Here is a 109,316-nt window from a genome sequence, read left to right as displayed (position 1 = left end):
CAGGAAGAGAACAAAGGAGTAGCTCTTACAAGAACACCATTCATCGCCGCATGGCTGTGTTTTATAAAGCCAAAGAATAGAAGAGACATTTTGCCTTCCAAATGTAACTGCAAAAATCACAGCTGCCCATTCAGTACATCATGCACAAAATATAAGAGCAATCAAAAAGGAGATTTCAAATATTTGAATACACCACTTTGTTCAAGCACAAAATGAACAAAAAAAACTGAACACTAATGCTATGCAGAACAAATCTAAATCAATGCCATCGTTAGCGGCTGTACAAGGTAGCTCTCATAAGTTAATTTGTGAAGAAGGCACAGGACAAACACAACATTAATTGTGCTGCTTTTCAGCTGACAGCACCGGGTGAGGCTAGCAGGAGGGGGGGGGGGGGGGGTTAGTGCTATGAGAGTGTGAGGAAAACAGTAGGCTCAGCACAATAATGGTGTATGCCCCAGCCAAGACATATTAGGTTAATGAAATGTTCACAGGCTGTAATTGTTGTAATGAGTGAACAGACTGTGATGAAGGACGAGGGAGATGCGGCAGCAAAAAAAACCTGTATAGAAAGGTAAACGAACACAGTAAAATATAATGATGTAATGCTAACATTTCCAGAAAAATCTATTAAGAATATGTGGATGACCTTTTTTAAAGAGGGTAAAGTAATTGTACTTAGAAATCATTGGCTTTTTTATAGTGAGGCAAACCTCACTCAAAAACAACCAATTGAATGGATTTTCAAATATTCTACTTGTTTATTTTTTCCATTCATCCACACTTCTGAGCATGTTCAAGATATTTCATGAAAACAACAAATAACCTTGCTTTGAGCACAAAACACATATTTATATTCATAAAATAGCAAATAACTTAGAGCAGAAGCAACTGTAAGAATACTAATTTTCGATTAAATAATCCTAATAATCCTTCGTATAAAAGAACCACATTCACATTTTCTGAGAAATGAACACAGATCAAGAACAACACTAACAGATCATAAAATGCAAGGATGCGGTGAAAAACACTAGTAATTCTAAACGGTGGAATGAGTGGGTGGTTAGAGCGAGAGATAAATAAAGTGAACAGGAGAGGAACACAGAAAAGGTGAGAAAGCATCAGCGGATGACAAGAGAGATAGGGAGTTTCACAGAGACATTTAGGGGAGAACTGAGTCAGATTCAAATACGCAATGATTACATCTCTTAACGTGTCAAGTATATTTCCATTTAAATTGCTTGCTTAAACACCCATGAAGAGGTATTCTCCGGCAGCTATGCACACAGTAATAACTGGGGAATCTCCTAAGACCCTAAAGCTTTGCAATTGTCTCTTTCTTCCTCAGCGCGTTGCCTCATGTGCCACAGCTTTAAAACTATATATTGTGTCCGTAACAGACTAACAACTAACGGCTAGAGTCCGACTAAGTATACCGCCACATTTCTCACAGGACACCAGTGCTTTATAAGAACCTTTCATATCAGAATCATTTGTAAGATTATATAATCACATATGAAGTGGACGTATAGTGAATTTAAAGTATCTTTTGCCACTCGAGGTCGTGCAACAGAGCTAGTTAAAACCCAACATTGACATATAAACACCTAATAAAGTTAATAAGGCCAACATGTTACATCCAGCAGACATGGAGCATTAACTTTTAGTCACGTTTCTATCTACCCTGCAGGGCCGCCCCTCCCTACAGGCAGATCACACAGACTGCGTGGGGCATCACCTCGCAGAGGGGGCCTCACCTCGCAGAGGGGGCGTCATCTCGCAGAGGGGGCCTCACCTCGCAGAGGGGGCGTCATCTCGCAGAGGGGGCGTCATCTCGCGGAGGCGGCCTCATCTCGCAGAGGGGGCCTCACCTCGCAGAGGGGGCGTCATCTCGCGGAGGCGGCCTCATCTCGCAGAGGGGGCCTCATCTCGCAGAGGGGGCCTCACCTCGCAGAGGGGGCCTCATCTCGCGGAGGCGGCCTCATCTCGCAGAGGGGGCCTCATCTCGCGGAGGCGGCCTCATCTCGCAGAGGGGGCGTCATCTCGCAGAGGGGGCCTCATCTCGCGGAGGGGGCCTCATCTCGCGGAGGCGGCCTCATCTCGCGGAGGCGGCCTCATCTCGCAGAGGGGGCCTCATCTCGCAGAGGGGGCCTCATCTCGCAGAGGGGGCCTCATCTCGCAGAGGCGGCCTCATCTCGTAGAGGGGGCCTCATCTCGCAGAGGGGGCCTCATCTCGTAGAGGGGGCCTCATCTCGCAGAGGGGGCCTCATCTCATAGAGGGGGCCTCATCTCGCAGAGGGGGCCTCATCTCATAGAGGGGGCCTCATCTCGCAGAGGGAGCCTCAACGGAGCCGCAAATGCGGCACAACTATTTTTTTTATATTTTTTTTATTGAGTCAGGCACAATGAGTTTACATTTATACAGTCAATATTTTTATTTATTTTCCCCCTTTCCCCCCCTCCCGGTCCTAGCTAGTAAATTAAATAACTAACTAAATACAATAGATACATGTATAGGTAAAAGTAAAGTAATGTAGAAGATAATATTCAAAGAAAATGTATAGATAAGGGAATAAAGAATAGTAACAGTAATACATGTACCCATATACTCACATATGTATACCCACATATACACATACGTGTGTGTACATACCCACACACATGTACACATGCACATACATACACACGTACCTACATACATACAAAGACAGAACAGATAAATAAATAAAAATTAATATAACAAAAACAAACAGATAAAAAGAGACACAAGGAAGAAAAAATACGAAAGAAAAAAAGAAAAAAAACCATACATTCGTAGTTCCCCCCCTTTCTTCTTAATTTAGTGTCTTAGGTTCAGCTATGTAGGCTATCATAGAGCCCCAGACAGATTCAAATAGTTTTGAGGAGCCCCTCAGGTTATATTTAATCTTCTCCAAGTTCAGGTACAACATTAAATCTTTAAGCCATAGAGATGCTTTAGGTGGTATAGAAGATTTCCATTCTAGGAGTATTCTTCTACGTGCTAAGATAGATGCAAAGGCTATACTGTCTTTAGTTTTCCTCTTCAACATTCGGTGGCCAGGTAGTACTCCAAAAATGGCAGTTTCTGCACATGGTGTCAATACCACGTCCAAGGCCTCAGTAAGGTGTTTGAAAATGCTTGTCCAGTATCCTTGTTGGCGAGGACAAGACCAAAACATATGAGTCATGTTTGCTGGTAACGTGTGGCATCTGTTACAGGTATCCGTAACATTTGGGTATATTTTGGAGAGTTTAGAGTTGGTGTAATAGATACGGTGGACAACTTTTAGTTGTATAAGATTGAGCCTGGCACAGGACGTACTATTGTTCACTTTCGCTAATGCGCCATCCCAGACCTCATCATCTATAGCTTGGACTAGTTCCTCTTCCCAATATTGTTTGATTTCACCAAGCAATGTTTCTGTGAGACGGGAGACGGAATTGTAAATTCTTGAAATCAAACCTTTTTCGATTGTTAGAGTGTCCAGAATTGAGTCAATTATTGAATCCGGAGGGATATTGGGGAAGGAAGGATTGTTTAGTTTAACCCAGTTTCGGACCTGGAAGTAGCGAAATAGATGAGTGCCTGGAAGAATGCGGCACAACTATGTGCTTATGCGGCGCAATTAGTGTAGGCGCTGCACAGTTTCGCCGCTGCGAGGCGCCACTAGCACCCCCCCCGTCCTGTCGACGCTCGCGACACAGAGGGCCTCATCATATAACTTTGCGTGGGGCCACAAGTTGGCCAGGGGCGACCCTGCACTCTAAATCCAATATTCACTCTCCTTCTATCTCTGCTTTGGTCTCCACCAACTCCTGAGGAAAAGTAATCTGACTCTTTAGCTGTCCAAAATGTAGCTAACTTCACCAGCTAGGTTGTAACTTTTCATTGAATGCCGTTTTGAGCCATGAAACCAAAACAATCAGCTGAAATACACAAAAATGCCTGTAGAGTGGAGGGTGACTGCAAAGTCGAAATTAGATTTGTGTGTACTTGTATGTTCAAGTTACCAAGTTTATATAAAAAGTGTATCAGTGCCGCTTTAAAGCAAGACATAGTGGAATAGCTGAACAGCGGCCAATAATGACCAATTGGGATGGGCAAATGGCGGCCCGCGGGCCGCATGTGGCCCCCACCTCCTCTTTTTGCGGCCCTCAGATTAATTTATAAACAACGTAATTAAAGGTGGGGTAGGTAAGATTGAGAAACCGGCTCGAGATACACTTTTTGTTATATTCCATGGAATGCTCTTAACATCCCGATAGCAATGAATATCTTAAGTGCTTTGACAAAAATCCATACAAAAGTGTCATCTGTGGAAGCCGTGATAATGTAAAAAGTACAACCAATCCGTTTAGCCGGGCCGGCTAAACGGATTGGTTGTACTTTTTGCCGCCCTTTTGCCGCCCTGTCTGTCAGCCTTCCATCTCGTGCACGCACAAATGTATCTCGTGCCCTCATTGGGCGTGCATTGCAGCAGTACTTCAATGACTCGCCAGCAACAGGCGGCCACTTTCACCAGTCTGCTGACGTCATGTGCGCGTTCATGTGTGTTGGAGGAGGTGCTCTCTAAGGAAGTCTGAAGGAAGGGGCGGATTCTTTTCGGCTGTGTACTTTCAAATTGTAGTGCACTCGAGCCGGTTTCTGAAACTTACCTACCCCACCTTTAATAAAAAAAAAATATATATATATATTTTTTTTAACTTGTAGTACTGATACCGTCCACTAGACTCCTAGTTACGTCGCGAGCTGCGTAGATGATTTCAAATACCGCGAAATAATCTGTGACGCATTTGTGTGTATTGTGTTTGTTTCCCGGGGAAACCCTCACAAGAAACACCGGCTGTTGTTATGCCTGCTGTGACGTTAAATTGCCTCTTGTAATTATGCCTTTACAAGCTTAATTTGGCGAAACAAGTTTAATATTCTTAAAACCAAGACTTTGTTTATTTGAAATCAGATGAAAACAAACTGTCACGGACCCTGCCGTGTTATCTATGATTACTACGCTTTTCATTCATAATTTCAGCGGGAGGGAGGGGGAGTGGCGCTGAGGAACAGCAGAGTGCGGGCTGACAGGTGTCTGTGTTGACGTTCAAGTTAGACAACTAATGTCTGGGTTAGTGTTCATGACTTAATGTGTATGTCATCTAATGGTTAATCTCAATACACACACATTTTCCGTGCTTTCCAATAGTTTAAAATAGTTTTATTCCACTGTTTAATAACCTGTTCAATACAAACATGCCACTTGTAAAAATGAAATAACATTTCTGTGAACTGATATTTGTTTAGTGAGTTTATTAGAGGATATTCCCATTTTTTGGGGATGTTCCCTTTGATTGTAAAATGTCAATGAATATGTCAGACTTAGTATATTTGTTTATAATTACATACAACACATGGAATTGTTGTGTGTGTGTGTGTGTGTGTTCCAAGTGAATCTGCGGCCCCCTGGTGGCCAGTACATCAATGATGTGGCCCCCACCACCATCAAAGTTGCCCATCCCTGAATTAGAAGATGGATGGTAATAGAATACATATTTTTTATATATATATATATATTATAATAATGGTGAGGAGTCATGAAGACATTTGAACTAACTCAGCAATGTCAGTTACACAGCCCTGCCTATCCAACCATAAGCTAACATTAGCCACCATAAGCTACTAGTAATACTAGACAAAGTAAGTCTATAGCAGCAAAACCTCTTATTCTATTGATTTCAGCAAGGGTGGCTTCAATTGTTTTTTAATCCAACGTATTATGTTTAACACTAGAACCGCCAGAGGTCGCTGTATACCTAAAACCGCCAACGGGTCAAATGTACCCGCTATTGATTTTCAAGGTACAATGTTCTTTTATTTATCATACAGAACAGTGAGTTTTGATCGCACAGGGATGAAACTTATACCAATAAGCTTTTCATAGGATATAGTTTGTGCAGATAGCATGAAGTATAAAATATCGCTAAGAGTGCTGATTTAAACGCTTGGTGTTAGACTTGTGTTTTGTTTAGGTACAAATCTCTATATCTATCTATCTATAACTATCTATCTATCTATCTGTAATGTTCTGTTCTATGGACAGTCTACATAAACAGACGACGCGGACTACTTCTCTCATTCCAAGTGTCCATCTTTATTCAACTGGCACGTAACCTGCATGCATTACGTCCTCAACGTGAGCTCAGTCATCCAAGATCTTGTATTCTCCAAGACGTTACACTATCTATAACTATCTATCTGTCTGTCTATCTCTCTCTCTCTCTATCAATATATCTATCTATCTATCTATCTATTTCTCTCTCTATTTCTCTCTCAATCTATAAGGAACCGCAGTCGACAAAAGGCGTTGCTATAGCAACACGTCATGTTTACGCTGCATTTTCTATGAGGTAAATATTACCCGCTGGCGGATATGGTTACTTCATATTGACAATTGTTAACAACAGAGGGTGCTACATAACACACTTTCAGGAAAAGTCACGGACTGGGAGACTTTAATATGTTATTGAAAAAAAGTTACATACAATAAAAAAACTGCTACGGGTAAAATGTACCCGTTGGCGGTTCTAGTGTTAAAGGGAGTATAAGATTATGTCTATCAAAAGTTAGACTGAAAATAAGTTAGACTGAGAAATATGAAATCTTCCTGTTTCTATACCAACAGGACAACATTCCTGCTGACAGCATTGAGCATTGATAATCCTGTCACTCCCTATAGGAGCCTGTGTTAAAATGCAGCGCTGATGTTTGCCTTTGTGAAAAGCCTTTATTATTAAAGTGCCCTCACCTGCTAACATTACAGCCCGTAAACAACATGAATGATGTGCTGAGCACTGCTGCCCAACACACATTTATTAAATTACACTTTTCAGCCACACATCAGCTTTCTCCTTTGATTCATTTCCTTTAATGAGTTTGCTGATGTAGACTGGCATGCTGTAATGAAAAGGAAAAGACAAGCAAGCAGCAGAGCCATAAATAAGTCTCAGAGCATGAGGAATAATGACAGGAGTTTAATGTCCAATTAGATTAAAAGGATCTCTGACACAAAAGCAGGATGCTGAGTGCACTGCTCAATGAGCCTGTGAGCGACATTGATTAACGCTAAACGGATCTATTACTCTCATCCAAGGTACTGATCAACAGCACGACCTGCCACTTCTCTAACACTACAGATGTGTGTGTAGTTGCACCTATATCCATGCACGCAAATGTCCATTAAGTGGGTTATGGATTAACACAACGGACTCATTTTCAAAAATAGATTCCAGCATTGTGTGTGTAATTCTGAAGGACATCCAGGTAGGATTATGCCTTCCCTTCTGTTTTGCTTCCTTATGCCATTGTGTACACAGAGGACACGCTAACCCAGTCAAGTTTTGCAATCTATTACCTCTGATATATGAGTTTCACAAAGCACAGTGGAGTTTTCTCCTTGGGAATCCTACCTGAGACCTGATGGCGCTCCATTATTGGCTTTACCGGAGGAAGAAAAAAAACATGATAGTGGGATGGGTTGTCCGTCTATCACCATATTTGTTTTCAGTTACTTGTCAAAGGCTTCAGCCAGCATTTTGTATTTGAGCGGAACATTAGAGACGGGTTGCAGAGGTGCTAAAATATGCTTTGCTGCAGGGGAAGGAAACTACCTTGTAGATGTGGCTCCTCCTTATTCTGCTGACAAAGCTTTGTGGATCTTTCCTCTGTTGAGGGGGAAAACAGGAGATGGGAGGATGAGAGATGTCCTGTGGAGGAGTATGTCAACACCTTCGACATATAACCCGACCTACATTAACATTCACAGTTCACAGGATGTGGTGCACATAGATGAAAGAGGCACTATGTAACAGACTGTATTGAATGTGTATAATGTGTAGTTTCCTTTAAGGTCTGGAGATGCTCTCTGGGATCTTTACAGTATTCATTATAAGCCATGTGTGACTTGTTAATAATTTACTTGAGATGTTTTATGAGAATTCATAGTTGGATGTTTTATGTAATGTACTGTAAATCTTTTTTAAGTCATTATCATTGTTCCTACATTATATGTTGCTTTTCTAATAAACACTGTGTCGAATCTCATTTCCACAATTCAGGCATTGAGGGAGTAGCTTTCATTCATCCTTGAAGGAAAACCTGCGTCATGCTTCTTCAAAATGTAGAGGACAATGGCTTGAATTAGAGAAGATTGATTTATAATGGGACAAAAAGAACTGGAACAAATTACAATGGGTAACATGAAGTCACTGTTAGTACAGTCTTACTGTGAGAGCCTTTTCCAGCCAAGAAGGGAAAAGGCACTGCCTGTGTGTCCTTTCTAAACTATGGTTATTTTGTAAGTAATCTTGTTTAGAGCCTCATTAACAAAACAGGATACAGATTTGCCACTGAACTAATGGTGTAATGCCCAATATTTAAATGCTTAAAAATATACTGTGTCATTTAGTTGTCAGTTATGTCAGATGAAGTATTGGACCAAATAATGGAATGGTTTGCTACATTATTATTTCTTTAGGTCTGGGGAGACTACAAAGGTTTCATCATGTAAGAAAGAAAATCTGATATTCAAGATTCAAGGGCTCCCACCTCCCTCCACCGAGGGTGCCCATCTTGTAAGTCAACAGTAAATTGAACATGCACAATGGCAAGGCATGGGAGTAATCTGCGGAGGTCAAGAGATTCTGATCCCACTCTCCTTGACAAGCGTCTGCCTTCTACAGAAGAACTGGCTTATCTGTGACTTTCAACAGAGAAAAGATGACACAAATCTATAAAGGGAGGGAGTCAATGTGGGTGAACCATTGAAAGAAGGAAGGCAGGACATTAAAGATCACATCCCATTATACACTTTATAGGCCACTTGTCATTGAACGCATAGCTATGGGAATAAGAATGATGATATATCTCATGCTTATGTAAAGTCAATATAAATATGTGCAGAGGGTCATGAGAACATATACGTTTATAGAGCCGCATTGCAGGAAGTATTCATGGTAATCACAGTCCACATTCGAATTCAGACCATGTTCACTCATTTACTTGGTCTCATGTATTATTGCTTAATTACAGCATGCCAGTCACATAATGTTTTGATTACATACTTACATCTGAAATTGCAGCCGCCACACTTTCACACTCAACAGAAGCCTGAAGCCATTTCCACATCAAACCACTCTGAAAATAGAATTTGATTGGTGTGAAATGCATTGTTGCTTATGGTTTGGAGCAAAGTCAATTGTGTCTTTCTACAATATTTGTAAAGCAAAAGTCTAATTTATGAAATGTCTCATGAATGTTAACAACTTTTGAGCTGATAGAAAATATATATGTTCATGGTATCCATCTTTGTTCTCTCCAGTTTAATTCACACTTCTTCTCAACTATAATTAAAGTTGAACTTTTTACTCCTCTACTGTACATTCATTTGATAATTTGATTAGTCCTTTCAGGATGAGATTAAAGATACAACATATAATACATTTTCAATTATAGTTTAGAAAAGAGGGGGGCCTACAGTATGACCTTAATACAATGTCCTTCAGGAGAGAGCTAAGTTTGTACAAAGAGAAGATACTTTTGAGTGGATATTGAACTGTCCAAAGGTTATGTCTTGTCAGTTTTCTGTTTATTTTCATGAACAGAATTTAATTTAAACAAAAGCCTATAAGAATGCCATCGTGTCAGGCAGTGAGTTTCACTATTTGCTTTTTATTGGGCTGCATTAATTGATGTATGGCAATCTCTGTCATATACTATCCAGTCCCATTACATTACATTTAGCTGACGCTTTTATCCAAAGCGACTTACAATAAGTGCGTTCGACCAGGAAGACACAACCTTGAAGAAAACAGAATCATATAAGTACATCAGGCTTCATAGAGCAAAAACATTTAAAGTGCTACTCAACTGGCTTTAGATAAGCCAGCCCTTACATATAATCATCTTATAAAGAGTTGTGTGGAGATAATATGAGGCTCTTTAGACATAGATGCAGTTAGATGCTACTAAGATAGCAAACAGATCATTAATAAGATGTTATTTCCTGAGAGTAGCTGCGGCCAGAAGAGGTTGATGAGTATTAAAACCATTTCAACATAAGGGAAAAAAGAGGTTAACAATAATTCTGTATGTAAATGTATTTTGCAATATTTAACCAAGCAGGCACATGGTCGATGTCAGTGTGGTATATAAAAACATAACAAAATAGCCAAGATGAAGTAGCTTCTTCATTAAATGATGGTAAATATACTGCTGGTTTCTCAACAGTCTATGAGTGCTAAGTACCTCTAAAACCCTTGGCTTGTGAGACCATGCTACTCACCTTGTGGACTTTATTATTGAGCAATGTGAAGAAAAACATCCCAAATGATTGTGCTCTGGCAGTGCAGAAATAGTGCATTAGTTGCACTGTTGCAGCAGAAACACATCAGCTACAATTTTCCATATAGGTTCGAATCAATTTGTCTTTTCACTCTTCATAAATGCCTCACCTAGCAAATCTTATTGCTTCATTTATTTCTTTGCAGTGGATAAAGTCACAAACACACCCACACTTTTCTATATCTAGATCTTCCCTTCCTCTTCATAGCATTCAAATTGGTATCACCAAGACAACTACATAAATGTCTATCAAAGCCTCAGTTATAGTAGAGAATTTGCTATTTTGGAGCAGTAAAATCACAAGTAACATCGTTCTAATAGAGGAAAACTTAATTAACTAGGTGAGCCTTGGGGGCTCTTACGAAATGCCTCCCCAAGCAACAGCATAGAGCAAGAATGACCCCCAGCTACCAAAGACCTGCTTACTGATACAGAAAATATGATTGCTTTTCATATCCCAGTGAATTTTCCCATTTTACCTCAGGACACACAGTCGCTCAGAACCCATTAGAATAGGTGCATTGCAGGAAAAGGGGCCGTGCGTGTGGGCGTTATTAGCTAAATTAATTTTAATAAATAACACTGAAACATAATGAAACATAAGACAATATGAAAGACGAAATTAAATGCTTGTTGAAGTATGCAAGGCAGATAATGGGATACAGTAGCGAAACAGATGCGTTTAAGGAGGTGCGTAATACTGCATGTTCAATTTATATGTAAATCAATCCACCTAATAGAATGACCTCGGCCAGGTGCCAGAGGATAGGAAAACGATCCCTCCCAAAAAGATGTTTTGAATTTGGAAATCTCATGAGCTTTTACAGGAAGAGGGTAGCCTGGTGCTACAATAAGCCATTAGAGAACAAGCTAACGAGGTGATTTATTTGAGTTAAGCTGAGAGTTTTGCACAGAAGTACACTATATACATTCGTACTGTAGCTAAGTCTGCACAGGGTGCCCATATATACAGGAGCCTTCAGCAGGAAGTAAGCTCCTCTTCCCACCCATGTCAGTATGAGGTTGATCTATTGACGACCAGCATGCCACAGCTCTATCTGCCACAGTTCCATGTCACTTTTTTACTGAACCAGAGATACCTAGTGTCTGTTTCACTGACCCTCCTTGTTAGAGAGACAGAAGAGGATAATCAAGACAGAACAAATGATGTGCTGCGCGAACCCTCTGCTGTGTGATCTTTGACCAAGTCGGGATGGAAGCCTGTCTACATTTGTGACAACTACTCTGTATTGATTAAAAGTATATATGGTACAATCAGATAATGCTATGTATATTTCAACAACTCTTTTCTATTATATGTCGATGTGCTCCGTGGAGTAAAAACTCCCACTGTCTATCAGTCTCTAATGGTGTGGAGCAGTGGGAGGCCAGGACACCTGCGTCTGCTGTCTGATATTGAATATGATGAAGATGGATAATACTTTACCCTGTCTGAATCCGTGCTCTCAGCTAGGGAGTGATTACTGCTATAATTGGCATCCACGGTGGCTGCCGCTGGAGATACTGATGATGACGCCGTCTCCACGGAAATGTAGATAACATGGACATTGCTCATATTGTATCCAAGAGTTACAACTTCACTAGTTACGGCTGACAACCTGTGACCTCTTTCTCTGTTTTACTGGAGTTTGAAGAGTATATTTGAGTTGGTGTAAGAATTATTTTTACAAAAGTGAATATAAGACAAAGAAGTGGTGTGTTGGGTTCAGGTACACAAAGAAAGCAACCTCAGGAAAGCAACCGTACCTAACTCACTTTGCTCCCATATTTATCAACCAAAGCCCTTCCTTAAAACCTGACAATAACCTCATGTATCACCTGTCTGAATGACAGTCCCACACTTCATTGATATGCTAGTCACATAAACACATAACTGGACAAAGATGCAGAGATCAGGAAAGTACTGATGATGAAACTCACTTTTTGGGGGCCTTCTGCATCAGTTTTCTCACTCCGGCCACCTCTATCTTGTGCCACAGGTTTTGAAGTATACTGCTGCGTGGGCCATCTCCATACTTCATGCTGTTCTTCTGAAAGATTTCAAAAAGAGATTTATTAACACCCCAGAGTGATCATTACCAGGTGGCCTTGTCAGGCACCACTTCTTCTTCAGTGAGTTTTCTGGGATTCCTGAGGGACGATGGGTGTCCTCTAGGTAGTGTCCTAGTGCATAGAGGGTGCCGGGAATAAAGGGGGGGTGCTCTTAATGACCATCTGCTCAGAGAGCAACCTTTTTAATGAAGACGGATGTTGAGGGGATCTGACCAGGGGGGCTCCAGACAGGGGTCTAATGACACCCCCTCATATGTCTGGACCTTCTCCGTTGTCTTACATGCCCTGTCAGCCCTCACTAACACCACACTGGCACCAAGAAACTCAAACAGGCCTCCTGAAACTCTACCACAGCTATTAAAGTACTCACTCACACCCACAAGCATGTGCTGTAGCACATAATCATGATAACTGCAGTTGTGGAAGAAGTATATGAGTCTAGTAAACTAAGACCACACACTATTTGAAAAAACAATAAAAGTCTGCTATAGCACGAGGTGCATTCCAAAGCAAAACGCTTACAATAGAAAAGTTAATCCATATTTGTATCCTTAAACACAAATAAGAGCTGTGTCATGCATCCTGAAAACCTTTCCTTTTGGTCTTAAAAGTAGTAGCTGCAGATTAAAAAATCTTTTGTAACATCTTTAATTTCACATTTTGAGATCATCACTAGGGTAATTTCTTACGTGGCTTATTAAAAGGATTCTAGGTGTTTTTAATGGATATAAAAAATATAAAAGCTCAAATCTGCAATAATTAAATGAAGGGTCATTTGCATTGCCGTTGACATCGCTTTGTCTTTGAGACACTGTGTGGTATGCTTGAGTTACCCAGATTCAATTGGATTTCAGTTACTTAAATAAAATCCCCATTCGAACTTGATCCGCATATTTTGTTGTCCTAGCTTCTTTTCACTCTTTGTGTTTATATTGAAGTCTTGGGATATGTTTCTGTTGATTTGGCAGACTCAGAGTCTTACGATTATGCTCCAGCGCTCAGGCCTCATAATCCTAGATGCTATTGCAGAGCTGCAGTGTTAATAACATCCAAAAAGGAAAAAGAGGGGAGCTTACAGCACCCACACCCTCAGGCTTCACCTCAAATGTACGCTCAAATTAAAAACCAGCCTGTGGCCTACCTGCGGTTCTAAACAGGGGGGCTGTTGTGTCAGCAATCTTTTATTAGAGTCATCCTGTTCCAAAAACACAGCAGGGAGGGACGTCTTCCAGAGAAGACATGATCGCCTTTCCTTTTTTTTCATCACACATCACTCCTTTGTAAAGGTTATTAAAGAAGTCGACTAAGATTGATGGATGGAGATGGAAGACGCTCAGAAGCCCATCTCTCTCACACTCATCTTTATCTTGGGTGTTGCTACTGACAGTGGAGGAGCAGAGGAGGTGATGGATGGATGCGCCCGCTCTCCCTACTGTACTAGTGCTGCACACTTAAAGTCTCTTTAGTTTAGATGTCTTACCAAACATTAATGTAACACTTTTGGCTAAAAAACAACATGAGTGGTTTTAATGATGATGGGATTTTTTTGAAGCAATCAAGGATACCTGCATGTATTTGCATATTAATATGCGGTGAGTACGCAGAGCGGGCTAAAAGGAGCAGTTATAATGAGAGATGATACCAATAAAATGATATCTCCTACACTCACCACAGTCCTCTCTGCAGCTGCAGTTGAAAGGATTGACTCAGCCTTTACTAACCTTGTGTTTGACTTGAACTGTCATTAGCAAATCAAAAGCAGATGAATTAATCACAGGTCCAGTGGGGTGTGCATTACCTTAAGTGACTATTGTAATATAACTAAAAGAGAAATCACCCATGATTTCTCATCTTGACAACAGAATGAATGCTTTGCTACTTCCAGGAGTGCTGATGCTCTCATCAAGAGGGGGAAATGGATTCTGTAAGTGGCGGAGAGTCTATTAGAGCATTAATTCAGCTACAAATGGAGCTCTTCTCAAATGGTCAAACACTTATATCTCATCTTGTCTTCTTCAAGTGTTTTTTTTCACTCTACTTCACGTATTGCTCTCTCTTCCCGACCTTTTTCCCTCAAACCCTCCTATTTAAACATTTAAACATACTCCAGCTGTGTTTAGGATGACTGATATGACTGATAATGGTTGTAAATTGTCAAATGTTTTCGGTGTTAGCACATACAAGAAAGCACTGCTCCAAGTGTCATTGTTTGTTGTTGAGATTAAGAGGAAGTGGCTACATTTGTGTTGTTATTCTGCCTCGAGCTTGGACACTTAACCATCCGGTTACACTCTGACATTTGAAAAACAAACCATGACTCGCGTATTTTAGGGAAGAAAAGGCCAAATCACAGATGATCATTGCGTGAAGCAACCGACATCTATGGAAAATGTATTTCCTATTATCATGTAAACAAGGCGTGACCTCAACAAGCATTACACGATGTCATTTATTTCATCTTCACATGCCATCCATCCATCTTCCCCCAGCTTATCCGTGGTCAGGTCGCTTAACATGCCCTTTTTTCTTATTCGCTTAACTGCATCTGAACATTTGAGGTGCTGTATTAAGCAGATAGCAGCCATCCCATTAGTGAACTAATAGTATCCCCTGCTGGCAAAAGAAGGAACACTTCCAAAGAAAAAGATCATGGTAATTGAAACATCTTCTACTCTGCAGCACATAACTGTTTATAGATACTCAGATGCTTTTCTCAAAGATGACAGATAATATTATAAGAGTTAAAGGTAATATAATTGTATATTAGAACATGTATGAAAATAGCCCCACTGTTTTGCTTTCACTGGGAGGGAGGTAACTTAACATTACTCCACTAGAGGTCACTACTACTTTATATTCAGAATTATAATTTATTTTATCTGGCATTTCCATTGATGCAACTAATGCCAAAAGAAATGCATATAAAATGATTTTCCTCCCACTAGAACAAATGCTTTAAAGTAAGTATCTCTTAAAAATAACAAAAAGATCTAGAACATTCAAATTGACCAAACGGTAATACCTCCTTTAAGCACCATATGCAGCTATTCACCATCCTGATCTATGCCATTTTCAGCAGTCATTATAGATGATTGCACACAGAAAACACAGTGGTCAGTATAGCCTTTTAACATTATGTATTTTCATTTAATTCATCACTTGTATAGAGCAGAGTACCCTAGAGATGAATTCCCCTAAAGTACAGCTACCGTTCCTCGTTCTATAATAAACACGCTGGTTTCCATAGCAACCTGGAGCAGGATCTACAGAGCAAACACACCAGCAGCCAGGAGAAAAGTGCCCTAACAATGAGGTCTGTGCTGAGGTGTAGGGTTAGGGGGAGGGAGGAGGAGGAGGAGGAGGAGGAGGAGGAGGAGGAGGAGGAGGAGGAGGAGGAGGAGGAGGAGGAGGAGGAGGAGGAGGAGGAGGAGGAGGAGGAGGATAGTATTGGTAGGGGGCAGAGCAGGTAGCAAATTCATGCGTCACATGGTTCAAAATGTGAATTAGTGGGAATAATCAATGGCATGAAGAATGCAAGGAATTTGTCCAAATATTTTTCAAACAAACAGTGATTCTAAAACAAAGAATAGCAATTAAAGAATTTTGAAATAAGCCAATTTTGTGAGCATAAATAAAATAATTGCATTTAAAAGTAATTCTAATTATTCTTAAGTTTCATATATAAAAAGGCCACCTTACATTTAGACTACTCGTGTAAAATAGGAGGGACATTCTCAATCATTCCCTTTTAGTCTTGAGTTTAAGGATATCTGTATCATTGCAGCCTTGGCAACGTGGGTTGAATCTGTCATTCTAAACCCAAAACTCTTTTAACTTACCACCCAAAATGTCCTGTTTTCTTAATGATACAAAAGATAGGCTGAATTCATGTTAAAATTAGGACTTACAACTAGAGGTGGATTTGTTGGTTAATTCTTGCAAATAATTACAAAAATATTTTTTTTTAAATAATATCCCTATATGAATATAGAACTGAGGAGGAAATATATATTTATTTTAGAGGTGGCATCATGGATAACATGCTTGCAAATCCGCGCGCTCGGTAATAACAAATCTATTACCGCAAACGTCCACTCAGTTTGAAATGACGTAGTTCTCACAAAGTAGAATCAAGGGCAGAGGGGTAACCGGTAGAAGTAACAAAAAAAGTTCAGAGGAGAGAGGTGGGACGCCGCGGTTCAAAGTGAGCGATTACTTCTCTGCTCAGTGCAAAGACATCACAAACTCTGAGAGAAACACGACAGCTGATCTCCGGTGTCTCCAATATTACACACACAGCTCTGCGGACTGAAGGAGACACTCAACCTGTCCAGTCACTCCGGGAAGTGTTTACGACAACATCAACAGGTGAGTGAACGCCCCACCGACACGAGAGGTATGATAACAAAAAAACTTAACTACAAAGTTCATATTTTTCACTGTTATAAACACGTCTTGTTTTATTTAAATGCTGTGTAAGTGAAAGTTACTTCAAAAGTGTTTTTATATTTCAGGATGATAATAGAACACGTTACTCAGTCACCATGCTGGTAAAGAATAATTTCTCATGGCAGCAACACTAATGTTGGATATATATATTATTTTGTTTGTATGTTTCCAGCACAATTTAAAAAATACATGGTGCCCTGTTTGGTGAAGTTGTTAAGGTTGAGTGGTTTTTCTACAGGTTTCAGGTTCAAAGTACAACGACTGGATTTTTTTTGGTTTCATATTACATGGGCTCTTTTAATTTTATATTTAAATGTTCCTCTATTTTGGGATATCTGATAGGTATCTTTTTATTTTTGTATCATGTCATAGGTATGAGCATTGCATAATCATTTCATCTGCAAGGACAAGCTGCGGCTACTTGAATCAACTTCCTTTTGAGTTTTTGAAACTTTGCTTCAGCCATGAGTGGAAAGGGCTGTCAGCTCCTGGTGTCTCCTTGCAGTGTGTCCCCATCACTGAGCATGATCAGAGGACACCAGTCCAAATCCATCAGGATACCCATGTCTTCCCCACAGTGGGACAATCTGAGTCCCTCTTGGAGCATGGACAGAGTGAAAAGAGGTGACTTTCACTCCTTTGCTCCTGGAAAACAGAGTGAAAGTCATGTTGTTCTGCCATCGCTGAGCCTCCGCAGACAGGTGTTGACCAACGGGAAACATCTAAACACTGCATCCCCACACCAGCAAGTGCCTACTCATCATCTTTCAACCAAAACAGGGACAATGCAGACAGGACGCTGCTCCTCTAACAACAGCTTTAAAGGTAACTCAATGGTTAAATCTAGCCAAAGATGTGTAAACAAAATGTACCTCTTCAGAACAATATTTTAATATCACAATATTCAGAATCTAGTACAAACTCGGACTACATTTTAATTCAGACCTCAAGAAACACATCCCATGAGAGAATCTGTCTTATCCAGTGATGTTGGTTAAATGACCACTACTGCTTAACTGTTTGTGTTTTCATACTTCACTTATTTTCACTGTGATTTTCATCACCTCAGTCTTCTTGCTAGATCTTGTACTTATTTATGGATAATTAACCAGGCATGAAGTTTTTCCCTTCCTTGGAAGGGGGTGAAAGGCTCATTAGTGATTAACAGAGCAGAATGTGCAGGTTGGCAAGGGAAACTCCGCTATCTGCTGTATAAACCTTAGTTATAGCTAATTGAATGTGATGCATTTGAGTTTTATTTGCATGCCTTAAGGTCTTTTACAGATCGTTGAGTAATATTGTGTTGACACTTTTAATTGATCTGTTAGGATTTAATTAATTAACCCATACTTGAATAGGGATATTGAGTGTTGTGCTTGTGTGCAGCAGCAGGTTGCTCTGTGTCTGGGCCTATGGAAGCATTTAGTCAGCCAGCCGCTGCTAACCTGACGGTGACCAGCAGCCCCATGACCCTAACAGGCCACCGCTATACAGCCGGGCCTGGAGCACAACACCCTCCATCACTTCCACATAGTTTGCAGCTTCCCCACACTGATGCCAGGTGGGCAATATCAATTCCAGTACGTGATGATGAGCTCATTAAACCTTAAGAGTGATACTAAAGTGGTTAACAACAATCTGTTTCAGATCAGTACAATCCAGAGAATCCCTGGCATCCACTACCCTTAGTCTGTTTGACACACAGTCGATGTTTAGTGGCAGACACGAATACTCGTATGGTTTCCGTGTGCTTCCTCCACTGGGTCTACCTCAGTTCCAGGCCCAGGCCGGCGAGGGGGGAGAGCAGCTCAGCCTGACCCCCGGCACGGCCATGTCAGGTACGACCGTATCAGGAGGCACCAGCAACTCTGCCTCCCTGCCCTCGTACCTCTTTTCAGCTGATGCCGGAAGCCCCCGACAGTCTTGTGCTAAGAAGAGAGCTCTCTCCATGTCGCCATTGTCAGATGTCATGGGTATTGATTTCAACTCCATCATACGCACCTCACCTACTTCCCTCGTGGCTTATATCAATGGTTCCCTCAGCTCTCCAACCTCCCACCCCACACTCTCACCTGTCCAATCTGAAGGTTATGGGCACTTCCTGGGAGTGAGAGGCTGCTGCATCCCAAACGGCCATCCCTACGGCATGCCAGGCTCTTCGCAGGCTCTGGCCCCACAGACAGATTATAGCCGAATGCAGATGCTTGAAGAGGGAGGGGGTCTGGAGAGCCAGATGGCTAACATGGTGGTGGACCAGCAGTGCCTCCCAGAGGAAGGAGGGGCACTGGAAAAGACTAAAGGGAGCTGCAGCCAATTCACCCACAACCTGCTGCCGCCTCCACAGATACAGCCAGCCCTGCTGACTACCATCCAAGAGGCTGCTGCTCCACAGGGGCCTCCACCACCCTACCACTCACACCAGCACTTCCACGTCAATAGACATCAATGCAAAATAAAGCCCCGTTCGCAGGACCCTCTCAAGCACGCTCCCATGGTTCATCCAAGGCATGGGGTGAGCTTTCTGCCCCAGGTCCCTATGCTGGAGGAGGAGGAGGGAGAGCTGGAGGAATACGGGGCCCAGTGCTGCAGGTGGTTGGACTGCAGTGCAGTCTATGACCAAAGGGAGGAGCTGGTGAGGCACATAGAAAAACTGCATGTGGACCAGCGGAAAGCCGATGATTTTACATGCCACTGGGCGGACTGTCCACGCAACTTCAAGGCCTTCAATGCCCGATACAAGCTTCTCATCCACATGAGGGTTCATTCGGGAGAGAAACCCAACAAGTGCACGGTATACCTACTGTAAAAGAAGTGTCTCCACACCCAACAATACACATATAGCACATCTCTCTCATAGTCAGATTCCTTTTACCTATTTATGAGGAGAATGAGTGAATGCAGAAAAAAGATGGAACATGATGAATGTCACTGAGTTCAATGCTTCATTCAAAGCCACCGTATCTAGCTGAGGCCATTCAAGCCTCTGGCTGTGGAAAAATACAGCTTTTTCATAGGGCAAATGCCTTCATGTGCTCTGTGTTTAAGGCCAGGGTTTAGACTCAAAATATGGCTTCTCTCTCCTTTTAACTTTAGCCACGGGGTAATTAGCAGAGCTCTGTGATAATTGACAAGGGGTTTAACTCAATTATTTAGTTATTAAATCAGCACAAAGGAGGCCTAGAACTGTAGATCTGGCATGGCAAAATGGCTCTCTACTGAGCCTGTCAGCAGCAGGGGGCTTGCCAGGCCACCGTCTGACAAACTTGGCCCTCGTTCTGGGAAGGTGATGCCCCAATGTCTGGCTCTTCACAGGTCTGCATTTCTGACTGTAGAGCTGGAGGTAATCCATGTGCCAGATTATTGATGAGCTTGGTTTGTCCAAAAAAGAGGATCTAGTTCATTCATATTGCAATATAATGATGCCTCTTTAGTTTGATATTACATGTGATGGGAGAATATATATAAAATATGCCCCAGCTATACTGAGACAGTACTATGAGCTAAAGGCTAAAGTCATCAGTCAAACACACTGATAAAGACAATGCTAATATACAGGTTCAGGTTGACCATGTTCATAGTGTTAGCTTAGTGTGCTAGCAAATGTTAGCTTTTTCTAATGAACAAATACAACTAATGCTGATTAAAATGTCATTACCTTGGCAAGTTATAAACCAAAGTATTGGAAATGAATATTTTAAATCAATAGTGGCGTTATATAAAGGGCATCAACAGAGTCATTACCATTTAGTAAGAAGGGGCTATGAATGTCTCAAATTTCACGCATTCTCTAGTAGATGATGAACCGTTTATCTCAAAGACAAGGAAGTCAACCTTCTTTTAGTGGCACTAAAAGCAAGGTCAAAGGATCACCAAAATCAGTAGTTGTTTTCATTTGGAAGATATACAATTTTACAAAATGAATGGTTATTCAATTAGTAGTGAGATATTGCAGTCTAGATGAAAGTGGTGGACCAACCGACGAACAAAGCAAAATGTTGTCATGCAGCGAGCGTGACTACAAAAATATCTATGGATTGTATATCCCTTGTTTTTTTCTCACTTCCATTGGAAAAATACTTCAACTTTGATGAATAATTAAAAAAAATAGACTTGCCAAACCTGCTTCATGTCGCTACTTTCAACAAGTCAATTATTAACAAAAAGGCATACCTGCAGTCGACCTTTTGTACCAAAATACTCACTTATTAGTTGAAGCCCACTCTGTTGCCATGGAGCTGCAAACGTTTGATGGGAGTGTGTTGCATGTAAAGATTCAGTGAATAAAAAAGTATTCATGTTCACAACCCAATGCCATGAAAGGAATTGATAAATAATGGGACCGATTATTTACCTGAACCTCTCCACATATCGTTGAAGGCGTATATGTGAATGTGGTTATATCTACTTCCTGTGAGATTGAAAAAATGTGCTTTAACGATGGATATGCTTAATATAAAAACTGTGAATTTCAGAGAGCAGTAAGAAAAGCACTTTGATATTTAGAGAACGGTCGGTAACTACTCTTGATGTCGCCCACCTTTTAAACGACAATCATCCAAGATGCAACAGTTGTTCTTGGGAAATGATTGACAGCTGAATAAACTGATGCATCGCAAATGAAGTGCGAGCCAGCAGCAGAACAATGAGGAAGCTCTTGTTACACCGTGAACATGCAGGGCAGGCCCAGGCTTGTGTCTGTCATCTCACAATATGTGTAGTGATGTTTGTTAACATATCCTTGACTCACCAGTCTGTTTGCATCTGCCACTGTGATTTAAGGTTTTAAAGCACAGTGTGAACTTTAACAACAAACAATAGATTTCTACCATCATTGTGATTCAACCTGTTAATTATGAGTTTAACACATTTGTATCTTTATTATGTGCTTTCAACATTAAGCCCATTGCTCTTGCGGGGAGTAAAGTAATTGAAGAAAAGAAAAAAAAGCGGTAGTACGTTATTCAAAAACAAATATTTAGGTGTATTAGTTGTAAGACTACTTTGTGTTTGCATTTACTTATGATATTTATGTTTTATTAACACAACAATTGGCACTACTGGGCATCACCGAAGTTAGCCAAATTGTATTTCTTATCTTCTCTATATTACTATTCATTTTCAATCAGGCTGTAATAAATCAGTGTACTTAAAAAGAGTCCAAATGAAAACGTAGTCCCTGCTAATCTGCCAAATTACATCTTGTAATTAAAGCCTTGCCACAGTAATGCCACTGAACGCACAACTGTTCATATTTCAAGTTTGACAATATTTTAAGCGCCATCATTACAATGTGTTGTTAGGGAAATAACTCAGTTATAGCACCAGGAAATGATGCTTTACAGCTTATTTCACTATTTAACATTAGTAAACAATTATTTGTATTGAACCAGAACTCTTAAGCCTCTCGTCAGTTATACGAAAAGTCCCACGTTATGTTTTATTACATTTACGCAAAGAGCATAGAAGCATTTGATTTAAGTTGTTTGATTTAAGTACCGATTACTGACAGTTTGCTACATATGTTTTTTGAATGATGTGAAAGGTCTACTGACACAGGGACTGACAAGCTACAATATAGGGAACCAGGTGAAACAAAAAGAGCACAGAGGATAGAACTATGTATCACTTGTGAAACAGGGAAGAGCGGAGAGTGAGCTGACCCTGAGGCTAGGACTGGGCATTGGAGAAAGTCTGCTGGCACACTGCAGCCGTCACTGTACCTGCCAGGACCTGTCAGAAGCTGGCCGTAACACTGATATACACAGAGGAGCCATGCCCCTTTCTTTTCAGCCCAAACGTCCCTCGCGAGAAACTCAAAAGCCCTTCGCGCTTTATGAGAGCTTTATGAGACAGAGAGAGAGGGAGTTACACAGTTGCTCACCCCTGGCTAGTCCTGAGTCTTGGCAGTTTTTGTTTTTGTTTAATGCTGGTTCTCACTTGACTGACCATTTTGGTTCTGAGAGCCCATTTATCTCTGTCTGGGTCTTTTTCCTTATGGTATTCTAGCTGAGGGGTTTGTTGGTAATTGTTTTCTTTAAGCTATATTTAGGATTGGTACTCTTTGTCAGAGCACCCCCTTAGGAGCATGTATTGTAATAGACTAGAATTAGGGAGAGTGCCAGAGTGAAATGTGTTGAAAGGGGCTTTAAGACGATTTCTTTAATTTGTTGCTACAGGTTTGGTTTCTAATTCATTAGCTTTGACTAAATATTGAGATGGTATCATTTTCAGCACTGCTTGACTTAGACGGTATGCTTTTATAGAAAAATAGAATTACCCTACTGGTCATTTATCATAAGGAAAATAATTGTCGCAACATTACATTTTAACAAAAGTGAGGTTTAGTAAAAAAGTTATAGAAGGAAGTAAAAGTATGAAGCAGGTGTTGATGTGAGGAACTAGCTTTGTCATAATAAAGAAGGGCAAGTATTTCTGTGTGGAATGCAGAGAAATGTTATAAGTTACCTATTAGTCATCAGAGACATTTTGATTGGCTTGAATGAGAGGTATCGGTATGTCAGGAATCTGGTTTTACAGGAACAAAATAACAAAATTGGACATGGTCTACGTGTTTTCTCCATAAAGCTTAGTAATGACATTCCAGCCCCCCTGAGAGAGAGTAAAGTCCTGACCTTGCACATGGAGAGAAACATATTTTAGCAGTGAAGTCACTCTGGTAGCTTGATATTGAGAGCTATTTGTTTGGATTATGCTCCTATATGTTTTGTTCCTGAAGTAGCCTTTATTAGGTTGTTATGGACTCATTCTTCATTCTGAGTTTTGGCGCAAATGAACAACAAAAAGTCAACTACAAGTGACTTTATTTGTTTTGTAATTGATAGCCAGCCGCTGTCAAGGTGATGCAAGATGAAGGATTCAAAACACAAAAAGACAATAGAGTGATGTGTGTATACACACTGACCCCTGCTGGTGACACATACAAACATCAGATAGGTGCCATTTAAAATATTAGGATTGGGTCAAGCATGAATTTAAATTTGAAAGTGTGAAAGTGGAATTAATAAAAGAAAATTAAACAGTTTTAAAGATGTTAACGGAATTTGCAAGAGAGGTGCAAAACGGTTATAAAGTATTTATCATTTCACAGCACATAGCCTCATGACTCTACGCGTGTTAACACATTTAAAATCGGAATATAATTGTGATAACAGTTCCTTATTTTTAGCAGGAGTGCATACAAACTAGAAAGAGATAAAGACACAAGGTGTGATCAAACTTATGTGTTTCTACCATGTTTGTGACTCTGTACAATTGTTTTAGATCATAGAATAATTCTGCCTTACTGATAGAAAACTAAGAATTACCTCTCATAATAGGCAGAGTCATGACTGTAATCAAATAACACTATATCATTTTGGGTATGTTATTTTAGGCTTTGGCACAGAAAACAAATGCTTGTTGAGTGATTTAAGCATTACACGTAACTGATTTGTTCAGAACTCATTGCGTTGCCTCGAATTGTTGTGGTTAGATTTGTCTAGTTAATATATTGTCTTCATATTGTGATGTGCTCTGTAACCTGGGGCCCTACATGCGCATAATTTTCCCCATTAAACACCCTCTTAACAACATCCAAAAGTGTCAAAATAAAAGGCCCTGTCATCTGAATGCAAGTATAACATTTAAAATAATTGCAGCATGATAGGAATTGACAAATGAAAAATAACAAACATATACTATAGAGACAGGCGATACAATAAAGTCTGCTCAACGCTAAAAATAGCCAGGATTGCATATGTGACAAGATAACACACTGCTGCAATAAAACTAAATTGCACCTGTCCCTTCCAAATGTTTACCCCTCTCAGGGATTTGCTGCTCATAGCTGCTCGCCTTCCAACCATCAAACTGCTATAGCAGGAATCACTTAGGGCTTGATTAAGTGTCAGCTCAGGCTAAATGAAAGCTATTCTGAAAGCTAATTTCTATTCAAAGGGTTTTCTATACTTCCTCTTCTACTCTCATCCACACACTGAGGTCAGCAGGCTTTAGTCTACAGCAATTTCCATCTAATAAGCTCAACGCATCAGGTATGTGTGTGATGTCAGGTTGAAAATGCAGATCTGATATTGGGTATTGCAATGGACAGCAAAAACAAATCCTGAATGAAATGAACTGCTTGGATAACCTTTCTGTGTTTGTATGCTGTTACAGTTCGAGGGCTGTAAGAAGGCTTTCTCTCGGCTAGAAAATCTGAAGATCCACCTGCGCAGCCACACGGGGGAGAAACCCTACCTGTGTCAGCACCCAGGATGTTACAAGGCCTTCAGCAACTCAAGTGACAGAGCCAAGCACCAGCGTACACACCTGGACACAGTGAGTGCCAGCCTGATCACAAACATGTATCAGGGTGGTATTTCAAAGCTTGTTAATGTTCTACAAGTTACCAAATGTCTGCGCTTTTACAGAAGCCATACACGTGTCAGGTGCCGGGCTGTGCTAAGCGTTACACTGATCCCAGCTCCTTGAGGAAACACGTGAAATCTCACTCTACTAAAGAACGGCAGTCACGTAAGAAGGTACAGTGCTGACAAAACAATTCAAATGTTTTCTTAAAATACTATTGTTGTGGAAAATATATTTAACTGAGAAACATCGCACTTAATACAGCACTTAACTTCAATAATGTGTAAGCTTTCGGCTATACATAAACTGGATTGTAAAACACATAAGCAGGCTCTATGTGGAGAAATCTCGTTAGTGATACAGTAATTGTAAGTTAACTCCATCATTGCCTAAACAACAACCACAAACAAAACAAAAGCTACACTAACGTGTCACAGGTTTTTTCCTTGTGCTGTAATTCTTCTTAATTAGCTGTCAGTATGGAACAGTAAACCCTCATGATCTCCACCCCTCTCTGTCTAACTGAGAAAATGTAATTTATTTAAACTTTCATTAACATCCAGGTTTAAACGTGAAAAATACATCCACTTAAGCTGACACTGACTGAGCCAGGTCATAAGAAAACACAAATAATGATGTTGTTTTTCATTTCTTCTCCTGTTTTCAAACCCTTTAGTTTACAGAGTGACCCATAGAAAAGTTTCCCAATATACCGCTGCAGTTAACATTTGTGCATGTGTGTGAGATATGTATGCCCTTACTGAGGGGGATGTCACTGGGTGGTTACTAAAAAAGAAAAAGTGACATTTTACAAAGTCTCCCACATGCAAAACTTCTTTAATCTAAAACTCTTAAAAAGGATTATAGTAATTGTGATTTAATTGATGCTTCTGAGGATAGAGTGCATGATATATTTGCTTACCAAAACCAATGTAAGAATAGCTTACTGTGTAACAACCCTCATAATCTTAATTAGCTATATCTCATCTTGTCTTTAAATAGTGTACAGGCTTTAGCGCTATAATTAAGATGATCAAAATGTTACTATTTATTCTAATAAATCCAATATATGCAAACTGTCTACTGTACATATAAAGATATACAGTGCAAAGCATAACAAAGGCTTTATTTTATGTTTATGCTTCATGTCTCTAGATGAAATCCACTGCTGATGGGGCTCAGGACTCGCTGATAGACTGTTTAACCATTCACCCTCTGCAGCCGAGCCTTTCTCCTCTGGCAAGCATAGACTCCTCCCCTGGCGTACCCCTTGAATCATATTCTGGTATGTCCTGGATCTTTGCAATGATTGATATACAACTAATCTCTAATCTGTGTGAATCTGTGCTGTCCTGTTTTTCATTATTACCCTGTTGCTGTTAAACTACTGAATTTCCCCACGGGATTAATAACGTTCCATCTTATTTTATCTTAGACACTTAAGTATATCCCCCTGCAACCATTATATTTCGGGTGTGTAACTCATTTCTGTTCCTCAGCTGCTGCACAGGGACAAGACTCCAGCAATCCTCACCTGGCTTTACTGTGCTCTTTACAAGATACATACAGGTACTGAAGATGTGTGTGCCATTGTGTCGGGTTTCATTAAAAGAAAAATCGTTTAAAATTCTAAATCTGTTCCTCAATTTGTTCATACGACGAAAAAATTCACCAAAAGTGTCCATATACCCATTCATTCAAGCAACAAGACTTAGCATTGTTGGCATAAATCCTTTTTGAAATACGGTGGAATAAGAACGTCAGCTTAACTCAGCGAGCCAACTGGTGTTTTCTTTAGATTTTGTATCCCAATTGGCACAGTAAGAACTTTAACCATGACTGATTCAAATGAAATCTCCCTTTTGATGATCTGAAACAATCAAGTTAAACATTGGTTGTCATGGCTTCAAGACTATAAGCTCATAATTAGAATGATCAGTTTAAAGAAAGCACTATTTTGTACCCTGATCAAATAGTCTAAGGAGTTTTTGGTTTTTTTCATTTGTGTGTGTGGGTGGCTGGGAAGAGGCTTTACAGATTGGGGATGGCCAGCAACACATTTCTATGGTCAATCCATAGTAAAACATCCCTTCATCTATACTTCAAAGGCCATGATAAAGTATGTCTGTCTCTCTGAGCAGTCAGATGCTCACGGCTCCTCACTGCTTGTGATTGTTCTCATATCAGCAGTAGGTCGGAGCATTCGCTGCAGGACTCTGAGGAGACAATTGGGAGGCGAGAGCAGACCATGACTTGGCTCATTGGTCTTGACCGCCAGTATTAATGGATGCTATAGCCACCGACAAGAGCGGCTAAGGAATTCAATAAGTGAAACATAAAATCAAAAAAATACCATTTAGGGTCCGGTGGGAGAAGAGCAACCCTGTAATTACTTCTTTTTATTCGAAGTTAAATCGATTGTAAAATCCTTGTTGCCATTTTCAGTCAAATTCCCCGGGATTCCTTTGGATCCCCATTCAGTCCTTGCATATTGTCAGAAAACTCTTGTTCCTTTTGTATCCTTGTTATTGGCAAGTAGACACATTTACTTGGCCAAACCTAACGGCAGGGGTCTCAGCTTGCATGGCCACAGAACAATATTAAATATACTAACTTAATACTCTTGATTTAACAATGAGTTACCTGAATGTGAAAGTAATGTCTTTGATTTACTTGTGTTTCTTTTATTAACAAAGGAAAACAAATGTATTGTATTGTTAAGCTCCTATACCATCCCATACAACATAGACAATCTGTGAAGTTAAAAGAGTGTTCCTATTACAGACAAGTACACTGAAACAGGAGCAGTTTCAATTCATTATGAACAAATCGCAAGCATGGTGCCATGGAAAATGCTATGAATTAGCTGTGTTGCACAAGACAGAGTAGTGAGCTAGGAATAGTCTATACTACATCATAAAGTGCCTCTAGAGTGCCTCGGTTACTACTTATTTCAATTGCAAAGTAAAGCGAATCAATATTGTGGTCATGAACTTGACAAGTGAAAGACCTTAGATGGTGCTCGTTATTCAGTTCTCTGCAGGAACTATATATCTTATTTCTAGAAGCAAAACCATACATACGCATTTAAATATAAACTCAAAGCAGAAAAAATGAGCTGCGCGGGAAGCCACCATGCTAAGGAATTGATGTGGAGGAATCCATGAAAGCCGTTTTTCCATCCTTATTACATGGATGTGGAAATGCTTTCTGCTCATCCATGTCCTGTTGGACATCTCAATTTGATTATTCAAGCTTGTGAAGGATTGTCTAAGGACTTCACAGAAGATGACAGGTGTGTCTAGTGGGAACGAATGCTGAAGCTGTCACCTTGTCAATACTTCATGATGGATTCATTAATGGTTTATTTGCTGGATAATTGGTTAACATGGACTTTGTGTGGAACTATGGAAAACATGGATGTGGACAAAGAGAGTTGTTTGTTAAAGAGCAATGTTAGCCTTAAAATCTAAGTATGATAAAAAGCGGTGAAACAGATTTTGATATTGGATGTCTTTGATTTCTACAGGAAATGGTTTAAAATGATATATAAAAATGATAGCCTTCACTGTTGATGGTTTCAAATAAGTTGATGTCCTTACATCTTTATACATACTGCATAATACTGTCTTTATATTCTTTAAGGAAAACATTGTCTTAAATAAGTATTACAAGTAATGGAAATAGGCACAGCAATTAGCAACACTTGTATTTTTGTACACAATTAGTGCAAAAGTAATCCTAATTTATCTTCTTTCTGTAATAATTTTGTATATGTTATAAATATTAAGAAATCATTTTATTTCATTTTAAATAGAACATAAGCCTTACATGTTAATTAAACAAATCCTGTGTACAATACATTACATTTTCTACATGCTCAATTTAAAAACACATTTGGAAGTCCTTACTATACAATGATGTTCCTGTATGTTTCATGCAAATAATTCATAATTATTTGTTTTATTTTGACTAATAAGAACATATGTTGGCCTTTTTCCTAATTCCACCTGTGGAGTATTTAATTCAGTCTGAAATATTTCAGGTTTGTTGATCCCTCCCCCCACCAGCTCCTCCCCAGAGAGCAGTGTGGGCCGCATCCTCCCACTGGGACCTCCCTGCAGAACAACAGAGATCTGAAGCAGCCCAGCCAGTCTCCTGATCTGGCACATCACAACCCAGGTACTCATAGTTTAACATCAGTGTATTCCTAATTGTGTCAAATAATTCTAAATACAATTGTGAAAAAGGGAAGGTAATTCAAAAAAGTGGTGCAAGTCTTACATCTGAATTGCAAATATCCAACAGTTTTTCTCACATGCATATTAACCATGCAGTAAATCCGTGTATGTAGCAGGTTGCTGGTGATTTTCCTTGTTAGACAGAATTAGGCAACCCTACTCTATGTAGTTTTAAATAGATCACCTCTTTACTTTACGGACTTGACAGCTAATGTGATGTTAACAAGGTGCTCAGCAACAAAGCATAACAGTTTAAACTGCTGAGATAAAGACAGGTTTAAACATAAACGGTGGCTCCATTAACTAACAAAGCCTTTTCTAATGCAATGTTTCATTTAAGGACTAAAATGCTTTAGACTTTTTCTTAAAATGTGGATAAAGAAGTGCAGCTTTTCTCATTTAACCTGCAGGGCTCTCAGGGCAGATTAAGATGCTATATTCTCCTCCACAATATGGTGGGATCACAGCACAGACCAGCTCGAGTCACCTGATGCAAGTTGATGCCTTTGGTGACAGCATCGCTCCAGCAGTCAATAATCCCAGTGGGATGGCCACTACAAACAGCTCTTTCCTGCATTACAGGTAATGAAAATACAGCCAAATAAAATCACTCAAAGAAAAGCACTTATTGCCATCGGGTTTCACAACACCTGCTTTGCAAACGCGTGCGTGCGTGTGTGTGTGTGTGTGTGTGTGTGTGTGTGTGTGTGTGTGTGTGTGTGTGTGTGTGTGTGTGTGTGTGTGTGTGTGTGTGTGTGTCTCTACAGGTTTTGATGTCCACAGTCCAGCACAGTATCTGTATCAAGAATTGCATGGAGGGGATTTCTTCAGTGTGGCAGACCACTGCACAAGCCAGCTCTCCTGCATGAGGGATGATGTTACTTAAATGTATTTATATGTTATTACTTTTGCACTATTTTGTGTCCCCATTTAAGTCACACGACGGTCAATAGTAAGAACACTTAAGATGATGCCACAACTTGGCGGTAGCTTCATTTAGTTTAATAAAGGGATCTTTGATTGATGGATTGATTGAAAGCAATCTAAGATGCTGCTCCCTGGGTTTCTCTGGGAATTGATTCTTTTGTCTCTTCTCTAAATGTACTGTCTGACTTAACACTCATAATCAATGTATTCTAATGACTAAGCCTACAGGATTTTAATGTTAACTTTCTCAGTTTGTATACAACTTGTGTATAACTATGTTCATGTAGTAAGTAATTATACATCTAGAGTACATATCTACATCGTCAAAAATGTAACAATGCATTTGAAGCAAAGTATGCCAGGGATCTTTTATTAAGGTTTTTCTTAGAACCATTGCTTTGTAACTATAGTAACAAGACAGCCTTACCATTTCCCTGTACTGTTCCTAGACATAACCTGCTGTTTGAGGATCATACTGTTATATGCTTTGATTGGTCCTGTGTGTGCCATGAGGCGGGTTTCTGTTGGTGACCACTCTAGTGAGTTATTTACAGGTCACATTGCAGTTAACCCTATCTGATTGAAGGGCATAGTGCTGTCCAAAAACAACAACATGGCAATGGCCAAAAACCAATTGAAAATGACAAACATAAGACTTAAAAATGATAGCCAACAAACCAATGGGTGACCGTGTGTTCGGGGTGACTATGTCCACTTCTGTGTGTATATAATCTATAATAGAGCCTTCTTTGTTTGTTTATTTAAAGTAAATCAACTTCAAAAATTTGACATCTCCTTGGGTTACCAGCAATACATCTGCTAAGTATAAAGTAGATTTGATGAATGGTTCTTTAGACATGCAAAGGGACATTTCCACATACAGACCGATCGAGATTCTCTGCTTTATAGTTGGACTAAACTGTAGATGGACTAACATATGCAAAAAAGTTATTTAACGTTTGAATACATTTGAAATGGATCAATAAAGTAATTTATTGGTACCCTTGTTTGTCAAATATCATACATTGTGCCTCTCAGTGATATGACAATGCACCAAACGGTTGTGGATTACTACATCTTAGTTTATTAAATGTTTCAAGCTCAGCACACAGATAATTTACAAGGTCACAATTCCAACTCACAAAAGCATCTTTCAATTGATGAAGACTTGCTCAACAGCTTAATTGCTGCCTTTAGAAAGAGTGTTGTTCTGTTCAAAGCAAGGCCAATGACATATTGATATGTAGCTGTCAAAAAGAATGCAACAAGATTGTGTGGGTTCCTAAAAATGTTTCTCTTCTATTATGAGATTTTAAAAAAAACATTTAACAATTAATTCAGTATCTTTTTATAGATTCAGTGTCTCTATCTCTGTTTGCTTTAAACAAACCAAGACACACAACAAAGCAACTTCTTTGTGGTAGCAATCTCAATTCTGTAGTCAATAAGCTTATGTAAATAACTCAAATAAATAGCAACCATTGCTATCTATTAACTATATGTAAAGCAAGAAGGCTTCCAATAATCTTAGCAGTGTTTTTTTCCCTTATTGTAAATTGAAAGGACAAATTATTTTAGTTGAAAAATAATTATTTTAGCAAAAGAGTGTCAGCTGCTAGTTGCCTAGCAACAACAACAGCTTTTCCAAAGCATCTGTTTAGTACTGCTAACCAAAAAAAGTGCTGCAGAGTGGACACAGGTGGTTGGTAAGGCTCTGTATGAAGAAGTAAGCTTCTTAATAAAGATGGCTTTCTTTGGTCACGGTTCCCAAATTAGAAGTTGTGCATGTCTGTAGTTGTAGTGGTGAGTTTGCTTTATATAAAAACTTCAGAGATACTACAGTCATTGTTTAAACATCCACCCTTTTGTCTTAAACAATGAACACATTTTGACACAAAAATAAACATTTATTTGCCCCAAAATGCAGAAAGACAAGTCCCAGATTGGGAATCAAACTAGGAAGAATTGAGTTCAAAAGCCTTGAGGCATTCGTTAACACACTAACAATAACAACATTTAGGAGGGGTTAACTTCCCAATAACAAGTAGGAGAGTAAGAATTATAGCAAAATGCAACATGACGCAGAATGGTATTCACCCTTAGCCTATCCAGCCATCTGGCATTGTAAATATAGGCACTGCCTGTACTTTATGGTTACAAATTCACACACAACTGATGGGATAAGGCAATCATTCTATGAGCTTTTTTTGTATTATAGCACCAGTTTCATCCCCATTTTTTCTTCAAAATGTTTTGCATTTACTTTATTCTTCTCGATAATGTGGGAAGTCATTAAAATAGGTCTCTTTTTTATTTGGACAAAATGCTATGTTGTTTAGCTCTCAAATCAGTCTTTTTTAGGATGCTACCAAACATTTGAATAGGATATATATTCTTATGATTATGTACTATTTTGCTTTGTATTTAATAGTTTGGTAGTAGGTGAAATTAAAATGAATGCTAAGAGATCTGGCAAACTGAGTTATTTGTTACAATTGTTTTAGGAGCATATTTTGCTAGTTCCCTAGTATGCAAATTACATAAATAAGCAGATTTAAACAGATAAACCTAACCTTGTCCTCAATTTGGCGAACATGAAACTACATTTGACATCCTTGAAAGATCACAATACAAGCAAATAATTTCAGCAAATAATTAAAGTGAAGCACAAGCAATACTATAAATATATGCAAAGGCCTATACATATGAAAATAAAGTCATTCATATACTATAACCAAATGATGACGGTCATGGATCACGTTATGGTGCTTAATACTTTTATTATTTCGTGTGGATAAAATGACTCAGACTAACCGATTATTAAAAGTCTCTAAATAAATAAGACCTAGCGCTAAGGCTCGGGTAGAATAACCATCCTCGTAATATATTCCCATTATACTAAACATATGTATTTCGTTGTGATTTAATATCCGTAAGACTGTATTAAGTGCGCTTTAATCTCCTCCCACCTGCCTGGTTAGGGTGCGCGCTCCCGGTGAGTTTTATAGCAACTGTTGCCCAGTGAGGCAGCGCCATAGTCACCGTAGTCCTGGCGACTGTAACCCACCAACAACAACCTCTCGCTCCATCATTACCACCTCCTCCACCATCCTCATCTTCATCAACCAGTCCACAGCTCAGGTTTGTATACATGTTATACTATTATTAGCTCTAAATCAAGTCCTTTCTCGCTTCATGGGATAATTGCATGGGGGAGATTTGAATGCTGTAGTTTATGTTTTGTCTGCTGCTGAATGAAGGCTCGGTGGATAGCTCGGGTAGTTTGCTAGCGAGGGTGTTTCTTTGTGACGTGGTAGCCTGCTTGCTAACGTTGCCTGTAGATACCCACAGCTGTGAGAGGTCCTGCTCGCTAGCTCCTGCTAGCTATGTTCTCTCAATTGTTGATGTTTGCTCAAACTGACCTAAACGTTAGTCTGTGTGGTAGAAAACGGGTTTGCATGTAACTTATTTGCTTAAACTTACCATGCTGGGTGGTAGCGTAGGTCTGGGCTAGTCACTGATGCTAGCTGGTCAGCTGGAGCAGGAGCAGGTGTCTGTTGTTGCTAGGTTGCTAACGCCAGCGTTGCCCTTTTACAATGCCTGTTGGTATCCCATTTTTGGCTAATGTTACGGTGATATTGCAAGTGTATGTTGTTAAATCGTGTTGGTGTTATAACCTCAATAACGTCGACCAGCAAATGAAAGTGCTGTAAGCTAGCTGTCCATACACTAACTGCTATTGACAATAGCTAAGCCATTACTTTCCCTTTTGTCTTAGGGAGCAAGAAAGCTTCGCTAGCTCTCCGTCTGCACTCTTTGTGGCATCAGATGGCTACGATAAGCTAACCTGATAACACAAGGCTAATTTTCGCATTGGTCAGGTTTGAGGAAAAACGCCTGCCTTTATAAAAAAACATTAAATACCTCAATGTTACTCCCCGTTTTACCGAATCATTTCGTTATTCTGCATTTCACATTCTGTACCTCGGCTGGTAACGACAAGCTGTATCTGCAATGGATGTATTGTTATTGACAAACTATTTAAATATTACATTTTATATTTTCTGTGTGTATTGGTGTCCATGTTTATTTCTGGGTGCGCAAAAAAGGAAAGGAGTGTACTCAATCCAGCATGACACTGTCCGGAGGGAGGACATGTTTACTGTAGAGATATTATTATTTTTGTCAGATTTATTTTAGGCTCATTTACTTCGGGTAAAAGAAACAATTCGACTACATTTCAATCAAAAATGGCTGTTTTTCCTGTTACTCACTATAATATAGTAAACATTAGAATCAGAAGTCAGAATCAAAAACATGTGTATTGCATTGAATCAGAAGCAGGTTCTGATACAAGCCAATAAGCAGCCATATTTTGTATTCTTATTTCTGATGTTTATTTGTAGGTAAACACATACGAGGTGCCTTGGTGTATATGGTGCACACATAAACATAGTGACATAATATAAATTGTAAGAAACAGGACCAACAAATAAAACAACAATTATAAAAACTTTTAGGATTCCTCAATCCTGTGGGTGGGTCGAATTAGTCAAGGGACTTGGTTTCATTAGGTCCATTAAGGTGTGTGTGTGTGTGTGTGTGTGTGTGTGTGTGTGTGTGTGTGTGTGTGTGTGTGTGTGTGTGTGTGTGTGTGTGTGTGTGTGTGTGTGTGTGTGTGTGTGTGTGTGTGTGTGTGTGTGTGTGTGTGTGTGTGTGTGTGTGTGTGTGTGTGTGTGTGTGTGTGTGTGTGTGTGTGTGTGTGTGTGTGTGTGTGTGACTCCTGATCCTTTCTGTATGTTTCTTTCACACACAGTAAATACAATTTGATTGTCCTTAGAATATAGTTTTCTCATAAATTGTAGCCTATTTGGGTTTTGTATCGTCAAACAATTGTATCAAGTTGGATCAGAAATACCACCCATACCATTTCTAACATATACTGTAGGTAAACCCTTAAATATTGTTAACATATGAATTAATTGGTACACATGCAACCCAAAATAGGTCATGTACAGACACCCCTCACAACACACACACAGATAACAGGATGTGGGGAACTGCTAGTTATCAGATCACGTTACCACTTACCTGTAGTCCAGCAGCGCAGAAATAGTACCATGCCACCTGCTGCCTGGATCCTGTTACATTTCCAATCACTTAAAGAGGGGCTGATTAATTCAATTATTCACTCATCCATTTTCATGGCTTAGCAGAATACAGCATGTTTGGTTTGTTATTTTCCCCAGCCTGCCAGCTATAATGTATATTGTTGATGAAAGAAGAGAGGTCCTTGTTTGTTCTTCCCATAACCCACATCTGGCAATAACAGCTTGGACCTACTTTGTAACCTAGGTCAGGCCACTTCCAGAAATGTTGACATTTGACTTTGACTTTTTCTTCTTGTCCTGTAATATAAAAAAAGATTAAACATGAAAAACTTCACTTTTGTATTGGGAGCTCAATTAAAGGTCCTATATTACTGCAATGTCTTCAACAGCTAAATCAGCTGTCCGTATGAGTCACTGACAGTTTGTTTTTACAATCTGAAAGCTTAACTCTTAAACAAACACAGCACTTTGCATACCTCCCCCCAGTTCCCAATTACATCTCCCCCACCTGTTTTCCTGCTGCATTAGTGTGTGTGTGTGTGTGTGTGTGTGTGTGTGTGTGTGTGTGTGTGTGTGTGTGTGTGTGTGTGTGTGTGTGTGTGTGTGTGTGTGTGTGTGTGTGTGTGTGTGTGTGTGTGTGTGTGTGTGTGTGTGTGTGTGTGTGTGTGTGTGTGTGTGTGTGTGTGTGTGTGTGTGTGTGTGTGTGTGTGTGTGTGTGTGTGTGTGTGTGTGTGTGTGTGTGTGTGTGTGTGTGTGTGTGTGTGTGTGTGTGTGTGTGTGTGTGTGTGTGTGTGTGTGTGTGTGTGTGTGCTGTACTTTTCGCCCTGGTTCCCCAGCTCCTATTGCTGAACTTGGTCTATCACACTACACCTTCATAATACATGATCATTAGAAAAGCAAATTGTGGTTCTGTGTTTTTATCTGCGACTGTGAACCTTGCACCTTTTTTATGTTGCTTGTAATGTTTGCAGACAAATAGAGGGGGGGGGGGAATGCAGGGCAAAATGTTGCCCTCCTCGGTGGCTTTTGTTCCTCTGTGTCTTTGTAGGGCTTGCACTTGCTCAGTGGAGCACAGCATTTAAGTGGGCCACAAGGGAGTGTGTGTGTGTGTGTGTGTGTGTGTGTGTGTGTGTGTGTGTGTGTGTGTGTGTGTGTGTGTGTGTGTGTGTGTGTGTGTGTGTGTGGTGTGTGTGTGTGTGTGTGTGTGTGGTGTGTGTGTGTGTGTGTGTGTGTGTGTGTGTGTGTGTGTGTGTGTGTGTGTGTGTGTGTGTGTACATATCTATGTGTATATATGTATATATATATATACGTGTATATATATATGTGTGTATATATATATACGTATATATACGTGTGTATATATATGTATATGTATGTATGTATATATATATATGTATATATATATATATATGTATATATATATGTATATGTATGTATGTATATATATATATGTATATATATATATATATATGTGTATATGTATATATGTATATATGTATGTATATATGTATATATATGTATATATGTATGTATATATGTATATATATATATATATATATGTGTATATGTATATATATATGTATATATATATATATATGTATGTATATATATATATATATATATATAGGGGGTTGGGGTAAGGCAAAAAGAGTGTGTTGTGAAGCAGGGGCTTTTTGCCTCGATTAGGTGGGCTCAGTTGGGGCCATGCACTTTCGCTTAACACTGTGGAATATACATCAAGTCTACAGTCTGCTCTCGTTAAAAGTATTTTCTTTTTAGCATTGGGCTATAGTAAGCATAGTAAGCTGACGGTTTAATGTGTTGTTTGACATTTTAACGACAGGATTGTAATTCTGCTGAATTGATTGTCATAATTTACAGTATCCTGTCAAAATCGCACAATAGGAACATTTGAACCGGATAGTAGTATTTGTGTCTCCACAACTAGACTTTAGTGTCCAGCAGTGTCATTCCCCCTCCCTAAGGTGTTACAAAAAGTCATGCTGGAAGCGAGCGGCTTTGTGTTGATGGATCTCAGAGCCTCTGTATGTAAAAGAAAAAAATGCAGATTCTGCCTGCTGCCTTGCTGTGTCTCACGGGCTCAGTGCCGTGGAAAAGATTGCCTCAGCAAGTCAAACTTTGAGGTTAATCACCCCAACACGAACAAGAGTGATAGCCTTCTTCCCGAGAAAAAGGCCGGTATGATATTGAAGATAAGGGGAAGGGGCAGGCTGTCCCTGGAGAAATGTGAGGCTGTTAGGAGACCCAGCTTAATTAACCAAGAGAGGCTTGTTTGTGGAAACTGTGATGTGGAGGAGGCGGCCTTTCCCTGGAAGGAATGGGTGATGGTAGCCTTGCTATTATTAACTCACAAACACAGGTCCACCATCGGTGTCTCGTCACACTCTTATCCATCAAAACAGTTTACTTAAGCCTTACTTAGTACGTCTTTTATTACTAGTAATGCTGCTAACTTGAAAATGATGTAACTTCCATATTTTTTAGGGAACTTTTCTTAGATCCGGGCCTTCTTATCTCAACTAACGTTTAACCTGCAGCAGTGGGAACTGAGGGAAGCGGCATCTATTTGGAGTTTGTTAAATATTAACTTGTTTTATGGCTGTGAACATGGAGACAAGACCATGTGTCACTGATGCATGAGGCTCTTAGTACATTAAGTACCACAAAGCAGAAACAGGTGCCTGGGTAGAATCAGTGTTCAGCAGCTTGAGTAGCATTGAGTCAAACTTAAGTGATTTGTGGTAAAACATTACGCTTACCCTTATCTTTAGAGACCTTTTATGTGCTGCGCCAGGCCAACCAAATCATGATGATGATTATTAGAATAGTTTTCTTCTATACAAAGCATGTATCGTGTACTATTGTAGATGCACCACTACCTGTTTGTTATTAAAGCAATATGTTTTAGACATGTGTTAAGGATAGGGTTTAAACTTGAGATATTAGAGTTTGATGTCATTTTATGACTATTTATTTAATAAGAGGGTGTACAACAAAGTAAACCGTGCAGTCCTTTTTGTAGATTATAAATCAGTTTTTCAACAACAACCAGAAGAATACAACCCATATGTGTGAGTTTACTCTGTTTAAGTGAGTTATCAATGTTTGCTCAGTGATGCTTTAAGACTATTATGTTGTTGTTAGTGGATCTAAAGTTGCTGTGCCAGTTAAACCGGTATGTTGAGCGTTCTGTAATTGTGGCCATTATCTATGTACATTAACACTGTTTTCTCTGTCTAATGTAGGCGCCATGCAGACCCCTGAAGCAGGCGCTGACTCCACCTCCACCGTCCCTCTTCAGACCACCGTGCCTGTCCAGCCTACAGGCTCCACACAGCAGGTGCCTGTCCAGCAACAGGTACATCCAGCCTGGGGGTTGCAGATGTGACTGCATGTGACTCAGATCTCGTACTTTAGTCAAAGTAGAAGTACCACAGTGTAGGAATACTCTGTTACAAGTAATAGACCTGCAATCAAAACATTACTCAAGTAAAAGAACAGAAATATTTGCTTTAAAATATACTTAACGTACCAAAAGTAAAAACACTCATTATGAAGATTGGCCCATTTCAGAATTATATATATTATATGTTTTGATCATAATTATTGATGCATTCATGTGTTTTTCACCGCTGGCAAGGGTGCATTAATCCATATCTGCTAAGTAACTAAATGTATTTAATAAATGTAGTGTAGTAAAGTGCAATATTATTATTTGCCTCTGAATTGTAGTGGAGTAGAAGTATAAAGTAGCAGAAAATGGAGATACTCATGTAAAGTACCTGCAAATTGTACTTAAGTACAGTACTTAGTTACTTTACAGCACTGAATATGTGCGTGCATGTCTTTGGTTACCTGTGCATTATGTGCCTTTACTAATGAATTTGCCACTCTTGCCATTTGTGTTGCCAGGCCCAGACTGTTCAACAGGTTCAGCATGTTTACCCAGCACAGGTGCAGTATGTGGAGGAAAACAGTGGCGTCTACACCAATGGCAACATGTGAGTCAGTCTCAGCTCTGCTCTTACACCACTCCACAAATATTAGCGCTACGTCTCCGCAGCCTGCTCTCAAGTCTCTTCAAACCAATCATTCATGTCACAAGCACATGATGTCGGTTGGAGTGCATTTGTGTTCTGCGTTTGTGTTTCTTTTATGAGCGGTCTGCAGTCGTGTGTTTGATTGTGCTCAGCCACCTGAACATGACGAGAAGTAGGCCTGTGTTGTAAGTGCTGATGCTACACCAGGGTCTCCAGTGTGTTTTTCCTACTGTGATACACACAGGCTCACGCGGCGGTGCATGTACAGACACGAACACGGATACTCTAGGTGACCTCAGCTGCTGGTAGAAACAGTCATGTAAGGGGCACCGCCGGCTTAATGCTTAAAAAACAAAGTAATACATACTCTAAAGAGCCAGACGAATGAGCCTCCTGAGCACCAGGCAAGTAAGGGTCACCCAAATCAAAAAAATTATTGAAGTAATACAAAATATTTCATGATATTTTGAAAAGCAAATCCATTAAAATTATAATATATTCTGGATTGTCCCAGTTGTGGCAAGCGTTTTGTGTGTACCTCCCTATAGACCTGATGGGTGTTTTGCAAAACTAAGAAACACTGATTTTGATTAAACATTAAATACTTCACTTTTGTATTGGGAGCTCAATTAAAGGTCCTATTTTTGCTGCAATGTCTTCAACAGCTAAATCAGCTGTCCTTATGAGTCACTGACAGGTTTTTTAGAAACACTCATTTAAAAAAAACAATGTTAATGCAAGAAAAGAAAAAACGTAATTTGAGAGCCATAATAAAAATGTTACATATTTACCTAATTAATAATTATTCATATCCCTCAGTTTTATTTTTGGCACATTGACTGACCGCTAACCTCTCTTCTTTCTGAACAGAAGAACCTACTCGTACTCAGAGCCGCAGCTGTACAGCCAGAACAGTGGAGGAAGCTACTTCGACACACAGGGAAGCTCATCACAAGTGTCCACTGTGGTGACATCTCATGGCATGACCAACAATGGAGGAGGGGGCAATGGAGGGATGAGCATGAACCTGGCGGGGGGTCAGGTAATCAGCACCAGTCCTGGCTCTTACATCATGGACAACGCTGGACCCCACCCTGCCACCCAGACAGCAAGAGCTTCACCCGCCACTGTAAGTGCTAATCACTCAATAAATGGGCCGCTAGCCTATCTCTACCTGCCTGCTTTGATGATAGACAATCATAGTTAGTGTATGTAGTGACTTACACTAACGCTGTGGGTCGAAACTCTAAACTTTCCCTGACGCACACAGTTTTTAGTTTTCCCAGACGCTCACTATCAACACAGATGCTCTGTTTCTGTCATACTTTATTGATCTTTGCACTAGTTTTATCCAAACATCTAGGACAGCAATCTCCACCGGTGTTCCATATTTGAACTCAATATGTGTGTCATGCGTTAGTGTTTACAAATATATTGTCGCATTAAAAAGGGAAAACATTTATGTGCACCCCCTCTATGGTGTCGTGTTTTATCTCTGGCGATGCTCCTTTGCTGATATATGCACTGTGCAGCGTAGGCTGTGTCAGCTACTGCCAACAATATTCACATTTGAACCCTGAGTATTTAATATTCAAGATATGCAGGGCTTTGTTTCTATTACTAATTTGTATCTTTTAATAATGGAAAAGTAAGTAGGGATTGAAACCTGAGGCAGGTGTATTGACGAGGGAAAGACCCCCCCCTCACAAGAGTCCTGCATTGGACAAGGGGAGCATGCAGCACAAGAGCTGTAAAAACGGAGCACTGTAACAATGAAATCTTCATAGTGAAACACAATGCTGGGCTGTTTGTTAAAATGTGAATACCAAATTAGACTTCTCAACTTGGCACACTGCCTTTAGCCATTTGTAATGAAGTCTAGATTTCCTCCACACATGATTGTTGTTGAAGTGGATCTCTGCTCGTGGAATCTGAAGGACTTGTGTCTGTCAGTTATCAATAATGAATGTACTGATTTGAACCTCTGTCTCCGTTTCTCAACTAAGCAAAGATTGTCCTTACATGACAGGAAGTCCTGCTCTGCTTGGGTTTAGTGGTGCTTGCTTTGTGATCTCTTTTATTTTTGCTACAAATGTGTCTATTCCTTTTTTTCTTGCTTTTGTTTTCATTTCCCCCTCTTACATTTTGTTGTCCTGTGCTCCATGGTTTATCAGATTGAAATGGCGATTGAGACACTCCAAAAATCTGAGGGTTTATCCAGTCAGAGAAGCTCGCTGCTCAACAGCCATGTAAGTTGCTTTTACGAATGCCTGCCCTCGCAATTCTTTTTTCTTTTACTTCCCTTCTCTCTTAACTCTGTATACATGTCAGTTTGATGTGGTTCTTGCTGTTTTTGCCGAGATTTTAATTGTGACTTTTGTTTTTAAACGCTGCTGTAGAAATGCTTTTGCAGAAGTGTGATGAACCAACATTAGTCCGAGGTCTTTCCACAAAGTTAGCTTGGACCAGATTGTGAATCTCTTGAGAAAAAAACAACGTCTTTCCCCTTGTAGCTCCAGTGGCTGTTGGACAATTACGAGACAGCAGAGGGCGTAAGTCTACCACGCTCCACCCTCTACAATCACTATCTGCGCCACTGCCAGGAGCAGAAACTGGACCCTGTCAATGCAGCCTCTTTTGGCAAACTCATTCGCTCCATCTTCATGGGACTCCGTACCAGGCGCCTCGGGACAAGGTTAGCTCTCAAATGTTTCAATTTATTAAGAAAAGTGTGAGATTTTCACCCTCTTACTATTGTCATTCATCCAACCCTTGATAGTCTCCTCCATCCATGCGTCATTGTGTGTTAATATTAGTTTTTTTTCTTGCAGAGGGAACTCTAAATATCATTACTATGGTATACGTGTGAAACCGGACTCGCCACTCAATAGACTTCAAGAAGACATGCAGTATATGGCCCTTAGACAGCAGCCAGTCCAGCAGAAACAGAGGTAGACAGGCAACTAGATAGATAGATAGATACTTTATTGATCCCAATTTTGGAAATTCTTTACCTACGCACGCATACAGACCTTCAGTACTTACTTATAGATACTAATTTGTGAGCCATGTGGTTTCAGGTTCAAGCCGGTGCAGAAGTTTGATGGCTGCTCCGGGGAGAGTTACACAGCTGGAGGCCAGCCCCAGCCTGGTGCAGAGGAGCAAACAGTCATCGCACAGAGTCAACACCACCAGCAGTTCTTAGGTCTGCAGCTTTCTATGTATCTGCAAAGCAACACAAGACGACGCACTGAGAAATACTGAGCGTTATGTGAATTCCTTTTGTCATTCCTCCCACAGATGCATCGCGGGCGCTCCCTGACTTTGTAGAGCTGGACGTTGGACAGAGCAATACCGAGAACATCAGCCCAGAGGATGTGAAAGCTCTCCAGTCCCTTTACAGAGAGCACTGTGAGGTGAGAGAAAGGGCAGATCTTTTAATAATCACTGATATGCCACTACAGCTCACTTTGGCGCATGAGTGTAATTCACGGGGAGCACAGGGGGTCGGTCCCTCTTCACAGCTCAAAGAAAGCTAAGTAATCCCTTTCAATATTGCAGCATTGGTTGATGCAGCATCATCAATATGACTATGGTGGCATTTTGACTATACATTCATCTGCCTGGACTACCTGCATTTCACCAGCCTCTAAATCTATAGCACTTCCACTTTTTCCCTGTATATACATGCTGTCATTTGCCAATATGGATTATAACTGCACATTTACTAGTTTAAAACTTCTGAACAGCATTTTTACAAATCCAAAAAGACCAACTATTTTGGCTCTGGCTGGATTCTGAGCCTGGAAACTTAAACAAAGGTCATACGTTTTTTTGTGACAAAAATCCACAAATGCCAGCTGCTGGAATTTTGGAACAGGATTTCCTCTTCGTCTTATGAGGTTTTCAATCACACCGGTCCTAATGTCTGGACAACTAGGGATCAAGACATCTACAGGGGGCAGTTCACTTAAATAATTACCTCACAAATGCTGATTGAGGTGACTAGCCATCCAGATAGCTTGAGGATAATGTGGAGAAGTTTTGATTTGTACATCACTAAAAATACATTTGACAAGTGTTCTGCTTTTGTTTCAGGCTATCCTGGATGTGGTCGTCAACCTGCAGTTCAGTCTAATTGAGAAGCTGTGGCAGACATTTTGGCGTTATTCTCCCCCTGACTCCGTAGAGGGGGAAACTATAACAGAAAACAGGTGAGGCTTGTTGACTCGTATAATGTTGATTTTTTTTTTTTTTTCTTGAGTGTCTTAGTTTTTTGCTAAAGGGAAATATTAACAAATCGAATCAACTTTAGGATAATCTGAACGTTTAAGGTTTTTTCTAAATCTGGTTTGTTCATTCTTCAGCAGCTTAAGTGAGATTGAAGCTCGGCTGCCCCACTCTCAGCTATTGGAACTGTGCAGAAACGAGGCTGTACTCAAATGGATGAGCACCTGTGACCATCTGATGTACCAGGCCCTTGTGGAGATCCTCATTCCTGATGTCCTGAGACCTATTCCCAGTGAGCCACTGCCATACACACCTCTCATTTTGTTTTGTTTTTCACAATTGTAAGTAACAACTGTTTCTGTTTTTCTTCAGGTGCCTTGACTCAAGCCATTCGCAACTTTGCCAAAAGCCTGGAAGGTTGGCTCAATAATGCCATGAATGCCATTCCACAGAGAATGATCCAGACCAAGGTGCACTTTTTACAAAGTTGACCTCTTGTGGAAGTGCTACCCATACTATCAGAGGAGTGTATACTTGCAGGAGTTAATATCTGCGCTTATATGTGCTGAATAAAGGACGTTTTTGCAAATACAAATGAGAGCTCCAGCTTATTCAGGGTTTTGTCCTGAACAAGTATTTGCCTGTGGACTGATTAAGTATTAGTTTACCTGCAGGAGTTAACATCTGGGCTTATGTGTGCTCTTCACAGATTGCCGCTGTTAGTGCCTTTGCGCAAACACTGCGCAGATACACATCTCTGAACCACCTGGCTCAGGCGGCACGTGCTGTTTTGCAAAACACATCCCAGATCAACCAGATGCTGAGTGATCTCAACCGTGTTGACTTTGCAAACGTACAGGTCAGAACAGATCTCTGTGTTTGAATATTCAACACCAGTGCTTGTACCATACCATTCCGTCATATTAATCAAAATAATATGTGTTCAAGTGTTTACCTCCGGTCCTTTCTCTGTGTTGCTGTACAGGAGCAGGCATCGTGGGTGTGCCAGTGTGAGGAGGGGGTTGTTCAGCACTTGGAGCAGGACTTCAAGGCCACCCTGCAGCAGCAGAGCTCTCTGGAGCAGTGGGCGGCCTGGCTGGAGAATGTGGTCACTCAGGTGCTCAAGCCTTACGAGCACCGGAGCAGCTTCCCCAGGGCGGCTCGCCAGTTCCTGCTCAAGTGGTCCTTCTACAGGTCTGCAGAAAGAAAACAACCATGCTGAATCTCGGTTTTGAAAACACAAAATGCTCACAATGTTTTGTTGTGTCTCTGCAGTTCTATGGTGATCAGGGACCTGACCCTGCGCAGTGCTGCCAGCTTCGGTTCCTTCCACCTGATTCGCCTGCTGTACGACGAGTACATGTTTTACCTGGTTGAGCATCGCGTGGCACAAGCTACTGGAGAGACATTCATGGGTGTCATGGGAGAGGTACAACGGTGGCATCCTAACTTTGCAGACTTGTAGTGCCAAATTGATGACTACAGTATATGATAGGAACATAGATGTGAAATAGTTTTTCCTTTCATAAATAATCAACCCAGAGGAGATGTTTGCCTAAATGCAAAGAGATAAGATGGGACTTTATTTATCCCGAAGGAAATTGTTGTGCCAGAGTTACAAAGATACAATAAACACAGCAGCATAATAATAAAACTGTACACTAACAGTGCAGAAAAAAGAGAAATTAAATAACTACAAGTAACATAGACGGTCAAATAATTAATGTAAAAAAACGGTACAGTGACAAGCAGCATTGAGTAGTGCAAAAAAACGTAGTGGCAGACTAGAAATACAGTACATGTGAATCCCTGATGGCGCCCAATAGTAAAAATGACTGTCTGTTTTTTTTCAGTTTGACAGCCTCAACTCCTTGTCCCTGGCTAACATTGATAAAGGTATGTGACTAAATGTATCAAGCACATCGTGTGAGAAACGGTTGTTTAGGAAACTTTCCTTTAACCTCCTGCCTCTCCACTCAATAGGGGATGTTTTCTCCTGTCCAGATGAGATGAGTGGGATGGACAGCGACTTAGACGACGACCCGGAGGAGAGCGGGGAACCTCTGGCCAAGCGAGAGAAGTCTGAGCACGAGGTGATCCAGGTGATCCAGGTGGGGGCGCTGGAGGACGGGACCCACCCTGTGGTGGGGGTGGTCCAGCCGGGCGTTCTCCACTCGCTGCCCCAGCCCCCGCAGGACCACAGCGAGCACATCCTCATCCCCTCTGCCGCTACGCCCACCATCCGCCACTGCAGCGCCACGGGCAACACCTACGCCTCCGTCTGAGGGTCTAAGGGCACGGCCATCTTTGTCTGGCCTTGTTTTTGCTATCTCACTCTCCACATATCTCCCCCCTCTGTAAGTCTAGATGTTTCCGTCTCTCTCATGCATTGTCTCTGTCTGCCCTTGTGTGGACACGCTCTCCTCGCCCTATCAGTGGGGGGGGGAGTGCTGAAATGAGGAAGATGTGCTGTCCTGTGGATGTGGTGTCATCCCATAAGTCTGTGCTCTATCGCAATGCGGCAGCTGGCGGAGGACTAATTCGACCCGTTAAATGTCTCCTGTCTAGATATGACTTAATGCCTCTTAAGGTTTTGTCTTGAAGGGAAATCCAACTCTTTCTTACTACTGATGTCTCAGAGCTCAAATCCATGTCACTAGTCCCAGTGGAGCAGAGTCCTCCATTGACTCAAGACCTTCACCTGCTGTAAATAGTTCTGCTGTACTTTCAATTGGTATTACCCAAAACTCATGGTGCTATCATTGTTTTATTTTTATTTCCATGAATCCCTCCTTATTCAGATGTATGTCCACATGCATTCCAACTGCTGCAAAACCGTTTGGCTGAACAAAATATTTTTAGCATTGTATGTAGCTAAAAACCAATGGAGGACTTTTTTTTTTTGTATGTATGGCGTTCGGGTAAAAAAGGATCATGAGACAGTTTTGTCTGTTCTGTTGGAAAATGATATGGTAGCCACCCACCCACCCACTGACAGATTTGAGTTACGGAATACCTGTGCTGCTTCTTGTGTGTATATAGAAATGAGATTGAGGAGACCAGCTGTAAAAAACCCACATTCTCAACGCTAGCTTTTCTATGCACCCCGTGCAGAACGCTTGCCTTTCTTCATTTTAGATGCTCTGCAGTTCGGTTTACATAACCAGCAGTAATCTTAAAAAACAACCCGACTGGACATGCTCTCCTGTTATTTTACAGTTTGTCTTAATGAAGTTTCTTAAATTCACAAAGGACCAAAAAACAAACCAACACGAGGGAGCTGAGAGTGAGCCACTCGGGGCCACCTGAGAGCGGTTTCCTGTCCCACAGTGCCATGTTGCAGAGCAGAAGGAATGTCAGGGATTAAATGTACCTCGGCTTTATCATAGTGCCTTATCCTTAAATGCAGCTGTCCTTGTAGTCCTGACTGTGTGCTGCAGAGAGCCCACAGCCCCCCCTCTGCATTGTCCCGGCCACACATTTTGGCTTTCTGGCGACTCGTGGCTGGATTTGGGCCGGCTCATCAGTGCTGAGACTGAGGGATGCAGACTCACCTGTCGTCGTGTCCTCTGGATCAGCTCCACAAAGCTTCTCACTTATCGCGGTTGTTTAGCCTTGCTCCTGCCCTCATTCTGCCCTCTCGACGCCTATTCTTGCATTAGCCTTTCGTTATCGGGTGTGTTTGTTTGTGTGGGATGCGTAGGTCTGCACTGTGTTTTTTAATGTACATGTGTATATACGCCTGTGTGTCTGCGTTCGTGTGTGTGTGTTGGAACACATCCATCAGTCACCCTACCTCAAACCAGTGGTGCCAGCCCTTTGACGCGTGCAGCACAGTCACCAAACCTTATTGCACACACACCACTGTACTGCACAACTCTCAACGCGACAGAGAAAACACTGCATTTGCTTTTCTCTCACCTCTGATACATTCCATTTTCCGTTTTTAGCCCGTAAAAAATAAATGCTTTCATCCCTTTGTTCCCTGTTTAAAGATCATCTTTGTACAGTGGACCAAAAGTAGATATTTTGTGATATTCAAAGAGATATATATATATATATGTATAGTATATATAATGATGATGATGATACACTACATATATTTGTTGCTTTATACGTGATTGTTTCTTTTCGTAGCTCCTCTGTAATTAGCTCATAGACTGTGAAACGGCATGGGGACTCACTTGTGATTCATTAGACGACATCTATACTTGAACTGTTCTAGCATTCTACTGTATGTCGTGGAGATTATTGAGATTAATCCTCTGAATAGGGACGCTTTGTTACTAAAAAGGATTTGTGTTTGGGCTGCCGATTTCTCTGCAGAAATGTTTTATTTATTAATATTTATTGTGTTTTGGTTTAGATGCTTACCCGTTAAAACATTTTAAAGGGTACTACTGATAATGAATCGTACCACAGCAAACCTACTGTACAGGAGGACCAGATTTGTTTTTGTGTTCTTTTGTTTGTTTGTAAGGTTGAAAAAGGGTTGGCACTGTATGTTCTGTAATCACTTTCTGAAGGCTCCATCACTTGTCAAATGTTTTCTTTAGATATTAGATGATCTTTGCCATTTTTTGTATACTGTTCCTGTGTAAAGAAGCTAAGCAGTACGTGTGGGTGGGGGAGAAAACACTGCACGTCAGAGAGGACTTTGGGTCAGCAGACTTTCGCAGGTATTCTGTTTGATAATGACACTTTGGGGACCTGCAAAGTCAATCCCTTGCTCATCGATTAAACCTACGGTACACATCTTATAGACTCACAGAGTCTAGTGATTTTGAAATGTCTGGTTTACCAGATCTAAGAATTGAGCGCAAACAAATCATGCTTTCCTCGGAGCAGTTTGAAAAGTCAATGAACTTTCAGTAGGCATTTAGTTTTACATCAGTTCACGGCCATAAGGAACTTGCCTCCTGACTTTTGGTAATAAACTGCCAAGTTGCAGAGAAAAGTAATGAAAATGTCCAATATAAGAATGAATGCATACGAAAACGTAAGACTTTCTCCAGAGCTGCTCATAAATCACAAAGAACTGCAACCCCATACCCAAGAGCTCATTTGACCGACTCCAACATGCACTGAATATTTTGAGAATGACGTTGTAAAAAAATGAGGTTCAGTCTGCGACTTTAAATCTGAAATGATGTTGTAAATCTGGATAATGTGTTCCCGTTAGGAAGCGGAAGGTTTAGCAAGATACTTTTTCTTGTTTCACGTTTTTACCTTTGTACCACTGAAGGATTTTTTTTCAAATAGGAATTTCAGCTCCCTTGTCATATACATAGAACTTGTATTATTTTGTGCCTGAAGTGAAAACGGCTTATAAAAGTTTTCTTTTTATCTTAATTGTGTGCTTTAGGATCATAAGTGCTTTCTGGTCTTGCACGCCTACCATGTGCTGCTAGAAACGGTGGTGTTTTGGTTTTCCCACTCTAGACTCTATGTGCCAGACAGTGATATTGTTGCTTTCTGCATCTCATGGTTAACACTGGACTGACGCTAATGCTGCCAACACAATTGTACTTTATTTCTCAGTGTCTTTGAAATCGAGAAGATTGTTTTTGTAACAGCTGTTTGCAAAGGAGCCTGTTTTGAACCAGAGAAAAATAAAAAAAGCAGTTCCTTATTTGTCACGGGAGCGGGAGCTGAAGGATGCCTCTTCACCTGGACATAGCGGCAGCTTCACTGACCCAGAGCAGACTCCAGTGCCTTTCTTTTCGCCCCGGCCACAGCAGATGGCCTGGGCGACTATTGGGTCTCTGGTGGGCTACAGATAGAGGCTATCAGCGCAGACATTTCATTACACAGGTGCTGCCACTGAGAAGACCCCAGGGAAGCATAAAGAACTGTCCTCAGACTATTTATTTACTGGATGTGACGCCACGCCACACACACACACACACACAGTAGTTTACACATGGTAGATTACCTGCAAACAGCTTTTTATTGTACAGAACTGAACAAGGAGAGCGACTGTAAGTAAAATGCTCTCCTATGACTCGTTTTTCTCATGATGGTGATTTCTTTTGTCAAATGATATTTTCTGAATGCTGTGACCCGTTTGAGATTTGTATTTGGATGTTTTCAAGTGCCATTTGACAGTCTAGTGAGTCGTGGCCATCTGTAGCACGCTCTAATGCAAGCACAAGCATTTGGCAGTGGCATTTGGGGAAGGTTTTCTTTTTTGATTCACCCTAGACAAACATATGTATATATCAAAAACTGAAAAAGGTATATTTATTTGTGTCTTAATTATTTGATTTGTTCTCTTGGTGAACATTTTATCAGATATGTTGGCTAAAGTGCTTTTGTGATTTTTTCTCTTTTTTTTTTTGGACAATGTATAGTATCTGATATAATATATACACAAATTTATTGTGACCTTTTTGTGTGCCATTACGTTTTTTTTCTCAAATTGGCAAGCGAACCAATGCGTGTAGGGTGATTTGTATTGTGTATTTTACATAAAAAACGAGGACAATTGGGGGACTTTTATATTTATAAAGACTTTATCATTTAGTGTGTCGTATTGATGAATATAGAAACTATAAAAGACACATGTAGTTTGGTTTTCTGAATATTTCAGATCTCAGCTCAGGCTAGCTTCTTAGTGTTGTTTTCTTAAAGATTTGTGATTCGTCTTTGCAGTAATAAACGTTTTCTTGTTCAAAGTCAAGTGTCCTCTCACAATTTTAAACCCACACTTATCTAATTCTAAATAAAAATGTCTCGACTCCAAAACAATAGTGTTAGCCCATTGAATTTTATTCAACCATTCGCATACATATTAACACTAATATCATTCCAACTCGGTATATATTCAGAAAATGTTTGACACAAAGCGTAAAGACAAAGATGAGCAAGATGAGGCATATCCGGAAAAATGTACAGCGTTATTATTATATGGTGTTATCACTGTAAAGGTAGCAAAAGAGTATAAAACACTAACAAAGGTAAACAAAGCTCCAAATACCAAAATATTGTTGATTAATTATGCTGAGCGAAAACTGAACTTTTTCAGTTAAAAGTAAGGGTATACGTGAGTGGCACAGCCTTAAAATTGCGTTGTGATAACCTTTTCACTTTTCATAGGGTATATTTGGCATTAATATGGCTTGCACTTCCTCTCACAGTTCTTCCTTTGCCTACTTTAATCAGCAGATGTCTAGAATACGCAATTAAAATGGGGCAGTGAGTACTTCAGTACCAGAGATGCACTGCCCGTACGTTTCAAAGGTGATTGTTCACGGTAGTTTTATCACAAACAGAAAGGATATAACATTTTATAAACCAATCTTAAAATATGTTCAGTAATTTTTGCGAGAATGGAGCTAAATACACATTTGTGATTTGAGTATTTGATATGGAATAGAGGTTTTGGCCGGACAATTTAAAACACATTTTTCATGGATCTTACCAAGGACAATATCAAGAAAACTATTATAAGAAATAATATGGATACAAATGTAACCATGCATGAGGCCATGAAACAAGGCAGTGATAATGGACACTAAGTTACAGTATGAGTAACATTTTATGCGTTATTATAACCTTTTCTTGATTGAATCCAATGTCATTTTGGTATTTGAAAAACAGTCCATTCTCAGTGTCACAACAACCTTGGCTGGTGATCTAACAATAACCGTTGAATAAAGGTTTTATAGTGTTCAAAGCGAAGCTGTGGTTAGCCAACGGCAGCTTTTCAAATGCTAGTTATCTCAACTATTAATAAAGGATAATATTAAAAACATCCAACAAGGACTGCCATGATGAGAAATATTTAAGAGCACATCTTACAAGAACATAAGTAATGAATAACATGATTTATCATAAATGTCCTGATTTGTGAGGTGAGAAACTCCACTTACATTTAGCCCTGTAAGCAGCGCAGAGACTGGATCAGCAGTTTGCTCCAGCTGAAGTGACATTTAGGATGTTCAGACAGGTAATAACACGATTTTATCCAATCCATCGAATTGTGCTCTGCTTCCCCCGCTTACTTATTAAAAGACCTTTCTTTTTTTTTTTTTTAAAAAGGGTTTTCTTGAGTCAGGGGCTCTTTAAATCTGATTCACAAGTGTGGGAATGTTAACTCTTAAAATAAGATGACAGCCAAGTATGCATAATTGTGTTTGACACCCTACTCTCTCTTGTTTTGTATTTTCTCTACCACCAAGGCTAATTCATTAACTGATTTCTGCCTCTTTTAATCTCTTTTTTTTAAGTTTTTCATTCATATCAGTGAGTGAGTTTTCATGAATCCTCTTTGACTTCCTGCTATAATGAAGTTCCAATTGGTGACTAATGTCAGAATGCTGGCTTCCTTTCCCCTCCTGTTGGCAGCGTGTTTCCTGCGTTTCCTCCAGCTGTTGGAAGCCCCTGACACTCTCAGACCTGGAGTCTCACTCAGTATTCTGCTCAATGCTCGCAGCAATAAGCAGAGTCTGATGGTTTTCTTTTTTTGTACAGTTCATGTCTTCTAACTCAGTCAAGGGGGTGGGGGTCAGCGATGGGCATGGTGTGCAGAACTTCGTCCAGTAGCTGCAGAGCTCGGTGTAAATGGATCTCTATCCAGCAGGGTGTCTCTTTAATGCTCTGTCGTGGGTAGTCGGGCCCCCAGCCCTTCACGAAGCTCATGCGCAGAATGCACAGCCTGCGCAGGTCGTCCACCCCGATGCCAGCAGCAGCAGACAGACCTGGGGGGGGAAACACAGGCGGGAACTTTCAGATCAATGTGGCACGACAAGCCAAAGCTCGTAGAAAATCATTAGCTAAGTTACTCCTGCGGTAAAAGTTTTACATACTACCATTGGTACTACTCCACTCTGATCAGGCCACATGTTTCACTGCATTTCAGCTAAAGCCTCAAGAATAAATCCATTGTGTAAATGTTAGCCTGCAATGATGTCATTTCCAGTCAGCAAAGTGGTTTAAAGTGCAATGGCCGATAAAGCAAAGCACACTGCTCAATAACATTGTTTTGGTACTTGTGGGTTATCTGTCGCCACTTTTTAATTTGATGCCGTCGGGCGGCATGAGCGCGGCGATGGCCTCCAGGATGCCGTCGAATGGGTCGACTCCACATGGACTTGGCCAGGTAGGTCTTAAGATGGTTAGGGTTAAAAAAAGTGCATATTTATTTAGAGTCTGAAAAAAACAAAGAATGTGGCGACAGATAACCCACAAGTACCTTCTTTTTATTTTAAACTGAGAACATGTGAAAAGAGGAGGAGAACATAGCGACAATTCTTCTACCGCTGTTCTATTTTAGAACTAAAGATGTGCTTGAATGTGAAAAATATATTTATCAGATAGACAGAGATGGCACAAGTACACACATCCTTTACTCAAGTAGAAGTACAGATACTCATGTTTAAAAATACTCTGGTAAAAGTAAAGAAGTATGGCCTTCCAAATGTACTTCAGTAAAAAGTACCCATAGCTACCAGCTGTTTTACAGAGTAACTGACCTCCCTTTATATTAATAGAACAATAATGTCATTGTTAGCTAATGAATGTTTCCATGCTAAACAACGGCAAAATGACAACGTTTTCATTGGTCCCTCTTCTTTAGAGAAGACCAGGAAGTGATGGATACACGGATCGTGTATAGGCACGCAATGACTCTAAAGAATAATGATCAAGCCACCAAACACACATTAAAACTAAACCTGTTTTGAAAATGTAAGAAGTAGAAAGTACAGATATTTGTGTTAAAAATAAGTAGTGGAGTAAAGTACTAATACCATAAAAATGTACTTAAGTACAGTAACGAAGTATGTACTCCACTACTTCCCACCTCTGAAGATAGAACTCAAAATGCCATGAACAAGTTTCAGAAAAAGTATCCCATCCACTCACTGATGGCGGGGGCGATGCCTCCCACAGAGCCCGGGCCGGGGATGTTCCCGGACACGGCGGCTGCCTGCGCTGCAGACGCTGCCGTAGCCGTGGCCGCCTGCTGCTGCATCTGCCTGTGGCACTGACGCAGGTCGAACACCTGGGGGGGGGGGGGGGGGGGGGAAGATATTGAATGGACTCATATTTTACTTTCATCTCAAATATGTTTATTAGATATTTTAAAAGGTCACATTTTCTCACATTAGACCCTTAGTAGCACTGGATACATTGTGTGCATGTAAATGTAATAAAATAAAAAAAGGAAATTCTTGCACACCCTTAAATATCTGGAACAAACTCCCAGAAACCTGCAGGTCCGCTGCAACTCTTACTACTTTTAAATCCAGGCTGAAGACTTTTCTTTTTGCCGCTGCTTTTAATTGAACTATTCAAATCTTACACTGATATAACATGTATTTTTTATTTTAATGTTTATTCTATTATCTTTGCTTTTTAATGACTGTTTTTAAATGCCATTTTCTTAATGTCTTTCATTTTTGTAAAGCACTAATTGCCTCGTGTTGAAAGGTGCTATATAAATAAACTTGCCTTGCCTTGTCACCACTGAATGGATTTTTTCAAAAAGGGTCGACTGTGATCACAAGGACTTTTTTTAAAACATAAACCCAAATGCACATTATGCCTATCCAATCATTTTACATTCATCCATGTACGTTTACATCAAATCAACTTGACATGTCTTTGCTTTTCATTGACCATGGTCCTGCAGTCTCACCTTGATGTGGGCGCTGGGGTAGATCTTGTGAACTGCGTCTCCGGGGGCTCGTCCCGCCTCTCGGTCCAGGTAATAGCTCTGCACAAACACTGCGTGGTCGCTCAGACAGCGCACCCACACGTCTCCTTCACCTTTACACTCCAGCTGCATGCCTTTGCCAATGTGGAGCCTGAGGACAGAAGAGACATTAAAACAATGTCAGCCATCAATCGTTTATAAAACACATAGTAGACATTTATTGTTTGAAGTAACCATCTGATGATATTTCTCTTAGTTTGCTGGGGAGTACCGGGCTCTCTCGATGTTCTCCGTCCTGTGGACATTGCTCAGCTGACCCAGGCAGAAGCGGTCCCCTCCTGATGGATCAACGTACCCGTCCACAGTCACTATCGGACATGTGGATTGCACCTTAAAGGTCTCTCCAACTTGGACATCCATCTCAAAGTACGCAATGGAGCACCAGTATTCTGGAGCTAGAACAAACAAACCTCAGGGTCAGATAGGTTACACTGATTATGTTAAATATGTGGATGTCTTCATCTGCAGCTACTCACAGGGGTGATTGGATATTGGGGGCTGGAACGCAATTTCATTGGTAACAGGCCCTGCAGGAATAACATGTCAACATGTATTGTGAACAAGCAATTCTGAAACCAGACCTGTTCTTACCATAAAGCACAGGTCATTTGATTAAAAAAAACTAAAAAAAGAGGACACTTAAAAGTGTTTAACTATACCACATACTTCATTACAACATGTTTTTCTGATCAACTATTACATCTGCTAAATTCTCTTCATATTCAATGTATGATGTTCTATCACATTAAAGAAAGGACATGGACTATTTTTAAGGCTAAGTGTGAATTTTGCAGACTTCTTTTTTGTATCCATCCACTCACAGTAATGCCCTGTGTGAGACATGGGTGGATGATGCTGGAGATGCCCGTTCGGATGTGGAGGCCCTGCAGGGGTGAAGCTGCTGTTTCTGTTCCAATTGGGGGTGGAATCTGTAAATATCAATTATCATTAAATAGCTGCATTGCCAAACTCATGCCAACTTAAAGTCAGGATGTTGGATCAGATCATAAAGCTAAATAACCAAAACGTGCTTCTTTACATATCAAACTAATCAACAGGGAAACCCTTATAAAAAGGTCATTTCAAAACGACCTAATTGTAAATGAAACAAAATGAATACTTTTACAGCAATGTGCATTTTCTAACATGTAGTGTCTCACTTGAGGGTCCTGCACTGAGTGTTGAGAAAGCAGGGATTGAAACTGAGCTGCCGCCCTCTGATGGGGGGAGCAGAGAGGGGCTGCTGAAGATCTCCTGTGGACATGCTCTTGACAGGGACTGGAGGTGGCATTCAGAGCTTGAGTGATGGTTGTCAAAGTCATACTCATCCTTTACCGTGAGTGAACCTAGATTAAGAAAAACATGCATCGATAAGACTGATGGGCATCTCAAAACATGGTCAGCAAGCCACACAGGAGAACATTGGTACCTCCTTACCTGAACTTGAAAGGGTCAGCCCTGATAAGTCTGCAAAAACATGAGAACAAATGTATCATTTCATCTAAGTCAATATTCTGAGTTAGAATAAGAACAAGGGCTGTAATCTTTTGAATGTGGAGAATCGTGAGAGCATCTGATATGCTCAATAATGAAATTCTTGTGAAATAAGGAGGGTGATAAAAAAAAAATATATATATATATATAATTTTTTTTAAATGGTACATGTCAGATCAATGTTTTTAAAATTCCAAGTTTTGGTTATAATTTAACTGGATGAAAACTCCCATTGGTTTGAAGGGGATCATATTAAAAAGAAACCATGTGTCAACCCTCAGAATCCTTCAGTGTGTCTAATTCTATTTTTAATCAATATGCTTAAATCATCAATGTCAGAGGTGTCCAAACTACAGCCCGGGGGCCAAATGTGGCCCCGTTATCCATTTCAAATTGGCCCTCATCTAATTTAAAATGTTTTCAAACTAATTTTAGTTAAAAAATAAATAAATAACTTATTTGCATAACCAGTTTGAAATATACCCTTCATATTTCCCCTTATGATAAGCAATCTGAGGCTTCTGTTTTAATGAATGAGCTGACAACACATTTTGTAACACAGTAAATTAAACCCTATGGAAAGCTGTGATGTAATCTGTTGTTGTTTAAGCATATTCAAGTATCAAGAATAATGTACCTACTTTTTGCTAACTTAGACCTTAGCTTATGACAACATACCTCACCGCTAGAGAGGGTCCCAGCCCTTCGTTTGTTTTTCTGTATGTGGCCCCAAGTGAAAAAAGTGTGGACACTCCTGTCTATTTAGATACAACAAACGTGTTCAAAAGCTTACTTACCAATGCCTGGAGATACGACCCTCTCGTAGTGGTATGGGTTGACACAGACATTGTCACATTTTAAGTCAAAGGCATACTGGCAATATTTGACATGTTTTAGCTCATTCTTGTGTAGATCAGGCCATCGCCAGAGTCGGGCATAGATAACATGGGGAAACCCTTTGCGCCCTGCAACCTAAAGCACAGAGAGAAAGAAAGTGACGTTTGTCTTTTGTAGTTTCAAATAGCATTTATTAGCTCAACTTGCTTCTGTTTATCGGCCACTTTACCTGTAAGCGTCCATCCAAGGTTCTCTGAATGGTGACACACTTGCTAGGATGAGCTCCATTGGTGGTGATTGCTGTGATGAGGGAATCCAGCTCATCTTTCTTTTCCTTCAGCTTCTTGACAAGACTCTCGATAGCTCGCTTAGCGAAGGTTTCACTCTCCCCACCTTGTCGGTGGCACATCAGGCTATGCACGATGCTCAGACAGGCATCATTACTTGTGGGAGTGTTTGTGATTGACATGTTGCTCCTTAGTGGCAACCTCAGGGAGATTTGTAAACTGTGGATTAGCAACCTGAAAAAGCAGTGTCTGAGTTTAAATGGGTTTGCCAATTAAAATATACATTGCAGGACATCAAGTGCCACTCAAAGCACACATGTGTATCACCTAGCCTTCCTTTCAGGTGTGGGAAAACAACAGATTATCATGTTCAACCCTCAATCGAATGTCCCTTTAAAATGACATACACTTCAGTCTAATTTAAGCCATTGTTTGTGAAGAAAGGGATTAAAGGCAACTTTCCAAACCTTTAGGGGTCATTACCGAAGGTTGTCTGGATATCTGCCATTTACATTTGTAATTGTGTTAACTCCTGTCACTTGCTTTAAACATACATTACAACGCATTTAGCTTGTGCTTTTATCCAAAGCAACTTACAATAAGTGCAATAAACCATAAAGATTCAAACTAAGGACCACAAGAACAGTGCTGACATATTTACTTCCAACAACATCATCAAGTGCTAATTGTGCCATTACAAATTGACAGCTCACAGAAACTGCACACGGTCGCCCTCTGCAAATATGGCCATTACATTTAGGCTAACATTCACCACATATATTCGTTTGGCACCAGAAACTGCGCGTTTTTCTGCACGTAGAAAACCTCGTCGGTTTATCAAATTTAGATTAAAAGGTTATTTCAAAGCATCATAGCTAACATTAGCCAAGATGGTTATCAGCTAATAAACAGGGGAGTTTAACATTTCTTAAATAAGCCTCAATAGTAGTGCAACGCAACCTCGCCTAAATTATAATGCTCAGTTATAATCTCGCCTATTTAAATAGATACACATATGTCATGAATATACAAGTGTTAGGGAGCATTAGTATAACTAACATTGCCTAGCTTCTGTTTGGTGTCTCCGCTAGCAATTACTGTGATTGCAGTAGTATACCATTAGCTACAGCAAGCTAACGCTGATTCACAAAGCTTTCGTATCATTAACTTTATCAAAACGAACATATTCCTGGACTTACAGTCATAAACCCGCGATGCCGCGTTCGTCCCAGTGGTACAAGATGATAATAAGTGAGTGGTTTAAGCCTCCTAAATACCGATGTGCTAACGATAACTAGCCTGCAATAATGATGTTTTGGCAAGCCTGCTGTTAGCTACCCTTCTCCTCTGACGGACGAACTCCACTACCTCATAGCATCTTTTACAACGGCATAAACCAAAAACACTTACCCGTTTATCTGTTGTTCTAAATACACTAAAAAGTGAACCTATAATATAATTACTAGTAGCCTACTACACGTTTAACTGGCCACGAAAATAAACAGAAAAATCCTCTCCACCCACCACGCTCAGACTGCGCATGCACGTATGGACAGTGATAGGCGTGGCGCTGCTGTTTGTTTTTCTCTCGTATTTTTCATAAGAAAACCTCATTTAATAACCAAGAAAGAGGTCCATTGTCAGAAATAATACCAGTTGGAATTTAACTCCAATTTGTAAGATTTATGAATCATCCATATATGGGGCATTCTACCGAATTAGTACAAAGTGCGATCCCACAACAAGAAACACTATTTAACAAAACAATTAAGTATTCAGTATATTTACTAAGAATATGTTATGATCTATTTAAACATAAGGCATTCAATTATATAGTGATAAGCTTAATATATACAAAAACATAATTTATATGGTACTTTCTATTGGGAAGTAGCTGTCCCCAAACCTGACATTTCTATAACACTTAAAACATTTCTATAACACTTAAAACATTTTTTTAAATATAGCTCAATGGTGTATTTAGAAGATCTTTCTGATTAAATTCAAACAGAAGTTGGAATATTTAGATTTATTGTGGGTATCATTTTTTAATAAAAAAACTATATTCAAAAAATCATGTCCCCAGTTTTCATGTCACTACCGAAACACAAGGGGTTTTAGTGCAATGGCTGAGGCCCTTTCTCACTTCTCTTATTTTTCATTTCCTCGTTCCTCGGTCTCGGTCTCACTGGAAGTTGATTTGTCTGCGCCATCTTGATCATCCCAAGGGCCTTATTTTTGCCGGAGGAGCGAGGAGCGATTATGGACGAGCTATAATCGAGGAACCACCAGACACACTCGCCCCGCCCCCTTACTGTGTATCGCTCACTGATTGGACGATGCAGTGCATGCACTGATCTGATGCTTTTTGACATGAGAGCAGTTTCCCAGCGGAGTGAAGAAAATACATGAACCTCACGGGAGTCACTCCTCAGTTTATACCGTGTTTTGTTTCAATTAATGTATCATTTAGTTACAAATATGTGATATATCTGAACAACAAAGTGGTCAAAAATCATTTTATTCATTTTTGGAAACATTTTCATGATCGCTTTTTTCGTTTTACATTCTCAATAATTGTCATTTCCATTCAGTCAGTCATTAAGTGCTATTTAAAATGTTAATTTTAAGTTAATGTTAATGTTAATCCAATTAAAAACAAACAAAAAAAGCCTATATAAATAATTACAATAGATGTTCCCTCAGTGTTTGATGTATTAACTCCTTAATGCATGAATTACAACAAACTAAGGATATTTTCATCTTTATGCATAAAAAAAAAGATTTTTCCAAGGAGTTTTTCAATTGAATTAATATGTTTAACAATTAATAACATATTAATGATATATTATTAAAAACTATAAATACAATACACAAATGTAATATGTTTATATGAGGACCCCCTTAGTGGTTCTAGGAATATTTTATATACAATTGTATTTTCATTTTTAACTTATTGTACTAAGAATATGTTTGTAATCATGCATGGTATTTTTTTAATTAACCTTTTTATTTATTTTTACCTCACGTACCCCCTGCAGTACCCCAACGTACCCCTAGGGGTCCGCGTACCCCCATTTGAGAATCACTGCTCTAATCAATATTAATCAAACTATTGTTCGTTTATACATTTTAAGAATGGCGTTTATCTTTTTTAAGAATGAGTTCTTATTTGATTTTATTTATTTGGGTCTACAACAGATGATACAAATGTTTGTGTCAGTAAATATGTAGGCGGGGGTGTTTGTGAAAATAACGGGGACAGAGCTGCTGTCAGACGATCAGCTGTGCGGCGTCATCACAAACGGACGTCGCTTCACGTGACGCTCCGGAGGAAAGGACGTCCCATTGCTCTTAAAACTCATTTCCCTGCTTCTCGTGGTTTCCTTGCGTCTCTCCATGCTTCCCTGGTGGGAGGGACTAGTCGCAGGGAAACAACACAAGTGAGGGACGTAAGGAACCCATTTAACCGAAGTGAGAAGGACCCTGAGCCTGGTTTTTAGCAAGACCCCTGCATTTTTGACAAGGCAGTGACACTGCATCCCTGTCCCTCGTGCAGGCCCGGTTCTACGGGGGTGCATAAGGGTGCATTGCACCCTCAGTTGAGTCGTTATGCACCCTCATTTGAAAAATGAAAAGTGAAACAAAAAAAACACCGCCACCCCTCAGCGGCCCACAAGTGCCAGAGGACCTCGGCAAAACACAGCCTGCCCAGGTATATTTAAAAAAGTACCCAACTCGCCTGTACAGTGGGGTAAGGCGCTCATTTCGCAGCTCATGGTTTCAAAACAGAGATTGGCTGGAATATTCATGTGAAAAATATGCCATCTTCTGCTATGCATGTAGACATTTCGGTTCAAGTAAGTCAGATGCCTTCACCACAACTGGTGAATGAATGAATCAAGCAAAGAGCACATAGATCCATAGATCTCATATCTTCTCGGAGGAGCATGCCCCCGGACCCCCCTACAGGAGGTGCGGACCCTCCTAGAGGAGGTGAGGACCCCCCTAGAGGGTGTTAGGTCCACTCCCCACTTATAAAAATAGCACTTTACCACTGCACCCTCTCTAATCTCAGATGCACCCTGAGTCATTTTGTTCTGGAACCGGGCCTGCCCTCATGGCTGAATGGCAAGTAGCTATATCCCATACTTTTGATATAAGTCTGTTCCAAAATCTGAAAATCGGCCTGTAACCTTAAGAATTGTCACTACCGAACACATATCATCTTCAATTAAGTAATATTTTTCAGGGTTTTATGCAAAGTATTAGGTTTTTATGTGTGTTAACCTCTTCAAAGATGTATGCTAGCCATGTACTTGCTAACATTCTTTAGTTATGGTCAACCTTAACTAGAATCGTCACTACCGAAACATACGGTTACGTTTCGGTAATTGACATGATCGTTTCGGGTAGTGACAAAATGGAATGGTAAGCAGGTAAATCCCACCATTTTGAAATAAATGTGTTTTAAAGTCTGAAAATCTAAGGCAGGGTTGCCAACTCTCACGCATCTGGCGTGTGACACACGCTTTCACTCTCAATCTCACGCTCTCACGCTGCCCAAACTATTCTCACGCCAAAAACAAGATGAACCGGCGATCGTTTTTGGTTAGTTATTTACAATGTTGAGTTGACAGCTGCTCAAGCTGTCGATCCCCTCCCTCCCCGCCCCCACCACTCTTAACAACGTTAACAGACAGCAGAGCAGTGGGAGACGGTTGGTCAATCTGACCCGTATTGCGCATGCGCAGATCTAAGATCCAGTAGAAATGATAAAAAAGTAAAAGTCTGCTGCTTATTATTCTACTTGGCCAAAATAGAGTCAAAGAGTATGAGAGTGTGTTAATTAATATATTTGGCAGTTTGGAGTAAGTCTGTAGATTTGTTTGTGTCTGTGTGTTTCACGTAGGCCTATAGGCCTCTCACAATAATTAATTTTGTTGGATACATTTTCTCGGAAATTATTGCGATAAACGATAATATTGTCTGCACCGTTGTATGACCATTTTAGACCACTGACATAATGATAATATATAATAATATAATAATAATTCAAGTACATCCTTTCAAACTGCTAGTCACATCCAGTTCATTTTTATTTATCGTACGATAAGTCTATTAATTGCTTATCGCGACAGGCCTATGCACACAATAAAACAGTGGAAACAGTGTTTGACTTTCATTAGTGAATTAAACTGTGTGCCCTTTATAGTCTGTATCCAATATTGTGTATTTGTATATATTGTATATATATCCTATATATATGCTAAGGTCCCGCTACTGACACGATAGCAGTCATTTAGTGTGCATATGTGTAATTAAACCCAAGATATCAAAATCTCACTCTAGCCAGGTACCCAAAGTTGGCAACCCTGTCTAAGGTCTCTTATTATGCTATTGTTCGGCATATATAATAGGTCTCATATATATAAAAAAACATGTCTATGAAGTGTTTTGCTCAAAATACCAAACAGATTAACCATGCTAGCCTCATTCCCCTCTATTTCAGCCTGTTACTAAAGTGCTGATTCTGGGTCATAGCTTCAAACATTCAAACTTCAACATAAGGCATGTTATGAGTTAAGATTAAGCAATAAGGTTGAGGGAATATGATACAACCTTGAGAACAACATACTGTGGTCACTTCCGAAACACTGGATGTTTTGTAAAAAACGTAGTATATTGAGTTATCAACTAAAATGATATGATACTGATTAGTTTAATGTATGTTCAATGTCAACAATCATCAACTCTGGAATCAATATGATCAGTATTATGCATTTTACAAAGAAAGTTTGCATTATGATTTTTATGAATTGTATAAATTGAACTTTGATTACAAATACACTTTTATTAATTTAATTGTGAAAACCCTCAATAAATATTTGTTAAAATACTATTTAGAGAAGGGAAGGTAAAACAATCTTAACAGGTTAATATAATACTTTTTTACTACAGTGTATGTACCGTATGTATGTTTCGGTAGTGACCATTTTTGGTAGAGGAAGAACATTCAAATAAAGTCTGAAAATACGATATAAAAATGTAGATAACTAGATATGTGTAATTTAGATATGGTACAAAATATGTATCAAATATTATATATATAAGTTTTGGGAAAAAAACACAACATTCCAAATCATTTCCAACCTGACTTTGGTCCAATTCGGTAGAATGGCCCATATAGGCCTACGCTACCATTCACACATGTCATTCTTCATCAGAGGTGGGATGTAACTAAGTACTTTTACTCAAGTACTGTACTTAAGTACAACTTTTAAGGTACTTGTACTTTACTTGAGTATTTCCATGTTGTGCTACTGTGTATTCCTACTCCACTACAATTCAGAGGTGAATAGTGGACTTTTACTCCACTACATTAATTGAATACCTTTAGTTACTTTACAGATATGGATTATTGATGTGAAAAATAATCAACACTTAGATCAGACTTTCGTTACACCTGGAGTAAATTCACAAGCTAACCTGGAAGGTTAGCAGGAGTCTTGTCACGGTCGAGTGAAGGAAGCAGGACCCAAATGCAGATAACTTAAGAGAAACCCTTTATTATAAAGATAATGCAGAGATACGGAACACTCACCGGTGAACTCCGTCACCAACAAACAATGACCCAACACTGAACACAGACAGAGACAAGACTAAATACAAGAAGGGGTAATCATGACAACGAGAAACAGCCGGGCAGGGGAGGAGAAACACAAGGACAATAGGTGAACACAATCGGGTAATCAGGGAGGGAAACAGACAGAAAGCAGACAGGCAGGAAATGGGGGTGAACACTTAACACAATAAGACAGGAAACCCAAAGACAAGAAAAACACCAACACAGACAAAACTACAAACGTGACCCAACATGTGAATTGTGACAGAACCCCCCCCTCAAGGGACGGATTCCAGACGTCCCTAAAAAAAACAAAAACAAAAAAGTCCAAAACCCCAAGCAGGGTGGGCGGAGGGGGTCCGGAGGACGGGTCTTGGGCTGACAGCCCAGGAACACAGCGGAGGACCAGGAAGGGGTCTCGGGCGGACGGCCGGGGGGCAAGGTACAGTCCAAAAAGGGGGATTCGGGCGGACTGCCCGGGGACAAGGCAGAGAACCAGGAAGGGGTCTCGGGCGGACGGCCCGGGGTCAAAACAGAGTCCAAGGTGGGGACCATGGAGGACCGAAGGCAGCGGCAGGAAGAGTCAGGGACCCGGGTCCGAGGGCGAAGGCAACGGCAGGAAGAGTCAGGGGGTCGGGCCCGAGGGCGAAGACCGCAGCTCTCAGGGGGCCGGGCACGAGGGCGAAGACCGCGGCTCTCAGGGGGCCGGGCTCTCAGGGGGCCGGGCTCGAGGGCGAAGACCGCGGCTCTCAGGGGGCCGGGCTCGAGGGCGAAGACCGCGGCTCTCAGGGGGCCGGGCTCGAGGGCGAAGACCGCGGCTCGAGGGGGGCCGGGCTCGAGGGCGAAGACCGCGGCTCTCAGGGGGCCGGGCTCGAGCCGGTGTCGACCGGACAGGATCAGGAGGCCGGGCAGGAAAACGCTGATGGGCCAGTTCCGGAGATCGGGCAGGACCCGGTGTCGGCCGGACAGAAACCGGAGCCGGTCGGACAGGCTTCGGCAGGATCCCCCACGGAAAAGGACCAGGAGTTGGCAGGAACCCCGGCGAGACCGGTGATGGACATGGGGCTGGCAGGGCCCCTGGTAGAACCTCCAACGGCACGGGATATAGGGTTGGCAGGACCCCCGGCAGAAGAGTCTTCTGCGGGACCTCCAACGGGACAGGAGAAAAGGTTGGCAGGACCCCCGGCAGGGGAGTAGACGGCGGGACCTCCAACGACACAGGACACAGGGTTGGCAGGACCCCCGGCAGGGGAGTAGACGGCGGGACCTCAAACGGCACAGGACACAGAGCTGGCAGGACCCCCGGCAGGGGAGTATTCTGCGGGACCTCCAACGGCACAGGACACAGGGTTGGCAGGACCCCCGGCAGGGGAGTAGACGGCGGGACCTCCAACGGCACAGGACACAGAGCTGGCAGGACCCCCGGCAGGGGAGTATTCTGCGGGACCTCCATCGCCACAGGACACAGGGTTGGCAGGACCCCCGGCAGGGGAGTAGACGGCGGGATCTCCAACGGCACAGGACACAGAGCTGGCAGGACCCCCGGCAGGGGAGTAGACGGCGGGACCTCCAACGGGACAGGAGAAAGGGTTGGCAGGACCCCCGGCAGGGGAGTAGACGGCGGGACCTCCAACGACACAGGACACAGGATTGGCAGGACCCCCGGCAGGGGAGTAGACGGCGGGACCTCCAACGGCACAGGACACAGAGCTGGCAGGACCCCCGGCAGGGGAGCAGACGGCGGGACCTCCAACGACACAGGACACAGGGTTGGCAGGACCCCCGGCAGGGGAGTAGACGGCGGGACCTCCAACGGCACAGGACACAGGGTTGGCAGGACCCCCGGCAGGAGAGTCTTCTGCGGGACCTCCAACGGGACAGGACATAGGGTTGGCAGGACCCCCGGCAGGGGAGTAGACGGCGGGACCTCCAACGGCACAGGACACAGGGTTGGCAGGACCCCCAGCGGAACCTCCAACAACACTTGCGTAGGGGCTTGAATCGGGAATGGAGAGGGAACTCGAGCGGAGACTTGAGAGGGGACTCGAGAGGAGACTGGAGAGGGGACTCCAGAGGGGACTAGAGAAGGGAACACGAGAGGGGACTTGAGAGGGGAACTAGAGAGGGGACTCGAGGAGGGACTAGAGGAGGGCCTGAAGGAGGGAACTGGAGAGGGGACTCGAGGGGGAACTGGAGAGGGAACTTGAGATGGAAACAGAGAGGGGACTCGAACAGAGACTAAAGAGGGGACTAGAGGAGAGAGGAGGGACTAGATGAGTAACTAGAGAAGGGAACTCGAGAGGGAACTCGAGAGGGAAACTAGAGAGGGAAACTAGAGAGGGGACTCGAGGAGGGACTAGAGGAGGGACTAAAGGAGGGAACTCGAGAGGGAACTGGAGATGGAAACAGAGAGGGGACTCGAGAAGGGACTACAGAGGGGACTAGAGGAGAGACTAGAGGAGGGACTAGAGGAGTAACTAGAGAAGGGAACTCGAGAGGGGAACTAGAGAGGGGACTCGAGGAGGGACTAGAGGAGGGCCTAAAGGAGGGAACTCGAGAGGGGACTCGAGGGGGAACTTGAGATGGAAACAGAGAGGGGACTCGAACAGAGACTAAAGAGGGGACTCGAACAGAGACTAAAGAGGGGACTAGAGGAGAGACTAGAGGAGGGACTAGCTGAGTAACTAGAGAAGGGAACTCGAGAGGGAAACCAAAGAGGGGACTCGAGGAGGAACCAGAGGAGGGCACCCGAGATGGGACTGTGGCAGCTGGGATCGGGACCATGGCTGCTGGGGCCAGAACTGGGGCTGAAACCATGGCTGCAGGGACCGGAATTGAAGCCAGAATCATGGCTGTTGAAGCCAGAATCCTGTCTATAAGATCCAGCTCTGAAGTCGGAAACATGACTGTATAGGGCGCTCTTGGAGCCTGTACTGGGGCTGGAACCATGGCTGCTGGGGCCTGTACTGGGACTGGAACCATGGCTGCTGGGGCCCGTACTGGAACTGGAACCATGGCTGCTGGGGCCCGTACTGGGACTGGAACCATGGCTGCTGGGGCCCGTACTGGAACTGGAACCATGGCTGCTGGGGCCCGTACTGGGACTGGAACCATGGCTGCTGGGGCCCGTACTGGGACTGGAACCATGGCTGCTGGGGCACGTACTGGGACTGGAACCATGGCTGCTGGGGCACGTACTGGGACTGGAACCATGGCTGCTGGGGCCCGTGCTCCTTGTCTGGCCTTGCGACGACTCCTCTTAGCAGCCGCCTGAATACTCCGTGGGCCTCCATAAGCCTGACGAGTTCCAGCACATGACTCCGGAACAGGAGCAGGAACTGGGACAGAAGCATGGGTTGACCCCAGACGGACCACTCCGAGACGTCTGTACTCAGCAGGCTGGAAATCACACCTCCAGAGGAAGTCCAACATCCAGTCAGGTAAGAATTCCACCAAGTCGGGCTTCTCCATCGCCAACCGGTGCGCCTCTACCAGGGCGGCCTCCTTCAGCCGAACACTGGACGCTTCCTTCCACCAATCGTGGCAACATTCCAAAGGAAAAGAAAAATGTTGCAGCTCCACCTCAAAAGGATCGTCTGCTGGGTCCATTTCTGGTTGGGTCATTCTGTCACGGTCGAGTGAAGGAAGCAGGACCCAAATGCAGATAACTTAAGAGAAACCCTTTATTATAAAGATAATGCAGAGATACGGCACACTCACCGGTGAACTCCGTCACCAACAAACAATGACCCAACACTGAACACAGACAGAGACAAGACTAAATACAAGAAGGGGTAATCATGACAACGAGAAACAGCCGGGCAGGGGAGGAGAAACACAAGGACAACAGGTGAACACAATCGGGTAATCAGGGAGGGAAACAGACAGAAAGCAGACAGGCAGGAAATGGGGGTGAACACTTAACACAATAAGACAGGAAACCCAAAGACAAGAAAAACACCAACACAGACAAAACTACAAACGTGACCTAACATGTGAATTGTGACAAGTCTGGAACTAAAAATAGAGCTCTGTTCTCAGCACCTATTTTAAAGTCATTAAAACTGCACCTATGCCAGCTTTGATAACACTTTAATGCGTCAATAATTATAATCATAACATATAATATATTATTATTCTGAAATGGACCAACTTGCATAATGAGTGCTCTTACTTTTGGTACTTTAAGTACATTTGTATGCTATACTTTTGTACTTTTACATGAGCAACATTTTGAATGTAGCAAATTTTACTTGTAAGAGTGTATTCCTAAACTGTGATACTTCTACTTTTAATCAAGTACAAGATCTGAGTAGTTCTCCCACCTCTGTTTTTCATACATATTCAAATAGATCGCTTCTCCTCACCAGATGGTTGTCACCATAAAAACAAAGTTGGTTATATTATTTTATATTTGCTGGGTGCATTCCTCTCCATGTATTAATGAATGCATGTCCAATGTATACAAGAATAAATCTTTAGATGATGTTCTCAAAACATCTTTAAGGTGTAACTTAAGTGTTGTGATGGTTTTACTGTACTTTCAAGTCTATTAGAATAGAGTGTGACATCACAGTAATAAAACCATTCTACTGTCCAATTCTCCCTTTCTGGTTATCTCTCTTTCCATATATCCCAATGAGATTTACCAAGTGTTTATGATTCAAAGTTACCCTCCCATGAACCAACAGCTTTGTTGCATAAGATTGATGTCCAAAAGCTGCCAAATAAACCTGATGACAAGTTGTTTTCCAGACTATGTAGAGATAGGCAAAGAGAAGGATTATAGAAAAGCAGCTTCTATTTATAATGTATCAGCTGTAAAAATATAATATAGAATAAGTATACAGATATGGTTTTTAACATGGTTAAAAATGCAGATATTTAGGTGCGAACGGTGTTGACCAATGAACAACACAAATAATGCGTTTCATAAAAACAAACCCATTTATTGTTTGTATAGTAAACTAAATAAACAGAATGATATATTTGTAAAGCTTAATTAAACATTATTCTGGAGGTGGAGTAATGTAACATTCTTCTTCTTTTTATTGATATTGATGCCTGTTAATGTTTAAACAATGCAGATGGGTGTTTCAATAAAATGAAGCCATCACAACAGAACACAGAATATGATGAACGCAAAGTGTATGGGGAATAGTCCTCAAGGGTCTTGGCTAAAAAAGAACATTAAATGTAAGATTCGGCATCTTCCCCTCACCCAAATCCTTTTTGTATGGTCCCTAACCAACAAAAAAAACAGGCCATAGTGAACAGAGAAGTTGGAATATTGGATTTTTTAAGGAATAATTATTCGGTTTCTACTTTTTCTGGTTTCAAATAAGTTCCACACTGTGAAATAAATGTATTATCTGTCACTGTCAGTCGATATCTCTGCCCTGCAAACTTGGCCGATGTAAATCTGTGAGCTGAGTGAGGATCCTATTAAGTCAGAAAGTTCAACAGTGTTATTCCGTCAATGTTATCTGCTTCCGACTGTTAACAGCAGAAGCAAGGTGATGATGTGACATGTATTTATTTCCATTTGTACTGTTGCTGGGGCTCGATAAGGGAGTCAGCATGCCCGTGTCAGAAAGAGGAAGTGGGGGGTTCAGAGGGCACTGAGCAACCTGATGGCAGGATTGTCAATAGAACATGTTGGCGTTGAAGACCAGGAATCTGACACCACCTTCTCACAAATGCTGCCACTTGGAGTGGCGTCTCATCCTGAGTGACGGTCTACAAGACTCCAGGCTCTGACACCTCCTTATCACTGTGGCATGAAGCGGGCAGCGAGAGGCCCGCCAGGCATGTGGCGCTAGAGTTATGGGGATTAAGGTTGTTACGTAGACACTGCTGTGATTACATGACAATGAAACAGGGTGTACAAGAGATCAAAACTTGCTTAATGAGAATTTTATTATGATAACAATAATATCGGTGTGATAACCAAAAGCAGAATATGAATGGCTGCGGTGTGAGGAAAGATTTCACAGCAGTTTATAGCAATGTTAGGTAAGAGAAATTGTTCATTTTTCAGACAGGAATCCCAGAAGAAATCCAAGACACTGAAAGTCATCTCCTGGTCAAAAGCTAGATATAATGGCAAGCAAATAAAGGGAAAGATGTCACATACTTTAAATAATTTCAGCAGCTACAACGTACCATAGTCCATCTTCTTAATGAGCATATAGCCAACCCTATGATTCAATGCAATGATTTTAAGAGACTTTTCATACAAAAACAAAAACATACAGCATCCTATAAGTAGTGCAAATCATTGTTATCCGGGGGCTATCCTGAATTGTAGATTTTTCAATTATTCTGAAACTGAATATGCTGGAGCAACTACTGCATTAGATGTATTTCCTGCCAGAACGAAATGTAGATATTATAAAGAAAGGTTTGTGATAGATGTCAGATAATAAGATACTGCATTTACATATTGCAATAAGATGGCGTGTAGAAGTATTTTCTTTTCAAGCACTGTAATAACCCGGGGCGCGAACTTCACTTTTGTCAGATTCAGTACCTTGAAACATTCTTTTGATCTTGGATCCCACACACATACTTTGAAACAATTCAGAAGGTTGTTATTGCAACTGATAACAGTGCTGTAGTATTGAACCTTTTGACTAGCTCGCCATTAATGACATGGAGTTTCCAAACAGGATTTATCGGAATATTCAGGCATCCACTCTCAGAACCTTCTTTCTTTTCTCTTGCAGTGTCAGATGGGGCCGATAACCTACAGTAGTATTTGCAGGAATATGGCCTGTGATTTACACTGTAATGTGGTATCATCCAAAAGCATTCTAAAATACATAAAACAGCAAATAATATATTAAATCATGACAAAAGCTTTATATTCTACATTAATATAATAATAACCTTTATACAATTACAAATGTACATCATTTAGCACAGCATGTGTCCGTCCCTAATATACAACTTTATGTCTAGAGTTCTGCTTTTGCACACCACTGTAGAGATCTTAAATACTGTGGAAACAAGCACATGATAAGGAATATAAATAGATGAATAGATGTGTTTCTGAGATGATGGTTGAAACATTGGTGCAGTCTCTCTCTCTCTCTCTCTCTGTGTAAATGTTTCCAAGACTATCTACAGCCACACTCTGCCACCACCATCCCCTCATACTTGTGGGTAAAAGTGACCACTCCGTTATCCTGATAAAGGAGTGAAATTGGCTCCAACCTAGTGGGTACACAGCAGGCACGCGATGCCCTCTCCGGACTCTTAACACTCAGCAGTGTCTGCACTATGGCATGTTTGGTAGGCGAGACCTCGGAGGTCATAGGGGGGTTGCACACGCCGTTGCACTCATACGCCTCATAACCCGCAGGCCGGATGATCCACGTGTCCCAGCCAATGTCTTTCAAATCCACAAAGAGTGGGGTCCTCTTGCATGGCTCGCTCTTAACATTGCGACGGATTCGGGGAGGTGTGTCATAGATAAGGTTGGACTGCAGTTGCATGAGAGACTGTTTGTCCAGCTCGTCCTGAATAGCGTGGCCGGCATTGTGGTTCCCCCAGAAAGCTGGTTGGCTTCGGCCTACATTATCAGGAAGGTCATTCTCATGTTCGATCATCTGGTTGAGCTCTTGTTTATCCTGCTTGCGATCTCCGATTTGATCATCTGAAAATACAATCATCACGGCATTGTGTTTCCCCTCCAAACTCCTGTCGATATCAACCCCAACCAATCTCTCGTCCTGCTCCGTGACCTCTTGAGTGACCCCTTCCTCTTCTGACCCAAGACATGCAATATGTACCTTCAGACTGTGGGTAGCAAACCCCACCGACTTCCGCCAGACTGCATGAGTCAGGTCAAACGACACCCAGCTCTTATCTTTGGCACGAAAATGCTTTGTCACCACCACCTCTTCTTTATCCCTCCTTCTCCCTTCTTTCCCCACCTCTTTAGTCCAAACAACGCCCTCATGTATTTTGTAAATGGTCACCTTGCAGTCAATGCCGGCATTTGGTCTTTGGGCCTTCTGGAACAGGGTGAAAAGGCGAAGCTCAGCTATGGTTATGTGCTCATGGTGGTGCATGGAGATGTTGAACAGCAGTGGATGTATCTGTACACCCCTTGTTGTTATGCTGTAGGGGGAGGAATCTGAAATCAAGATATCAAAAAAAGTGTTAATCAATGCATTTTGTATGTTTTTGATGTCAAAACTCATGTTAAACTGTTATATAGTCAAACGTAAACACACAAAATTCACGTTTTGTTTTTTTGTAAATCATATTAATTTTCAAGGCAATTAAAACAATAAACACTTCTAGATTTATGTATTATGATCAAACCAATCAACATTTTTATATCCTTAAATCTTAAGAATGTCAGAGAAAACCAATAATAAATAAATAAATTACTTATTTATTTTTGTGCAATACGGAATATAAATTTAGTTTAGTTTAGTTTATTTATTTATAGTGTCGTGGACAGTCCCCATCGATGAACTGTCACAAAAACAGTAAATGGTGCAGCTTTAGCAGACATGGCTAATTTCCAGCTGTTGTCCCCGGCCAGATGGTAATAGACACCCTTAAAATTACAATATATCAACAGCATTAGTTATAAGAAAATATATAAAATAAAATAAAAAGGAGGAAAGACAAGTAGATACCGGTGTGAGGATAAAAGAGAACAATAAACAACACATGTTACTATATACAGTACCTGTCACATATAGCACATCACAATCACATAACAGAAACGAGGGGCAATGCTCAAAAAGTTTGTTAAACACAAAGAAGTTTGTACCTTCATTCTTGAAACTGCGCACGACGTTGGCTGATGGAACAGCCGTGCGGTCGTTGACAAAGCGGTCGTACAGCTCCAGCATGTACTCTGGGGGCTCCCTGCGGGCAGGCAGAGGCCTGGGCTGGGACCTCAGCTCGGTCAGGTTCATCGTGGAGAGAAACTGACTCAGAAAGACCTGAGCATCAAGTAGCGGATTATCACCCATCCTGACTGATACCCTGTGACTGTTCTCAGGGGACCTGATAGGACTGCTCATGCTCAAACCAGTCAACATCAGGAGAAAGACATTCGAAGAGCGGGTAAATCCAAAGTTGGAGAGGACTGAAACAGCCATGGTAGAGTGGAGTAAAGGTTTAAAATCCAGAGATTGAGTATCAGATGAGAAGACGGGAGGGATCCTTTGGAAAGGATACCTGCAACTGGGAAAGACTGTCCTTTGGTAAATGACAACAGGTTGCTGTTGGGTGCAAAGACAAAACAGGTTTGCCCTTGTTGATCTTGAGGTTTGGTTCTGAGGGCAGGGCTGTGCTGTCCAATGTGCTGTGCTGACATGTTTGGAGATGTTTGGCCTTGCTCTGCCCACCTCCCTCTCCACCCGCCAGGACCTTATCATCCATTTCCACTGATATCTTGATGCATGCATTTTTTTCCTAATTAACCACTGACAAAACTTGCCTTAAAGTGACTTTAGATCAGCATTATATGTTCATGTATGTAGTGATTTATGTTGCACAATGCTGACATTTAAAATGTTTAACCGTTATAAAAACAAATAAAGAACATAATGGGTTTGGAGATAACAACGTTTTTAAGTTTTCAAACGATGTTGGTGGTTCTACTTTTCATTCGAATGCCTGCAATCAATTACCAATTAACAATATGTGTTCATTTATGCTATGCAATCTCCACAAGAGGCCAGTGTAGACTGTAATATGTCATTTTAGATGATTGAGAACTGAAAACACGTATATGAGACATACACATCATGCCTTGACATGAAGCTATAGATATTTGAACACAGTACATGAGTATCTAGATGCCAACACGTTACTGCTGCAGCCTGCCGAATGAAACATGACTAATGTCAACACATTTCAGCGCACTCAGTGGCATTGTGCAACCAAGATCAAAGTTTGTTATCAGTCCTCACAGCGACTGCCGATATGAGGTTATATAAATGTCTTGACAGCTTGTCTGGGTGTACATGAGGTAGGAAATGTATTATTATAATGTTTATTCAAGGAAAAAACATGTTATTTATTTGGTTTTAAATATGCCACAAATGAGAGGAAATGAGAATACAAAGACAAATGTAGCATTGGTATTCTTTGGAAGTGTTTTTGTGATACTCCTTTGCTGAGTCACTGCTTAATCAATAAATGCATTATGTATAGGGCGTAAAAAGCATAATACATATTCAAACCATATATTGTACGGTACATTTTTGTCATCTCTGATAAGTTTGTTATAAGGTATTCTGCATACTGAATGTATGCTAATATATTGAAATGTTGTGAGTTTTGCAAAGAACTGGACATTACTAGGAGTAGACAAAGCAATCTGAACAGTATTGCAATGGATGCTGTAGAGTAGGTCATGTTTTAATCTATATTTAACCAGGTAGTCCGGTATTGCAGTAGGTTGCAGACCAAAATACAGCATGTATAAAGAACATCCAACATATTGCTGTTTGTTTCAAAATGTAACTGCTGGGAGTTGAGCGTGTTTTCCAGACTGTTCCCCTGGAATAATTAAATTCATTAGTGAGTGTTTTTTGGCCAATGCACCTCCATTTTGGCACAGATTTCTCCTCTTTGGATCTCTTTGGGAAGGTAAGTGGTTTGAAAACTTGCATATCATTTTTATGAGTGCCAGAAATCATCTACAGCTGTCAAATTCTGCCAACTGGCATTCAACCAAATATGACACACATTTGTAGTTGTGTTTGCAATTGTTGTTTAGCTGTGTTAGAGTTTGGTGTTTATTATGTTGTACCAGCACATAGTGTGACTGCTAGCAAAGAATAAGCCCTGGCTGTGTACAAATGTTCTTTATACAACGAATGTGTAGGTTTTTAAGTTTGACCACAACGTAGAGAAATTTGAAAATGCAATAGTCACAATTGACTGCCTATAAAGAAAATGAATAGGAGACTTTATCTATTAATTTAAACCAATAAATAAATAAATACAGGGTTGTTAAACCAGCCGGGGGGTGCTGTTTGGTATCCACTGATAAAATGGAAGAGGGCATAAAATCCACTCTGCAAAACAAAAAAAGACTTCAAAAAAAATGTGAAATTATGCACATCATTTATTTTAATTTTTCATTCAATATAGCGATGCAAAAAGGACCACTGCAAAGCAGAGTTGTATAGAATGTAGGATCACTTACCGGGATTAGCTAATGCACATCGATAACCTTTAATTAATAACATGGGTATTACAATAAATATTACAATATAAATACCTTCATTTAGAATATTAACAGTCTTTTGTTACACATTTACAATTCCCTTTTGCCTATCATGAAACAAATGGAATAGAGAGGCTTCGATAATAACAGCATAGTTGAGTCTATGGCAGCTTTGTCAAGAATGAACTGAATTTAAAATCATTTGGATGTTTTTGAAGACGAGGCCGACGGTGGCCCTAATAGTAATTATCTAAAACACTGACCAAATTATATTTAAATAATTTTATATCAGAATATTTTTCAGCCCATAACCCATGGGGATGGACAACAACCAATGCTAATTTAGGCCTTAAACTTGACAAACTAGACGTTTTATAAATTATTTCCTTTTTGTGTAGCAATACAATTCAAATTGTACATGTCATATCATCTTTGGAGTCATGATTCACCACAGTTTGCATATTCAGGCTATTTCATGTCATACATAATCCTTCATGAGTTTTTCAGAAATACAATAGGCTATATTATGCTAAAGGTCAAAATCTATTAAATGTTTTTCCAAATAACCTCCATAATATATACATGTAAATGTTTGGCACGTTATTTCCTGTAAACTAAGGAAATTATTTGAATTGTCTGTACAAGAATGAGCAAATAGCACAAATCTGTATTTCACCAATGGAGAGTGTCTCTACAGGATGTATCTGGCCGTGTTGTGGTGTTTACACCCAGGAGTCCAGCGGTGGAGGTTTGTTATCCATGAGGCCCACTGCAGGCCTGCCAGCTCTGATGAAGTGTTTTCTCTCACTCAGCGCCTAGGTAAAGAAATATGCAAACAGACGGTGTTAGTCAATTTGAATCAGCAACATTGAAAAGACTGCCCATTAAAATCACAAGGCAATAATCCTCTAAAACTGATTTTAATAGAACATACCTGGAGGTTGTCTCTTTCCACAACAGGACCTTTAGCATCTCCAACTCTATCGTTTGGCTCTAAACTGGAGTATACATCTGCAAAGGAAATTATAATCACATTAGCGGAAGACAATATGGCAAATGTGGCATTTACTGACCATTTTACTCGATGCTAAATACATATAATATGCTATTTCTTGTACTGGTGTCTGCAGAAGCCTATAAACCCTACACTAACATTTATTTTCACAACAGGCCAGTCATTAAAAAGCAGCAAAGCCTCAGAAACGATTACTAGATGACTGAGAGAAACAGGCACTTGTAATGAAATAATTCATTAAAAGCTTGCTTGGAAGCTAGAGGTCGCTCTTGACGTGAGAAAGCGGGTGCCCTTTTGGAACAACGTTGAAATGAAATGTCACTGCTGAGGCATGCGCCTGCTCTGCCTGTGGGGGGGCATGTTCAGGCTAATAAGCTGAGTCTCTGCACTGATAACCCTGGCAGCACATCATTGGTTTAAGGCTATGATTCAGAAGAATATGGTGTGGTACTGAAAACCCCCCATTTCTTTGTCCCTGACATGACAAGAGCCACAATATGTTTAAAAGCCGCTTTTATTCCCCGAGCTAGAGGTCACTTTTCTCATACAGATGATGGTTTAATAATAGTTTGAATGCATGCAATGATTTGCTGACCTTGGTTTTTGTCCATGAGAGGCAAGGTGATGTCATCGGCGCCTTGCTTTCCACTCTTGGATTTTTTTGTCACCCCGGTAACTGTTGGCTTTGAAAGATAAAAAACGATTATGTTACTGGATGACTACCAGCATGTTATGCCCTCCTGTTATAATGTTTTAGAGGGGTATTAAAATGGTACCAATTAGAATGAATTGTGCTGTGTTGGACAGTCACACAACTTTACTTTTTCAGGAGACAATGCTGCTGTGTGGACGTACCGTAAGCTGAAATGTAATGATCTGTTTTACAACTCACATAAAGGGTGTCCTGTGTCCTCAGTGGCAAACAGCCGACTGTGCAAAATATTTTCTGGGTTCAGATTAAGCCCAAATGTCCCCACCCCGACAAAACACTGATTTATTACCTGAATGTATCTTGTTTATTTTTTACTCATCCATGTTTGTATTTCTCGACTCACATTACTACTGGCAGGTGTAAAGTGGTTTGTCCTGCCAAATCCAAATACTTGTAACAAATACCTTAAAGTGGGTCTTGTTCCAGCCGGCCTTGATCAGGACGCTTCGCAGGTCCTTGTAGGCCCATATTGTCTGGAGCACATGGGAGGCAGCCTTGGTCTCCCGTGCTGATTGGCTGACAACAAGTAATAAGACAACGTGTTAAACAGCAGAGGACAGCTCTAAGACAATACTGTCCGCATGAATAAAATCTATTCCTGATTGCCCTGGGATATGGTGCTTATAATATCACAAGTTAATGAGGCTGTGTCTGAAGTATAAACAGATATTAAGCAGTTGCAGCAATGAATACTATAATGCAAACACTATTATTTTCCATCTTATATTGAAAAAAAGGATCATATCTGATCAATATAATTTGGATTTTAAATTACAGCCTGTCAGTTTAGAAAGATGTATCATTATTATTATTTGATCAACCTTGATTTTAATTGTGTAGTTCAGTTTGGAAAGCTTTACATATTAAATATGTGTAAATCGTATGACGTTAACTATTCAGTTGAGCACCTTGACAACGTGTTAAACAGCAGAGGACAGCTCTAAGACAATACTGTCTCCATGAATAAAATCTATTCCTGATTGCCCTGGGATATGGTGCTTATAATATCACGAGTTAATGAGGCTGTGTCTGAAGTATAAACAGATATTTAGCAGTTGCAGCAACGAATAATATAATACCAAACACAGTTTCTATATATGTTCCCATCTATTATTTCAAAAATAGAATATCTGAGAGGTTTACTTTGAATAACAAATAACAGCCTGACAGTTGTAAGTTCAACTTTTTGATTGTCTGTAAATAATGTCCTACTTTATAGTGTGTTAGCAGTAAATTGGCCTTTCAATAGTGTTTTATTTGTCAGCTTTTACAGATTTGTATCTTCACGGTCAACTTGTATATTTTTTACTTTTTAGATCTGTTTTATTTTATATTTTGAGATGTTCATATTTTATAATTGTTTATTTTCTACTCTTTTTAATTTCGTGTCGTGGGGATTTTTTTACTGGGTGGATGCAATGTCGACGCTCGTGAACTGAACTGTCAAAGGGGAGGTGCACTGTGGACATCTGTCGCCTGTCAGCGCAACTTACATGATGCCGTTTAAAAATATAATAAGAAAGGGCAGTGCCGGACGTCAGCGAACCGAACTTTCTGAGCGACTGTCACTCAAATGCGGGACATAGTTTCAATTTGTGGGACGCGGGACAAATGATAACCATGGACACACCGGCACATAAGTTACATAAACAATGTTGGGCCTACAATATAAATACCTACACTACTGGCTGTAACGAAATCCAATTTGGGATAACTCCAGAAATCCAATTTGGGATAAATAAAGTATATCTTATCTTTATCTTATCTTAATTTGGGAAGAAGCAGTACGTATTTAGAAATATATGTGAAAAGTTAACTATTTATTTGAGTACCTTGACTTGTTGATGGCCACCAGTTTCTGCACTGCATGACCCTGTATGAGCGCTCGGGCGTTCTCTGGGCTATCTGTGATGATCTCGTGGATGGTGTTCAAAATAGACACCACCGTATCTCCATCAAGGTTCTTGGCCGGGTGCTGCTGCCCACAAGGAAGATTCCCCACAAGGTCCCTCAAAGCATAGCTCCCTGTAACGACAGAAACACAACGAAGTGAAGTCAGTGTGCATGTGTCGAGGTGTGTGCATGAAGATGAGAGTAACAAGCCTGTACCTATGAGGTCTTTGTTCCTTCGGTCCAACGCCAGGTTACGGAGAGCGATAGCCACCGCCCGCACCACTTTGTCGGCATCAGAGCGCAGCAGCTCCACCAGGATAGGAAGCCCCTTCTCTTTCCTCACTGTGGCCCGGATGAAGCTGGACCACTAAAAGAGCAAATACAAACAAGGTGATGTGGTGGCGTTTACATCTCTGTTAGCTCATCGCAGAATTTGTTGTCACTGTTTTTTTATATCTGAACGTGGAATCAATATGTTTTATTTTTTTCATTAAACTTTTCAAGGTGGGATGGGAGGGGAGGAGATGGGTGGGTGGTTGGGGGGTGGCGATGGTTTGTTCTAAGAAATTGAAAGTGGATGAAAATCATTGTCTCAATTGTGAACCTGTATGATTGTGCCTGTTCTTCATAAAAAAAAAAAATAATAATAATAATAATTAATACAAAATAAAGCTGAGTAAAGTTTAAGAAAAAGTAAAACATCTTAACTACCCACTTATTTCTCCACTTTCACCAAACCATTTAAACTCAACTGTAAAAGTACCATCAGTAAGAAATGAGTTCCACCCTCTGAATTGTTTGATGCAATTTAATCAAAAAACATACTGATTTTTACAACTCCTTTAATCTGAGCGAGGCCTATAGGTTGAATTTAAGTGACATTTATTGCACAGTATATCTTGCCAAAGCACATTATTTGACAGGCCTATGGATCCACTTAGGTTACATACTGTCGCAGTAAAAGCAGTTTTTGAACATACAGGCTGACGAAAAAGTCAATATAGAAAGTCTAGTTGGATTTAGATGATCTATCCTGCACTTCCCTCCTTCTGAACACTCGAACACTGGTACAGCCTCAGACACAAAGCCCAACCAGCCAAGAAAGTGTCTAGTCTGAACCTGTACATTGCAGACTGACATAAAAGGAGAATTCACCCTTAAAGGTCCCCTATTATACTGTTTTTCATCAATATATTGTAGGTCTCAGATAGATACAAAACATGTCTCTGAAGTGTTTGGCTCCAAACACCAAACAGATCATGCATTGTAGCATCCCATACCCTCTGTTTCAGCCCTGTTTCAAAAGTGCTGATTCTGTGTCTGTTACTTTAGATGAAAATAAGGAGCCCCTCCCCACGCCCCTCTGAGAGATATTTGGTTAAAAAGAACACAATGGTGCTCTAGAGGAGATTCAGGTGATAAGGTGGGGGGGGTGTTACCTTGGTTGGTGATTGGCTAATGGTTACACAAGCCAAACAATCGTTATGACATCATAAAGTGGCCAAATTCTGATCAGCTCAATTTCAGACAGGTTTTTAAGGTAAAGCTCGTGAGAAAAGCAGAGAGATATAATGTGAGGATTTGATCCAGAGACAAATTAGATCTGCTCCTATATCTATACAGGACACTATTAAAGCATCCACGGCAATCTTACTTGAATACACTCTGGGCAAACAACATGTCACTTCTTATCTACATTGATTTAAGTGTTAATGCTCCATTGTCAAGCTATAAAGTGACCATTTTTATTTTTGGGATAAATGCAACAACTTCTGTGTAAGGAATGCCACGGATAACGGTTAACTTTTCCATCTACTCACAGCCCATTGTCCCGCAGCGAGGTTCTGCAGGGCCCCCCCGGCTGCCTCCAGGGTGTTGTGGTTGTGACTGCAGGTAAGAAGAGAGAGGTAGAGCCTCACCACCTCAGGCTGATACAGCAGCTCCAGTCCTTTAAAGAGAAAAGAACAGAATCAGGGACGACGTGTTTTCATCCACATTGTTCGACAATTCCCTCTATCTAGCTTAGTTTAGGTCAATAGGTAAGCAAGCCAATATGAAACGTGTTAATGAAACTCTAGGTAAGAACATTACTACTCCTGCAGAGGGTTTTTTCCTTTGTTCTGAGCCAGTTGTGGATGCTGGATGTCTGACAAGTAGTATAGCGCTGACCCTGGAGCGTAACATGCTTATCATACTGATTTGCATTCACTGGCTGGAGTGTGGGAGACATGAGCTCAGCTTTGATCTCTGTTCAAACAGCAGTCAGATCCGCATGCAGTATTCAGCACTACAGTACTATTGTAAAAATATATTCCCAATAATTTCTATACACAGAATGCAATCATAAACGGGTTGGCTAAACAAAAGATAAAGATAATTTAGCAGCAGCAAATAAAGATGTCCCGCAGTATCTTGAGCAAATTCCTGTGCCTGCCAGAGGAAATGTTCCCCCTCTAGATGTTGCCAGATAAAAATGTCTTTCAGTCGGTGGGTCATTCTGTTTTAGTAATGAAACTCTCCTCAAGTGTTGCAGGTGCTGGAGTGTGGCTTTGCATTTTAATGAATTATTTTTCAGGCCATGCCAGCGTCCAGCATATAAAGCAAATAGCGTAACACAGAAAGCAGGTGCTGATGCTTGATTATAGTGCTATGGGACGATGATATACGATGGAAGATCTGCATAATGCATCTACCTTTAATCTATTGGTAATAAGCCTAATGTATAGCTTACTTATTCCCAAAAGTCACTGTGTGAGTCATGCCATAACGCGAATGTGAGGTTTTATGTGAAGTTACATACACAAGTATATACCTTTCATTTGTTCTGTACGTTTTGGTAAATCCAATGTACCGTACTTTCTGTCCATTAATCCATTTTTCCAACCTGTACATCACAGACATGCACACAATATAACACTGGTTTACATGATATCATTATACAGACACATAATCACAATATAAATGCCATGAAAATGTAGAGCAGTAACTAGCACACTGACCTTGATTGAACCATTCCTCTGATGGATCAGGATTGAAGGGAAAAGAAGAACAATGTCAAAGATTAGATAGCAGCAGATAAAGGAGCTCCAATATGCGGTGAGACACTGAGGGACCTGACAGTATCAGGTTGATCAGAGAGGCATTTGACCATTTTTGCAATTAGCTGAAAGGTTAGCAGTGAGGAAAAGCCGTAAAACTTAAAATCACATTAACTCAATCACTATTGTTTCTCCATTAAACTATGTCCTGCAGCACACACTGCTGCAGCCTATTACTATAACTCAAATGGTTACTTACATGGGTTATGCATCACTTCCAAAGAGTTTTAACAGTTTTATAACCTTCTTGCTTCTTATATTGGTTGCATGTAAAAATCAAATAACTGATGTAACAAAGTATAAACAGGCTTTTTCAATTTTGGAGCCTGGCAATCCTCCTGCAGGGCAAATATATCACCAGCTCCTGCATGCGCAGGGATATGAAATATTCACACTCTCCTTGGCATAAAAAAGGGCACGAAAGGTTAAACTGATGCTTGGAGCAAAAACACATTGAAAGTAAACATTTCAAACAGAGAAATTGTTGACTTACAGGGACACTAGTATAAAAAAGAAGGTAAATATTCTTTTTCAAACAAAGATGTTTAGGTATACTGTTATGGAAGGAGAAGAAGGAGGGGGAAAACAAAGAATTAAACAATATAACTACAAAACCTTTTGAAAGTATTTCTGCGCTTGTACAATCTGGGATATCAGTGCATCTGTTTGAGTAATCTGCACTGCAACTGCTATATTAAGCCCTTATCAGACTCAAATAGAGCATAATAATCTTAATGTGGGGTATTAATTGTTATCTTATCTCGAGGACACCATTAATCAGTAGATGTCCCCACACATGGGTGTTACTCATACACTGACCGCAAGCTTGAAATAAAAGTAAAGAATGTTTTCAATCAGAGCAACCTAAACTAAAAAGACGCAACCAGAAATGATTAATGTGATTTCATCATGTATGACAGTCTTTATAACCTTTGGGTTTTTTCCCTCCAAAACAGTCAGGCTCATTCTTCTTCTTCTGGTGTCCCACTGATCTCATCAGATGATTGCCGTGGGGCTCCTGCAGACGCTCGGCTCCAGGTATCTCTTTGTGAACATGATAGGACAGGTTTCGCAGGATGCACACGCAGTTCTCCACCGACTGAAAGGAGGCAGAAGATTTCAATCAGAAAGTTATACTGCAGGAGAAGTTTACTGGTGTTTAGTATTTATTTCCCCTTCCACATTAAAATGTATTGATTATATATTCCTTATCAAATTGTAAATCCTATACAATCTAATCTACAATACAATCTCGTTTAAAATTGTGTTACGATGTCTAAAGTTACTGATAAGTCACCTGTTTCCTGCCTGGCCTTGCCCATGGCATTAGTTTATCATTACGGGGCAGAGCCCCCGAGCGAAACAGCAGCAACCAGCAGGTTGCAAAAGTCTCAATAGTAAACTGTGCCGCCAAAACATAATTTCAGCCAATCAGCGCCGTCAAATATTTTGGTCACGTGGGCGCTCACGTTGGCGCCCATGTTGCTTACGTGCGTTGACGTGAGGAGTTGTTTTTTAGACTCGTGAGCAGTGTTGGGACTAACGCGTTACAAGTAACGCGTTACTGTAACGCCGTTATTTTTGGCAGTAACTAGTACTCTAACGCATTACTTTTTAAATTCAGTAACTCAGTTACCGTTACTACATGGTGCGTTACTCCGTTACTGCGTTAGTTTTTTTATATAGTCAACAGCCAGGCGAACAGAGATGAGAACTGTACTTAAGTACAGTACTTGAGTAAATGTACTTAGATACTTCCTGTGTCACATGCGGAGACGGGCTGTGGGCGTGTTTGTGTTGTTTACTAACAAGACTGTCATGGCGGCGGCGGAGCTCAAGTCTAGTTTCTCCACCTGGAGATATTCTCACTATTTCACTTTTGTCGAGCACAAAGAAAAGAACGTTTTAGTTAAATGTAAGTTGTGTCCTGGCGGGTCAAAGAGCCTATCTACTGCCCAAACCAGTCGTTCAAATATCTTCAAACATCTGCAAAAACAACATGCTGGGACGAAGCTAGGAGCTAAGACCACAGAGACTCAGCCGACGCCACTCCACCTGCACCTAAGCAACAGCGGCTGGATTTTAACCAAGGGACTGCTAGCCATGGGAAAGTCGATAAAGCCATTGCACGGTATGTTGTAGAACACATGCAGGCTATTGCTACAGTGGAGTCACCCGCTTTCAGGGAGCTAGTTAGCATGATAGCATGTCCGGGCGGCACACGGCATATGGGACGGAAAACTTTTTCCAACTACTTGGAGAAAGAATATACAAAAATGTAAAGCCAGCTAATATCGATGCTATCCAGATTGCATATAATGCATGTCAAGTTGATCAACAGATTGTATTATTCTCCAATGCAATAACAGTACTGAAATGAAGGCTATAAGGGCATTAATATAATGGGAGCCCTTTTTTTAAAGTAACTAAAACGTTACTTTTCACAGTAACGCATTACTTTTTTGTGTAAGTAATCAGTAAAGTAACTGAGTTACTTTTGAAATGAAGTAACTAGTAATGGTAACTAGTTACTGGTTTTCAGTAACTAGCACAACACTGCTCGTGAGTGACCAAGGTGACGCAGTATTTGGATGAGAATGGTGTGCAGGTGGAGTCGCCGGATCCGCCCAAGAGCTACTCTCCAATCCTTTTGAAAGGAGAAGTTTGGGAGATAAATTGATACTTAAAGACCTTGGACCGGACCAACCCGATTTTTATATATCACAGCAAGCTCGTGAAAAAGACAAAACGTATCAACAAGGCTTCTCACATGGCTAGCTGGATGCAAACAGGTAAATGCTATCTTTTGTTTCACATGCTTGCTCTTCAAACAGCCGGGGACAGATACGATCTGTTCAGAAACTAGACAAAAGTTAAACAAGTACAAACCACAGACTGTCTGTGTCATGGAGAATACAGTCGCTGGTTTATTTATGTCTGTAGGCCGTTGTTGTGAGTGTGGATGGTCGGAGCATATATAGCGTTAGCTTAGCCAAGCTCCATTCAGGGAACAAGCATTCTAAAAGGTTTTTCGCCTGCCGTCTGTCTGCAGACTTGTCAAAGCATTAATTCATGGTTTTTACTAACCGGTATCAGTATGTTGTTACGTCGGCATCATTTAGAAACGTGTATTACAATTTAATCACGGTAAAATATGTTCATGTTGTTGTTGTTGTTGTTGTTGTTGTAGCTCCTGAGCCAGCGCGTCTTGTTTGAATGATGCGAGTAAACACAGCTGACAGCTGCGGTGAAACTCGAGCGACTAGAGCGATGCGATAGGAGCGTTTAGAGCGAAGCGAATATTCACATCGCGTCCGGTCTGAACGCAGCATTAAAGCGAGCTCCGTGCTGCACTGGAAACGCGCCATTACATCACCAGAAGTCCTAATTTAAGGGGTCATTTCTCCCAAAAATAATGTTTTACTCACTCTATCAACAGCCCCACCAAAAATATTTTCCACCAGCCGCCACTGGCAGGGGCCTCCTTTATAAAGGGATATACGCTCAAAAATGGCGTACGCCAGTTTCTACGCAATGTTTGCGATTTATAAAATACTAACTTGACGGGAAAATGTGCGGTCCTCCACGAAAACTCTAACCCATGCGTACGCACTAAGCACAAAAACGGGAGAGACGAGAAACTGCGACACCGTTGGCAGAAGGAAGAATGGAGAGAAATATGTGGAAATAATACCATAAACAAAATGTTACCGCTCATTTATCATATATGAAGAATTCATTTTCAAACATTGATTAAAGCCAATCTTAAAATGATTAAACAAACGCCTCAATGCACACATAAACATAACTTGGAGAAATAAATAAATACGGATATGTTATTTAAAACTACCTCGAATATGTTGTGTTAATGTTATGAAATGTATTCTCATAAATGATGCGGTAAGCAGGAGAACAGAATTACGTCTAAACTGAGGCCGTTTTGCATTTCTATAGGTTGTATAGATACGAGCATGGTTTTATATAGGCTACTATCATGTTTAATCGTGTTTTATGCCGTTTGCCAAGACTTGATAAGTCGCTCGTAAAACACAGAAGGTATGGAAGCTAAGAACACCATATGTGGTAAATTGTACATAACACAACACATTGGTTGTATTTCCTTTAACTGGTGGATATAGAGTTGCTGCGGGGAGGGGGGTTGAGATGCACAGGCTGCAGTGGAGACGCTGCGCACAGCTGATCGACAGCTGGGACACAAACCACCAAATACAAAAACATAATTCAGATCAAGTCGTCATGATTCCCCGATAATTTCTTACAGTTTCTAATCAAGGGGAGGGTCTCCTGTCCCCGGTACAAACACACTGCCTGAGGAAGGTTATGTGTATTTATTTTGTCATTAACCTTTTTCGGAACACTTATTTATTTATTTTGGTGACGATCCGACTTCCATGCTGCTGCTCTGGAGTGCATCCACCAAACAATAGGATTTATCTCGACCTCCCCAAAATAACCAAAATCTGACTCGGGTTGCGTTCCGATAATCCAAAAATCAGCTCCTTAATTCTAACCCTATCTCCTATTCCTTGACCTCTGAGTGAAACGTCACGGGGTTAAGGGATAGTGGATAGGAGAATTCAAAAGGACTTAGGAGAAGAGACTGCGGTACTTTAGTTTAGAGAATCCGAATGCACTTTCACTATCCGACGTGTTTATGATGCGCCAGCGGACATCATGAATGTGCGTCTGCTGCTGTGGGGAAACTATGGAAACTACGGCCCATTCCCAAACCGCCCCCTACACCCTATCCCTACACCCTACCCCTCCGTTTGCGCGTTCACGCGGAGGGTCCGCCATATTGAGGGCTGTTCCAAAGCAACGAGTGTGGAGGGGGAGTGGGCTATCAAGCCCTCAAATAGCGAGTCTGCAGCGGTGCTGACTTGAGACCGGTCTCTACCTGACCGGAGTCAAGCTGTGTGTATCCGTCAGGAAACACGCTGTTTACAAGTAGTTCCAGCAAACATCCACTGATAAACTGCGATGTTAACAACCTCATGATGACCTCATATGTTTTTAACTTAGGATCGTACCTGTGTTTAGTCTAGAAAAAGGTAAATGTGTGCATTTTATTATAAAGTTGTGTATATTTACAGACCGTTGCAAAAACTAAGAAGCTTATAAACATCAGGTTTAAAACTAAAAGAGTTTTGAAACACAATGAAAGATGTTTGGAGTTTTATTTGAGTTATTCATTTAAACTTTTGGTCTAAGAGATGCTGATTTGAAACCGTTGTTACATACAGTTACGGCATTTCCTGTTTCTGCCGGAGAGAGGGGAGGCCGTCCCAAAGCTTGCTGCTGTAATTTACTCCCTCCATCTGACAGGAGGGAGCCTCGTTGAGCTGCGAGTGTGGCTACAGACGGAGTTCACTCCATCACGGAGGGGTAGGGTCGAGGGAGTGGTTTGGGATTGGGCCTACAGTTCTCATTCATAACACTCCATTCGATGTCTCACTATGGGATGCGCCTCATCGCGGAGCAAACAGAAGCATCAATCTCATTACGCCAATCCTGATTGGCTGGTGATCTTGACGTCAGCGTCAGGGAATCCACCCCCTATAAGTAGCTTGCGCTACGTCGCATGCGTCATTCGAACACCTCTTCTCGCTTCAGAGCACATCTCTATGGTAGCCGGGCTAGCTTAACAGTCCACAGACTGAACCCAAATCTAAATTTCGGTCGACGGGCGCTCGCCGGCTACCCTTCCTGCTTCGCAAGAAGACTGCTAATACTAACACACCAGTTAGTATTATAATCGACCTCGCTGTTTCTTCCTCGGGAATTAAGGTAAGGTTTTGACTTTCTCAAGCTAGCAACACACCTGTCGCTAGCTTGCTTTCGTTTTTCTTTTCTCTTTCTCACGGAGGAGGAAAGGATTGAAAGAATATTAACACACCAGTTAATATTCTTTGAGAAAAAAGACCGACACCGTCTTTTTTTTCTCCGGATTAAAGACAGGTTGGTAACACTTTTTTCTCGACGAAGTACCTGACAGCCCCCCCTTCTCCCCTCTGTGACAGAGCTGGAAGTCCACGGTTCCCCAGCTCTAGATGTGTTCCCGCTGCTTCGAGAGATGCCTCAACGCCATCCTCAAGTCCGCAAAAACACATGTCACAATATTGTTGTTGTTTCTCACATAAACCATTTTCCGCTGACGCATCCAGGCTAAGGGCGCAGCTCAAAAAATGAAAAGAAAAAGAAAAACAATAAAAAGTCTGTCAACTGTTCCCCTTCTGAGAGCAGCTACGGCCTCTCTCAAAAGGCGGATAATAGACGGGTCTGTGAAGGCACCACCGTCACGCGCATGCGCAGTGCCGGCTGCGCTTGTGAAGGCACTGTCACTACCCGATCCGTCACCCTACCCGATCGGTACTGCGCATGTGCGAGATGGTCCGCCATATTGGACAACTCCGGACGGCAACACCAGATGGACACTTGACACAGTGGCTTTTAGCAAAGCTCAAAAAGAAAACTCGAGAGAGATGAGTTATTGTTATTACAACGTGACTTCACTATTATTTAACAACTCTTTTTATTGGGTTCTTTTATTTGGGGTTAAGTCCATTGTCAGAATAAGTGAGGAATGAATTTAACTTCTGTTCGACAGCCATATGCCATACATTTTTGCATACATTCACAGTAAATATTTATTCAGTATGATAGCTGTCTAACAGAAGTTAAATCTATTTCTCACTTATTCTGACAATGTACTTAACCCCAAATAAAAGAACCCAATAAAAAGAGTTGTTAAATAATAGTGAAGTCACGTTGTAATAACAATAACTCATCTCTCTCGGTTTTTCTTTTTGAGCTTTGCTAAAAGCCACTGTGTCAAGTGTCCATCTTGGGTTGCCGTCCGGACTTCCGGACCATCTCGCACATGCGCAGTACCGATCGGGTAGGGTGACGGATTGGGTAGTGACAACCATAGACATATAAAGATATATATTTATATGTCTATGGTGACAACCACCGTCATGCGCATGCGCAGTGTCGGTGGGGATTGTCGAAATGGGGTACCACTGTGTTCAGACACTAGAGGGCCCCATAACACAACAAATAGAGACTCTGCTGGCTCTAAGGAGCATACAGTGGGAGATGCTCACAACATCTGCTTGGGTTTTCAAGACAGTAACACGGGGCTACAGACTCCAATTCGCTGTCACCCCCCCTCGCTTCTCGGGCATTCTGTATTCACAAGCCCGGGGAGAGTCAGCCCATATTCTGGAGAGAGAGATCCTCTCACTTCTAGAAAAGAGGGCTATATCTATAGTACCCACCGAGCAGAGTCAGAGCGGCTTTTATTCCAAGTATTTCCTCGTTCTCAAACGGGAAGGGAACGGAATTCAGCCAATACTAGATTTGAGGGCTCTGAACAAATATCTAAAAAGATACAAATTCAGAATGCTCACTCACACATCTCTGCTGCGTCTCGTGCGACAAAACGACTGGTTTACATCAGTCGACCTGAAAGATGCGTATTTTCACATCCCAGTATATTACCCACACAGGAAATATCTGAGGTTCGCATTTCAGGGGATCTGTTACGAATACAGAGTACTCCCCTTTGGTCTGTCTCTCAGTCCAAGAGTGTTTGTACGATGTACGGAAGCTGCGATAGCCCCGTTAAGACAACAGGGTATTCGCCTGGCGATCTATCTAGACGACTGGCTGCTTCTCGCACAGTCGGAGCAGGAGGCTATTACACAGACAAATGTCCTCGTAAAGCACCTGCTCAACCTGGGTTTCATAATAAATACAGAGAAGAGCATGTTGTGCCCAGCACGGACTGTACTCTTCCTGGGTTTACACCTGAACTCGGTGCCCTTTACAGCCCGCCTGTCAGCGGAAAGAGTGAAAGCTTTCAGAGCTTGTCTCGCTCATTTCCAGCTGCGCAAACATGTTCTCTTCAGATCATGCCTGCGGTTACTGGGGCTCATGGCGTCAGCCATCCTGGTCGTACGACTGGGACGCTTACACATGAGGGAGTTTCAGCGCTGGGTAGCCGCTCTAAAACTAAACCCCGCGCGTCATGGCGCGCGGAGAGTAATGGTTACGGTGAAATGCGTAATGGCACTGTGTCACTGGCTGCACCCGACTTTTCTAGTACGGGGCGTGCCTATGGGTGCTGTCCTTTCACGGAAGGTGGTCACCACGGACGCATGTCTGACAGGCTGGGGAGGTATTTACGAAGGTCGCCCGGTGAGGCGCACATAAATTACCTGGAGCTTTTAGCGGTGTTCCTCACCCTAAAACGCTTTCTGCCTTTTCTCAGAGGACATCGTGTCCTCGTATATAAACCGCCAAGGGGGTTTGCGTTCTCTCCAGTTACACATGCTGGCACGCAAACTGATCTTATGGAGCGACGGACGTCTCCTCTCTCTGAGAGCGACGCACGTACCAGGAGTGATGAATCTCGGGGCAGATCTACTGTCCAGATGTGCACCACTATACGCAGACTAGACTCTACATCCAAGGATTGTGAGTCAGCTGTGGGTGCGTTACGGCAGAGCCGCGGTAGATCTGTTCGCATCAAAAGAAAATGCTCAATGTCAGCTGTTCTTTTCAATGCGCGATCTAAACGCACCATTAGGCGTGGACGCGCTCGCGCACGTTTGGCCTCCGGGCCTTCTGTACGCGTTCCCACCCCTGGCTCTGATACCCCAAACTCTGGCCAGAGTGAGGGAACAACGCCACACACTTATCCTGATAGCTCCGCACTGGCCCGCAATGTACTGGCTAGCGGAGATATATCAGCTGCTGTGCGGGCAGCCGTGGCAGCTCCCACTACGCAGGGACATACTGTCTCAGGCGGGGGGGGCGATCTTTCACCCACACCCAGAGCGCTTGGCACTATGGGCCTGGCCCGTGAGTGGTACAATCTGAATACAGTGGGACTCCCTCAGAAGGTGATAAACACTATTCAGAGTGCGAGAGCTTCCTCCACCAGGTCTCTCTATGACTGTAAGTGGAGGGTGTTTGAGGAGTGGTGCCTTAAAAAAAAAAGGACACATCTCTTTTCAATGTCCTGTCGGGGTGATTTTATCATTTCTACAGGACTTGATTGATAAACAGAGCTTTCTCTACGATCAAAGTGTACCTGGCTGCTATTGATACGAATCAGGGTTTGCAGGCACCTTCGGGCCGGCGTGCTCATTCGACTCGTGGTCTGGCTACATCCTGGGCTTTGTTCAAGGGTGTTTCCATCCAAGACATTTGTGCAGCAGCGAGCTGGTCCTCGCCGCTCACTTTTGTCCGCTTTTACAGGCTAGACGTCTCTGCTCCTAGTGTGGCCCGAGCAGTGCTGGGCACCTTCTTGAGTCAGAGCTCTACCTGTTAAGTTCTGGTTGGTTTGGTGAATTTCGAGATAAGCTCGTCTGGCATTACGGGAGCTACAATATCCCATAGTGAGACATCGAACGGAGTGTTATGAATGAGAACTATAGGTTACTTACGTAACCCTAGTTCTCCGAGTAACATGTAGTGAGATGTCTCACCAGACGGCCCTCCTTGCTATGGTGAAGCGAGAAGAGGTGCTTATTTTGAATGACGCATGCGACGTAGCGCAAGCTACTTATAGGGGGTGGATTCCCCTGACGCTGACGTCAAGATCACCAGCCAATCAGGATTGGCGTAATGAGATTGATGCTTCTGTTTGCTCCGCGATGAGGCGCATCCCATAGTGAGACATCTCACTACATGTTACTCTGAGAACTGGGGTTACGTAAGTAACCTATAGTTTTCTATACAGCGGACTACAACATGGATGTTTAATAAGAACCACGGACTACTGTAAACTCATCTGGAGACTCTGCACCGTGCTCTGATGCTGTTGTTTTATGCTTTATGAACGTGGACAACAGAGAAACATATTCTTCAGGACCAAAGTTGGAATTGAAATAAAAAAGGAAAGTGAAACTTATGCTCGTCACCCTCTCCCTCCGGTCCACATTAATACAAATGATCCCAATACGTATGATTGTATGAAAATATCTTAAAATCAATACAAATGTATTTATTATAAATGTTAGTCCTTAACATCTATCAGTGTGTATATCACCATTCAAACATATTTTAAAAGTTGAACAAACCCCACACAGCTCAGTGAAGACTGTGAAATGTTGACTTTATTTGATCATTTCAGTAAAAACTAACGTTCATATTTCTCTTTTTGATTATAATACTGATGAAAGTTCAGAACAAAGCACTTTGGCTACTTACCACATACGTTTTAAAATGCTTAATAAGCACCGTAACTTTCATGATATAATTTCTCGGTCATAATCGGTTGTTTCCATGAACGGCCGACTGTTGAGTGACGGCAAATGCTGCGGCTGCAATGCATTGTGGGGCAGCATTTTCGCCTCTCCTTTCGGTTAGGGAGGTCCAGTGGTTCCTAAGCTAAAGGAGGTTATAAAGGAAGTTTGAAACCTCCTTTCCTTTCATTTGGAGAATTGGAACGGCACTTATCATGGCTGCCACTGAGGGACTTCCGGGTCATTTCACTTGGTTAGGAAGGTTCCTAAGCTAAATGGACTATTGGAACGCAACCACGGTGTGAGATGTCTTTTTTAGCTGTTCTGTCGTCATTTCCTGCAGTCAGTCAGAATGAATGAATGAATGGGCGTTTCTTTGACTATTTATAGGCAAATATGGGCGTTACGTGAAGCCCGCAAAAGCTGCACCGCATTTCGAGTCGATTGTGATTTATAAAGGGAAAGCGGCGTAAGAAGTGCTGTACGCACTTTCCTCGCCGGTACACAATGTTTGGTGAATCGGAAAATGTCGGAACATTTCTGTACCTATTTTTTGGATTTCTACTACGTAAGCAACCTTCCCACGTCAATCCTACGCACGGCGTTATAAATGAGGCCCCAGGAAATGATGGATACACGGATCGTGTTCAAATCAATACACAGGAAATATTGGTGAGTATTTTTTCCGGAATAATTACTATTTTGCTCTGAAATAGTGATATTTAATCATTTTGGAGTGTATTTATTACTCATAGCTTCTAGAGTGCGATAAAAAATGCAGAGTCAATTATATTGGAGTCAAACCATGACCACGCTGTAACGGAGGTGATCTCTGGGGCCGTAGATCTCGGTCTCTTATATTATATATAGTGGCGGCCGGCCCGTAGGGGCGCTAGGGGCGCCGCCCCACCTCTTCCCACATACAAAAAGAAATATTAAAAAAAATATATATATATATTATATTTTTATTTTTAATGAACAAGGTAAATATCATACAATTGGTATCACTAAAATGTATAATCTACAATAAAATCTCATTTAAATTTGTGTTACGATGTCTAAAGTTACTGATAAGTCACATGTTTCCTGCCTGGCCTTGCCCATGGCATTAGCTTATCATTACCGGGCGGAGCCCCCGAGCCAAACAGCAGCAACCAGCACGTTGCAAAAGTCTCAATAGTAAACTGTGCCGCCGAAACATAATTTCAGCCAATCAGCGCCGTCAAATATTTTGGTCACGAGGGCGCTCACGTTGGAGCCCACGTTGCTTACATGAGTTGTTGTTTAGACTCGTGAGTGACCAAGGTGACGCAGTAGTTGGATGAGAATGGTGTGCAGGTGGAGTCGGCGGACCTCGGTCCGCACCCAATTCCGTGCAAGAGCTACTCTCCAATCCTTTCGAAAGGAGAAGTTTGGGAGATAAATTGATACTTAAAGATCTTGGACCGGACCAACCCGATTTGTATATATCACAGCAAGCTCGTGAAAAAGACAACGTATCAACAAGGCTTCTCACATGGCTAGCTGGATGCAAACGATGCAAACAGGTAAATGCTATCTTTTGTTTCCCATGCTTGCTCTTCAAACAGCCAAGTACAAACCACAGACTGTCTGTCATGGAGAATACAGTCGCTGGTTTATTTATGTCTGTATAGGCCGTTGTTGTGAGTGTGGACGGTCGGATATAACCTTAGCTTAGCCAAGCTCCATTCAGAAAACAAGCATTCTAAAAGGTTTTTCGCCTGCCGTCTGTCTGCAGACTTGTCAAAGCATTAATTCATGGTGTTTACTAACCGGTATCAGTATGTTGTTACGTCGGCATCATTTAGAAACGTGTATTACAATTTAATCACGGTAAAATATGTTAATTTTGTTGTAGTTGTAGCTCCCGAGCCAGCGCGTCTTGTTTGAATGATGCGAGTAAACACAGCTGCCAGCCGCGGTGAAACTCGAGAGACTAGAGCGATGCGATAGGAGCGTTTAGAGCGAAGCGAATATTCACATCGCGTCCGGTCTGAACACAGCATTAAAGCGAGCTCCGCTCTGCACTGGAAACGCGCCATTACATCACCAGAAGTCCTAATTTAAGGGGTCATTTCTCCCAAAAAAAAAATGTTTACTCACTCTATCAACAGCCCCACCAAAAATATTTTTCACCAGCCGCAACTGATTATATAGCTTCATTATTGGCGAAGTATATTACTTTGTTCCACGCTAAAACATTGCGCAGGAAGCATGTGAATTTATGTCATTTATGCATCTATTTGTCACGATCTGTCTATGTTTTTAGTTTGTCTGTCTCTGTTTCCTGTTTGAAAAGTTTTCCCCCTCCCGTCTTGTCTGTTGCTGGTGATTGTGTTCACCTGGTGCCCCTGTGTTTTCTCCTCCCTCCTCACCTGTGTCCTGTTGGTTTGATTAGTCCTGTGTGTATTTCGGTTCTGTTTTCCTGTTAGTGTGTGTGAGGTCCTTGTTGCTGGTGACTGTGTTCACGTCATATTGAGGCTGTGTATCATGAACCACAGCGATGAATAAATGCCCACACCGGGTTGTATTTTAACTCTCTGCCTCCTTGCTTGGTCGGGCCGCTCAATGGTCAGCTTCACACACGCCCACTTGTGTTGCTTAAGCACTTTGGTTTATTGACCTTTTTTATTATAAAGATCATTATGGTTCATTTATTCTATTCTGAGTCAAATTACCTTCTATTGGGAGTAAAATTACCTTCTATTTGGAGTAAAATGACATTCTTTTGGGAGTAAAATGACCTTCTAGTTGGAGTGAAATGACGTTCGATTGGAAGTAAAATTACCTTCTATTATGAGTAAAATGGCAGTAGAGTTGTTTTTAATATACACTACATAGAGTAAATGACCATTAAGCAGAGTTCAATCTAAGCACATAATAGAGTAAAATGAACTCTAAAAATACAACTCTGAACAAAGAGTACATTTTACTCTTATACACTGAACAAAAATATAAACGCAACACTTTTGTTTTTGCTCCCATTTTTCATGAGATGAACTCAAAGATCTAAAACATTTTTTATATACACAAAATAACCATTTATCTCAAATATTGTTCGCAAATCTGAAAAAATCTGTGATAGTGAGCACTTCTCCTTTGCCGAGATAATCCATCCCACCTCACAGGTGTGGCATATCAAGATGCTGATTAGACAGCATGATTATTGCACAGGTGTGCCTTAGAATGGCCACAATAAAAGGCCCCTCTGAAATGTGCATTTTTGCTTTATTGGGGGGGGTCTGGGGGGGTCCGAAAACCAGGCAGTATCTGGTGTGAGGGGTAGGGGTAGGGTAATGTTGTGAATCGAGTGGCCCATGGTGGTTATGGTATGGGCAGGTGTATGTAATGGACAACGAACACAGGCCACTCGATTCACAACATTACCCTACCCCTCACACCAGATACTGTCTGGTTTTCGGACCCCCCCAGACCCCCCCAATAAAGCAAAAATGCACGTTTCAGAGTGGCCTTTTATTGTGGCCAGCCTAAGGCACACTTGTGCAATAATCATGCTGTCTAATCAGCATCTTGATATGCCACACCTGTGAGGTGGGATGGATTATCTCGGCAAAGGAGAAGTGCTCACTATCACAGATATTTTTCAGATTTTTGAACAATATTTGAGAGAAATGGTTATCTTGTGTATATAGAAAATGTTTTAGATCTTTGAGTTCATCTCATGAAAAATGGGAGCAAAAACAAAAGTGTTGCGTTTATATTTTTGTTCAGTGTAGGTTGGGACCAAATGTAATATTTCTAGAGTAACATTTTCTTCAATTTGAGTAAATTTTACTCAGAGAAATTTACTGTGATAGGCACAAAATTACTCTATAATAATGATCACGCCACCAAACACAGATTAAAACTAAACTAACAAACCTGTTTTGAAAATGTAAGAAGTAGAAAGTACAGGTATTTGTGTTAAAAATGTAAGAAGTAAAAGTTAAAAGTCGTCAGAAAAATAAGTGGTGAAGTAAAGTACTGATACCAGAAAAATGTACTTAAGTACAGAAACAAAGTATTTGTACTCCACTACTTCCCACCTCTGACCTAAAGTCACTATAACAACATACAATTTGATTACAACATATTTAATGCGCTCAAAAACAGTACATTGTAGGTTGAATTGTTTTCTATCAGTCTCTACATTTATGGCAGTATGATGATTTTACCTTATTGTCAGTGTCCTTGTTGACAACAGCTGACTGAAGGGCATGAAGCAGTGCTTCCACCAGCCCCTCACACTCCCTCAACCTCTGTCGAGCCTCCGCCCCGTCTGAGCTGACGTTCCTGCGGGAAACAACCGTGTCAGCAGCGCTGCGACAACTCAGTCCATCAAAAGTCAGCTTTTTGGGCAGCCATTGTAATTTGTTCCATGACAGAAGCAAAGGTTACCTCAGACATCCAGAGGTGTTCTTGAAGACGGTGGTCCACTCAGCACTCAGCAGTTTGGAGGGGTCGGCTGCGTCTCTCCTCCAGCCTGAGTGCGGGATGATGATTTCATCCGTCAGTGTTTGAAGCCCGTTGTTGATTACCATCATCTTCAGGGGCTCATGAGAGGAGAGGTTCCACAGTGTGCCTGTAAAAAGTACAAAAAATATAGATAAAAATGAAGGACAGGAGGGTATAACTCCAGGTAAACTGAAAAATCGAGCTGTACCTGTGACCAACTCTTTGACCTCCACGCTGCTCGTCCTCCTCATTAGTCGAACTAAAGCTGGGATGCCATCGCAGTTCTTGATGGCCATTTTGTTGTTGTGGTCTTTTCCATAGGATATGTTACGCAGAGCACCACAGGCCTTGCGGTGGACTTCAGGCTTGGGGTGGTCCAGTAATTCCACTAAGCACGGGACCCCGTTAAGCTGGCGAACCTCCTGTTTGATGCGGTCGTTCTCGTAACACAGGTGCTGCAAATAGGCGGCGGCATTGGACTTGACCGGGTCCATCGGGTGGCCGAGCATGGAGATGACCTCAAGCAGGTTGGGGTCTCTCCAGCGGGGGTCTCTGCGGAGGCTGTCCAGGCTCACCATGCTGCTGCGTTTGTGGGGGAACTGCAGGGTCTGAGCCCGGCACATGGCCTGGAAGAAAGGATTCAGGTTCCCCTCCAGCTGGGCCATGAAGGCATCATCATAACCACCTCTGAGGAGACCCATGCATGTCATTAGGATCAGGATAGAAAATACACAACAATCTTGAATTTTAGGATTTGATGAGTCATACCCAACATTTTGGGAAATTCACGTTTCAATTCTTGATCAGAGTTAGAAAAGAAGAATGATACTACCATCTGTACACTTGAAGTGGTTAGCTTAGCTTAACCTAAATGACTTGAGATAGGAGGGGGCAGCAAGACTTAGGTTAGAAAAAGGCATTTAAAAAAACACAGATGTACCTCAAAACATCACTAATTGTAAAGAGGTTCAGATGAAACGGCTAAGTACGGTTTACATTTTGTGATACCTTGTTGTTTGCAGGTTCCTTCATCATTTCAGGTGTTGATTGTAAAAATAAATATGTATGTCTTGTTTGTGTAAAAGAACAAGGCTAAGGTGTTAAAGAGTTAGGGTTGTCACTTTAAGACTGAGCCCTGCTAGATGTTCCCTCCGCCTCCTCTCCAAAATGTAGCCTTGTATTTCACAGACAAATATGAAAGTGTTATCGATCTTCTTATCTAATTATCAGCAAGAAACCCAATAAGCGTATTTCCCAAAATGTCAAACTATTTATTTGAGCGTAAATAATTACCAGGTAGAGTAAAACAGGTTTAATGGTGTCTTGTAATAGACTGAGCTTTAGGGACTTTCACAGCATAAGTGAGTTGCTTGTATCTTTTGTGAACAGCTCTGTCACTTATATGGGATAAGGAAAAGCTTCTGGCAGGCAATAGCAGGTGAAACCTCCTTATTTATCGACTTTGCAGAAGGCTGCCATTCCTGATTGATACCGGCTCCAACTTAACTGCTGTCCATATGTCTTTCTATTGTCTGGGCTGACTCACAGGCTAGAGGTGACAACCAGGTCAGGTGCAGCTACAAGTGTGATATATAATTTTCACAGCAGGTCATCCGTGATAAGGTGTCGGATTGTCGATTTGTACATTGTTACCTCTGCTGCTGTACTCTGGCAGTACTATAACACCTTACACTCTCTGGCTATCTTGAACATGTTCTTGTGGTTAGCCCAACCTCTAAACCGCAGATTATGAATAAAATGGTAATTCAAGTTCATTATTTGGCAATCACACATGGAAAAACATTGATGTTAGAATGTTTTTTATATAGATCAATATTTTCCTTTAAGGTCCCATGACATGCCCCTGCTGCCACTGTGTCAGGCCGTTGTGTCCTTGGGCAAGACACTTGCATATACCCGAATTTGCTCCTGTGTCCACAGTACATGACCGTTACATGTATGATATGTGTGTAATGTGTACTTGTAAAGCACTTTGAGCATCTGGAAAAGCGCTATAATAAATCTAAGGAATTATTCATTAATTATTATTATGACATGGCCATTTCTACTGATCATAATTCCATTGTTGAGGTCTACTAGAATAGATTTACGTTCAATGTTCCAAAATCACATTGGTTTCTCATACAGCATCTCTGTATAGTATGTGTATTCACTCTCTGTCCTAAACGCCTTGTTGGAGCTCCTGCCCCCCCTCCCTATGAGCCCACTGTGCTCTGATTGGTCAGCTTGCCCACTCTGTTCTGATGAGTCCACCACCGTTACATCGGAACATCAGTGTTTGTGTTACAATGGCGTTTGTTAGCAACCAGAAAATGACACCAGTAATGACAAACAGATGAGAATGCTGCGTGGGGTCTGGGTGCCGTGTTGGCGGGACGTTGCAAGGCTCGCTGCTCTGCCCTTTGAGGCTCGAGGAGCGGACAGTGTGAGCTGGGTTACTGGTGTCATTTCCTGGTTGCTGCGTGGGGTCTGCGAGACACCAGAGCCTGAGCACACACACACAGCGAGGAGATCCGCAGAGCTGCGGCTGAGAAAACAGTATTTTCTGTGTTCGAGTTTTACTCGCTACAGGGTGTACTTTGAGGGTTTGTGACTTTGCAGACCGTTTACATGCATACAAAGCTACATAACACACAAGTGGATGGGTAATAACTAGGGATGGGAACGATTAATCGAATATTCGAATATTCGAAATGATTCAGGTATTCGAATAATTATTCATGTATTCGATTATGAGTTATGAATATTTTTATAAACTTTTTTTTTTTTTTTTTTGGGAGTGATGCCTAAGTTGATTACATATTATCAAATTGAATAATTCAATGTATTTATACACGACAGTGCCATAGCTAAATGTGTTAGGTGACGTCTAAAGGTGTGTTTTGCTCCGCTCACCGGTCCCTCACAGCGGGCAGAGCTGCAGGTGCTGATCTCTCTCTCTCTCGTGTCCGGTTATACTTCACTCGCGTTTATGTCCAAATCCATCAGATCTAGCTGGTTCTAGCTAATGATACGGCTGCTGCCCCTCCCTACACGCAGATCACGCAGACTCAAACCTCATCTTAGGCCCAAATGTGGCGCAAATGAGCTCCGCAGCCGTTGCGAGGTTCCGGCGCTAACAGTTCATGAGCGTGCTCCCCCGCCCCCTGTCAACACTCGCGACACATGAGTGGCCAGCCTAAACAACAATAAGCGCTGCTTGTGGCGGCAAAGTACATGGACATTTTGACTGGAGAGATTTAGTTTTGCCGGTATTCAACATTTTACCAGTCATAGTCCGGTAATTATTTACACTCTAAGAAGAGTCCTACACAGCAGACATGGCGTCAAAAAGGAGTAATGTGTGGAAATACTTCGACCAGGTTAGTGAGTGCGGTGTAGAGGTCAAACTATGCCAAATTAAACTTATATACATGCTATACCTTGCTATACCCGCAACCTCCGTTCCAGCTGAGAGGGTCTTCTCTACAGCTGGCCTGATTGTGAATCGCCTCCACACTATAGCTGTCAAACTGTGATCACCAGTTCAATCCATTTGACAAATTCGACTTGGTTTCTACACTTATTTGTACATGTATGTATGTCTAAAAAAATCTTGAAAAAAAATTGGGTAAAAAAAAAATGTAAAAAAAAATATTTGGAAAAAAAAAATTTACCCGATTTTTTTTTTTATAGGATATGTACATTTCGGTTAACCGGTTAACCGTTTTTTGGGGGGTCGAATATTCGAATATACATTTGCTTTCAAATTCCCATCCCTAGTAATAACCGGATAAGCATGTCATGGGACCTTTAACTCTTAAAAAATATATAAGAATCACTGACATTAAAACGGTTTTTTGTTTGAAATCTAACTCTAATGTATGGAATCCAGTCAAACTGCAGGTACATAAGTGCACCACAGAGTTAAATGGGTGTTGAGGCATTTAAAAACTATCCTCTTTCTACTGCTATAAAGTTATTGATGCTATTTATGTCAATGGTAAATTGGCTTTCTATTGGCTGCAGTGTTAAAGGTGATCTCATTAGAAAAGGGGCCTTATTGATATTTCAGTGATTGAGTTACATTTTCCTTCCCCGTCTGCCTTCTGTACAAAATATGTTTAAAGGAATCAAAGAAAGGCCTTAAATAACCTGACAGCCTTTTTAGTGTACTTCAGTGACTGAATGAGAAACACATCACACGCATTTTACAGATTTATTTTTCCCCTGGCCCTTTCATAACGGTTAAATACACATAGCAGAGACTGATCTATATTTGACCTAACCTGTAGTTACCATGGAAACAACAAGTTAGTACTTGAAAAACTCATTTACACAGTCTCCCCTCTGGGATCAATCCAGTTTGATCTAATGTACCATCCTCTTACCTGGTTCTGGAGGGTTCTCTGAGGAGCTCCATGGTGGTGATTGGCCTGAACTGGTGGACCCCCGCCAGTGTTGGGTAACTGGAAGCCGGGTGTTCAGCCTTCAGGTCCAGGGGGTTTTCTCCCCCTTCCTCCTCCGCCTGGCTGCTGAGAGCTGCCGGAGCGTAGCTGTCCCGGAGGAAGGGCAGCGTGCAGTGAGCCCCCGTCTGAAAGTTCTTGGCGGGCCAGTAGCCATGGAGGGTGGCCCGGGACAGGCTCCCATACCCCGGACATAACTCCCCCCTGATGCCTCTGTAGCTGTCAGGGAGGGTGTACACTCTGCTCTGCCTGTCGGGGTTCACCGGCTGAGGCTCTTCAGGCTGCTGCACCACCACTGGCGGAGGCGGCTGTGGTGTAACATACTTGGGGGGGGCTTCAGAAGTTGGGGGCTCAACAGGAGTGTCATCTTGAACCTCTGGAGTCAATATGAGATCAGGTGTGTCTGGTATCTGGGGGTCCTCCTGCTGTGTCCCTGGGGATTGGGTTTCATTTGGAGCCTGTTCGCCATCTTGTTCCACAGCTTTGGACTCCTGCAAGGATTGATGCACCACAACTAGTATCTCTCTACACAAATATAATTAGATGTTAGTCTTTAAAATCCCATTGGTATGAAAGGTCTTAGTATTCCTCTTATGGAATGCTACAAGAAATGGTGTGTTTACAGAGCAGGAATTGTTTGGTCTTAATTTACTTGGAACATGTTTTACTTACTGTGTGTGTTTTTCATCAATTCAACACTACCCTGGCTTTTTGAGCCGCCAGTAAATAATGATTTCTTCCTTCCTGCCAAACAGTAATGAATTCCTCACGTTGAAAATTTGCTTGGATTTGACTCTGATGAAACAATTTGAGGTCCAGCCACTGTTTAGAAGCAGGGTAAATTGAAGGAAATGTTATTGTGTCGTTTATCAAACTGCATTTAGTTGTTGACTGTGAGCAAAACCTCATACCACAAAAACATATTATCTTGCAACTCACTTAAATTTAAACTAATTGCAGAACAGGTTTTGTGGTGTTGGTTTTTGTACCTGAAACTCAGTAATATAGAGAGATCTGAGATAAGACACATGGCTCGGGTAACACCTTTCTTTAGGATGCATATATTTTCATAGTTCTTAAAACAAATGTTGGTTAATAAGTTGAAAAATAATAGTTAAAATCTTCAAGAATATACAGTAAATGTAGTCACAGTAGTGACAAGTGGATCTTATAGCCTGACAGTTCAAGTATTACTTAATAAATAAATTCAATATATAAGTACAAAGTATTTTTGAACATCTATAAGTTGATGTTTTTATCATTGCCAAAAAAGACTTGACTCTGGTATTTACCAATCAATTAAAACTCTTTTACAAACTACATTAGGTGGTGACAATTCCCAAAAAGTGTGACCAAACATAAAGCCTTGCACCTCAGTGTCTGTCTGCTGCGGGGTGTCGGTCTCCGTGGAGCTCTCATTGGTCGATGTCACCACGGAGGCGATGGAAGTGGGCGTGTCCAGCTCGTCATTGGCTGACGGGTTATCCAGAGTCACCTCTTTGGCCTCCTGGGACAAAGATAGTGGAGGAGGCCCCTCTGAACTCTGCTCCTAAAGCACAAAGACATAAATGTGTGTGTTAATATATTATACACAACAGAGAAATTATTTTGGGGTAGACAACACGATGACAGCACACCGTGTCATTAAAGCTATCGCACATGATAAGGGAATAATGAAAGACTGGGCGCGCAGTCAGTGATGAGAGCACAACTCACTCCCCCTCCATAACCATATAATTTGTATAATATGAAACAAGATCTGTTAAAATCCTGCTGAAAAATGCCACTTATATCTTAATTATGCTGAACATCTGAGACATTCTGTGCCTCTGTTTTCAAACTATTTGGTGAGCTGTAATTTAATTGAGCAATCTATCAATAGCACAATAACACTCAAGCTGCTGCAGAGCCAGAGATCATGTGTAGACAGCAAGTTAGAAATACTGACATAATAAAGGATGAGAGGATTAAGTAGTTGTACGAGTTCTCCATTGTCATATACTTTCGTGCAGGCTTACTCTATCAGGTAAAATGTGCTTTCCTGAAGGTTATTAGTATAACAACAAGTACAACAATCATATATATATTCAGATTCAGATATTTACAGCCCATTGGTGTATGCATGCATGATTTGTTTTCCAATTATTATATCCAGGCTCAATTCCTGTTGAAATGTGCCAACATTTTAAATGGATACAGTTGTTAAAGCTTTTATAACGATATCAGGGAGCAGTCAGCTTCTTTTGAAATGAAGTCTGCAGATACTGACAGACAGGGAGGCTTTCACCGTGTAATAAAAAGAGAAGAGGTACAAAAAAGTAGACACCAACAGTGTAGTGTTTGGTAATAAATCAGGAGGGAATAAAGCCATGTTTTTCTGAAGTGCGCATCTGCACCAGGCTTCTGAGTTACAGTTTAGTAGGTCAACCCGACTGATGGGAACATCGTACATTAAATAAAGCAAAACAGACAATATCTGCATTGTTATTTTGTTTCTCCATAAAACCTATACAAAAAAATCCAGGCCATTTCATAGACATAATGTTCATGCCTAAATCCCTCTTAACAGATGTTGACATTGCCCTTTGTGTTATGTAAGCTTGTACAAGTGCCACTTGACTATGTACAGCAGGATAGTAATAGAACTGGATGGGAGCATCAAGTTAGTTAAGTCATTTAAGTGTGTTATGAGACCATATTAACCACTTACACTTGAATCAATAATCCAGCTGCTGCTCTGGTACAACATGTGGATATTTCTCTAATTTCCATTTGCTTATTTCAATTAGAACTTGAAATTCTCTTTTTCTTCTCAACAGAATGGGATTCATCAACCGGAGTGGATTAATTATTCAGCATCTTGGTGTGAGAAAGAACTGGAGGCAGCAATTGATTGTAAACACATGTTATGCTGGTTTTAATACAAACTTCACATTCATTTAGGCACGTCTACAAAAATGTGCCTCACTGCTCTAATGATCTCAATCAATATCCGATTATCTGATACACCTTTTTTAAGTCCCAAGAGCCTTTTGATTGCAGCAGCTGCAATTCTTTTAGATCTTGGACAAACAATAACAACCAGTCAACATATTAGAGTATAATTGATTTAAAATGTGTTTTTTTAAATCCAGGAAATCCATTCCACTGCATCATTAATAACCTATTTCACCATGAATTGCTTCACCCTCTAAATCAATTTGTATTGTATTTAATACGACACAAATGCTTATAATCTCAACTGAAATGCATCACTCAACAGCACAGACATTAAATGCTAAATACTGCAATCGGATTAAAATAAAATAAAATACCAAACTCTTTTTTTCTGAGGCTGCGGCATTAAACCGAACAAGTGCTGAGAACTCAACTCCACTGCATGAACTGAGGCTGTGGAGATCAGCTGACTGCATGTGGAGGGAGAGGGCTTGATTCGCTTTTCAAACAGCAAACACAAGAGCCCCTCATATCCAAGAGCAAAATGTGTCGACGAGGGGCGACGAGATGAAAGGGTCACACAGGAGAAACTGGCAGCCGGGAAATGCTTTTGGCTAAAACACCTCTGAAGGGGGTTTGATTGGACATTGTTCGGCTACACTGAGTGAACGCCAGGCCAAAAGATGGACAGGGAACTACTGTTATCCATATGCTTGATGGCATATTTGGAGGACGATAATAGGCTGGACAGGGGCCCATGTTCTGTCCCCGTCTGATTCGAGCTCCAGGGAAGGCCAGGCCGCTGTGAGTCAAATCTCATTTAAATAACTCACTGCACCATCACTAACTAAGTCTGCTCGCAGAGCCAAATAGGTCGAGATGACAAATCTGACTTTTAAAAAAATGGGGGAAAGTCTGGTATGTAGCTGGGAGGAGACAGAAGGGCATGATTAGCATCTTGTCCCCATCAACTCTCAGTTTTGGGGCCAGCTGCAGCCAGGTTTTATATTTGGGGGACATGTAATGCTGAGTGAGTTTTTAGGTGACCTGCTCAAGGGCACAACAGACAAGCCATGATTAAAAAATAGTCCCACATCTATTTCAGATAGAATACATCATTCTAAAAATGATGTAATTGAATCAGTGAGGGCAGTCATTTTGTAGTGATCAAACTTAAATCAGCTTTAGCAGGCAGTTTGTCTTTTTCAAACTGTGGGATTGAAAGAGTAATGCTTCCAGTGGATAATAAAACATGACATCAGCCCACTGATGTCAGAAGACATTAGTCACAAGTTTGTCACAACTCATGCCCTCCACTATCTGTTGAATCAGTGATGCTCATGGACATTTCGTGTTGCTGTAGATTCTGAATGAAAATGCCACTGAAATGACCCATTTCCTAAAAGGATTCTTATTATTTAGGACTTGTTTCCTGCAGAGACCCCATTGTCTGTTATGCAATAAATCATTTTAAGTCATAACCCTGTTTGGAGAAAACACTGATGAAAAATGACTGGCCAGAAAAAACAGAAAGAAGGATATTCATTCTCAAAGTTTCTATTCGAAGCCTCTTTTCCCTCCTCTGAGCCTCAAATAGTTAAATGCTGCATGGTCAAATGTGATGTCTCTCTGATACATCACGGCAATACACTTACCAGTGTGTGCAGCATCGCCCCCCCCTTGAGGGATAACCTCCCCTTATAATGCAATCAAACATGACCCCCCCCCCCCCCCCTTATAAGCTTGCCTATGCATTTGCACACATGCTTGGCGGTGCGCGTGCACACAAACACACACTTGATGAAGATGTTAGCATCATGTCCCCACAAGGAGACTGCACCGAGCAGCAGGGAGAGGGAAGGAGGTAAAGCGATTGATGCCTCCTTCAGTCATCATGACAGAGGCAGAATGCAAAGTTGTGGAGGGCTACAGTTCTCTGAAGGAAGGAGAGGAAAAAACTGACAAGCAAAAAAAAGAGGGAGGGTACAGAACAAATAGAGCCATTCCACCACACACTTACCTCTTTTACTTCAGCGGGCATTGCCAAATCTTCTCTGCCTCCCCACAAATGATGAGCAAGATGCGTCCCCCAGTGAGAGTCTGTTTCTCTGCTGATTTTTTGCCTTGACTCTTCCTTTGAGCATATGAGGCAGTTCAAACACGAGCAGCCATCCTTTCCTCCCAGCTTTCACCAACACACGTCCTCTCTCTCCCTTTTTTCTCTCCCTCCCTCTGCCTCTGTTTTCTCTTTCTCTCACAAACGCACACTAGACGCACCATGCACAGATTTGCTCAACACAGACATCCACACACACACACACACACACACACACACACTCAGAAGCAATAAACGGCGGGCTCCCTCTCATTACTGCACTCCTCCTCTGATCTGTGCTGCAGTTAATGTGTGCGCTATTAGCAAGGTGCAGAATCAACTCTGATGCTGAGCCTGTGAATGGCTTAGGTAAGTGCAGAGCCCTGCAATCCCTGTGCGCTACCCATATTTTCTGGCAGCCTTGGTGCGCAGGCAGAGCACACACACACACACACATGCCATTCCCTGTGGGCTCACAAGCAGATGCAGCTGGAGCAGCCCGCACTAGTTTGGTCCTGTGTCCCCCATGTGCAGCATAATAAAGGGTGAGGGATGGGAAGGTGCAGAGAGGCTGAATGCTGCACCAGGAAGACACACACTCCACACTGAACCGGTGTTGTTCTGAAAACTGTAACAAAACCTTTTCCCCCACCTGCTTTCCTGTTAGTTAATGCATCTCCATCTCAATGCGTTGTTATTTGATAGGCTTAGAAACCAAGTTAATGATTCATGCAGAAAGGGATTCATAGATAAGGCAAGGCAAGTTTATTTATAGAGCACTTTTCAACACAAGGCAATTGAAAGTGCTAAATGCTCCATATGTTTTTTAGATGTCGTCACTAAAAAATCTGAATCATTTGTTGTGGTGGATTTTTTTGGGAGCTTCTTTCTCTTTTCTGATGTAGTGGGTATAACATCATTTCTAAAAAAGGAGTCTGAGATTGGCTGAAATGGTCTGAAATAATCACGTTGATTTTCTGACATCCACTTGACTTGAAAAATACTGACTGATGATCAGCTATCATCTACGGAACAGTGCCATCTCTCATCTGTTTTTCATTTTGATTTAACAGCGACCCTCCATTAGTGACCCGGGGAGCATTTAGAGAAACTCATCGACTGCATTTTTGTCATCCCTGTTTGTCTAAACTTTGCTAATAGACAGTGGTTTGATATTTTTGAAGCAAACACCTTTGCATTTTTGAGGTGCATTTCATAAAAACTCTTGGCTCAGTCATCCTTGCCTCATTTTTTTGAATCCCTTGTTGGTAGTCAATAATATCTCCTTGTTATTTCAGAATAACTCAACAGAACAGTATAGCCACAGAAACGGTGAAGTGGAATTAAAAAAGAACCTTGATTATTGTGTGTATTGAGTGATTCTTTTGATCAGTTAAAAAGCTCCCTCGGGGAAAAGCTATCATTTGAGTCATTTCCTTTAATTGAAAAAAGAAAAGAGTGTAGATCTTGCATTGTGGAATTAAATTATCATCTATGAAACAGCATGTTTTCACATTAGAAAGATTTACCGACATGCAAACAAGAATCCATTTGTTCCAGAAATGATTACTGTTCGCTGCTCTCCCACCGCTCCATATCCACACTTGAAGTTCCATCAAATGGAAAACTCCAACATTAAGTGTTTTAATGGTTTTGGGTCACTGACAGACACCAGAGTGGCTTTTTATCACAGGTGGCTTAGTTTGTATACTGCTTGATATTTTAATGAAATGTTGTTGTACTTAATTACATTTATAAAACTGAATATCCAATACTAGATACAGGGCAGACATGAACAGAGATATTAGATGCAGACATAAAGATATACAAAATGTACAAATATACCCAATGCCTGAAAAGTCAGAGGATTAGCTTCTCACTTTGTCCAGAGGGGCTGGAAGTGTTCAAACTTTAATGAAAATGAATTCAATAGTCTAATGTCAACCCAGCACTATAGGAATAGGAGGAAATTGGAATTGGAGGATCAGCAAAGTGATAACAATTCATCTTCTGGGAATAATTAATGTATATAACAAAATTCATAGCAAGCACTTTTTAGCTTTTAAGATATTTCACGATAAAACTGTTGAAAAACTAATGATTCATCCTCTGGGGAACATGAATGAAGAAAACTAATCTGACTATCTCTCCAACAGTTCCTATGTATTTGAGCAAATAATTTAAAGGATATGAAACCATTCCTCCACAAGGAATTGCATAGTACAGTGTTTCAATGATTGTGATGTGAATTGCAAATAGCTAATTGTACAATATAGCCTCTCGGTTTTCCACCATTTCATCATATATGTGCTGTATGTAGTTTGAATTTGTTAAACCTTTAAATTCTCAAAAGTCACTGCAATAACTATGAAGCAAGCAATTTAAAACATTTACATTATGTGAACTTTCTCTGTGCATCATTTTGTCCATCTGAAAAAGCAAGAAGTGAAGTAAAACACTAAAAAACAACCCACACAGGTGTGTCAGTGTGAGATAGCAGGGACTGACACATTATCGTTAGAGCTGGAAATGTCACTGATGATGGATGAGACCTTTTCATACTTCAAATAAATTATACTGGAGTTATTGACATTCCCTCAGGGTGTACAGTTTTGGAAATTACTTTGAGATTATTGCACTTAATGTGACGAAATGTCAGCTGTATGGATCTGTTTTATCTCATTTATTATAAGCTTCTTCTCACTTTCAAGCCCACAAACTTTACCTGATATCACCTCACGTACATGCACACAGACACAACTCTTAAAAAATATTTTTGCCTCAAGGACTTCTCCTCTGCTATTCCTCTCTTCAGGTTGAATAGAGAAATGTTTCATTGTTGGGACGGCATCAAGGACTGCTGTGACAGAGAGAGTCTGTAACCACCAAATTTTCAAGCGTGTCTTGCCTCTAGGCTCTGTCATTTTCCCTAAATTGCTTTTAAATTCTAGGGATTTCCATTTGCCTGCAGTAACCCCCCCCCCTCCCCCTTCAAGGTGAACTCATTACTCATCCATCCGGTTAAGTGGGCCTTCTGGATATGAACCCCAAATGACCGTTTTTACCCATGTGGGCCCACACGACACACCTGCATGGTCTCCCTACACTTCAATGTTAACCTACTTTGGGAGCCGTCTCCCTTAGGTCTGCCGCATGTATAATTACCATACACAAATGTCATTAAACTTCAACCGCTGTCTTCATGTCAGCTACTCACTGCATCTGCCTTTATTTCACTTTCCATACTGAAAGCTGCAGCATCTCTGGCAATTACGTTTATAATGGACGGCTTTCAGAGTCAAACA

The 109,316-nt window shown here is 41.3% G+C and overlaps 5 protein-coding genes across 5 annotated transcripts; 2 read left to right on the top strand and 3 right to left on the bottom strand.

Annotated features, from left to right (window-relative positions):
- Nucleotides 1–16,846: 16,846 nt before the first annotated feature.
- glis3 (GLIS family zinc finger 3) lies at nucleotides 16,847–31,469 on the top strand. The gene is given in 12 exon segments (XM_071205008.1): nucleotides 16,847–16,880; nucleotides 17,306–17,758; nucleotides 18,320–18,494; nucleotides 18,581–19,724; nucleotides 25,109–25,270; nucleotides 25,363–25,473; nucleotides 26,456–26,585; nucleotides 26,800–26,869; nucleotides 29,346–29,482; nucleotides 29,952–30,093; nucleotides 30,095–30,123; nucleotides 30,309–31,469. Coding segments are annotated over 11 exon segments (2,580 nt in total). The 5' UTR covers nucleotides 16,847–16,880; nucleotides 17,306–17,397; the 3' UTR covers nucleotides 30,428–31,469.
- A 2,029-nt stretch (nucleotides 31,470–33,498) lies between these two features.
- rfx3 (regulatory factor X, 3 (influences HLA class II expression)) lies at nucleotides 33,499–50,746 on the top strand. Its single transcript, XM_034096148.1, has 17 exons — nucleotides 33,499–33,609; nucleotides 38,846–38,958; nucleotides 39,513–39,601; nucleotides 40,511–40,769; nucleotides 41,815–41,889; nucleotides 42,154–42,335; nucleotides 42,472–42,591; nucleotides 42,721–42,845; nucleotides 42,941–43,056; nucleotides 43,739–43,854; nucleotides 44,008–44,162; nucleotides 44,243–44,340; nucleotides 44,580–44,729; nucleotides 44,856–45,064; nucleotides 45,146–45,299; nucleotides 45,724–45,766; nucleotides 45,854–50,746. Exons 2-17 carry the CDS (start codon nucleotides 38,851–38,853, stop codon nucleotides 46,153–46,155), a joined length of 2,301 nt encoding a protein of 766 aa, XP_033952039.1. The 5' UTR covers nucleotides 33,499–33,609; nucleotides 38,846–38,850; the 3' UTR covers nucleotides 46,156–50,746.
- On the bottom strand, nucleotides 50,624–58,751 carry smad4a (SMAD family member 4a). Its single transcript, XM_034096149.1, has 11 exons — nucleotides 58,619–58,751; nucleotides 57,151–57,442; nucleotides 56,882–57,056; nucleotides 56,028–56,057; nucleotides 55,751–55,936; nucleotides 55,412–55,519; nucleotides 55,067–55,117; nucleotides 54,802–54,985; nucleotides 54,513–54,681; nucleotides 53,738–53,876; nucleotides 50,624–52,572 (listed from the first exon to the last, which is right to left on the bottom strand). Exons 2-11 carry the CDS (start codon nucleotides 57,388–57,390, stop codon nucleotides 52,361–52,363), a joined length of 1,494 nt encoding a protein of 497 aa, XP_033952040.1. The 5' UTR covers nucleotides 57,391–57,442; nucleotides 58,619–58,751; the 3' UTR covers nucleotides 50,624–52,360.
- Nucleotides 58,752–69,727: 10,976 nt separating this feature from the next.
- LOC117456563 (bone morphogenetic protein 10-like) lies at nucleotides 69,728–73,198 on the bottom strand. Its single transcript, XM_034096491.2, has 2 exons — nucleotides 72,628–73,198; nucleotides 69,728–71,976 (listed from the first exon to the last, which is right to left on the bottom strand). Exons 1-2 carry the CDS (start codon nucleotides 72,959–72,961, stop codon nucleotides 70,955–70,957), a joined length of 1,356 nt encoding a protein of 451 aa, XP_033952382.1. The 5' UTR covers nucleotides 72,962–73,198; the 3' UTR covers nucleotides 69,728–70,954.
- Nucleotides 73,199–74,976: 1,778 nt separating this feature from the next.
- Nucleotides 74,977–106,532, bottom strand: arvcfa (ARVCF delta catenin family member a). The gene is made up of 16 exons (XM_034096490.1): nucleotides 105,937–106,532; nucleotides 102,352–102,528; nucleotides 100,905–101,470; nucleotides 96,722–97,200; nucleotides 96,457–96,640; nucleotides 96,234–96,351; nucleotides 82,691–82,859; nucleotides 81,662–81,679; nucleotides 81,475–81,546; nucleotides 80,483–80,610; nucleotides 78,879–79,029; nucleotides 78,602–78,794; nucleotides 77,174–77,285; nucleotides 76,653–76,740; nucleotides 75,977–76,053; nucleotides 74,977–75,857 (listed from the first exon to the last, which is right to left on the bottom strand). The coding sequence occupies exons 1-16, from the start codon at nucleotides 105,955–105,957 to the stop codon at nucleotides 75,765–75,767; spliced, it is 2,646 nt and encodes an 881-aa protein (XP_033952381.1). The 5' UTR covers nucleotides 105,958–106,532; the 3' UTR covers nucleotides 74,977–75,764.
- Between the last annotated feature and the right edge of the window lie 2,784 nt (nucleotides 106,533–109,316).

The sequence above is a fragment of the Pseudochaenichthys georgianus genome, chromosome 12 (assembly GCF_902827115.2).
Source record: "Pseudochaenichthys georgianus chromosome 12, fPseGeo1.2, whole genome shotgun sequence".
Classification (NCBI taxonomy): domain Eukaryota; kingdom Metazoa; phylum Chordata; class Actinopteri; order Perciformes; family Channichthyidae; genus Pseudochaenichthys; species Pseudochaenichthys georgianus.
This window is presented reverse-complemented; position numbering and strand designations above follow the sequence as displayed.

Excerpts from the sequence above, each read along its gene's own strand:
- rfx3 (XM_034096148.1), top strand. The coding sequence starts at position 38,851 with ATGCAGACCCCTGAAGCAGGCGCTGACTCCACCTCCACCGTCCCTCTT. Across the intron at positions 38,959-39,512 it reads AGGTGCCTGTCCAGCAACAG|GCCCAGACTGTTCAACAGGT; the intron begins GTACATCCAGCC and ends TTGTGTTGCCAG. Across the intron at positions 39,602-40,510 it reads GTCTACACCAATGGCAACAT|AAGAACCTACTCGTACTCAG; the intron begins GTGAGTCAGTCT and ends CTTTCTGAACAG.
- smad4a (XM_034096149.1), bottom strand. The coding sequence starts at position 57,390 with ATGTCAATCACAAACACTCCCACAAGTAATGATGCCTGTCTGAGCATC. Across the intron at positions 55,937-56,027 it reads GCTGACCCTTTCAAGTTCAG|GTTCACTCACGGTAAAGGAT; the intron begins GTAAGGAGGTAC and ends TTCTTAATCTAG. Across the intron at positions 55,118-55,411 it reads GTCTCACACAGGGCATTACT|GGCCTGTTACCAATGAAATT; the intron begins GTGAGTGGATGG and ends TTATTCCTGCAG.
- LOC117456563 (XM_034096491.2), bottom strand. The coding sequence starts at position 72,961 with ATGGCTGTTTCAGTCCTCTCCAACTTTGGATTTACCCGCTCTTCGAAT. Across the intron at positions 71,977-72,627 it reads GCGCAGTTTCAAGAATGAAG|ATTCCTCCCCCTACAGCATA; the intron begins GTACAAACTTCT and ends TCTTGATTTCAG.
- arvcfa (XM_034096490.1), bottom strand. The coding sequence starts at position 105,957 with ATGCCCGCTGAAGTAAAAGAG. Across the intron at positions 79,030-80,482 it reads TCGCTGCGGGACAATGGGCT|TGGTCCAGCTTCATCCGGGC; the intron begins GTGAGTAGATGG and ends TTGCTCTTTTAG. Across the intron at positions 77,286-78,601 it reads GTGGCCATCAACAAGTCAAG|CCAATCAGCACGGGAGACCA; the intron begins GTACTCAAATAA and ends ACTTGTTGTCAG.